Source organism: Theobroma cacao, chromosome 1 (genome assembly GCF_053813885.1).
Source record: "Theobroma cacao isolate CCN51 chromosome 1, ASM5381388v1, whole genome shotgun sequence".
NCBI lineage: Eukaryota > Viridiplantae > Streptophyta > Magnoliopsida > Malvales > Malvaceae > Theobroma > Theobroma cacao.
The window spans coordinates 37,533,297-37,672,979 of NC_142639.1; the positions used below are offsets into that span (position 1 = coordinate 37,533,297).

Genomic DNA, 139,683 nt, shown 5'->3' on the forward strand with positions numbered 1-139,683 from the left:
CTCACATTCTGCTTTCATCACTCTGTTAACGATTCCTTAGACAAGTAAAACTGTCCTAATTCCTAAGCATATTCTTCTTTAAGTAACGTATTCTCTTTATTCCCCGAACTTTTGCAATTCAATCTCGGTTCTTACGTTTCAGTAAGTAAAAAAAGTTAGGAACTTGTACTTCCCCGATTCCAATTAACCTTATCTTTTCAACTTTGAGAAAGAATTTCTTTGGCAAAGCTTTGATTCCCTTGCGTGATACTTGGGTCGGGGCTTTATTGCACGCATTGACCATGCAAAACTCCAATGACGCTCGCTCATATTATTTATGTTTAATTACCAAGGCAAGGATATAAACAGAAAACAAGAAATATAATTAATTAAAAATAAATTTGGTTTAAGGAATAAGCAAGAAAATTAATATCGACAAAAAAAGCTTCCAGTTTTATCCGCCAGCAATCTTCAGTGTTCGAGAGAAATCACTTGGCCACTACATCCACTTTTTCCTTACCTATATTAGCCCAGAGATGACACTGTTAATTTAACCCAAAAAAAAGAAATAATACTTTATAGTCATCAAATCAATTATTCAACGGGTTGCCCATGCCTTGGAAACTTTTTACTGCATTTTTTACTATGTTAACCGATAACTTACAACAGCTAATTAGCTTTAGCCAAGAATAAGGCTGGCTTGGAGCCTTGGACCCACAAAAAAAAATAAAAAAGGAAAATACCTCAGTGCTACAAATTCCCTCCAGAAAGTTCCTTGTCTACCTTCTCATGTCTGGCGCACCAAAGGCATAAACAAAATCAAATTCTTCAAGAAATTAAGGTGAATACTGAATAGCATTGCTATTTGGGATCCTTCTCTCGTGTCATCATTGCCCATGTCAATGGCATTATGGCCCATAAGGGCTCCAGGAAAAAATTTTTATTACTATTAAATTTTCTTGTTTGAAGCTGAATCACCTGATACAGCAAGTGTCTAGTTCCCACCAACCATTTCCATTTCTGCGTCTCAGGAAGAGGCAGCCCGGCCAAGTCAAGCGCTAATAGAAAGTGTCTAGTTCTCTTAGCTAGAGTCAATGTTAGCATACATACATCCATACATGGATCACCCTTCAAATTTTAACCCTTTTTGTTCTTTGAGACAAGGACTTCATTGTCGCTTTTCAGTTTCTATGCGTTTCTGGATGTAACTTTTAGTCATACCTTCCATTCATGGTACAGGGAAACAATTACTTGATTTGTTTTTCATGTACTAAATGATTTCACTGAAAGAAGAAAAGCAAAAATGCCAAGGTAACCAATTGGCGGAAACCAGAAACTAACCATCACCAAACCAACCGCCCAAACATTTTTTTTTTCTAGATAACTTGATTCTATTTTTTATTCAATTTCATTACGCACCCATTTCCTTTATTTCTCTATATATACGCGTGTGCATAGCTGAACAATCTCACCACCATTCTTCTGTGTGCAAGCAAGCATTTCTTCAAGCTCTCTTTAACAGTATTCTTTTGTTAGTTCATCAGCGTTATTGTTCTTCAACTACCATAACTCTTCTTCCTCGTAAATCTTTTCCTAAACCATCTATTTTTGTTAAGTGTATCAAAGATTGCTACTTTCAATTCCGCTGCGTTGATTTTCTTGTAAATCTCTCGTTTCCCTATTCGTTTAGTCTGTATCATAAAAGCAAATTAGCACTTTTTGCTTCTGGTGCTGAGTTAAAGAAGATATCATAGATAACAGATTTTTAGGCGTTGGAGTTTTAACTAAAATCTCTAGTGATTCAGATTCCAAAAAAGTGATCCTTGGTGCTCATAATAAACCCTGAAGGTTGCTCTCCATTTCCACATTGGGAACTGAAACTCAAGTTTCATCTAGCCTTTGAGAGTTTTACGTACTTTGTTCTTTCCTGTTTCTTGTTTTCGCTTTAGTTCTCCTTTTGACTTGGCCATGGCACCTCCAAACAATCCCGCTAATTCCACTTTCAGTCTTCTCCGCTCCAGGAGTTTGGAGAAGTACTTTGATTTGTCTAATGGCAAGTTCAGTGTCAAAGGCTTTCCTTTACTATATGATGTTCCTAGCAATGTCACTTTCACACCTTTTTCGTCTATCTGTGACTCCTCAAAGTCTGATGCTCCTCTTCCCCTGCTTCAGCGTGTCCAGGCTCTGTCTCACGAAGGCGGGTTCCTAGGATTCAGCAAGGATGAATCCTCCGATCGGATGATGAACTCTTTGGGTAGATTCAGTAATAGGAACTTTTTGAGTGTCTTTAGGTTTAAAACCTGGTGGTCTACACAATGGGTGGGAACTTCCGGATCTGATTTGCAAATGGAAACCCAATGGGTAGTCTTAGATGTCCCTGAAATAAGGTCCTATGTTATAATTATACCCATCATTGAAGGGGGTTTCAGGTCTGCTCTTTGTCCTGGCAATGATGGCCATGTCATGATCTTTGCTGAGAGTGGCTCAACTCAAGTCAAGGCATCTTCTTTCAATTCAATTGCCTATGTTCATGTGTCTAAAAACCCTTTCAACTTGATGAAAGAAGCATTTAGTGCTATTAGGGTTCATCTTAATACCTTTAAGCTCTTGGAAGAGAAAAATGTTCCTTCTATCATTGACAAATTTGGTTGGTGCACTTGGGATGCATTTTACTTAACCGTAGAACCAGCTGGTGTATGGCAGGGTGTGAAAGAATTTGCTGAGGGCGGTGTCTCACCAAGGTTTATCATTATCGATGATGGCTGGCAAAGTATCAATCATGATAGTGATAACCCCAACGAGGATGCGAAAAACCTTGTTCTGGGTGGGGAGCAGATGACTGCCAGGCTTCACAGATTTGTAGAGGGCGAGAAGTTCAGAAAATATAAGGGAGGGTCCTTCTTGGGTCCTAATGCTCCTTCATTCAATCCACAGAAGCCCAAGATGCTGATCACAAAGGCCATTGAAATCGAACACGCCACCAAGGCTCGTGACAAGGCCCTTCAGTCTGGTGCCACTGATGCTTCAGAGTTTGAATCCAAGATTAAGAAGCTGAAACAAGAATTGGATGATATGTTTGAAGGAGATGAGAGCAGCCTTTCAGGTGGGGGTTGTGGAAGCTGTGGCTGCAAGGCTGGTAACTACGGCATGAAGGCTTTTACAAGGGATTTGAGAACCAAGTTCAAAGGTTTGGATGACATTTGGGTGTGGCATGCTCTTTGTGGTGCCTGGGGTGGTGTTAGACCAGGAGTAGCTCACCTCAATTGCAAGGTGGCCCATTGCCATGTCTCTTCGGGACTCAAGGGGACGATGCCAGATTTGGCTGTTGACAAAATTGTTGAAGGTGGGATTGGACTTGTTCACCCAAGTCAAGCTGATGATTTCTACGACTCTATGCATTCTCACCTTGCGAAATCTGGTGTCACCGGAGTAAAAGTGGATGTCATTCATGTAAGTGATTTAAAATTTAAGTACAATATTTAATCTGTTTGTATATTTTATGTTTATCGAGCAACAGTAATAATTATATATGAATATTTTCAATCCAGACTCTTGAATATGTATCTGAAGAATTAGGAGGCAGGGTGGAACTTGCCAAGGCTTATTACGATGGGTTGTCAAAATCGTTGTCAAAGAACTTCAAAGGAACTGGAATTATCTCCAGCATGCAACAATGCAACGACTTTTTCTTCCTTGGGACAAAGCAGATAGCCATGGGTAGAGTTGGTAAGAAAGCTAAAACAGAAGGTCTTTTTCGTCCTAATCTACTTACGTAAGAGAACATCATTTAATTAACTAACGGAATTTAATTATTGTTTCAACAGGTGATGATTTCTGGTTCCAGGATCCAAATGGGGATCCTAACGGAGTTTTCTGGTTGCAAGGTGTTCACATGATCCACTGTGCTTATAACAGTTTGTGGATGGGTCAGATCATACAACCTGATTGGGATATGTTCCAATCTGACCACGTTTGCGCCAAATATCATGCTGGATCGAGGGCAATTTGCGGTGGACCAGTCTACCTCAGTGACTCCCTTGGTTCTCACGATTTTGATCTTATTAAGAAGCTTGTTTACCCTGATGGCACCATCCCCAAGTGCCTGCGCTTTGCCCTTCCAACCAGAGACTGCCTTTTCGTAAACCCTCTGTTTGACAACAAGTCCATTCTCAAGCTATGGAACTTCAACAAGGTACCTCCCGTTGTTATAAAATTTTTTCTTCGTACATGGACTTACTTGGATATCTTGACTAAATGTATTCTCTCTTTATGCAGTATGGGGGTGTTATTGGAGCTTTCAACTGCCAAGGAGCCGGCTGGGTTAGCAAGGAGCGGAGGATCAAGGGCTATCCACAGTGCTACAAGCCTGTCTCCGGTACTGTGCATGTCACTGATATTGAATGGGACCAATGTATGGAAGCTGCTGAAATTGGTGAGGCCGAAGAGTATGTGGTCTACCTTGACGAGGCCGAGAAACTGCTGTTTGTGTCACCAAAATCTGATCCGATTCAAGTCACTGTCCAACCATCTTCATTTGAGATTTTCAGCTTTGTGCCCATGAAAAAGCTAGGTTGCGTTGCCAAATTCGCCCCTATTGGTCTAACTAACATGTTTAATTCTGGAGGAACAATTCAAGAATTGGATTACAACGAGGTTGGAGCAGGCCCTGCTGCTAGGATCAAAGTTAAAGGTGGTGGGAATTTCCTAGCCTATTCCAACGTTCCTCCAAAGAGCTGTTATATGAATGGTGCTGCGGTGGCTTCTGAGTGGTCAGCCGACGGCAAACTGACGCTGAACCTTCCTTGGATTGAAGAGGCTGGTGGAATTTCTGACGTAGTTTTTGTCTTTTAATTTGCTGATCCTAACCCTTTTAAGGGCGTAGTAGCTTTGAACTCAGGAAGGACGTAGATTCATCCATTTAATAATTGGAAGTTATTTTGAATTTAATGTATTTTAATTGTCTGTCTCCACTATATATGCACTTTCCCAAGTTTTTTTAATTATTACTGAGAATATACATATCGGTAAGAATGAACAGAAAATATACATGAATCTTAAAGTGAAGGAGAGACACAATTATAGAGAAGAGATATTCTTGGATCGTTTTGTTTTAGACCATATTCTTTTAGCTATGGGCTAATAAAGTAATAAAGCTAAGGCTAAGGGCCAGGATAAAATCAGATCAGATACTGCTTTAGGAGGTATAGCAAGGAGATTGTATCCAAGCTTCTTTGAAATAATTATATATTCATGTACAGGGGACACGCTAGAATCTCCCACCAAGATGTTTCTAACAACGTTTTGATAGCAACTGCCACAAAAATCAGCTGTTACAGTTGCAAGCAGGCCTTTTGGTCACTTTTTGTTGGATCGTTTGAGGCAAACTTTTAATCCATTTAACCAATTTCGGTTACTCTTAAGCTCTACAGTTAAGTAGTACAACTTTACAGGAAATTAGGCTGACAGTTGGAAAATGTGACGCTGTTCATGTCTTGAAACATTGGCCACTAGCAGGGCCCTAACTGAAGCAAGTTGACGATGGATTGAAAATAAAGCTGGTTTTAGACATAAACAAAAAAGAGAACACCGATTGCTGACCTTGAAGCATCGTAACAAAAATTCGAAAGATAACTTGGAATCAGGAAAAAGACCAAAAATTGTCATGAACAAATGGTTGCTTCACTGCTTCATATTTGCAACACTAACAAAAGTAACTTTTAATAAATAAAAAAAGTAAAAGTTTAATCTAAATTAATAAATAGATAATAAATAATCTTTAAATTCTTCTTCGAAATTAAGTAGCAGACATTCTTTTTAATCAAGACCATTCACATTATGGACTCCGAATCTTTAACAATGTTGTGAGTGAATTAAGAGATATTTTAAAATAAAATTAATCTTCTTTAAGTTAGATTTAAATAAATGTAAAAGAGTAATATTTTTTATTTTTATTTATTTTTAATTTTTTGCAAAAGAATAGTATTGCTTATCCAATGAGAATAGTACCTTTATTAAGACTTCTCTCTTATATCTTATATGTAATTTTGAAAGTAAAATTTATGTCTTCCTCAATATACTTTTAATTTCCATCTCTAGTAAAATTTTAATAGGAAGCTACCTGAGAGTTATTTCAGCATAAAAAAAACCCTTCAAAGTTTGCCAAGCGTCAAACTTTCACTCCAACACGTGGCTCTAGACATCAGATAAAGACATGGTCTGAAAGGGCTAGAAGAAAAATTTAAGAACCATTCCAAATGCAAGAACCATGTGTCTCAGACAAAGATTTAATTACCCGTCATGTCAAAGGTATCATCACAACTGTGATTCAATGGTCGCCGTTAAAAGTGGTTTTCGGCAGGCAAACGACGTGAACTTTCATTTCATCAACACCTGTGCAGCACTGTGATCCAAGTACCCAGCCAAGCCACTGTACAAAATCCAAAACTTTGGATAATTTCAGTCAATATCTGTCGGCAACAAGGGATTTGACATTTATGTACATTATCTGGTATTCCTGATAAAAGGTTAAAAAGATCCGACCAAAACTCAAAAGGAAAAAACATTGAAGTCATGCAAGAGCACGAGTCAGTTGCTTGTGAAGACGCGTTTAGGCAAATTTCAGTAGGATTATCCACTTCTTTTTGGTCGGTCCAATGTTAACAAAGTTCAGTCCCAACCATACCGATTAAGAAAAGAGTATCCAATGATTCTTGAAAAGCGAAAGCCGTAATGGATCACCAACTGTGATTTAACTAACAATAACTAACCGTTATTCAAAGCTTTGAGGCAAAGAGTTTTCTTTTTTTTTTTTCTTCCAACTATGTGACTGTTTACGATTCTATCCTCAATGGGTTATTTTATTATGCCATCATGTTATGCTTTCGGTGCATGCATGGGTCATGGATGCACATTGTAAGTATTGGTCAACCGTCATGTACCATATTTTTGGGAGTTCGATTTTGAAGGGGATAGAATTTAACAAAGCCCAAACCCCGTCCACAAACAGCCCAAAGAGCAAGAGAAAAATGAAAACCCTTTAGTAATGGGCTCTATGCAAGACAAAAACAGTAATTGGGCCTAGGTATTCAACCCATTGGACTCCCTTGAGTTTTCTGAACTTAATTCAAGTTTGAACATTCTTGCAGAAAAAAGTCTGAACAAGTTTTTCACCAAACGGTCGATTCATCTATTGGAGTTGTACCTTTTTGTGGCAGCCTGGTCGGGAAGTTCAATGTTTTCAACGAGTTCGCTTTTTTTTTTTTGGACAGAAAATACATTTCATTAATTCCACAATTGCATATACACTGAGATAATCAATATTAGACAAAAACAAACATCCCACCCCTTTTGTTTCTCATCCCATGGATTTGAGCCTTGTTAAAAATCTTATCATAGTATATTCGGTGAGACAAACTTATGATAAGGAAAAAATAGTACTTATCTACCATGGAATATTACAATCTCTTATACAAATTCAAATTACCCCTTATGTCTTAGGAACATATTCTTATCATTATCAACAACTTTTTAGATTAACACTGGTAATTCTGATAAATCTTTCCATTCTATCACCTCATCCACCATTTTTTTAGCAATTTGGGCAATCGAATATGCTGTTCAATTGGTCTCTCTTGGGCAGAAATCAATGGCTTGACAGTTTATCCTCTCCATAAAAAATGCACAATCTTCAATTAAGTGACCCAAAGCTCCAGTAATTTGCTATTTATTTATCCATCCTGTAATTACTTGGTTGTCCAAATAAATATCAATAAGCATAATATGTTCTTTATCACAGATAAAAGAGTTCGCTTTTACTGATGGTTAGAATTCTTTATGTTTATGATGGCTATGTGAGACAGATTTTTAGAGATATATTTTCTCATGTGATATCGAATATAATTTAAGAAAAATATATTATTTTTTTTTATTTTTTGTTATAATTACACACAGATCTATTATTTTTAAAACTAATATTTTGTCTCAAACATGTAAACGGTATTAATTGTTTAAATATAAAATGTTTAAAATATTTTTTTCTTTTTTTTCACTTTTTTTTTTCTCTCAAGTCAATTAATAGCGTTCCTTTACACTTGTTGGCCACCCTTAACCAGATTTAGTGTTCCATGATCAGATCTAGCCAAATCTTCTTGAGCTCCCTTAGGAAGCATTGTGTGCTCCCCTGGAGAGCCCTAGATTGAGCTCTTTAATGGAACACCAAATCTGTGCTCCTTCAAAGTGTTGTCGATCGTTAGTGGCGGGTGGAAAGAAATTTTTCTTTATAAAAAAAGAAAAATAATAATTTATATAGTAATAATTTTTAAAATTAATGAAAAGTAAAATTGTTCTAAAAATATTGCTACATTATCAAACTAACAAAAATTTTAACGATTAACTAACAACAAGATTTATGTATTCAATGAAAATATTTTTTTTAAAACAGAGAGTTAATTGTGAAAATTAATAAACTCACATATAATTATGATCAAAAGTTGAAAAGATTAATGTATTTTATCTTATAATTTATCTAGGGGCTAGACTACCTAACTTTCAGCCTTCCTTAATTATGTATCTATACATACTGGTATTTGAATAAAAGTTAAGCCTTGATAAGCATGCTGATCCTCTATACACAAAACTCTGTTTCAAGATTGAGTTCCCGATGACAGATTTCAAACTCAAAGAATCTGTTGCAACCTCTAACCCAATATTTTTTCACCTTCTAATTTTATCTGTAGTAAATTTAGACACCAAGAGGGGGAATATCCACTTTAACCCTTTGATTAATTATTATCATACCAAGCCTGTTTGAAATTAAAATTAAAAAGAGTAATACGCAAAATTGTCAATATTTCAATCTATCCTAAAACTTTTAGCATTTTTCTCTTTTCCAACTTACTTTATAATAATAATTTTGAAGGGTGAAAGAGAACAAAGACGGTAAGCTAAGGTCATTTCTCACGATAGCTTTTACATTAAATAAAAGGTTTTAATATATACCAAATTTAATATAAGTTTCAAAAGATATATAAAATAAAATAATAATTCCAACATAAATAATTTTACTTTTTAAACTCAACATAGAAATTAAATGGAGTGCAAAAAGAGATTTCCACAGGATTTTAGCATAAATGTATTTTTTTAAAAACCTTTGTATTTTAACATTTGATTTAATAATTAGTACATAATTTCTTATTTAGAGAGTAGAGTTTAATTCATCCATTTCCAAATTAAAAAGTAAAAACCAAAAATTCTAGAAAAATAGAATTGGAATTGTTGGACCAAGTGGTCTATGAGCCACTATTTCTTATGTTTGGTGCAATCAGCTCAAAAATAAATGGGGGCTTTCGAATGGAGAATGCAACGAGTTTGGACACACCCAAGGCTCGAATTAGACAGACCTCAACTGCTGAGCCCTCAGCGCAATATTTTTTTTGATGAAAAAAATAAATTTATTACTTGAAATTATTTCTATGTCGCCTACATTGTTTCTATTAAAAATTATTCAATACAATTAGAAATTTTTATTTACGAATTAAATAAATTTTATCAATATTTATAATAAACATTTATACTAAAAATTTTAAAAACATAATCAATGAACACATTTCAAAAATATCTCATTCAATACAATTAGAACTCTTATTTGTCAGCAACTTAGAACTCCTTAATTTGGACTTCAATCATTGCCTCTTGATGCTACTATGTACAATTATAAATACAATTCATATAATCGCTAAATATTATTTTAAATGATAAATAAAGATTTAAATATATAATAACTAAAAATATTTATTTTTCCAAATTAATTTTTTAGTATTCATAATTTCATAAATATTATAAATTATAAAATTATAGATATAAATTAAAAATATAGATAACAGATAGGATTTTCTCAATTAATTAAATTAATTTTATTTTGAATGTATGAATGATAATTTTTGCTTTTTTTAAAAAAATATTAATATTAATTTTTTTTTATAATTGAAATAAAAATTTAAATCTTACTTTTTGAGTAAAAAGAACATACAATAATTAATAAATTAAATACTCAAATATTTAATATTAATACTTTAATATGATAATATTATATTTTTCTATTGGTATGTAGTAAAAAGCATTCAATTCATACCCGGCACACCATTTTTAGCTGCGGACGGTGCACGACAGTAAAAAATAAAAATAAAATAATAGTCTATTTTAAATACTAATATAAAATATTAGTATTGTGCATTACTTTAATAATTTTTTCTAGTTTTTACAGTTGGTTACTGTCTAGTGCCTAGTGCCTTACCCTACGGCCTTACCGCCTTACTGCCCGACGCCTGGCACAGCTGGCTGCAATAAAGTCAAAACTTTTGCAGCTCATGCAACCTTTCAACCGCTTTTATAACCTTAACGGATCAGGATTCGAACGGAGTATCCGTCATTCGTCACATCTTAGCCGCTTAAATTAGGGTTCACCCACCTTTCACAGCTCTAAAACCCTTCGCATAACAATTCTGAACAGTCCCTTATTCTCCATTTAGGAGACCAAGGGAAATTTGAGGAAAGAAAATAAAAAGGAGGAGGCAGATTTCAGGTTTGTGCGTGAATTTAATAAAACCGTAAGCCACAAAAATCTGGAAGGTGGATTTAGTTTCATGTTAGATTCACGCACAAACTCGTAATCTGTCTTTTCATTCTTTCCTTATCGTTTCTACAGGTCGCTCTCTGTCCAAAATTTTCTCCTTTCCCCTAAACGAAATTGCCATTTTTAATCTCTAAGTTTGGAGAACGAAAGGAAAAATTTAGCTGCTCTTGCCAAGCCTACCTGCTGATATAAAGAAGGAAGCAGCAACTCTCTAAAAGTTCAAGGTAATGATGTCGTATTTTAGATTAAATATTTGTAATTTTATTTAATCAAATAGTGTGTTTGTTTGTTTCGAGGAATTGTTTCAGCATTTTGATTTGCTCTGTTAGTTAGGAAAAACTTGAATCAAACTATTATTAAAAGCAAAAGGTGAAAACATTACTGAAGAAAAGGAAAAAAAGAGGCAATTAAAAAAGGGATTAGACTTTCCTAGTAGTAGTATCTTGCAGAAAGCCATACCCCCATACACAGCAGATTAGGTACATGAACTTGTTGGAAAACTTTGATATTTTATTTTCATTTCTTCAAATATTGCTTCATCAATTAGATCTCCGCACTGAATTCCCTTTTCTTCGAAAGCTACGATAAGTCGGAGGAACAGTTGCTTCATATAATTGCCTTCGTTCATCTTAGCTTTATAATTCCTCAGAATCTTGTTGGTCTGCATATGGAAATACTCTGCCACAAAATCTTCAAAATTTTCAGGTGGCCTCTTTGGTATCCAAATCATGGTCGAGTGGTTTGTATGAAAATTTGTTGGTTGTACCTTTAAAATTGTGATTGTGGGAAAATATAGTAATGGAGCAAACCGCCTTCATTGAAGAAGGTTTGGGCATTTAAAACTAGACCTTGAATGGAAACTAATACTTGCAGTATGTTTGGTCGGTTTGGATCCCACCTCTCTTCTGCCTCTCCTTTTCAAGTGTTTAAGATGCTGAGGCAAATCTTTCCGCTTCTGTAAATGTTCAGGTTCATGAGGTAGTTGTTTTGGAGATAATAAATAACTCTAGGAGGAATATCTGATTAAACGCTTGGAATGTGTATATCGAAGAAGAAGAGGCCATACTGATAAAGGGAGTCGTCAGGGCCTATTATTACTATTCTCATGATCTCAATTTTTGTATTGAAATAGAATCTGGCAGACTTGTATCCAGTGTTGTCCTTTCTTTGTTTATCCTTTTCGCCTGATGGCTACTAATTGCAACGTGCTGTGAATTGATGAAGTAGTGATCCTACGGTGTATTTGGTAATATTGAAGTTGTTGTTCTCTTTCAAGTCCTTCATCTTGTTCCTCTTCAACTTTGTTAGCCCTATGTTAGACACCATTTATCTGCATTCACACAAAAAGTTTTTATTTTGAGTTGATAATCCTGATTTTTGAATAGAATTTAATACCAATAAATAACTGAAATTTAATGTAATTAGAATGTAGAACTCGACCTGAATTGGTCACTTTACCCTTTTTTCCTTGGCTTGAAGAGTCCTTTTGCCCAACGAATATCTTTGAAAGAACTGATGGCTATCCTAACATTGTAAAGGGAAAGGCTTAATTTATTGTTCTTATATTTGTAATTTTTTCTCCTAAAAAGTAATAAATAATATATACTAATAACTCTCTGTTTTCTATTTTGGGTAATTGTCACCGTTTTATGATATAGTAGTGTTTTCTTTTTAATATTATACATGATGTTGCACCTGTGGTTAGCCTTAGCATCAAAGGCAAAAGTTAGTGCAAGATCTGGCAATGTTTCATTAATTATACATTTTTGTCCAGGCTTAGCGCAATTAGGATGTGCTAGTAACTAAAAGCAAGAAATCGATAGTGTTGCAAACAGCATTAAGAAATTTTCTTCTCATGTTATTAATAGACTTGGTATAAATAGCTTAAATATGAACTTTTAGATAGACTTCTATAAAAATAACTGATGCTTTGACTATTATTTGATCTGCTATTCGGTTTCTGCAGTTTGCTTGATGTAGGATTTGCTACAGGCCATAATTTGATGAAGAAAGCAGAAGGTTAAATGTATCCTCTTGTGGAGGATTTATTGCTACTCTTGAAAACCACATGATTCTCTATTGCTGATAACTTAACTTGGCATATGAAACAGGGGAATTATACATGTTGCATGGCTGTTATGAATCAGTGATCACAGCACAAACGGCTTCCATAATCAAGGGTGTGAGGTGTTTCGAGACATCATGAGCTCATGGCCTCAGCCACCCAGGTTATCTCTTCTCCTTATGCATAAAGTTTGTTTCATTTATTGGTAACCCTTAATTAATATTGGTGTCATTCTGAAAATTGACCCTGTCTGTTTGGAAGCAATGCAAATTGAAATATATATTTTACCTGATTGGGAGGATTGTCAACAAAATGGCTGATGGTTTATGCTAAATTTTGAAGTTTTTACTTTTGTCAAAATTAATGAAGTTGGTATAACCTTGTGAGAGAAAAACGCTTGGTTTAGAACATGCCAATTACATCATACCAGCAAAACTTCAATGTGTGCATTCATTATGAACCTTTGACTGATATCTTGACTATTGGAGGGGATTCACTTTTCAAATTTTTTTCTCTAATGAATCGACAGCCACACAGACTAGGCTAGGTACCCTTTTACCATCCCAAAAGGGCTTTTCAATGCAATGCAGAAACATTGATGGAACTATGGAATAACAGTGTGCAATCTAGCTGTATGATCTTAGTTCAGAAGTACCCAAAAAAAATGAAAATCTATTTCAGCCCCATTATGTAGTGCCCATTTCCAGATCTGTTAAAATGTCCACCCGATTCTGAAGTTGGCCAACTGTTCTCTCTTTAAACCAAGGTACGCACCCAGGGTAGGATGTGAGAAGGGCCAGAAGGGGTTAAGTGGGCCAAGCCTATCTAATCCCAACAACCGGTTATCTATTTACACGTAAGCATGAGGCAAGTTAGACTTGTCTCTCGGGAGTTGAGACATCGAATTTCGATTAGGTTTTTGTTTATTATAAGCACTCAACCAATGCTAGTTCCTTGGGTTCCGTTCTAACTTTATCAAAAGCAAGTTCATATTCTCATATGCACTACTTAAGTTTCACTGTTACCTGATGTATGAGTGGAAGTACTGAAAGCAAATTCAAAATAAAAAACCTACTAAATCACAAAGAGAAAGTGGGTCAGGGAGACCGACTGGCGCCCTAGAAAAGATATCGTGGCGGGGCAAGAGTGAATCATAGTGATAAAGGCATGGACAGGATCGTTCCCTCGTGATATCACTGATATCAGCATTGTTTCAAGATTTGAAACATTTCCAATGCCATAACAACGCATCTAAGTGGGGCATCGCATTAATATGAGCTTTGATAGGCAATATCAAGCAAACTAATTTTTAAATGTTAGCTTTTGCCTTTTAAAAATCGTATGTGATAATTTGGACAACAGTCTCTCAAAGCTGTGAATATGGTTTCTTAAGTGAAAGACCTTGAAAGAACTAAGATAATGAAACCAAAAAATTAAAACTTATCATAAAACAAGAGTTGATAATGACTGCTAGAATAGTTGGTAAACTCCATGATGATGACGATGATGATGAAGAAGTTGAACACGTTTTGATTCGGAAGCAAAATTGAATGTGGAAAGACTCAATTCAGACCGACATTCGGGTTTGGACTCTGACCCAAGATTTTCCAATTTGAGATGCAATGGTGCTAAATGTGTCGGCAACAACAAAGTAGAAAGAAGGTAATTACCTGCAATCGGTATAGAATGGTGTGCTTCAGCAGCACGTGGACTATGGACCAGTGTCCTTTGACCATGGTTGTGTAATTTTCAGATTTTGTACACATCAATCGTACATTTGGAAATGCCTAAAACGGGTTTGGGACTCGATCCTAAAATATCCTGAGATTCATTTCTTTCAAAAAGAAAAAGTAATAGAACATACGACGCCGATGTTTACTGTCGGCAAATTTGTTTTTATTTTCCTTGTCAAAAAAGTAATTAATATGTTGCAGTCCATTCTCTGGTGGTGATAGATCTTACTATAAAACGTTGGTGCTTGGCTGCAGGCTGTGTCACACTTCAAGCGTATTATTACCTGTAGAATCCAAAATTTTCCTACATTGCTGGATTCAATGTTTCTTATCTATTGCGCGCATGTTTTGTCACAAATTGATGCATCCTCCTAGCAGTCCTATATATCTTTCATTTAGACACACATGCAGCAGACAGTAAAGGAGACAGGAGAAGAAGATCAGGTTAATGATATTCTCCATAGGATTCCAATACCATCAACAAGATTTCAGCACTAACATTAAATTTTGGAGATTTTGTCTCTTTCTCTCTGACTCCCTCTCCCTAGAGAGTCTCTCAATACAATTTTATATCATAGTAATATTAAAAAAAAGAGAAGGAAATAAAAAATAATCATGTTGAATATGCCAAAACCCTAATGTTTTCACTTTGACTTGCCCATGGCACGCATGTGCAGCTCTCATATCTCTACTTTTGATTTGAATAATACATATCCCTCTAATGGGGTCAAGATTGATGATTCACAAAAAGATGAAACTAAAAGTTAACTCTCATTCACGAGTCAGATATATCAGTGGAAAGAGCTCCCACAGTTTCGACTGCCTCAATTATGTCAATCTTCTAGAAAGTCTACTCTGAGGTGTGAAGGAAAAGAGAGGGAATTATTCTTACGGCTTGATTGTTGATTTATTAAATCTAAATCTGATCATGGAAAAGGATAATGAGTTCACGGCTTCGCTTCAAGTTGGTGGCTTTTTTAATTAAAAGCAACTGTTAGGTGGGTTAATTAGATATCTGTTAAATCTATAAAATATTAATCATGAACAAACATCTATAGGAATTTGTAGCTTATGACCCGCCAATAATGGAGGGTAACGAGCAACTTATTTAATATTATCTGAATATAAATCCGGTACAAGTTGCCTACCTTCTTAATTAAAAAGATTGTCAGAATATTTATCTGAAAAGGATGGTTAACTATTAGTACTTGATTATTCATTATTTCGGACTCAAGATGAAAGAATGAAATTTATGAGATGGAACTCATGATCATGGATTCGTTACAAACAAGAATAAAAATACAACAATTTTACTATTTTTTGTTCTCTCTCCTTAGCAGATTATTTAATATATATATATATATATAGACATAAATAACTTAACCAAGTAAGTTACTAGAAGATTATTTAATATATATATATATATATATTTATGAACCTTGCATTGCATGCAAACTGCCGTTGATGAATCACAAAATCTGTACCATCGGTTGACTCTTCTCATCGTGTCGCACTCCTTACATGCAGGGAAGATGATATACAGATAACATTACAGAACAACTTCTACCTCAGCAATGTCACTAAAAACCAAAACGAAAAGAGAGGTAATATTCAAAGATTTGACCAAGATGCAAAAAAAATAAAAAACAAATGTCGATATGGGATAAGTCTGAATACGTAGCGGAGACTCGTGACCGTTGTCAAATTTGGGCTCCGAGTCCAAAAACTGGGCTGGTGATGGAAGATGGCGACTTGGCAGAACAAAACAAAACAACTTTATTTAAAAAAGAAATGTAAGAATAGTGTATACATTTTGTCTCTTTTTTGAGCTCCCAAACGTATCCAAGAAGTAAACACTATTCAAACAGTTTCAAAATAATATTCTAATTGAATAATTTAAGAATGGTAGAGAATAGCCAAAATATTAATCAAAAGAGTGAAACAGCTTTCTTTCCACTAACATGCATAAATATAGATATTACCCATAGAATAAAGAACACGAAATCTTCAGAGCGTGTATCGAAAGCGAACCACCCTCCCAAGAATATTCCAAAGCCGCGTACAAACTTGGCCCCGCCTCCTTCCATTCTATATAGACTCTAGTCTCTACTTATGTTTCCAAAACAGTTATCTTTTAAAAGAAAAAAAAAATAAAGAAAGAAAGGGCTAATCACTAATGTCACAAACCCTTTTCATGTGTTTTCATAAAGTTAAAGCTGCGTGCATGTATCATATACTTCAACAAAATTGTTTTAAATTTATTTTTAAAATAAAAAAGAGAGAAATTTGGCATAGTAAAATGTTAACATATAACCTTAGAGTATTAATACATAGATTATATTATTATCCAGAAAATTGCAAAAGGGATAAAAAGAAAGAAAAAGCAGAGGGGAGATTTGCCAAAACAAGAGGCTTACGGTCCAATGAAAATGATCCCAAATCTCGCAACTTGAAAACGTGATTGGAGAAGGTATGAAAACATAACAATTTTTGGCCCAAAAAGCCAAACTCGCGGCACAATCAGGGGCACGTGCTTCCTGATGTCATCATCTCCACGCAAATCTAACCCGTCGGATCGACCACGTGGGTGTTGGCGGTGCCCCCTCCCAAAAAAGGGCGGGTCCCAGAAAAGCAAAACCCGTAGCAGAACAACACGTGTGCGCATGAGAAAGGTGGCGAAAGGCTCCAATGGTCTCGCGCCATCGGTGTGCGCGCCCAATGGGGACAAGCGGACCGTGTATCGTGGGCTGCTTTGGTTTAATCTCGCTGAATAAAAAGAAACAGAGTTAGATAAAGTGAACAAACTCAACATCGATTTTCGGCTAATGATCTTTGGTTTGGATTTTACTTGACAAATCTTGTTTCTACCCTAATTTGTTGTCTCTTCTGTTTATGAAAAAAACAAAACAAAAAAGCAAAGAAAAGAAGATTAGTCTGGCTAGAATAAATTAAGTACCTGGTTAATTATGTGGGTATTTGTTTCTCTTGCTGGATTGTGAGAATGGGTTGTTTTTATTATTATTATTATTTTAAACTTCAAAATTAAGTTGATTATTATAATATGGTGTTGGATTGGATGACAATTAGTGCCGTATCTCTACTGAAAGCTACTGTGGATAAGAGTGTTGATTGGGGCATTAGAGGGATAATTTCCATGCAATAATAGGCTAATTTTATATTTATGTGCTTATTGTTTTTGTATGTATCTCAGTGACCTCGCTAGTCATCTCATACCTTTCACGAGATAGTAGGTGGGAGTAGGTGACAGGGAATCAAGTGAATAACAAAGAAAAATGATTCATTTTTTTGGGCTTTCTCTTACGTCAAAGAACAGTTCATTTCATTTGCAAGTTTCCTTTTTCTCTTTAATCAGCCAAAAAAGGACCTATCCATGTAACATATGGTCGTAATTAATTTTATGAAAATTTCACATGTTTGGTGAAATATCCAATTAAGGCTATTGATATATAAGTTCATATCTCATTAAAAATCAATTATTTGACTGATTGATAAACACATCATTTTTGTTTAAAAAATTATTTAATTTTTAATAAAAATAAAGGGGGCATCTATATTTACCCTAGAAGAAAGAAAAAAGAAGAGGAAAAATGGGTCTCGTCTTTATCCGTCCAACAAGGATGGCATTGATGTTCCAGCGGAAAACATGGTGAGGAAAAGAAAATCTATTGATGGTGTTTGTAAGGTTTGTAAGAGTAAGGGAGATCAGTACTTTATATAGTTATCCGTATTTGCTCAAAAAAATGATGTGTGAAAAGAACAATCTTAATTAATCTTTACCCAAAAAAGTTAGGAACCGAATTATTGAAGCATGCAAAGGTAAGTCGAGCTTACACGCAAATTATGTCAGCGTGCGAACCCCTTTGTGTCCCCACGGCACACCGCACGTGCATCATCTTGTGTTTTTTCTCTCAAAAATTTCTTCCCACCCCAAAGCCTAAAGCCTAAAGCTTAAAGATAATGTAAGGAAAAAAAAAAAAAAAGGAAAAGGGGAGGAGAATTCTGATCTTCTTCTTTCTTTTGTTCCCCTTTTTCATGGGGATTTCCGCTGGCTTCGAAAGAAAAGGCAGCCATGATCACCGACTGAATAAGTGAATATCGAGCATATATGCAAAAATATTTATGCCCTCATTTCACACCTTTCATGTTGAATCATTCCTGGTTCAGGTTCTTTGTAAGCGGACAAAACCACTATATATTTCCAGCCGGTTAGCTCCTAATTCTTATTAAGTTCTAAAGAAAGAATTTGTTTCGGCTGCCGGAATTCAATGAGAGAATAATTTCGAATTTTGAAAAAAAGTTGAATCCTCGTGTGACATAGGGAAAATGTACAAACCATGGATATTTCTGATGATAGAGTCATGGTCCAAATCATTCAAACAGTAGAATAACCTTACATTAACAATGAAATTAAGATTATTATAATGTTAGTTATTTTAAATCATAGGACGTAGTCCCTACATTATCTTTTTGCTTATAGGACGAAAGTCCCCCTCACTTTATTAAGCGAAACATTACATTAATACGTTATCTTATCCTCTTTAACAAAATTCACCACCATACACGTTGCCTTTTAATAAGACAATAGAAGCCTAAAAGATTACAACCTCCACATCATTTTATTCAAAAGACCAAAATAAAAAATAAAAAAAAATCACCACCATCTTATTAAAACAAAAAGAAAGAGAATATCTTATACAAATTTACTTTAGAATCGTGTGAAATGATTCAAAATTTAAAAAATAAAAATAATGATATTGTGTGTAAATAATATAAATTTTAAATATTGAAATTAAAAAAGCACAATTTTGAGTTGTTCAAATCGATAATCTTTTGAAAATTTTAATTTCAGAATATTCTTTAAAATTAGTTAAAATACTATTTATAGAAATGTTTTAATATTAAATATAGTAATTAACTATTAATGGGATGATTTTTAATGTATTAAAAAAGATATTATTGTCTTTTTTTTTCATTTTATCTATTTTTATTTAATTTACAGGTAGACGCAGGGGCGCAAGAATACACAGAGGACAAACAACAGGGCTGAGTTTTCCAAAGCCAAAAGGGCTTTACGCCGTTCACACTGCGTGAACCAGTTAACCGGTCAAAATCTACGTATGAAAGCGTCGACCATACTGTCGGACCAACGATGAGCTTATGCGTTGAATGGCTACCGGCACTGTTGAATGTCCGTACCAAAATTTGACCTACAATTGCCAGTAAATTCTTTGGTTGCCATTTTGCCAACCCATCATTATAGCTCTCTCTCCCTTTCTCTCCATTTCCCTATAGCGAAAAATCTCACTTTCTTCTAAACCTAAAACTCTCTCTCTCTTTCACCTACCTTATAAATCAGATCAACCCTACTCCACTCTTTCCTTCTCTTTCACTAAACAAAGCTTCACTCCCTCTCTTTCTATTCTTTTCTCTTGTGAGTGCAAGTCTTTTGATGAACAGAAAATTGGAGTTTTGATTGATCCATGGAGAGCAAAGAGGGTGTAAAGATGGAAGATGTTATGGGAAACTCATCACCGTTTTCTGATTATATAGCGAATAGTTTCCCATTACAAAGTATATTTGATTTGAGTGAAGGAGAGAAGATGCCATTAGGGTTTATGGAGTTACTGGGTGTTCAAGACATGAGTATTACTCCTTTATTCGATATGGCACAGCAGGTACCATCTCTTGCAACCCAACCTCCAAATCCAACTTCGACGAAGATCGACTCTCCTCCTGAGGTTTTTAATCAGCCTGCTACTCCAAACTCTTCGTCGATATCATCAGCATCGAGTGAGGCTGTCAATGATGATCCTGTTAAAGCAGAAGACCAAGAAGAAGACCAGCAAGAAACCAGAAAACAGTGAGTTTCTTTTCTTTTCTTTTTTAAAAAATTTTGTTCTCTTTTTATTTCTTTTCTTTTTAAAAAAAAAAATAAAATAAGGAGAGAGAGGAGAAATCCGTGGAAGAAACGACCAAGACATGGATGGGCCTTTAATGTCTATGTTTGAGTTTGTGTTTTGGTTTACTGCATAACAGAAACCCCATTTGGAAACTAATTTGGAAAAGAAATGAGGTTTTTTGTTTTCCATCAAAGTGATTTGAAGCTGATGAAGAATTGTTGGATTTTTTTGGCTTTTGGCGTTTGTGATGGTGGGTCTAGGTTGAAACCCAAGAAGACAAATCAGAAGAGACAGAGAGAACCGAGATTCGCGTTCATGACAAAGAGCGAGGTTGATCATTTGGAAGATGGGTACAGATGGAGAAAGTACGGCCAAAAAGCTGTAAAAAACAGCCCCTTTCCTAGGTACTAACTTCAATGTTTAACCCATTTTAGTCCCCTCATTCCGTATGCTCTTCCTTTACCACTTTACATAAAATTTCAGACAACAATTTTTAATGGGTTCATTTGCACTGTTTCTAATTTTCCAAGGAGTTATTATCGTTGCACCACCACCTCATGTAATGTGAAGAAAAGAGTCGAGAGATCTTTCAGTGATCCAAGCATTGTGGTAACCACTTACGAAGGTCAACACACTCATCCCAGCCCAGTCATTCCTCGTCCCGGTCTCGGTGGCTCTCATCTGACTTCAGGCATCTCCGCCGGGGCAGCAGCAGCTTTTGGCATGCCAATGCAAAGGACTCCATCTCACTATCAGCAGCCATTTGGCAATGGCTTGTCTCCTTTGAGCGTTGGCCATATTGGTTCCAATATTAACGCCAGTTTTCTTCATGAGAGGCGTTTTTGCACTCCAGGGCCGTCTTTGCTTAAAGACCATGGCCTTCTTCAGGACATCATACCATCCCACATGCTGAAAGAAGAGTAGATTAGAACAATCCATTACCGCTATGTAATTCTCTCTCTGACTTGGGTGAAAGGAGGTGTAGATGGAAATCAGTTCACTGGTATGTAATTTTCTTGCTGACAGGTGGCGATTTTTCTTGTAGAAGGAACCCGCTAGCCCTTTATACAAACCTTGATGAATATTATTACTGTAACTTGGTTCTACTTTTTGATCCAATGCAAGAATTACTTTCTTATTTGGGGTTGGTTTTTTTCTTTCTTTTTTTTTTTTTTCATTTTTGCCTCATATGGTGGTTCTGGATATGTAGAGATTATACACCACGGAAATTTGGTTCTTTCTTCTTTAATTCATCTGACTCCTCGTTTGTCCTATATCTTTGTTTTTGTTGTAGAAGGAATGTGCATTGATTCCCCCATTGAAAGTACTGCAGTCGAGATTTTGAGGGCTAGGGTTGTCTTCAGAGAGCAATTAATGTGGAAGCTGGAAAGCTTTCTATTTGTCTGGGAATCAACGAAATCCAATTTTTTTTCGTGGCACCGAGGCCTGCAAATTGTAAGGATTTGGTGAGAAAGAAAATTAAATGTGCTGTATCTAAATATGCCCGAGGCAGATGGAACAATAAACTCGACTAGACGTCCTTTTAGCCTAAGCTACATAAATAACTCTACTCTTCTTGCGTCCGTGCTATGCAACCCATTGCTCATAGATTTGGTTCAATGAAATTGTGGGGGTTTGGGTGGGTAGAGGGGCGAAGAAATCCATTTACATAGACATGCACTATGGAAGCTTGATTCTTTTATTCTTAATCATGGGGCTGGATTTCACATCGCTATCCACTGTTTCTTTGTGGTTGTACGTCTGCTGGCCATGTGAATTTGTCACTGTTAAGAATATTGTTGCCAGGTTGATCATTGGGAAAAACATGGTGATGGCAAAAGGGTAAATTGGCTGCCTTTCATTTAGCTAAAACAATATCCTCGTGCCTGTTAGTCAGATGGTCCATTACGTGATTCCTAGGGCCTACCACCGCCACCGCCAGCGCCAGCACAAGACTGTTACTTTTTTATTACACCGTAATAATGTAATAATGACCATTTTTATCCTAGCTAAGAAAATTTGTCGCAGCCACAAAAGCAACATAGAACGATATATCAAGTTCTGAAAGCTACATTCTTGAATGCCCCAAGCATGGTTACCCTAGGCCTTTTGGCTAGCCATGACAAAAGAATAGTTAACCTTAGTCTGCAATTAATTCATAGGTTACCAAAGGGTGAAAGCGTGACGCGGGGCCTAATGTTCGGCCTCCTAATAACCCCTTAGGAAATTCCTATGCAATAAGGACCTAAGGAATCTTAGCCTGACAGCAGTTCCATTTCCACATGCTTCCCAGAAGATGGTCACCGCAATGGGTTTAACAACATTTAGAAACTTCCTTCCATAGCTGTAAATTTCCATATTTTCATTCTGTACAATGAACATTAAAAACAGCAACAAAACAACATACATATAGCAATGGATATAATATTTAAAGCAACACATCTAACATTCAATCTCTAAGTGAAAATCTCGTGTACATAAGTTAACGAACACAAATAAAAATCTGTATTTCATTAACAGGGTTGTAACTACATCAGCAGTCTTCAAGTTAACCTACCAACATTTAACCACTGTTAGCCAGGAAAGAAGAGACACGAGGAAGGCGATGAAAAATAAATTAATTATTATGAATAAAAATCAAAACCTATGTAGCCTAATAACAACTAGATGATGTCCCGGAAAGAATCACTCAGAAAGCAATGTCAGCAACCTCCCTCCACCCGAGTCTAATATACATGCCTTACAAAGCTGCTTCTACTATTTCTAAATTAAATTATCCCGCTTCGTGTGCTTGTTTTTGAGAATAAAAACTGCAAATAAAGGAAAAACAATGAAAAATGCAGACATACATAATCTTTGAAGATTCACTTCGTGGTTCTAAAAAGTTCTCTGCACAGCCAAAATCATCAGATTTCATTTATCAGAATGGAGCCTAAGTTATAGCTACTGTAATTACAATTAAGAGAGAGAGAGAGAGAGAGAGAGAAGATGGTGTGGTTGAGGAGAGGGATTTTTCTAAAGCATTGCATTTGTGCCTAATCTCCATTTGTGTTTCATACTATCATCACAAATAGCAACTTGTTTATAGAATGGAAATAGCATGAGAGGCTTAGAGAAAATGGACAACCAATGAACTACAGTTCAATCAGATTAAGTGATTAAGAGGCTTGCACCTGATACAATTTAAACACAAGTTGGATCAACAATTGGACTTGTTTCTGACTTGATTTGCAGATGGTCCACTCCCTGAAAAATCAGAACATACTGAATTTCAGTAAATATACCTTCATTTAGAAAATGCCATAATAAGAGAACAGAGTATGACATAAAGCTTCCACAGATGCAAAACACATCAACAAAAGTTGAGTTTTGCAGAAAATTAAAACATCCATATAGATACTCATCAGTTACATTTACCTCCATGTCTCTGGGTTGAAGACATGGTGCAATGGGAATAATTAAGATATATGTTAGAAGAAAAAAGGAACAAATCCTAACCAATGTAGACAAAGGTTGTTAGACCTTAAATTTCTGATGCATGAGACAGGTGTGAAGCTGCACCTCTTGATTTTGAATAACTTGTTCTGTAGAAGGAATGGTTGAGTGAGAATGAAGCTGTTGGCCAGGACTTTGCAGCTTTTGCTGCTTCTGCAACAGTTTCTCAAATAACATGAATTCCTCAGGCTTCTTCCACTGCAACATGAATTTTACATAGATTGCTCAAATTGAAAGAAACTCTAAAACTGCAAAATGCAACAAAGAAATATAAGGCATGAAACTTACTCTGCTTTCACAAGTGACACAATTATAGTAATACTTGTATCCATCTGGGCAGGTGTGTTCGCTCCAGTCGCACTCTAGTGGAGCCACTGTCTCAAGACTTTGGGTTGTAGGTGCAACTGACGTGGCAGCATTTGTCTGGCTACTTCCAACCTGTGGAGACTGGAGAAATATGTTACATTGGAGTAAAATATTCAGTTAACAGCACACCATCATATGCGGGGAAAATAAACAGAGTAGGAATCTTTTTTTTTTTTTTGGGGATAAAACAGAGAAGGAAATCAAAAGATAATACTATCAACATTTTGAAGTGAATCCTTTTGACAGGCATCTGCATGGGCATTACCTGTCAGGTATCACAATTCAATAAATCATTATCCAAATAACCAATAATAAGCATGCAAGTGACCTGAGAACTACATCTATTTTCTATTAAATTCAAGAGTTCTTTCTACTGATGCAGCTTGTTAAGGCTCTGAAAATTTGGAAAACTCCTTTTCTTTTATTAGGAAATACAGAAACATCCAGAACAATCTCAGACCTCATGGATTTTTTAATTGTTGTTAATTATATTGCAGCAGTGTATCTATTAGGCTAGCGACTAGCATGGAGCAGTTTATCTTTTAGACAAGTATGATCCAGGAAATGCATATCCATCAAAGAAGGCATGGATTCATAACAAGCATGCAGTATCTTTAACTCATAACACCATCTATAATGCCTCAGTCAAGCCTAATCTTAGGAGCATTGATGGACAAAAGCTCCAATATTAGATTAACCTTTCAAGCGACCTCTACTCAGTACTCCAGAATGAACAGTTTATTGATATGAACTTTTTTTTTTTTTGAATTTGTAAATTTCTTGAGATCCATAAATGTATAAAGTGATCAACGTGAGTTATAACACATGGGTCTAAATGTACGCAAACCAAGACTTGAAAATTTTTCTAGTAACAAGAAAATAAAATCACAAATACTCCATCATCGAATTACCTCTAGCTTGGGTACATATGAATTCTGCTGGCCTACATTTTGTGATGATGGTGGCATCAGAGGTAATAGTTTCTGCTCAGAGACAGATTGGTGAGATGACTGAGAACTTTCCTGAGGAGTTTGTATTTGCTGTAATGGCAAGGAAGTCGCCTGTGATTGTGCTTGCTGTCCTGGAGGATAAGATTGATGAGTAAAATGAGATGCTGCAACTTCAGGGTTTGCCCAATGAGAAACACTCCGTGGTTGTGAATTTGTCAAAATGTGTTGCACAGGGTATGATGCATTAGGTGGTATACGTCCTGCCATTGGGTCACCAAGATTTGGGCCATTTGGCACAGGTCTGGAGCAAGTAAACAACAAAATGGAAGCTCCATCAAATCTATTGAACAAGAAAATATTAAAAGATAATGGCGAAATAGGGGAAAAGGTTACCCCATAGTCAACTCTTGAGGATAGGAGCCAACATTTATGGTGTTAAACGTATAATTTACCCTGGAAAGAAAGCGAGTGCAACAACATGTTAACATAGTTTAACTATAAATTCATTTAGTTGTACCAACTTAAACATATCATTAGAGCATGCAGTTGTAAGCCAAATGAGACAATAAATCATGTTTCCGTCAACAAAACTCAATGTCTGCCTTTGGTTCCAGTTGATTTATAAGTACAAATCAATGACTTCAATTCTAATATCCTTCTGGGCTTCAAGTACAAGAACCCCAAATTAGAAAGTTATTGCCAAAAATATTTCTGATGTATGCATTACAGTTGAAGATAGTAGAACCAAAACTACCAAATTGGCTTTGCTTCATAGCAGGCTGATGCAATCTCCAACTAGGAAGCCTGATATGAATATTCATAAACAGATCTTAAAGTATGTACATTAGACATCCAATCAAATGGCAATCAGTTAAGTCTCTGGCATGACCATAAATGTAATTCATTCATAATCTGATCGTAACACACAAAGCATAAATTAACAATTCTCACAATTCTGAAACAAAATAACGTATCAAGGAGCAAACCTTGGTTCTCCATTCCTGGGTCTCTTAGGATTTGCAAATCGAACAATCAATGGCTGGTCACAACCCTAAAAGAGGTAAGGGGATGAAAACAGGCAACTGAATCAGTAATCTTCATTGGCATAAGTAAAGTAGGTATACATAACAAAATGATAATCAACATGCATTACTTTCATTGTGAAAATTCCATTTAATCCTTTGATTGCTGCCAGGGCCATTTCTCTACGAGAAAATTGAATAAATCCGCATCCTTCAGAAAAGCATAAACATCTATATCAGAAGCAGACTTATTGAAAGCTTGATAATAGTCACTAACAAATTGCCATGATTCAAAAAGGAGAAAAGGAATTGAAACATGCATAGCTAAAGAAATCAAGACAAGATGGTCTAGCAATGGGCTTGATGAGTCTTTAATCTTTGAACATATTTAACTTTTGATTAAGAGTGTTTTAGGTCTACAGAAGAAGCATATCACAAGAAATCACTGGAAAATTATAATGATGCCTATATTTCTTGACAAAATCATAATTCCATACACTCTTTTAGATTAATCAAAGTGGAAAAGAGTTTTTCTTTTATTAAAAAAAATGGCAATGATTATATAGGGGTGAAATTTTTTGTGTCCTAAGTGTAAGAAAACCAAATTATTCAAAAGACCTACAAATCCAAACTAAAAGATCAGACAACTAGATATAACATTCAAATTTCAATTTTAAGCCTGGAGTTAATTCATGGAAACTACATTGGCATATAAAGTAAATACGTTTTCCAGTATGTCCATTCTCAGCAAGCAGTTTGGAAATTGACTGTGGAGAAAGAGATATAATAGGGATAAGAACAAACCACGATTTTCCCTGTGCTCATCACGCACGATGTAGATGTCTTGAACATTACCATAAGGAGAAAATATCTGACACAAGAAATATTCAAAAGATACCTCACAAAAGTCAATTAAGAAAGTACAATATCACAAAAGAGGTTCATGTTATTTTTTCAGTGAATTATTGACATGTGAATGAAAAAAACCAACAAAGAGATAACAGCATTTTGGGAGACAGGTTTATGATCAAATGCAAAATCCTACATAATCTGAGTCAGGCTGGTAAAGTATTGACATGCATGCATACACACCCATGCATCCATATAACCTAAGCAGAATAAAGTTAGTCCGTTACCTAATACGAATTAAGCAAATAGAACCTATCATGCATGTATTCACACGCATGCAAGCAAGTGCAATTGTAGAATATTCTTGCCCATGGGCTGCTTCATCACATTGCCAGTGCTATGGAATGAAATGCACAGCACATACATATGGCAATGGCTAAATCCCTGGGCAGAATGTCCAGCCACACCCCCCTCCCCCCCCCCCCTCCATCTTACACCTCTGTTATTGATTAACCTCACACATCATATTAGACTTAAGAAATCGTATCAAACAGGAGAAATAAAATTATCTTGTAGAGGTGCAACCAACTGAGCATGAACTCTCAATGAATTCGGAACATACTTCTTCAATATCCCTTTTTGAAGCTTGTTTGTTTAAGCAACCGACATATAATTTGTCTGGAAGTAGCCCTACTAAGAAACAAATAAAGCACTCAGGATAAATAAAGACAGAGAAGGAACGCAAAACATTATCACAATCTTGAAATTATATACTTAGCAAAATATTGAAAAAAGTTACAAAAGCAATATATATGACTAAGTGAAGACCTAGCAACATGTGCTCATGAAGGTTTCTTTTGCCTTTTTTCTTCTTTTGAAGGAGGAGTGATCCATGAAAACTGTTTTCTCACAGCAAGATACCTTATGATCAATAAAATCTAAAACTATATTACAATAATTTTATTTGTTCAATCTAAAGAAGCAAAAAGAGTAAAGAGGACTTTTCTCACAAAGGATATAACCTACTCAATCTGTAGAGATAAAGAATGAGTAACAAACTAACATTCTGAAACCCCTCATTTTGGTGACACCAAATTCACCATAGCACTTTAATTCCTTCCTCCTGGATACCATGGAGAGAATCATTACCCCCCAATCAAACAATAGGATACTTGTAATCATTAAAAAGGGAGTGCATCTAAGCTAAACAAAAATTTCATACCCTCCACAGACAAAAAGAATAAGATTTTCCACAAAACAAGCACAATTGATGCTTAACATGTTCCATAACCATACTTCTACAAATCAAGATGTATTTTGCAGGCAATCCTTTCCAACTAGAGCCAGCAGGATACTATTTCAAGCAACTTAAAGTACATAATCCAAGTAGTTTCGAGATACAAGCAGAAAAACCTTTTATGTTCATTCAGCGATTCTCATTTGCATAATAGGCTCCTCTGCGAACATAATCATATTGTCTATAGCAGAATAAACAGTTAAACATGTAAAAGGATGGCAGGATTTTCATAGTGTGAATGAAATAGTAGACATATAGAGTATATGAACAAGAAAAATGGTTCCAAAAGCAATACATGTAAGTTCTAAATAGTAAACACTTACCAAGGCGATCTCGTTCAGCATCAGCATATCTGACTTTAACGGTAGTCAGTTCCTGGAAAAAGCATTTACTAAAAAGTGAACCACTACCCATAGAAATTAAAACAGTAACCAACAGCCTTGGAAGACTACTTTATTAGATTGCGACAAAAGAACTTACCCCAGGAAAAGTATACTGATTGTGCAAAGCTGTAATAGCTCTGTCAGCTTCCTCAAATGTTGCATATTTTACAAAACAATACCCTGAAACAGCACAATTTACACTCACGTCAATAGAATTACAGAAAAGACTATTGTCTGGTGCCACTTTAGTCTAGGAAAAACAACCGTCTGGATGCAATTTGTGCACTTTGTATAGAATAAACATCACCAGGTATGCATAAAATTAATCACAATAAATTCTAGAATAATAAAATTTGTATACCATGTCGTTCACCAGTTTTCTTATCCTTTGGTTGAATAACCTGAACAACATTTCCATGTTCTTGAAACAAGGAGCGAATCTAACAAAAACAAGAAAATATCCAATAGTTACCCATGTCACATACTCAAAGAACTCTTATAGGAAAGTTATACCATTAGGAACTAATACTTATAAGAAGCATAATCCACTTCACACATCACATTTTAGTTATGGATTCAAGGAAGCGGGTGTCGGACATATAGCGAATAAAAAATTGTGAAAAAAAATGATAATGGCTTACAGTTTCTTCAGTTGCTATTCTTGGAACCGTTGCAACATAGAGTTTTGCAAGACTGCCTACTTCAGAATGCTCTGATTTAAAAAAAAAAATTAAAAACAAATGTTCTTTAGTTACCTCCTCCAATGGATAAAAATGAAAATATAATTGAAAAAGGGGCAATTGGACACAACCGAAGTGAGCATTAATTCTTAGAGTTGAATAAAAGGGAAAAAAATAAAGATAAAGAGTAACGTAACGGTACCTGGAGAAGCTCCTCGACCGGAATAATGAAACCCTCTCTTTCGACTGGAATTGGGACCGTTGCCACCGTTGGACCAGAACGCTTCGTTTTGTTCACTGCCAGGTTGATGGTGGTCGGGGAATTGTTCAAAGTGGTGGTGTTGGTTAGGCTGTTGGTGTTCGAATTGCTGGTGGTTATGGTGGTGGTTGTAATGGTGATTGTGGTGGTTGTGGTGGTGGTGGTGGTGGTGGTGGTAGTGGTCGGAGGAGAAATTAGGTCTGTGGTCATCAGAAAACCAAGGAGTTGGATTTAACGGTTGGTGATCGTTTAACCGTTCTCCGCGGTCTCTGTGCCTCTCCATCTATGCTGACGATTGGTTCGAAACCCTAGAAAAATTGGAGGAGTAAATACGAGGAAAAACCAAGTGCAGAAATTCGGAGCCTGAGACTACCGCCAGAAAAAAAAAAAAAATTTATTGAAGGAAAAAGGTTGAAAACTTGGAATAGCAACAGTTCCTTGGTTAGTGGACAAGAAGATGGGGGGAATATGGTGAATGAATTGAAATGGACCATCACTTTCCTTTAGATGGGCTGGGTCCAGATGTAAGCAGACATTAGTCCATAGGCTTTTTTTTTCCCGGATTGTCCATGGACCTTATATTTCTGGTACAGAGGAAAAATACATCTTGTTCATGTATTAGTATTTGTGTGAACAATTTTTATTTTAAAAATGGTATAAAATGTAAATATTTTGAATAATAAAATTTGAAGTATAAATAAATCAAATTTTTTAATATTAATTTATAAAGAATTCAGTATTATCAAATTTAAGAAAAATGTTTTTACTATAAAGTAATTCAATAAAATTATAATTACTATATATAAATTGAATAGATATTATTAATTTTTAATATAAAAAATATTTAAAATGACCATGTAGAAATAAGATCAGACTTTATCCCAATTAGTAAGTGTATTTACTTCTTAATTTGGATTGTAATCCTATTTGATACTACTATGCACAATTGTAAATATTTAAACAAAAAATGATAATTTAGACATATAATGAGTAAAAATATCTTTTAAGATAGAAAATTAGAAATTAAATTAGGGTTAGTAGTTACTTTTAAGTTTGAATTTCAATCATTGTCTCCTACTATTATGTATAATTGTAATATTATTTATATAATAATTAAATATTATTTAAAATGACAAATCGCAATTTAAAAATATAATTAGTAAAAATATTGTTTATGTCTTTGATTTTGATTATTGTCTAACACTATTACATATAATCATCAAATATTATTTATATAATAACTTAAAATTTATTAAAAATGGTAAATGAAAATTTAGAAATATAATGAGTATAAAGATCTATTTTCGTCAATAAAAAACTTTCAGCATCCAAAACTTCAATATAACTAGTTATTAACCAGCGTTACGTTGCGATATTTACTGTTTGACGTATAATTTACAAATTATTTTAAATACTTAAATAATTTGATAATATATTTCATTTATAAATTGAGTAATAAAATAATTGTTAACAACAATGCATAGATAAATGTTGTTAGTAATATTAACAATAATTTATGAGAAAAAATAGTAACTATGAATAATATCGAAAATTTTTCTAGTATTCATAGGTTTTTAATAGTAGTTTAAGTGAATTGATCAAAATAGAAAAATAGTTAAAGTGAAGAAAATGAAAAGAACCAAGTTATGTAAGAATATGAGGGTAATATGTTATGCAAGACCTTACTGCAAACTTCTATCAGTGCACATTATCCTACTAGTTAATATCTTATGCATGTACAAAGATAATTCATCACAAAATATACAAAAAGTCATTTTATATTTAGCAATGAAGAGCTAACACTATGTTGTCCAAAAAACAGGATAAAGTTCGATTTGTACAAGCCATTTCAAAGTATGCAATGTCAATTTTTTGGACAACATCGTAGAAACAGGATGGCATTTATCAAACAACAAAAGTGATCTCACGACAGTGATTTTAGATTTTCAACGACATTTGTCTCCTTCAAATATAGCACTGAAACAAATATTAAATAATTGTCATAAGAGTATGCAAAAAAATATTCTATAATTAAGTGAGAAGATTGTAAAAATTGGGTAATTGCTAGAAAAAGAAGATATACCTTTTAGGGTACTTTCCAAATGCCCCCTCATTTCGGTAACGAGAATGGAGCAAACTAAATTGTAAATCGCTCTTTCTATGTGGGTAACTCTTAAAAAATACAATGATAGAAGAACAACTCAGATTCCGGTCTCACATTAAAAACAAAAAAAAAAAAAAAGACCTCAGCATCTGCTCATCGATTTCATCGAACTCGGAATTTATTTTGTTGCCCTAAGTCTTTCCCTTCATCTCTATGATCAATCGCACTCGAAATGTCGCCCGCCTAAAAGCCTTTCATAGATTTCATTGGAATCGGGTCTAAACCCCCTTCCTTGACCCAAATCCTATCGTCACTTCGTCAATCCTTTGCTGCCCACAAACACGTCGCAGGAATCGCAGATCCATGCTAAGCTTGGAAAGGACAATGACCTTGCCAATGAACTTAGTGGCAATGTCTTCGGTGAGGGCAAACTTGGGGCAATGATGATGATGGAAAGGCAACCAGGTTTCGTAGAAGGAAATTAACAAAAAAGAGAAAAATAGAAATGAAAAGTCCAAAACGCTCTCAAAATATGATAAAATATTATGAACAGGTGTTGAATGCAAAATGTTCTGTACGTAGGAATCAGTATACGTAAGATAATTGAAATTTATTTAAAATGACAAATGAAAATTTAAAAATATAATAAGCAAAAAGTCCTTTTTCATCAATAAATTTTTTTTATAATAACTTTACATTGTATATATATTTTTATAAATTATAAATACATCAATTAAGTAAAAATCTTAAACTCAAATTTTTTTTGCTTTGTTGAAACTTGGTATAGCAATCACTTGAATTTGTACAAAATATTTAAAAAATTGTTTCATGATTTTGTTGAATTATTAGATTAAAATATTGTCTTATGAGATATAAGTAAACTTTCAAAATTGTTTGAAGAAAAATAGTGAGACAAAAAATCTAAAAGCAACAAGTTAGTATAAGTAAAATATACTAATATGTAACAACACACTTCTTGATATGATCAAAGTATCAATATCGTACCATATGTATCATACGATACGAAACGATATTAGTAAAAAATGATACATATTTATAACTGTATCATATTTGATCAAGTATCGAAAACGTATCGTTTGATATACAATATGAAAACGTATTGTATGATACAGTTGATACATATTTTATAAGTTTAATTATAATTAATTATTAAAAAAATTATTTTTTATTATTTTTGGAATTAAAACATTAAAAACTATTTTTTATGAGTTTCAATTTTTAGATTTTAAACAAAAAACTAAAAAAATCGAATTCCTTTTTTATTTCAATATGATAAGTGTTTTGCATTTTTAATTAATAAATTAATATAAAAATATATATTTTGTTTAAAAATATATATGATTAAGGAATACGTTGAGAGTTTATATTAAAAAAATAACTATCTTTTAAATCTATACTCTATAATATTCAATTTTGTTAAAAAATAATATTTTTAAAATTTGTTTTTTTATTTTACATGTATAAATATTATTTATAATTAATTTTAAATTTTTCTATCATATCTTATTATACAATACTCGAAACTCAATATTAAAAAATAAAATTTCGATACACAATACATGTTTCCATTTAACAATTATTTATATGAATAAAATGTATGACCACATTGTTTTTTTTTTTTTAAAAAAAAAACAAGTTTTTAGGATAAGAGATTTGATTTTAGTTAGTATTTGAATTAGAGATGCATGCTTTTTTATTCTTGAATTGTGAGGACAATGCAAAGCAATATGCCACTTTGTTATCTAAAGTCCTTGGAGCTAGAAAACAACCTATGCATGATGTATTAGTAAAAGATATTTCTGCATTAATTTCCAACATTCCATCCTCCCTCACTCATTCCAATCTGCCTCGTACATTTGTTTTTCATCTTTTCTATGACCCATGGCCCTTTTCTCACTCTAGAGTTTTGTTTCTCTTAGATGCAAATTTAACTCTCCTCCTTGATACTGACCTTTTTCATGCATATGATCTCACCCTGAACACCACCATACACAACCAAAGTCTCATCTCACCTTGAAAATAGTGTAACAAATAAAGTGAGATGTATTAGAAGCTATGGAGAAAAAGATTGGAGTAATTCTTGAAATGTTAAATGTTTCGTGGTAAGAGGTAAGTAATATAAATTAGGGAATTTGTAGAGAAAGTGCAGTGGCAAAGCATGATGGGGAACATGATGGAAAGAATTGAGTAGAGAAAGTATTTGAGAAGAGTTTTTAGGGATGAATATGGTGAATTTCTAATCTCCCTTATGAATATATATGCTTTATTAGAACAATTAGTAAAAAATGCTTATTGGATAAATGGAATAACACGTTCTATATGAAAAAACATATTCATAATGAGAAGAAAAATGGTTTATTGAACGTCTTGAGAAGGGCACGTTATCTCACTTCGTATATAAGGTAGTGTGCATATGTTTTAAATAAAAAAATTCGATAGCACTCAACAATGTATTACGTGTTCTTTTAAAAAATAAAAAAATGATATAGTACATGTATTTTAAAAAAGGATTAAAAATAATTTTATTATTTATTTTAAATTACTTTCATTATTTTTCATGTGATATAATTGTTCTATAGTCGTGTCAAACTATACTTAAAAGAAATAATAATACTTTAGCCAAAATTAGACATGTATAAAGATAAAAAAGGTCGCCATATAGCCAAAAGAGAAATCCTAGGACAGAGGAAAACGAAAAAAGGGGGAATGGGGAACCCGTATTTCAAATAAGCGGGGGTTAAAATGAAAATTCTACAAAAAAAGAGAGTTAGAAATGAAATATTTATAAAAGAAGCAAACCTATTTCCACATACGGAAGGAAAAGTCCCAGCCCTAGCAGCTTTCTATTCATCGTCGCGGCAGTGTTCTCCGCGCAAAACCTTCGTTTTTCCGGTATGAATTCCCTTTTCTCTTTTGTTTTCTGCCTTTTCCTTTCCTTAAACTGATTCCAGTTACATGATATTACGATGTCACAGTTATCGTGCCTTTGCTAATTGTTTTTTCTTTTCTTTTTGCTACTTTGAATTAATTTTCTATATCTGTAGTGTTGCGTTTTTATAAATAGATTGTAAGATGGCTATTCAAAAGCTGAAAACAGTTGTTAGAATTGCAAATGTTCCCTATATATTGTGTTCTCCTTAAATGGTTACTTCCAGATAGTGGGTATTGATGGAGAGAATTTGTTACGCAGGAAATTATATACGGTTAGTTTTTTTTAATATCAATGGCAAACAGAGCAGACCCGGATATCGACGATGATTTCAGTGAAATTTACAAGGAATACACTGGGCCCCCGGGGTCTACAGTTTCCAAGGCACAAGACAAGGTGAAAGAGAATAAACGTTCTCATGCTGGTTCCGATGAGGAAGAGGAACAGCGTGACCCCAATGCTGTGCCCACTGATTTCACCAGCCGGGAAGCTAAGGTTTGGGAGGCTAAGTCTAAGGCTACTGAGAGGAATTGGAAGAAGAGGAAAGAAGAAGAAATGATTTGCAAAATATGTGGAGAATCGGGCCACTTTACTCAGGTATCAACTATCAAGTTATGCTTATTTCTATACAAATGTATCATTAGTTGTTTCATTAATGGATGTCATGAATCATCTGTATGTAATGTGTAAGCGTATTTCCTGCACACATATATGTAAATCCCCCCCAACCAGAAATTTTTGCTCTGTGCCATTGCAGCAGATTTAATTGATGGGTAGCTGTGATTTTCTTTTCTGGTCAGAGGAGCAGGACAGCATAGTTTTGTTCATATTATATTGTCAAATAGTGGCACCTTTTAATCTTCCTTTATAGCTACCGAGTGGCATTGAGGTCCTTCTAAGCCTTTTACATGCCAACTTTTACCTGACTTGAGTGAAATCCACTTTGATGCATGTTTTGAGAGTATTAATTAAATTCTTTAGCCATCTGTCTTGATCCCTAACTCACACTTATTGAAGTAATGGCAGACATCCCTGTTTAAAGGAGGTAGAATATCATTTTTATGATTGTTTAATTTTGCTGAACTTACTTTGCTGTGCTGTTTGACACATTTATAGGGTTGTCCATCCACTCTTGGAGCAAATCGCAAGTCTCAAGATTTCTTTGAAAGGGTACCTGCTAGAGAACCACATGTAAGAGCACTTTTCACGGAGAAAGTTATACAGAGGATTGAAAAGGATATTGGTTGCAAAATCAAAATGGATGAGAAATTTATAATCGTTAGTGGCAAGGATAGGTTAATATTGAAAAAGGGTGTGGATGCTGTACACAAAGTAAAGGATGAAGGTGATCAAAGGGGTTCTTCTAGTTCTCACAGGAGCAGATCAAGGTCACCTGAGCGAAGTCCTGTTGGTGCACGGTTGCGACGCCCTGAATCGCAGAGGGCTCATTCAGGGCCACATAATTCATCACACTTTCAACAAAGATTGGGCAGGCAAGATAAGACTGTGGAAGATCGTGTCCGTGAGGATCTGCGGAAATTTTCTAGAGGTTCTCCACAAGGTAGGGACAGCATACGATATGTTTACGGCATCCATAGAAAGCTGGTAATCCCATGCTCGTGGTGTGTTGTAGCATAAATATTTCCTGATTGTGAAGCTTAATAATGCTGCTTGTTGCTTATTATTTGTTTGCAGCAAGAGGTAAGTTCTTATGTTCAAGCATTTTGTGTGCGATTCTGAAGTAAATGTCAAGAGTTGGTCCGAATTGAATGGATTGTCTCCAAAACAAACTTATTTACTGAAAGCATTACTGGATTGCAACGGATGGGTTCACTTTGTGAATATAAGATAGTATGCCTAGTTAAAAGCTCATCTATGTTAGCATTCGAATCAAGTGCTTACCATACTCTTCATTTCATGAAGCTTATGGTAATGATGGAGCTAGGAGTCGCTCGAGCCATTCTAAATCTCCAGGCTGTTTACCTTATGCTGGCAACTCATATAATTCCTATGAGGGTCATAATCAAAACATGGGGGCTTATAGAACTGATGCATGGGATACTGAGAGACGGGGATCTGATTTGCAATCTGGCAATCAGTTTGAATACCCTGCCTTCCCTCAAACGTTAGATGAGTTGGAGTTGGAATATAAGAGAGAGGCAATGGAACTTGGGAGAATTCGTGATAAGGAAGAAGACGAAGAGAATTATAAGCACCGGGAGGTAAGATATTTATCTTGTTTGACTGTGGTGTGTGCTTTTGGTGCTAACTGGCTTATTTGGCAATCCTAGATCTTTCTGGGATTTGCTAAATATTTTGGACTTTCGAGGATCTAAGTTGATTGTAATTTTCTGAACCATTAATTAACCGCAATGAACACCATGAAGTTCGAAATTGTAAAAGCCAAAAAAGAAAAGGATTTTGTTCTTTCTTGTTTAGTAGTAGGACATTTCTCTGGGGTACAGTATGGATTTCTTCCTCAGTTCTCTTAGGTCTATCCCCTTCCTATGCATCCTTCTAGGGCTAATCTGTATGCCTTTTAGATTATTTATGTTCATGGAATGCTGTACACCATTTAGATTGTATATGGGCTTTTATGGTGTGGGTTGAATGTTTGAGATGGCAATATGAGGTATCTATCAGTGTCCGGGCGCTGTCACATTGAATTATCTAACCTCTTTACAAAGTTAAGTTTATACTTCTTAACGAACTGCTGTTACTCTGGGGAACGAGAAGAAAGAACTGCTATTGTGTGGCCTTCATCATTAAATCATCTAGGGAGAGCTGTTCTGCTGTTTGCTGTGTCAGTATGGAAATTCTGATTTTATTACTTCTGGTTTTACAAATTTTAGACTATCAAGGAGATGAGAGATAACTACATCAAGAAACTGGCTATGTTAAGGGGCACGCAAAATAAGCAGTGGGAGGAATTTCTTCAATTGGATGCCCAAAGGCGTCAGCAGCAGGCCCGGCAACAAATGACTGCTTCAGGCTTTGGTGCTTATAAACAGCAGGCTTATTCTGAATATGATGGCTCAACAGTCAATGCTCCTTATGCTGGAGCTAATTTATCTATTGATTCAAGGGGCAGGTACCCAAATCCTATGGATAATTATCTCCCTAGGCCTCATGACTCGTATGGTGAGTTTCAACGTCAGAGGCGTGAAGATTTTGGGAAAGCTTACAATCGATACTAAATCAGTATACTGGGCTTGTTTTGGTGAGTTATCTCACTCTTTAGGTAATAAAGGGAAAAGATCATTGATTCTGTTCATTAATTTCTTGTTCAAATCCTTTGTTGTTCTTGATCTTGTCCAAATATATGGCAAGTTTCTTGCTGCATGAGATGTCACTCTTGGGATGTGGATGAGAAAATCCAATTGTTTTAGTTCTCTTGTGGTACTTGTTTGAAAGATTATTAGAGGGTTAGGTTGTTAATTTAGAGTTTTACTTTGTTAGGATGACAGTTAGTGGAGTTGTTTTTGTGGGTGTTGTTGATTTTCTTTCCTCTTTTGAATTAGTTTAAAGCTTTTCTCCAAAAATTTTCAGGGTCCACCAAATCTTGGTCGGGTAGGGAGTAATACGATGGTGAGCTCAAATCTAGGTAAGTATGATGGTTCTGTATCAGAGTTAAGAAGGGAACACTGCTACTCCTTTGATGTTTTATTGTAGTTCCAATTTCAATTTGAGAATTTGGCTCTGCCCAGGGCTTCTTTATTTAAGGAAGTCAGATGCAGTTTTGGGATTTTAGTTAGAGTAGTAATATTTGGAAACAAACCTTGAATGATTGTTGATTTGCATTAAGTAATGGACTCTTCATTTTAGATGGCAGTACTAACACTTCTTCCATTTTGTTTTGTATTATTTGTTTTTGTGTGCTTCTGCTGTGATTGTACCAATATTGGGTAATAATGTTTCCATACTGTTTTAGGGTGAAAAGAAAAAATCCCTTGACATCCTACGTGTTATTTGTGGACCATCGGGGTGTCAATTCTCCAGGTAGTTGCCAGGTTTTCATTTCTCTTCAAGTAATTTGGGTGTTATCACAATTGTTTTGGTTTGAAGAGGTCAGAGAACCTGGACATGTAACATGGAGCTCTTATTAGTTCTCAAGCAATTGGGCGTTTCTGATATTTGGGTTGGTTGAAGTCGAGTATTTGCCTGAATTGGTTCACTGCTACTGGAAATTGGAAACTTCTTTTGGTTTTGGTGATTAAGGATTTAAGGTTTGTTTACAAGGCACAACTTTTTAAGTTTTATCAGTGCATGCCTGCATATTATTATCAGAAATTTGTGGTTACCTAGGTTTTTCCATTCAATTTTAAAGATATGCAGCTATCAGTTCAAGATTTTCCAAATGCAGTGCAGAGCTCCTAATATCTCCATCCTTTTTTGATCATTATTGATTTTTTTTCTCTTTAAAAGGAAGAAATGTAATTATATGTAAGAATTTGAATAAAAAGAATATTTGTTGACGTTTAATAAACTACTTGTACAATCCTTTTGCCGGCGTTGGAATAATTATAGCTTTTACTCTAGTATCGGCAAAGTTGTAGTTAGAGGAAAAAACAAATGCCCGAACTTGTAGATAAGTGCTCGGCCAAGTCTTCCTATGGGGGAAAACGACAATGTACTCAATGAGGGTAAAGCCTTCTTCAAGTCTATGAGGATATCATTTCATTAACCTTGTCTGTTGGGTTTTGGATGCTTTAAAGGTTCACGGATCTTAAGTTCCAAAATTTTAAATGTGGGCGGGTTTTTTAAAATTTCAAACGGATTAAGGTTACGATCACCTGCCCGTATTCTAAGACTGGGATGATCATGACCCTTGAGTTCATCAACGGCGTAACGAATGGGATTGATGTCTATTTACAAAAATTGGAGGAAAAACTTTCAAAATTCCCAATTCCAGATGAATGCCTGTGAGCGTATTAATTCATCTCTATGTAGTGATTATATTTATGTATACTGTGAAGTACCAAATTCGGACTAATCCGTTAGTTCTTGTTCCTTCTCGAAGATGTCAACTCAAATGTCTGTTTGGCGGGGTGACACTACAATTCAAAGTATTGTCACGAGAAGGGTTGCCACATAAGGAACTTCTTGTCCAATAGGGATAATGTGAGGAAAGTGTGATTGGCCTAGATATTGAACGGACCATGATTGAAGATTCAGAAGAAACTGAAGATTACCACGTAGGCAGTCATAGAGGAAGGAAGAGTGAAAGAAGAGTCACTGACCTAGACGCTAAACGTACCGTGAAAGAAGTTTCAGACATGAAAAGCCGAGTGGCAATTTTGCAACTTTGTGGTGGTGTTACATGTCTTGTAATTCAGCTTCCTTCTCTTGATTCAATGCCCATATCTCTCAATTTTCTTCAACTACCAGATCTTGCATTTGTGGGCATTGGAATCAAAGAAACTCTTGCCAAGTTAGAGAAAGAGTACGGGCTAGGATGCAATAATGCCGTGGAATTGGGTCCATTGGCCGCCGGCGTTATGCAAATGCCTTACTTAGCTGCTTGTGGGGTGGACTTTCTGGGTCATATGGTCGATTCACTGAAGCTTACCGGCGTAGTTTTTAGTGACTGGGGTAAAATGCGTCTTAACAAGAAGCCGATTAAATATGCTGCAGCAAATCCTTTGGCCTACTTCAAGATAGGGAGCAAGTTATTATCTGGATAGCGCTCGGTCTCACTCCTGCGCAAGCTCTATGTGGGAGCGGTGGGGAAACTCTCTTTTGTTTTGTAGTTTCTGCAATGAGTGTGTGAACTGTCTAGAAGCAGCTCGAAATTTACTTTTAAAATAGAAGAATACATAGCTTTTTATGAATTAATGATACAGTGAAATGAACTTTGATCACAAAGTAATTTTATTCACTTTCATATATTTGTTTATGAAATAAATATTATATAATGCTTTAGAAAAGACTCTGCTATCTGACTAAAACAAACGGGACACGCTAAAACCTTAGATTTAAAGCAAACAGAACATATATTTAACATACACATAATTATGAAAACAAGCCGTCATATCCAGATGAAAATGTTACATGCATGCACCAGCATGATCAGTGAATATCAGTTCAAATTCCCTTCAGTTTTCCTTTGTCTATTTTAGCAACCTTATAGCCTTCCTTCCCTGCGCTTAAGCGGCTTTAAGTTAGATGCTGGAAACCGAGTAAACACAGTGGTTGAGAGATGGGCTACCACACACACTTGGTGCCCTTCTGTGGCAAAATTATTGGAACAACAGTCACTGACAAGGCTCCTATAGCAGAAAATTGGGTGCTCAACATTCGATCCAAGTTCAATGGGCAAAAAATTATTGCACGATTGAACTGTAAATGGAAGCCTCATCCAATAAGATCAATGAGCAGCAAAATTGCTACCTTACAACTATGTATCGACACCAAGTGCCTTGCAATCCAACTCCTTGACTTAAACTACATGCCAAAGTCCATCAAGAGCTTTCTAAGTGACTCTACTGTAATTTTTGTGGGAATTGAGATTGAGGAGACTATGCTTAAACTCCAGAATGAGTACGGACTGAGTTGTTCAAAGAAAATTGATGTTCGTTCCTTGGCCAGGGTACATTTCCCACTGAGCTTCTACGGGGAAACCTGGTTTAAAAGCTCTTGCAAACGGATTGGTGGGGCTGCATGAATGGAGACCATGTGATGATGAGTGCCTAAATAACATGGATTCTAGGTTTCTTGATGTGGAGCAGGTTAAGTTTGCATGTATTGATGCATACAGAATTGGTCACAAGCTTCTCAGAGAGATGTGAAGGATTTCTTGCTGCGTCTCTACATTTTGTTTGCCTTGACAGAACCTCATGAATAATGTGTTGTAATAGAGGGAATTGACATGTTCCTGCTAGTTTCCGATGAATCGTTTGGAGCGTATATTTATATCTTCAAATCGTGTCATAAACTGTACTAAGATCTTAAGTTAGCTATTTACGGGTTCTGCATGGAGCTACTTCCTCTCAAATTCTATACCTTTCTGGCCAGTATCATTTATCTGCTTAATTAAATCTTACACAGTAAATTAATGATTGGCACTTTTGCAGTAGTGTATACGTACATTTACTTGTTGAATCAACAGAGCAAGTAAATTTGGTAGGTGGAAGTATCGGAGTTTCCCTTTCATTTTAATCGAAACTTAGAAGTCAAATTATAGCTGCAGATAAGATCAATTCTAACAGGACTTGGTTTTCCAATTATCAGTGCCATCCTGCATCCAACTCTGTATGATTCTCAGTTTCCAGGGAGTCTTTTCCATTGCCCAATGCAGGCAGCTGTGACATTAATTTTGTAGTGAGTCAAGATTCAAAGCTTCTATTAGCAACTTATTCCGTCTTCCAAAGAAATTATTCACGAAAAGGTCGAAACCCAGTTCATGTCTATCAAGTACCTATTCGCCGTTTCCAAAGAGTATAGGTGCAGCAATTGTTGCAATTTATTGTTTTCCCTATCAAATCTTTTTCTTGGATTATCGAGCAGATGTATGAACCTACGTTGAGAGATATCTGTGAAACTTTTGGTCTTCCCATCAAAGTACACCCAACCTCTTCCGCTTCCTGGCTCTATATAAAGGACTCCAAGGAAGAGAGAAACAGAAGAAACTTGGCACAGGATAAGAATGGCAAACACATTGGCATTGAACCCAAACACTTACCTTGTTTCCCTTTCAGGCAACTTGATTGAGACAACAGTCACAGATAAGGCTTGTGTAGCTGATGCATGGGTATGCAACATCCGTTCCATGTACAATGGACAGCAGATAATCGTGGGATTGGATTCTGAGTGGAGGCCTAATACTACATCGACATTGATCAACAGAACAGCTGTTTTGCAGCTATGCATTGAAACCAAGTGCCTCATACGCCAGCTGTTCTATTTGGATTACATTCCCCAATCTCTCAAGAGCTTCCTTCAAGATCCTAATGTTACTTTTGTTGGAGTGGAGGTTGAAAGAGATGCAGCAAAGCTGAGGGATGAGTATGGGCTTCAATGTGCCCGTATTGCTGATGTTCGCGAGTTGACAATGAACCGCTGGCCATTGTTGTTCCACAGGAAACCAGGCTTAAAAGATATTGCTTATCAAGTGTTGGGGCTTTCAATGCCAAAACCAATGCATGTAAGCCGTAGTGATTGGCAATCAAGTGTTCTTGACTGTTCACAGATAGAATATGCATGTATCGATGCTTATGCTTCTTACAAAATTGGGCACAGCCTACTGAAATAGATCAGACTGTTTTATTTTTAAGGTTGGTGTTGTCAGTTACTATGGAGTATGTTAAGTCGTATGACGCGCATCTTTATGTTTAGCATTGCAGTGATTTCTATTGAACTGGTTTTGCAGGGACCAAATTGCCCTTTGCACCTTTACCAGGCCTGTTTCCTGTAGTCTTTACGCTAAACCTTGCCCATCTAAAGGTCTAATGTGGTCCTATATTCCAAGTCATTTTCATGCGCATTTAATTATTGTCTCATTCATATACTGGACCCTTTCGCTAAAAATCTAAAGGTAGCAATTTTGCTTATGCTTGAACCCCACAATACGATTCTTCTCTTTCACGTTCTTCACGTTGACCCTTGGGCTAGAATCAAGATCAAGATTTATGATCCTTCTTCCTTTCTTGGTAGCCAACAGATGACCACCAAGCCCACCTAAACCTTTAAATATTATTTTCTTTGCAGATGCCCTGAATCTTCCTTCGTTCCTCTCTACCAAGGGTCCACTCTTTACTCTCCTTTTTCTCTTTCTCTTTGGAACATTAGAACTAAGGGATAGCGCAACATTTCGGTTTTAAACTAAGAAATTGTCGGGATGAAATTGACGGAGATTCCATAAGAACGTGATTGCACATCAAGTTTGGATTGGATAGTATAAAACAAAAAAAAAAAGTGTCCCTTCCATGCGTAACTTGTTCTGAGGAATTATCTCTTTCCTTGTTGCATTGAGGATAAGCTTAAGGATCAAAGGCATTATAAACGTTACGAACTAATGCATTAATTGATTTCATGTGTGTTTAAAATTTTAACAAATTGACATTTATGTTGATAAATGGTTGTTAAGAGTAACTCTAAATAATTAATTGATGATTTTCCTCTATTTAAATAAAAATAATTTAAAAATATATAAGACCATTTAAACAAAACAATTTGACGGAATCCGGAAATCTTTTTCCTTTTAGTCGAACCAAAACATAGGATACTCAATTATTAAGCCAAAGTTTATCTACTCTTTAAGTCCTCCAAAGCCCTTTTATCTATTCCAAGTCCTTTTGGGGCCAATATTTATGATCTAATCTAATCACCGAAACAGAACAATTCTTTTGTTTCAAAATATTTGAATATTCGCCGAGAGTGAGCTGTACACGTCACTGTTATCGACCGGCACCTGCCCGTAACCATCCCCGTAGAAGCTGACACGTTCAACGTCGACTTCTACCCCATCGGCAAACAAAACCAATACAAAAGAAACCTAACCTTTGCTTTCTTTGTTTTTAGTTTGAGTGCTTTGCCATATTTATATATAAAAAAAAACCCTTTGTTTTTATAGCTATAAAGGCAACTATAAAAGGAATTAATTAATTAATTAATCTGCGTGTGTTGAGATGGTCCAGCTTCGGATTGGAGATAAAAGTTAGACGAAATCAACGATGGGTTCTCAGGTTATGGTCCTTGTAGACATCGATTCAAGCTCATTTTCGTTTCACTTGAGGTGCATTCCAATTTTTCCTCTGATTTTCTATACTTATATCGCTGCGTTTTTGTTGCAATGGTTTTTTTTTTTTTGTAGGCGTTGTATTTTTCCCCTGTTTTCTGGGTTTTCATCTTAAAAGCTCTTTCTGCTTAGTTTTTTTTTAATAAATATAAATAATAATTTCCTGGTTTTATTCCTGTTTTTTTGTCTGCCTCTTGTACTTTTTCTTTTGTTTTTATCCATATCTGGAGCTGCATTATAACGTAGATGCTGGGAACTGATTGTTATCCCATCTTTGGTTTCCGAGAAAAAGAAAAAAGAAGTTCAAATTTCAAGCTTTATTGGCTTTCTAGGGAGTTAATGGATAATTACTTACTATTTAAGTCCTTTTCTCTTTTGGTTTGTTCCATTGGGTCTCGGATGGTGAAAATTTCGCCATTCAACTCTTAAATTTGCCTTCTCTTTGTCATCCAAATTCTCCTTTGCATGTGGCTGCTGAAAATTTCAATAGACCTTTTGTTTTTCCTTTATTTTCAACTACTAATATGTGATTTTTCATTTACAATTGCAGGATCGATTGATTGCTCAAAGTTTAGGGGCTGTGCTTTTGATAACAAAGAAAGTTTTAAACTTTTCTTGGACTGTGGGGCGAAGAGTTTTGTTTTTATTTTGGTGAGGCCTACCCTGGATGAGATTTATTTGAAAGGAGTTTTTCATGTGCACAAGGACTGAACTTTAGTTTAGCAGTAGAGGAAAATAGGGTTCTTAAGGTTAGGGTGGAATTAGAGGCTTTCTTTGAATGGATCACTTGTTTTCAAGAGAAAGAGATGTTGAAGTGGATCTTGAAAGTGGTGGGACTACCAGTGAAGATGAAAGAATCCAAGATCACGTTTCATCAAATAGCCAGGCAAAGAGAACTTTCAGTAGAGTTTGGAGTGATGTTTTGAGTTTTGATAGAATTGGCAAGGGTGAATGCAGCATAAACTCGTGCAGTAGTTCCTCAAGTTTTGGTGGGGTTGAGGGTGAGAATATGGAGTTCTTGGTAGACAAGAATTCAGAGGGAGAAGAGAGTCCTGATCTCGTGGCACTTGCAGAGAAGAACTTTGCAGAAGAGAAGTGTAAGAAGACAAACTCCAGGAAGCCTCCCAAGCCACCAAGGCCTCCAAAAGGTCCATTGTTGGATGCTGCAGACCAGAAGTTGGTGAGGGAGATTGCTGAACTTGCTATGAGAAAACGTGCCAGGATGAAACGAATTAAAGCAATGAAGAAGATGAACGCAGCAAAGGTATCATCATCAAGCAGTAGCCTATCTGCTCTTGTCATCACAGTTCTCTTTTGCCTTGTCATACTCTTTCAAGGTATTTGACATCTTTTAAGTTCCAAGGAACTACCCCTAAATAAAAACTATTCTCTTCCTAACTTAAAAAAATCTTTGGCCTATATCTTAATTACATGGGTTAAAATATGTTGTCTACTATAAACTTTCATGGACTGCCAGGTATGGTGGAAGTCTGTGTCTGAGGGGTGAAGCATGTTAATTTGGCAAATAGCAACCTTAGTTTATTGTGTTTCATTTGAATAACGTATCATTTCATTTAAATCTTTCGTCCATCAGCTAAAGATTTAGCTTGCTGAATAAACTTATTTTGTATAATTAAATATTTTTTCATTCTTAAACTTTGTTGATAAGCTTTGTCTGTTTCAACCATGTCAAGTTTAATGACAATATGACTCTTGGTTGTTGTGGTTATAATTGTGCCTTGACATGTTATTATGGATAAGATGGGACAATTTCAACTCCTCCAAGATTTCCAAAGTATTTGAAAATCATCTGTAAAATAAGGCAATTTCACTTATATGCAATTTTGCACATTTCAAATTCTAAATTTTTACAAGGGATAAGCCTTCTCTTAGAAAAGGAAAAGCAAAATGGACAAGAACTATGTCAACTCTCTACTCTCTATTAATTTGTTTGTCTGGAGTGTAATATGTTAAATTGTTCAGAACATGTCGTAAAGGATTATTTGGGGTGCTATAGGAGATTGTTTGCTGTTAGAAGTATGAGATTTTCTTTTTATATTTAGAGAATCTTGAGCAGTGAAATGGAGTTTTAATATTTTCCAAATTAGATTGAGAAGCAAGAATGCGTCAGTAAGTTGACATCGTCCAAGGTTGTCTTCACTTAGTTAGAGAGATCTTTATCAGCTTAATAAATTATCATAATTGGCTTTTCATATTGGGAATTGTTTTGGTCCTTGCTGTATCTATTTTGGTCAACTGGATGTCACCAATTCTTTTAAGCCATTGTTATCAAGCTTGAAAATGTTGATTCATAGACAAGGTATAGTTTCAAAATAACTCTTTTCCAGTTCTGGTCATAAATGTTTCATGATGGCTGTGCTACATTGGCTTGAAAGTTTTGGTTGGCATATTGTCATAGAAAGAGAGCATACTTTAACTCAAATTGTTGTCCCGAAGCATGTTTGCTTCTTGCTCCTGTTCTTCTGTGTCTTCATATGTATTGTCATAAGCATTTTATGTAGGTTAGCAGTGCTTTAGCTATCCATTTATGTACCAGGCAACTGCTACCAAAGTTGTCTTCCCCTTCTTTGTGTGGAAAATTTGAGGTTCACAATCCAAAGTTTTCCTTATGTCAAGGAATTTCTGACCTCTCTGTCAAACATTGCGTGCAGGTATATGTTCCAGACGTGGTGCAAGTGTACTGTTAGAGGGGTCTCCTGCGCCAGCAGTTGGCTCGAGTGAAGGCTTGATATCTGTTCAATTTTACAAAAGCTTTCCTACAACTGAAAAAGATGACCATGATCCCCCTAGGTATGTATTTTTCTCTCATTGTCACTCTTCATTCCCAATATCTCCATGTTTCGTGCATGGTGATCATAAAATGCAAGGAATGGAATTTCTGAATGTTATGCATTGGTGCAGCTTGGTAGAACAGCAGGTTCCGGTTCAGTTCTTAGAGAAGAAACTAGGAAAGCTGCCAGATGATGTGGAGAAATAGCTGAAGTTGCCAATGTGGTATCCTTGAATCTTGATCTTATGTAAACAAATTTTGATGCAATACCTGGCTTTGCTGATTTCTGTACATATATGAATTGTGGATGCCAATCTCCAGTTGTTGTATAGTTTAGTATGTAAAGCCATTTATTGGAACTGAAGTTTATTACTTAATTCTTCCAAAATTGGGCTACTCATGCAGAAAGAGACCTGATATAAAAACCTAATCCAGAATGATGAATCTACAAGCCAATGTGGTTTAGCCTGCCACCGGTAGAACGTGTTGATTGTTTTTCCCCCTATCAGATAGTTCATGTAATGAAAACGAAGTAATCTGGTCACGGAGATGCTCTAGCATTTTCTGACAAGTTGCCGGACGGTGTCTTGAGGAGTCAAGTTTAGTGGAAAAGAGAGCAAAAAAATTACTCCCCACTCTCATTCATGGAATTTCGGTTTTGTTTGCCCTTCATTATAATCGGTTTTCATTAAATTCGAAATCAGTTATGGCAGAATTTGAAGATTTCTTTCCATCCCCCTTTTGATGGTTCAATTCTCTTCAGCTCTTGCAGCATTAGCTAGGGTCTTATAGTTAACACTCCTAATTGAGCAATCCTCTATAACTAGGCATCATTGGTCCAATGCTTTTCAATTTGTGGTGTATTTTAAAGAAACGTTGATGGCGTCTTTGAAAGTTGCAGATCTTGTCCTGCTCATAGTCTTGTTATTGTTTTTGATGTCGGTGAGAGCAGATATGATAGATGACACCTGCAACAGAACCAGCGACACCGAGCTCTGCTTGTCTACTCTAAGATCAGACCCACGAAGCTCTACCGCAGACGCCAAAGGCCTTGCTCATATCGTCCTTGATATCACGCTGAAAAAGGCCAAGGACAATGTAGCTCAAATAGATCAATTGCTCCGTCGAACAACAGATCCAGCTCTCAAGGACGTTCTCACTATCTGCTCTCAAGAGTATGGGAATGCTACAGTTGTTATACTTCCACGAGCCATCCAAAAATTGGAATCAAAGTTTGATGCAGAGGCGACAGGGAACGTAGAGGATTCGGCTGGATGTGCAAAGACTTGTGAAGAGTCCTTCTCTGATGGACCAAGACCAGAACAAAACCGACCATCTCCTTTTACTGATCAAAATAATGCTGTGTTGCATCTTGCTCGTCTCGCTGAAGATATCATTGTTTCATTTGCTCCAGACGGTTTTTTTTCCAAAGGATGCCTGGAGGCCGTCATACGCAGCCGCCATGACCCCTCCAAAGTTCTTGCCATCTTTTTTATTTTACATGGTTATATTTGTAAATTGCAATGCCTCTTAGTTTAATTATATGATCATAAGGAATTTAAGATCACACTTACAACCAGAACAGCAAATTTCCTACATGATTTTTTCTTTTAATGATGTATTACTACTAACATTATTAGTGCAACATAAAATAGCATATTTTTCTAGCCATAGACCTCCAAACCCACTTAACATACAACACAAAACAGATTATGCCCTCCTAGACGAACCAGAGCGGGAAAGGGTTCTTCTGAGTAAGAAAGGAAGAATCGATTTTAACAGACATAATATATAAGTTGCTGTATAATGTTCTACATCCTGAATATAACAACAATGCTTGATTGATTCTAAATTGGTAGTGTTGCCAGAATGCGTAAAACGAGTGCAAAAACCTTACACTTTGAGAATCTCCGCCTGAGAGAACCAGACCAGTCGATGAAATCAGGAGTATACGGTACTCCTGTTGCTGGAATCCACATGTCACCATCGATAAATTCCCTGACCGTAAATTGATAAGCTTCTGCGGAGTTGATGACCCTGAATCCTTTCCACTTCGCTTTGTCATATGTTGCTGAACCTGGACCACTGTTACCGTATTCTGTATAGTACAACTCCAGGTACGAGCTTCTGCTGTCAAATTCCAGCCAACCTTGAGGATCAATGTTGTTGTCCAGGTAACTTTGCATAACAACAGTTCTAGCAAAGTCTCTCCAAGGCCTGCCCAAGTAGGTTCTTGCGGTATACTCAGATGCAATCAATTCTGAAGTTGCACTTATTATGCAGTTGTGGATCACAAAGCCTCCTTTTCCTGCGGAAACGTCTCGTCCTTGGGCTGTCACGGTGTTTGATTGCCCAGCTAGTGGCTTCCGAGCGGATATGTAGCAACTCCGGAACACGGCTGTTGCATCACCAAAAATAAAATCCACGGTCCCGGAGATCTCACACTCTCTGAAAAGCTGGTATCTTCTTTTGGCATAAAGCGTATCCTGGAACCCAATTATTCTACACTTGTAAAAGGCCAAGAAGCTGGCTTTAGTTAGCAACGCCAGTGCTTGCTGTTTCTCTGACCCAGCAGTATTCTGGAAAGTTATACCCGAAGCAACGAAGCCATCACCATATCTCTAATAAATTGATATGTACATGTTAGCTGTATCTTACATGGTTTGATTTGTCCTTGCATTCATTAGCATGATATTTGATCTCGTTCATATGCTCATGGTTCATGAAAGATGTTTTGAGAAAAAAGAAGTCAAAACATTTTAATACTGTTGTCTTTTGCTTCTCAAGTCTATAACTACGAAACTTTACTTACCCACTTGTCATAATTTTTTTTTATTACGTGAATTTTATTTTTAATGATTTTAATCTTTAAATATTAAAAAAATATTATATAATTCTCAAATATCAATTATAACATTATATTATTGATTATTACTTAAAATTTTACCAATTTATCATTTTCTTATTAATCCTAATTATATTAGAAAAAATTATCTTAAATATATCTTTTTATTGTGGTTTTTACCTTTTATATTTAATTTAAAAAAATTATCTTGAGTATTTAATCTTTAAACAATCCTGATTATTTAAGAGAAAATTATTAATTATGTATATTGTATTTAATTATTTATATTTTATGCATTATAATTTAATATTTAATATTTTAAATTTAAATATAATAAAATAAAAATGTTAACTTTTGATTACATTAATTTTTTAATCGTTTATATTGAGAAAGATAAGATTTCGGAACAAAATGAATGATAAATTTTTTAAATTGTTTATATTGAGAAAAACATTACCATCTAACAAAACTTTTTTAAAGAACTATTATTAGTCTTTTTTTTTGTTTCTTTTGATTTATGTATTATACAAAATTATTATTTATTATCATTTTTTTAATTGTTAATGATTAAGTTTAATATATTAATTTTAAAAATTATTAATTTTTATTTTTCTTTATCCTTTAACCCTCAATAAAAGTTAGCAGTTAACTAGCTCCCTCCACTACCACTATTAATACTGCACGAACTGAATTGGATAATCCGTCATCTGCTTTGGGGTTCAAATTGAATATAGCATGTTTGCTAATATCCTGTTCTTTCTGCTCAACGTAGACTGAAAAGTGGGCACAGGGCTTACTAGATTGAAGTATTTTGCTGAAATAAAGTAGGCTTTCTTTCCTCTCGTTGTGGACTAATGTTCCTCGTCGATATAATCGGGGTTGGATCTTTAATTACTTGGGCTTGAACAGCCTTTAAAGAGGTTACCTTAGACTAAACGTTACTGTTTATTTTGATAGTAAGGAGTGTTTTGTAAGATAATTAAAAACAATAATTTAAGTAGTAACACTTGTTTTCAAAAATATTGCCTTATTGAACTACTTGTTTAATTGTTCATGAACAGTTGACTATACGATTGGTTTCCTTTTTAAATTAATTTATATGCAATATTTATGAAAGGTTTAATAGTAAATTTTTTAGTCAATTTAGGTTGGATCATGAAAATCTGTTTTTTTTTTTTTCAAAAGGAAAAAGAAAAACATAGATGGGAGATTCTGAGATTCATCGTATTTATGTTATGATACCTTATAAAATAGGAAAAGACCAAAAAAAAATTTCCTTTTTAATTTCACTTCAAAAAATGGTTTCCAGAAACTAAGAGAATCACATAACTAGCATTTCACACTATTGTTGGTATGAATTTTTTGGTACTCTTCACCCTCTTTTTATTTTCACAACATGAGTTTGGAAAGAAAAAGAGAAAAGAAAAACAATTTGACATCTATTCAAAAGCATAGTTAATTGATAGGTTGGCCTAAAGAATTTACTAGCAAATGGTCATGAAGGAATATCTATGTAACCTATTATAGGTACTTAATATTTTGATAGTCCATTTATTTAGTACATACGGAGATCATAGAATCTTAATTTGAGTAATTCAACTAAAGTTAATACTCTTTCAATCTTAAATATATATCTTTTTAAGACAGAGGGAGTGCTCCAATGGAAAGCTTGGGGAGGCAAAGTGATGACAAGACCTATGGCTACAGATGTTTTTGCTGTTTGTTTGGTTCTTTGGACTCGGCATCTATATTCTGATCAGGATGTGCACAATGGTGATGGTAATGGTTCGGTTTTTTTGGCTTCTGCCTCACTTCAGAGATGGGGTGCTGACTGCTGGTTGTCTATGTTTCGGTCAAAGTCTTTTGGCCTCTTAAGTCGACTTCGAGGTGTTGTTGGATGCTGTTAATGCTTGTGATGACTTAGGAAAGGCAAAGAGGTTGAAAATTGATATGGTCAACTCTTTTGGCTGTGCGTGCTCCTCTGGTATGTTACTGCTGGGTGATAAGGAAGAGAATGATGTGAACAGTTTTCTAAATGGGCCGACGAGGTGCAATCAGTGTTTCAAGGAAGTTGGAATGGTAAACAATTAGAGGAGGCAATATTTTTATGTTTAGCTGTAATGTAAAAGTGGAATCGGGTTGCAGTGGGATGATGCTAAAAAGCCCCTGAGGATTTTTTTGCTCTTCTCAGGAATAAGTAGGTAGATCCCCAATGCAACCTGATAAGTTTTCTTTTTTCGATTTCTTTTTCTCACGCAGAACATGCCATGACAGGGAGCTCTATTCCCTGGCATGTGCCGCCTGCTCTACTACCACAAAGGGGTAGTTTTTGTACACATTTACGAGCAATGAAATCATTAATTGTCTTTCAAAAAAAAATCTATTTAAAACAGAACCTATTCCAAAAAAAAAAGAGAAAAAAAAAACGAATTGATATCTATTCTAAAGCATAGTTAATTGATAATTTGGCCTAAAAATTTACTATCAAGTGGTCATGAAGGGATAACTATGTAACCTATTATAGGTAGTTTTTTTTCTTTTTTAAAAGGCAGTAATTAATATTTTTAAATCGTTTTATTTAGTACATATGGAGATTATGTGTAATAAACAAGACTGAGGAATAAGTCTAGATAGAATCAAGCTTGAAGAAACAAAAAGCTTGAATGAAGAACAGCAGAGAAGAGTTCGTACGGATGCACGCGTGGTTGGTTACACTCGGTTTTGCTCCAGCTTTTAGTTCGTGGTAAGTACTAACAGGAAAAAAATATCCACAAATTCTTTCTTAACTAAAAATAATAATAAAAAATATCATAAAAAATTAAAATTATAAAAAAAGTACAGCTGGAGTTTATTATTTTATTCATCCTGCCTCTTCTTGGTGTGTCATGCTTCCTTTCACAGGGATCGTTTCAGCTGTGTTTTCCCATGAAGGTCTGCTCCCTTGCCTTTTTAGGACTGAGGATGCTGGTCTTGTGGTCCTCATGTCGGCTTTCAAAGGACACCACAGTTGCGCCTGTTTTCCATTGATGTCAAGACCTTCTGGGGGATCGATTTCTTGGACATAATAGGAAGGCTTGGTTCATGTTGTTAGGACAAGTTTTTCTGTTTAGTTTTTGCTTCCCTGTCGTCGTGTTTGACAGGCTCCTTTCTATTTTGTTTCTTACTTTCACGGACAACTGCGTAAGCTTCCCGAGCAGTTGATTATATTTTGTATTTTCTTTTGTCAAGCCGTTTTCCATGCCAATGAGAGTCCGAGGTAACAAGTTCAGACTAACATTGTCATATCAGCTGTGTGACTGGTCTAATCCATCTTTAAAATTAAAATAATAACTATCTAAATATAAAAAATCAACAACAAAAAGTGAACAAACATTGACTAAAAGCTGTTCGTATTTATTAATGTTAATGAGATATGACTTGAAAGTTAAAGACCTTGAGATAGGGGGAAAAGAAAATTTTAGAAGAAAATTAGTGTTTTTATTCTATTTAACTAATATGTTATCCATAGCTTTTGATGGCCTTCCAATGTTTCTCTACCTTTTTTTTATTGGGATGAATTGGAAAACCCGTAGATTAATTAATAGGCCACGTTTCAGCTTGCAATCAATTGAATTTGTAAGCAACATCCTTTTCCTCCTTTGCATATTGATTCTTGTACACATAACTTTTAGTAATTTTTTTTTAAAAGCATATATATGTTATAGGAATGAAGTGTCTTTGCAATACATAATTTTTTTGGAAAAGATCTTTGCAATACATAATAATGAAACAAAACTATTTAACTTTATATTATACATAATTTTCAAAAAAAACTTTATATTAAACATAAGGCATCTTCAAACGACATTCATCAATGATATTCATATACTTTTTAAGAAAAAAAAAAGTTGATCTGGTCAAACAAAGTCATTAATTACTGTAGACACATAAATCATAAAATAAAAATAAAAATAAATAAAATAAAATACAAAAAACCAAAAAAAATCAAAAAATCAAAAAAATCGGGATGACTGGGCGTACGCCCAGCCATCCCGTCGCCGTCCCATCCCCCACCCACTACGCGGGATGGGGGGTTCTAGCCACCAACCCCAGGGGTGCCAGAACCCCCCCCCCCTCACCGGGTTGTCCAAAAATTTGGACAACCCGGCTCTTTAAAACCCTGCAAAAAGCAAAAAACAGGGTTAGCGACAACACAAAAAAAACAAAAAAATCATCAAGAGAATTAGCCACAAAAAGAGGAGAGAAAGAACAAAAAGAAAAACAAGGAGAAAAGGGTGAGATCCGGGAGAAAAGGGGGAGGCCGACGGAAGGGGAGATCCGAGAGAAGAGAGAGAGAGATCGACGGAAGGTTCAGATCTGAGCGAAGAAAGAGAGAGATCTGCCGGCAAGTAGGGAGAAGAGAGAGGGAGGTCGGCGAGAAGACGAGAAGACACCGGCGCCGGCGGAGAGAGGAAGAGTTTTAGAGAGAAGGCAGAGGGAGAGTTTGGCTAGAGAGAGAAAAAAAGTGAGAAAATGAATAAAAAAAGCCGAAAAGGGATTTTATACCCAGAGTAAGTACGCCTAAACGGCGCCATTTCAGTGAAGTGAAGGATTCCAAGGGTCGGCGCCTAAACGACGTCGTTTGAGGGAGTCTCCTGAGCCCAAAACGGTGCGTTTAAGAGAAGCCCAAGCGGACCAAGGAAGCGGGCCAGGCAGACTTCCGCGCAGCCCAGACCACTTGGGCCATCCGTCCAGCCCAACAAGGTATGACCCATTTTCCTTTTTTTTTGTTTTGTTTTGTTTTGTTGGGCTTCATGGTGTTGGGTCTAGCCCATTTTAATAAAAATATATTTTTTTTAGGAAAGAAATATTTATACTTAATATTAAAAATCAAAGAATTAAAAATAAAAAAATTCATAAAATTAAAAATTAAAATATATATGTAAATAATAACAATGATAAATAATAAAAATGTTAATATTATAAATATATTTGGAGGCTAAAAATAATAATAATAAAATAATAATAATAATAATTAATGATGCGAATATATATATTTATATATTATATTATATTTTTTTAAATAAAAAAATATAAAAATATAAAAATATAAAAAATAATAATAAAAAATAATAATGATAATAATAAAATGAAAAATAAATAAATAAATATAATAAATAATATAATTGAAATAAATATTTGAGTATTACCATCAAAAAGGGGCAAAGAGTTGCCTCTTTCCGATGGATATTTTCGGGTACAAAGTCAGAGACGGATTTTCACCGAAGCGTCGGGATAAATCCGAACTCTAAACTCCAAAACCCATTAAGCCTAATAATCATTGTTAGAAAAATATATATATATATGAAAAATTTTGTTAATTTAAATAAATATTACTAAACAGTCCAATCGTTTAAAAGTTAATTAATTAATTATTTAGATAAGCTTTGTAAACAAGTAAAAAAATTGATCAACAACAAACATGGATTTAAATAACCAAAAAATAAAGTATATATTTAAAAAATAATAATAATAATAATAAATAACAAATAATCAAAATTTTTAAATAATCAATAAACGCGTGCATGTAGATACCATCATTTTATACTGTCATTGCATGCCACTCTTATTTTGCAAATGGCGCGGGAATCCCGATGATGGGATTTCCCCGAGGAGCTCGTAGAGACGAGTTCTTCCGGGATATCTCTAGGTGAGGAGAATTTCGAGACTTCACCAAAGCGTTGGGATAGTCTTCGAATAATTTTCCAATAAAAGATTACCGACTCCATCATTTAAAATAAACAAGTCACGACATCATTCTACGCTTGCATCATATGCATACGTAAGACCAAGTGAAAGACTCAGTCTGACAATTCAATAAAAATTTAATTGATAAAATAGGGATTAAACTAAGAAAAGGCTATATTAAGATAACTTAAGATTAAATGGTACCGTTTGTAGAACGGGCGTCACGGAGGTGCTAACCCTTCTCCGTGCGTAACCGCACTCCCGAACCCATCTTTAAAAAACGTGGACCAGTTCTTGTTCTTTCGACGGACCTAAAATTAATTTAGGACTTCGTCGATTAAGAACCGGGTTAATAGGTGACCAATCACACCTAGATAAAAAAAGATTGGTGGCGACTCCCACACCTTGAGATTTTTAATTTTTTGCCCGCGTCTGGCGGACGGGTTCTCGGACCCGCACGTTACGACAGATGGCGACTCCACTGGGGACTTCGAGAGTCAAGCCATTAATTAATCATAAGTTATCTTAAGCCTTAAATAATTTGTTGTTTTCCCTAGCATTAATTTTGCATATTTTTGTTTAGTGCATTTATTTATTTGTTTGTTATTATTACTTCACTATTTTAATAATTGCGGGAAATTTAGGATAAGGGGAATGTGAAATTATTGATCCAAGGTCGGTATATTCCTTCTCACACATCGACACATCTTGCATTCATGCATAAGCCTTCCACCCGGGCTTTATCCTTAATTAGGAGGGAGTTAAGTAGCTACGCTCTCGTGAGGTGATAACCTCCGCATGGGCTAGTGAAGACTCCCACTCAAATCGAACCTAGTCCGTTTGAAGCCTGTAATGGGTGAGGACCGGGGTGCCTTACTAGTCCGTGTGGACGACAGTGAGGAGCGATTTGGGAACCTTTAGCTCCATTTTCAACCCAAACTCAGCATGTAGAATACCGAGAGTCGCCTTTGCTTAGGTAGAGCTTCACCCGTGAGAATATACCTTTTGACTAGGTACACATGAAGGAATTTTCATAATCCCCTTGTTCTAAATTCTTCTCCGCGAATAATAAAGGTATCAGGTTACTAATTACTTTCATTCATCTTTTAAAATTTTTGTTTATAGTGCTAACTTGATTTTCTTTGTCATATGCATATTTGCATCATAATAGGAAAAGTATTTGTCACCTGACAACCATTAACAGAGTAGATCCAATTGCATACATGGAGTCGTCATGGCCATCCTCCAGTTACGATGGAATTTATCAAGTGACTCAGCATATGGCGAGTACCCAACAAAGTGAAGGAGATTGCTTGTCAAAGGATCACTTCTCATCACTACCTGATAGGGTCCACCTTGATCTCAAACAGAACGACTTCACCGATTTGCTCAACATATGGGATAAGTGGGGGGCTACCACTCGGGCAAATTTCGATAGAAAATATGGTCACATTGCTCGACTCCTTAAGGTCCAGGTAGATGAACAGTTGTTGAAAGCCATTGTGCAATTTTGGGATCCGTCGTATAGATGCTTCGTGTTCAATAAGGTGGATATGGTCCCCACGATCGAAGAATACTCGGCTCTCCTGCAAATCGATCTCGATAATCCAGACAAGATATATTGGAGAGGACAGAAGACCGGACACAGGCGAAAGTTAGCCAAGATGATGGGTATTACTTCGGCAGAAATTGATCAGAACCTAAGGAAAAAAGGGGACAATGAGTGTATCCCGTGGAGTTTTCTACGTGGTTATATCATGAAGCAACGGGACACCGAGCAAGGACAGCTTGTGATGGCCTTGGCAATTTATGGGCTAGTGATCTTCCCCAAAGTTTTGGGACATATAGAAGTCGGAATTATAGACTTCTTCGAGCAAGTCATCAACAAGACCAATCTTTCACCTTCTATTCTAGCGGAAACTCTCAGATCACTGAATTACTGTCGAAGAAAAGGTGAGGGACGATTTGTGGGATGCGCACAGCTTCTTTCCATCTGGATAGTGAGTCACTTCGAATGCAAGGTCGATAAGTTCAGAAAGCCATTTCATCCGCAAACCGCCCCTATCAGAGAATTTTGTGAGAGTGAATGGCCAGAAAATAGGACTAAGGAGCAATGGATCTCTAGATTTCGGGAACTCATGAGTGTGGAAGTGACATGGAGAGCTCCGTGGATGCCGCATCACCCGGTCTTGTACAAATGTGGAAACGAACCTTGGGTACCGTTAATGGGGCCATGGGGAGTCATCAGTTACGCCCCAATTATGGTGAGAAGACAATTTGGGTCAGAACAGTTTGTACCGATGACACACCGACTTAATACTTTAGAGTTTGCTTATGGAGAGCCGGGTTTTCTGAAAAGGATTGAGGAAATTGCACAAGCTTGGAAGAAAACTAGCCGAGTTGATCAAGGGAGGTACACCGATGAAGTGACTACCGGATATCAGATATGGCATGACCAACGAGTTAAGGACGTGGTATATCCGAAAAAAGATGCACTACGTGGCCCAGTTGATCCAGAACCACGAGACGCTTTGCTCGAAAGTGAGTTGGCTCGAAAGAAGTCCGAAGCTGAAAATGCCAGTTGGAAGCAACGGTATGAAGACCTCCAAAAAGAGTGTGAGAAAATGAAAAGAGAAATAAGTGAGCAAAGAAAGAAAGTCCGGAAAATGGAAGGGAAGTATGAAGGCCTGAATGATAAGTTTTCTGCCACAACCAGCGAACTTCAAAGGGAAATACAGGTAAGAGAAAATCGAGGCAATGAACTTCAAACGCACAATGATGGGTTAAGAAGACAAGTGCGATTCCAACAAGAGTCCATCCAATTACTAAGACAGGAGTATGAAGAGCTCGAAGGGGTCATGACGACTTATCAACAGGAATATGAGCGCCTCAAGCAACAGAGCACCAGAATCCAAGAATGGGGTGAATCGTACAGACAAGCTTATACAGAGAAGTACAACCAGATGGATTACTTGGTTTGGCAAATGAGGGAGGTGGCTTACAAGGCGAGAAGCATGGCTTGGAAGACGGACATATTAAGAAGCCAGATCTTTCCAGTTGGAAAACAAGAGCAACAGTTGATCAAGTATTTAGATGAGGTGTATAGCCATTATAATAAGATTGGCGAATATTTCTAGATGGCCTTTGAGTTGTAATCTAAGACAAATATCTTATGCAATGGATGACTTTTGTTGTTGGGTGTCATGTGATGAATACTTTTAGTACATAATCATTCATACATGCATAAATCATCATTTCATGGCAATAAGTATTTCCATTTAAAAATAAAGATAATGGGTTCACTCATGCATCAAATACGCATCTAATTCATGTTTATGATCAATAATAAGGTTCCAAAATAGCTCGACCACCTAAGCCAAGTGATCAACGTGTTCATAATACGCGTCAACGAGCAAGGATCATGGAAGAAGAACAAAGAGAGCGAATGGACAGAATGGAAAGAGCTCAGGAAGAAATGAGAGAACAGTTAGCAAAGATGATGGAATTGATGATGAGTCTCAGTAAAGGAAAAAGAGCGATCGAAGAGCCAGCTCCGTTAGAAAACCCACCAGCACAAGACAGTGAAAACCAAAGGGATGATCCATCCTATCCCCCAGGGTTCACTCCACCACATGCCCAAACCTCTCAAAGGGTCCACCCTCAAGTGATGCCATCCATCTATTACAATGCACCACCCCCGCTAGGCCATCAACCGACTCAGGGGCAATTTGGGCCATATTCTGGGATAAATCCTGCTGAACCAATAAATGTCCCAGATTTAGACGATCCGAAGGAGCAAGAAAAACTAAGAAAGGACTCGTCACAAACAGGGGAAAATGAAAAAGACCAGAAAAAGTATGATCTGTTGGAAGAACGTCTTCGTGCTATCGAGGGAGTTGATAGGTTTGGTACCATGGACGCAACCGAGCTATGCTTAGTGCCTGATGTATTGATCCCTGCCAAGTTCAAGGTTCCGGAATTTGAGAAATACGACGGAACAAAATGTCCTATGGCACATATTACTATGTATTGTCGGAAGATGGCGGCACAGTCTCACGATGATAAATTACTGATCCATTTTTTCCAAGACAGCTTGACTGGGTCAGCTGCTCGGTGGTACGTACAGCTAGATCGAAACCGTATTAAGACTTGGAAAGACTTAGCAAGAGCCTTCATAGCCCAATACAAGCATGTGGCTGAATTAGCCCCCGATCGTTTGTCATTACAAACTATGGAGAAGAAGCAAAGCGAGAACTTCAAGGAATATGCCCAAAGGTGGAGAGATACAGCAGCGCAAGTTCAGCCACCTCTCACTGATAAGGAGATGACTGTTTTGTTCATAAATACCCTCCGAGCTCCGTTCTATGAACGCTTGATCGGCAATGCCACGAAAAACTTTGCAGATCTGGTCTTATCGGGAGAAATAATAGAAGGAGCTATCAAAAGCGGAAAAATTGAAGGGCATGAAGTTGCCAGCTCAAAGAAAGGGAGTACGCCCAAGAAGAAAGAAGGGGATGTGCAAGCAGTTGCTCACGACAGCCAACAAGCCCACAACTTTAACCCATATTACCCGTACCCTCCATACCAACCCTTCTATCCGCACATAGGCAACGTCACACAAAACCCATATGTGTACCAACCCGTCCCGCAACCAACATTTCAAACCAATGTTCTTCCACAAACTCCACCACCAAGACCGGTAGCTTCAACCAATAATCCTGGCAATGGTCAAAGAGGACCTAGAACTACCCTAGAAAAACCAAAGTTTGATCCTATTCCAGTCCCTTACACTACATTGTTGCCACAACTCATAGAAAATCGACTCCTTGCTCGAACCCCTTTAGAACCACTCCGACCACCTTTCCCGAAATGGTATGACCCGAATGCACATTGTGATTACCATTTTGGAATTCAAGGGCACTCCACCGAGAATTGCACTGCTTTAAAACACAAGGTCCAAGCGCTCATTAAGGCAGGGCTTTTAAATTTTGCCAAAAAAGACAGCTCGAGTGTTGATGGGAACCCGTTACCTAATCATGGAAGACCGACTGTGAATGCCATACATGAAGGGATGATTCGAAGGGTGAAAAAGGGTATTGATGAGATTCAAACGCCGATGGATAAAGTGTTTGAGGCGTTGTCCAAAATAAATGCCATCACTCCAGAACCCATCGACACAAAGGAATTGGGGCATGATCTCGCTTATTCTTGCAAATTTCATATGGGGGCAATTGGGCATTCCATTCAAAATTGTGATGGCTTTCGCCGTAAGTTGCAAGAATTGATGGACTCATCGGTAATTGAGTTTTATGAAGGAGCTGAAGAGAATTTGGTCGGAACCATAAACGGAGACACCCCAGCTGAAGTGGCATCAAGTTCATTCGGGGCAAACAAACCTAAACCTCTCACCATCTTCTATGAAGAAAACAGAAGCCCGATGAATGATACGTCCCCAACTATGATCCGAAATGGTATCACCATCGAAGTCCCCAGCCCATTCCCTTACAAGAGCGATAAGGCTGTCCCATGGAATTATGAGTGCAATATTTTGGGCACAGCTTCATCCGCCCCCCAAGCATCTTTTGAAGACCTAACTGGTGTGGGGGGTATAACGCGAAGCGGGCGATGTTATTCCCCTGAGGTAGCAGAAAGAGTTGGAAAAGGGAAACCATCACAGGGAGAGGGAGGCCTAAAGAAAGCAGATACCGTTGCCAAGGACCAAGTTGACGAATCCGTAGTTGCCCCGAACAGTGAGGTCAAAAATCCTGTCACCGAGAAAGAAGCGGGTGAATTTCTCAAGTTTATCAAACACAGTGAATACAGTGTGGTAGAACAATTAACCAAGATGCCCGCTCGCATCTCGTTGTTGTCTTTACTGTTGAATTCGGAAGCACACAGGAACGCACTGCTCAAAGTCTTGAACCAAGCTTATGTGGCACAAGATATATCAGTGGAAAAGTTAGACCACATCGTGGGGAACATTACAGTGGGAAACTTCATTGCCTTTAATGATGAAGAAATACCATCGGGTGGTCGAGGAGGTAACAAAGCGCTGCACATCACCATCAAATGCAAGGACCATGCCGTACCTAGGGTCTTGGTCGATAATGGTTCAGCTTTAAATGTCATGCCTCGCTCTACTTTAACCAAGTTGCCAGTAGATGTGTCGTATATGAGAACCAGCCGCATGGTTGTGAGGGCTTTCGACGGGACCACAAGGGAGGTGGTAGGAGACATTGAACTACCGATAAAAATCGGCCCTTGCATTTTTGAGGTCCAATTTCAAGTCATGGACATTGCCCCGTCCTACAATTGCTTGTTAGGGCGTCCATGGATTCATATGGCTGGAGCCATACCATCTTCCCTTCACCAAAAGGTTAAGTTCATAGCTGAAGGCCAACTGATAAGTGTATGTGCGGAAGAAGACATACTGGCTATTCAACCATCATCTGCTCCCTATGTAGAGGCAACAGAAGAAGTCCCAGAATGCTCTTTCAGATCTTTTGAATTTGTTAATGCTACTTATGTGGGGGAAAGGAAAGTGATACCAACCCCTCGTTTGTCAGTAGCCACTAAAATGGGAGTTAAGCAGACTGTGGGTAAAGGATGCCGTGCTGGTTTGGGGTTAGGCAAGAATTTACAAGGAATTAACCGTCCTCTGACTCCAATGAAGAACGAAGAAAGCTTTGGTTTGGGGTATAAGCCTACCAAAGAAGAGAGAAGGAAGCTGACAGCTCAAAAGAAGATTAAAAGGATGGCTCAACTGGAGGGAAAGGAAGAAGAATTCGGGGAACGGACAATCCCACACCTATACGAGACTTTTCGCTCTGCGGGTTTCATCCATCCCGAAGCGCCATCAATGGTCAATCAGGTTCCACGGATGTTTGGTGAGCTATCAATTCATATGATCAGAGATGAAGAACCTGATGGGAAGATCCCTATGGTGTATCCAGTACTGCCAGGAGAGGAGCTAAGCAATTGGACAGCCACGGAACTGCCCATCATCTTTAAGTCTTCCAAAATGTAATGAACAATTTATCTAAATGCCTATGCCCAATGGTGTTAAGATTAATTTCCTGTTTAAGTAGGGCTTTCTGTTACCTTCATCATTTGAATAAATGACAATGCATAATGTGTTTCATAATTCATCAATCTTTTTGCGTATTTCCTTTCATCTATTCTTTTAGCCAATAAATACTTGCCCATACACTCGTCCAACTTTACCTGTTTGCAGGTCTTTAAATAATGAACACGAAGACAATCTAGACAACGATTTGAATATCGATTTTGAGATAATTCCGAACATTGATGAATTGAAAAATGAAGAGGAGGTGGATGACTACAGCTTACCCCCTGATTTGTCGAGAATGTTGGAACAGGAAGAAAAGGAGATTTTACCTCATCAGGAACTCACAGAAATGATTAACCTCGGAAATGGGGAAGAGAAGAAAGAGGTTAAGATTGGCACCTCGCTGTCATCCGATGAACGGCAGAAGCTGGAAGAATTGCTCCGTGAATATGCAGACGTGTTTGCTTGGTCATATCAGGACATGCCAGGTCTTAATACTGACATGGTTGTTCACAAGTTACCTTTGGAACCAGATTGCAAGCCTATTAAGCAGAAGTTGAGAAGGATGAAGCCAGAGATGTTGCTGAAGATTAAAGAGGAAGTAAAAAGGCAATTCGATGCTGGATTTTTGGAGGTGGCTAAGTACCCTGAATGGGTGGCTAATATAGTTCCAGTTCCTAAGAAGGATGGAAAAGTTCGAATGTGCGTCGATTATAGGGATTTGAACAGAGCGAGCCCGAAGGATAGCTTCCCTTTGCCACATATTGATACTCTTGTGGACAACACTGCAAAACATGCTTTGTTCTCATTCATGGATGGCTTTTCTGGTTACAATCAGATTAAGATGGCACCCGAAGATATGGAAAAAACAACGTTCGTGACCATGTGGGGAACGTTTTGTTACAAAGTAATGCCATTTGGATTGAAGAATGCAGGCGCCACTTACCAAAGAGCAATGGTAGCTTTGTTCCACGATATGATGCATAAAGAGATAGAGGTATACATGGATGACATGATTGCAAAACCTCATACAGAAAGGGATCATACTGTCAATCTCAAGAAACTGTTCGAGAGATTGCGGAAGTTCCAGCTCAAGTTGAATCCTGCGAAATGCACTTTCGGTGTAACCTCTGGGAAATTGTTGGGGTTCATAGTCAGTGAAAAAGGAATTGAAGTAGACCCGGATAAAATACGAGCTATTCAAGAGCTACCACCTCCCAAAACGCAAAAAGAAGTGAGAGGATTTTTAGGGAGGCTGAATTACATTGCTCGATTTATATCCCAGCTCACCTGCAAATGTGATCCAATCTTCAAGCTGCTTCGGAAACGAGACCCAGGAGAATGGAATGAAGAATGTCAAATAGCCTTTGATAAAATCAAAGAATATCTCACAAATCCACCGGTGTTGATGCCACCGACGGTCGGAAAACCTCTCATTCTGTATTTGACTGTGAACAGGAATTCTATGGGATGTGTATTGGGACAACATGATGAAACTGGGAAGAAAGAACAAGCCGTATATTACTTGAGCAAGAAATTCATGGAGTATGAGTCCAAATATTCTGCGCTCGAAAAGATGTGTTGTGCACTAGCATGGACCGCTCAGAGGCTCCGGCAGTATATGTTGTATCACACAACATGGTTGGTGGCGAAATTAGATCCCATCAAGTACATTTTTGAAAAACCCTGCCTGTCCGGAAGAATAGCTCGATGGCAAGTGCTATTGTCTGAGTATGACATTATGTATGTGTCCCAAAAATCAATCAAAGGAAGCGCCATCGCCGATTTCCTTGCAGATCGAGCTAATGAGGATTATGAATCTGTAAGTTTCGATTTTCCAGATGAAGATTTGATGGCCGTCTTGCATATAGAAGAGGTTGGTCCCAATGAACTTAATCCATGGAAGGTGTATTTTGATGGGGCATCCAATGCTTTAGGGCACGGAATTGGGGCAGTGTTGATTTCTCCAAATGGGAAGTACTATCCAGCCACGGCGAGATTGAATTTCAATTGTACTAACAATATGGCGGAGTATGAGGCGTTGGTACTGGGATTACAAGCAGCAATTGATATGAAGGCTGATGCGATAGATGTTTACGGAGATTCGGCTTTAGTGATATGTCAAATGAAAGGTGAATGGGAAACTAGAGATCCTAAACTAGTTCCATATAAAAAGCTGGTTACAGAATTAAGCAAACAGTTCAAAGAAATCAGCTTCAACCATTTGCCTCGAGAAGAGAATCAGATTGCTGATGCTTTAGCCACCCTCGCAGCGATGTTCAAAATAAAAGAGGCGGCCGATGTACGCCCTTTTGATTTAGAAGTCCGTGAAGTCTCCGCACACTGCTTGAATGTTGAAGAAGAGGTTGATGGTAAGCCGTGGTATCATGATATCATGCAATACATCAAGCACCAGACATACCCTAAGAATGTCACGGATAATGACAAGCGAACTCTTAGAAGGTTAGCAATGGGTTTCTTCCTTAGCGGAGAAGTGCTCTACAAAAGGAGTCGAGACCAAGTACTCTTGAGATGTGTGGATGTTGCGGAAGCCAACAAAATAATAAAAGAAGTCCATGAAGGAACTTGTGGAGCTCATGCTAATGGACATATGTTGGCTAGACAAATTATGAGAGCTGGTTATTATTGGTTGACATTGGAATCTGACTGCATAAACTTTGCTCGAAAATGCCACAAGTGTCAAGTATACGCCGATAGAATCCATGCTCCACCAGCCCCATTGCACGTTTTCACGGCACCTTGGCCATTTTCAATGTGGGGAATGGACGTGATTGGACTTATTACGCCAAAAGCCTCTAATGGACATCGATTCATATTAGTGGCCATTGATTATTTCACGAAATGGGTAGAAGCAGCTTCTTATGCCAATGTGACACAAAAGGTGGTGTGCAAGTTCATCCAAAAGGAGATCATATGTCGGTATGGGCTTCCAGAAAGGATCATTACGGATAATGCAAGCAATTTGAATGGTGCGATGGTGAAGGATGTTTGCGCTAAATTCAAGATCAAGCATCATAACTCGACAACTTACCGTCCGAAGATGAACGGAGCGGTAGAGGCAGCCAACAAAAACATCAAGAAGATTGTCGAAAAGATGACTGAAGTTTATAAAGACTGGCATGAGAAACTTCCGTTTGCCCTACATGCATATCGAACTTCTGTGCGTACCTCCACCGGGGCAACTCCGTACTCATTAGTATACGGTGCAGAAGCAGTCCTACCTGTTGAAGTAGAAATCCCATCATTGAGGGTGTTGATGGAAACAAAATTGGAAGATGCTGAGTGGGTCCGCTCCCGCTACGAACAGTTGAATCTGATTGAGGAGAAAAGGCTGGCGGCTCTTTGTCATGGTCAGATGTACCAACGAAGGATGATACGAGCATACGAGAAAAAAGTTCATCCCAGGCAGTTCCGAGAAGGAGAGTTGGTTCTCAAGAGAATACTCCCTAATCAAACTGATTTTCGGGGAAAATGGATGCCGAATTGGGAAGGGCCATACGTGGTAAAGAAAGCTTTTTCAGGAGGAGCTTTGATTTTGGCTGACATGGATGGGGGAGATCTGCCTAATCCAATAAATGCGGATGCGGTGAAGAAGTACTATGCCTAAAAAAAAAAAAAAAAAAAAAAAAAAAAACGGAAGGGGTTCGTGCTGAAAACCCGAAAAGGGCGGCTCGTACCTAAAGGAGGGGGTTCGTGCTGAAAAACCGAAAAGGGCAGCTCGTACCTAAGGGAGGAGGCTCATGTCGAAAACCCGAAAAAGGGCGGCTTGAGGCCGAAAAACAGGAAGATAGAAGGGAATTTGGGGATGTCGGCCTAAATACACCATGGATGGAGCTCCGCAATTTCACAAAGAAGGGGAAGCTAAGGAATCTGCAACCTACAGATTTGATCAAAGCATCAATCAAGGACAATTCTTGAAATCGAATATCAGATTGTTTTCTCTTAGTGGTCTGGGTGTTCATTATTTAAAAGATCTAATGTCTGCCTTGTAAATTCTGTTTACCTTGAACTATTTGATTCCTCATATATGAAGTTGTTCTTCACCTCTTTATTTCAACTCTTTCGTTATTTACCATTCCATGATTTACATAATGATTGTCATGGAAATGAATGATGATTGGTAAAAGAAATAAACTAATTAAGCAAGAAATTACACTCACTGTTCAGCAAAAGACTTAAGGATGAAAAAGGAACGGCAGAGCCCTGAACCTAAGGCAAAGTCAAATGTCAAAGGAGAGGGTACTTAAGGGAAAATTTGGAGTTACCTGAATTCTACAGGAGGAAAGAAAACAGGCAAAGAAGATCGAAAGCTGCAATGAAAATCGGATGAAGCAAGAGGAAGGTTTTGGAACCTTAATGAATCGTAAACATGAAAAGCATTCAATCATGTCAATCATGCATACATGCCTAGCCATGCACTCGACAAGAATCAAAATTAATTCATGTCCCGAGCGTCGAAGGTAGAAAGTCACTCGACCTAGGTTTGAGATTGTAAAACTTCAATGGAAGGATTTGAGTCTTTTCACTTCATGTTATTCCAATTAAGTTAGCATTAAAGGAATTTCAATTTTTAAATCGAACCTGTTGTGAGATAGGTCGAGCCTAGATTAAGTCTAGGAATTTTAATTTTCTTTAAATCGAACCTGTTGAGAGATAGGTCGAGCCTAGATTAAGTCTAGGAATTTTAATTTTTAGATTGAACTTGTTGTGAGATAGTTCGAGCCTAGATTAAGTCTAGGAATTTTAATTTTGTTTAAATCGAACCTGTTGTGAGATAGGTCGAGCCTAGATTAAGTCTAGGAATTTCAAATCGAACCTATTGTGAGATAGGTCGAGCCTAGATTAAGGCTAGGAATTTCAATTTTTAAATCGAACCTGTTGTGAGATAGGTCAAGCCTAGATTAAGTCTAGGAATTTTAATTTTCTTTAAATCGAACCTGTTGTGAGATAGGTCGAGCCTAGATCGAGTCCAGGAACTTCAATTGTTTAAATCAAACCTGTTGTGAGATAGGACAAGCCTAGATTAAGTCTAGGAATTTTAATTTTGTTCAAATCGAACCTGTTGTGAGATAGGTCGAGCCAAGATTAAGTCTAAGAATTTTAATTGAATTTGTCCTAACATGGGTCAAGCCCAGATCAAGTCTAGAAATTTCGTTTTTGTTCAAAATCGAACTTATTTTGAGATAAGTCGATTCTGGATCGATTTGATTAAACCAACTGGCTTCGAGATAAGCCAAATGTGGTGTCTACGTCTTTGCACTATCCTTGATTCTCAAGAATGTGCAAAGAGGGGCAACTGTAGACACATAAATCATAAAATAAAAATAAATATAAATAAAATAAAATACAAAAAACCAAAAAAAATCAAAAAATCAAAAAAATCGGGATGGCTGGGCGTACGCCCAGCCATCCCGTCGCCGTCCCATCCCCCACCCACTACGCGGGATGGGGGGTTCTAGCCACCAACCCCAGGGGTGCCAGAACCCCCCCCCCTCACCGGGTTGTCCAAAAATTTGGACAACCCGGCTCTTTAAAACCCTGCAAAAAGCAAAAAACAGGGTTAGCGACAACACAAAAAAAACAAAAAAATCATCAAGAGAATTAGCCACAAAAAGAGGAGAGAAAGAACAAAAAGAAAAACAAGGAGAAAAGGGTGAGATCCGGGAGAAAAGGGGGAGGCCGACGGAAGGGGAGATCTGAGAGAAGAGAGAGAGAGATCGACGGAAGGTTCAGATCTGAGCGAAGAAAGAGAGAGATCTGCCGGCAAGTAGGGAGAAGAGAGAGGGAGGTCGGCGAGAAGACGGGAAGACACCGGCGCCGGCGGAGAGAGGAAGAGTTTTAGAGAGAAGGCAGAGGGAGAGTTTGGCTAGAGAGAGAAAAAAAGTGAGAAAATGAATAAAAAAAGCCGAAAAGGGATTTTATACCCAGAGTAAGTACGCCTAAACGGCGCCGTTTCAGTGAAGTGAAGGATTCCAAGGGTCGGCGCCTAAACGACGTCGTTTGAGGGAGTCTCCTGAGCCCAAAACGGTGCGTTTAAGAGAAGCCCAAGCGGACCAAGGAAGCGGGCCAGGCAGACTTCCGCGCAGCCCAGACCACTTGGGCCATCCGTCCAGCCCAACAAGGTATGACCCATTTTCCTTTTTTTTTGTTTTGTTTTGTTTTGTTGGGCTTCATGGTGTTGGGTCTAGCCCATTTTAATAAAAATATATTTTTTTTAGGAAAGAAATATTTATACTTAATATTAAAAATCAAAGAATTAAAAATAAAAAAATTCATAAAATTAAAAATTAAAATATATATGTAAATAATAACAATGATAAATAATAAAAATGTTAATATTATAAATATATTTGGAGGCTAAAAATAATAATAATAAAATAATAATAATAATAATTAATGATGCGAATATATATATTTATATATTATATTATATTTTTTTAAATAAAAAAATATAAAAATATAAAAATATAAAAAATAATAATAAAAAATAATAATGATAATAATAAAATGAAAAATAAATAAATAAATATAATAAATAATATAATTGAAATAAATATTTGAGTATTACCATCAAAAAGGGGCAAAGAGTTGCCTCTTTCCGATGGATATTTTCGGGTACAAAGTCAGAGACGGATTTTCACCGAAGCGTCGGGATAAATCCGAACTCTAAACTCCAAAACCCATTAAGCCTAATAATCATTGTTAGAAAAATATATATATATATGAAAAATTTTGTTAATTTAAATAAATATTACTAAACAGTCCAATCGTTTAAAAGTTAATTAATTAATTATTTAGATAAGCTTTGTAAACAAGTAAAAAAATTGATCAACAACAAACATGGATTTAAATAACCAAAAAATAAAGTATATATTTAAAAAATAATAATAATAATAATAAATAACAAATAATCAAAATTTTTAAATAATCAATAAACGCGTGCATGTAGATACCATCATTTTATACTGTCATTGCATGCCACTCTTATTTTGCAAATGGCGCGGGAATCCCGATGATGGGATTTCCCCGAGGAGCTCGTAGAGACGAGTTCTTCCGGGATATCTCTAGGTGAGGAGAATTTCGAGACTTCACCAAAGCGTTGGGATAGTCTTCGAATAATTTTCCAATAAAAGATTACCGACTCCATCATTTAAAATAAACAAGTCACGACATCATTCTACGCTTGCATCATATGCATACGTAAGACCAAGTGAAAGACTCAGTCTGACAATTCAATAAAAATTTAATTGATAAAATAGGGATTAAACTAAGAAAAGGCTATATTAAGATAACTTAAGATTAAATGGTACCGTTTGTAGAACGGGCGTCACGGAGGTGCTAACCCTTCTCCGTGCGTAACCGCACTCCCGAACCCATCTTTAAAAAACGTGGACCAGTTCTTGTTCTTTCGACGGACCTAAAATTAATTTAGGACTTCGTCGATTAAGAACCGGGTTAATAGGTGACCAATCACACCTAGATAAAAAAAGATTGGTGGCGACTCCCACACCTTGAGATTTTTAATTTTTTGCCCGCGTCTGGCGGACGGGTTCTCGGACCCGCACGTTACGACAATTACTCGAATTTTGCTTCTGATACTTTCAATAGTAGAATATTTATATATGGAAAGAGTTCAAATTTCCATAGATTTTCTTTATCTTTCAGAGTTTTGTGATCTAGAGAGTTAATTCAGTTTTGAGACCCAACTGAAGACCTAGATCTCTTGCAAAATATCGTGAACTACTGGTATATATGACTATATACTCTATTAAGGATTCTAAGTCTAAATTGAGATTGGTTGCTCATCTGCCTCGCGTAGCTCTTAACATTTTCCTTTTTCAGCTTTAGTGAGGAAAGTCTAATCATGTGGTGCATATCAAACGGATAGCTATAGAAATCAGCTTCTCTAATCCTGACAAGGACAATAATCTATATCATCTGATGCATAATGATTGTTACAGACAGGTATTATTTGAGACTTTCAGTCTCAGAAGCTTAGCGATGGTAAATTGCCACGACATCAGTACTTTCATTTCAATAATCCGTTTGTAGGAGCTTCATCCTTATTAGATAAAGCTAAGAAAGAAACAGGTAAACCACTTATTAAGTCATCATGTCAACATCTAATGACAATTTTTAATAGTTAACAACTAAAATTTATATAGTTATATCATTATATGTATATAAAATTTAATATAAATTAGTAATATATATATACTTTGATACATAATTAACAGAAAGTAAATACAAATTTTTATCATAATATAGATTCTGTATTGAGGAAAAAATTCAAATAAAATTGAACAAAAAGTCTTCATTTATATAAACTTTAGTCGGTGGTGAACTTTATACAGGAAATGTTCATATTTAGAATAAATGATTGGTATCGTATTATTGGTTGTCATTAACTCAAAAATTAATGAAGAAAGACATATGAAAATTGTTAGTTTCTTTGTCTATAATAAATGCAAAATTTTATTTATAATTCAATAACAACAATTGTCATCTAATATAAAAGTCAAGAATGTGTCACAAGAAAATTATAAATCAAAATACACCTATCTCAAAAGTAGTTCAAGTATCTCAATTCCAAAAGGGATTAAATTTTAAATCAAGATTTTTAAATTAAGATTCGGATACCTTAAAAGTGATTCAAGTGTCTCGCCTTCAACAGGATTCACGTTTTCTTTCTTTTTTAAGGTTATTTTGTTTTTCTAGAAAATTGTTACTAATTATTTTTTTATGGCCAACTACGTAGTAGTCATTGCTTTTATAAATATACTAATGGACTTAGATCCATTAGACCTAATCATAGTCCAACAAGACATATATATTAAACTCAAAAGAATAATATGCATAGGTTCCTTACAAATCTCTCTCTATAGCTATGAGCTTAAGTTCATGTCATCTCATGACTCATATTTTACTTAGAATTTCATTTAATCTAATATTATCATTTAGTTTCCTAAATTAATTAGCATACCTTATTTACTCATTAATTGTAATAATGTCTATCAACACATTGCAACTGACCTCTGCAGAAAAAAAAAATATCAATGAGGTTCTTTTCATTACAATTTTTTCTAATTAGTCATTTTACCATACTATATTTCTCATGAGTTTTATGGATAAATAATTTCTACTATCGCATCCAACTCATTTAATATTAATTTATAATTTACATTCTTATTGGACTTTGAAATTTTTTTTTTAAAACACTAATATATAATATTAATATAAATAATATAATTCTAAAACACCTTTTACAGAACACATTGGCTGGATTTCTTGAGTTCAACAAATTTATGAAAATCGCTTGAATATCTTTCTCAATAGAGAATATTGTATCTTTTATTGAGCATCCAATATAATTTATGTAGTATGTATATAACCCAAAATACTAGGGTATAGCCTTTAAATTCAAAATCACCTATTAGTAACATTAAAGTCATATATATACTAAATAAATTATATTGATTTCTCAAGTCTAAAGACAATTAATAAATTGTAATAAAGCTTTTTAATCAGATCCTGTTCAACTTATGTATCTCATACACTACATCCACTTGTTTGCTTTAAGGTAACTACCCAATGGTAGAGTTAAAACATTGTATCCTATGTATAACAAGTATAGACTTTAAACAATTTGTCACATTTAACCTAGAATAATTTTGGCAAATAAGGAATTGAAAAACTATAACTCCCCGCTTAATAGTTCATCAACTATTAATATAGTTTTTCTACAATGCTATTAAATAATTTATGATCATATTATATATGTCACAAATAAATAAAATATCCACTAATATAATATATATATATATAATTAATAATTGATGTAACAATTTATTTATTTAATAAATAAATAATAAAATTGGTCTTTAAAACATATGTCTAATAAAAACTTGATTGACTACCATGATCTCAACAAATTGTTCAAGTTGCTCAAAAATTAAAGAACTCAAACATTTTTCCTAATGTTAATGTTGTTGACTTGCTCGGTTGGTCATCATTTACTTCTCGTACTATTATTAGTGCTGGTACTAAGAAAAAGAGAGAAGGTATTCACTAGCTTACCCTCTCGACGCTGTTGATCCTTTTTTTCAATATTTGCAACTCGGACTTTCTATCAATAACCGTGTTTTTTAGCATTAGCTGTGGGCCAAAATTAGAAACCGTATTGAACTAGCGGCAAATCATCTTTGAAAGTTCAGAGCTGGCCCTGAGCAGACAAAACTTTTACACGCTTAATTTGTGTAATTAGGGGCAACTTTGAGGGCTTTGTCGTACCCCCAAATATATAAAAGCAGCTCTCGGTTCTTGCTTCAAACTATGCACAGCTTAATTTCACTCTACTGATACTTTTTTTGAAACTGAAGTATGGCTAAACTTTCTATGGAGTTTTCCTTTTTCCAAACCCTTTTCTTCTTATTCTGTCGAGTTGTCTTTAGACAGTCTAAGAATCACAAATCTCTCCACAGAAATGTCAGCAATATCCATGCAAACGAGGGTAAATATCATAAGTATCCTTCTTTTGTTCATAGATCAAACCTGTCAAACCAAACTCTGGTCTTCAGTGTAGAAGAGGCTTTGTTGAAATCCTCATCATTGTTTCCTTACTTCATGCTTGTAGCCTTTGAAGCTGGAGGGCTCTTGAGGGCTTTTATTCTTTTTGTTTTATACCCAATTCTATGCTTAGTTAGCGAAGAGATGGGGTTGAAGATAATGGTCCTGGTTTGCTTCTTTGGGATTAAGAAAAAGAGCGTCAGAGTTGGAAGTGCTGTTCTGCCGAAGTTCTTCTTGGAGGATGTTGGCTTGGAACCATTTGAGATGTTGAAGAAAGGCGGGAAAAAGGTGGCTGTCAGTAAAATTCCTCAAGTGATGATCGAGAGTTTCTTGAAGGATTACCTGGAAATTGATTTTGTAGTTGGAAGAGAGCTGAAGGAGTTCTGTGGGTACTTTTTGGGAGTCATGGAAGAGAAGAAGAGAAGTAAGGCTGCTTTGGACGAGATAATTGGAAGCGAAAGTATGGGCTTTGATGTTATTGGCATCAGTGGCCTCAAGAAATCTCTTGACTATCATTTTTTTTCTCATTGCAAGGTAAGTTGCCAACTTCTTCATTTCCTTGGAAAATCGCTTTGGATAGCTTTAAAAATTAAAACGAACATACCAATCTTTTAGGTGGGTGAAAACCCAAAAAAAGATGTGCAACACATTACTTATTTAGACTAGTTTCGATATGTGTGCCCACAACACTAGGAAGATTCAGGTTTAATTTTTAACGTCTCAAATATGACTCGCAAATAATTTGAAGAGTATACAAATTAGTTAAAAATATGCATGTTCGCCAATCATGAAGAAACCTTTGTTCGGATCTCTCTCAATTTCTGACTGTTACCGTTTGCCGGTTGCTAATTTATTTCACTTTGTTGCAACAGGAAATATACCAGGTGAGAAAAGCAGACAAAAGAAACTGGCGACACGTCCCAAGACAGGAGTATTCCAAACCACTCATTTTCCATGACGGGAGACTAGCTCTCAGGCCAACTCTGGTGGCCTCCCTGACCATGTTCGTGTGGTTCCCCTTCGGCTTGGCTCTTTCCATACTCAGAGCTGTTGTCGGCTTAATGCTTCCGTACAAGATTTCCATCCCCCTATTAGCCTACAGCGGGTTGCACCTGTTTCTTTCAACCCCGGAAAGCTCCCTGCATCCTCTTTCACTTCCGAACTCGAAGAAACAAAACCCAAAAGGCCGCCTTTATGTTTGCAATCATAGAACACTGCTGGATCCCGTCTACCTTTCTTTTGCATTACAGAAAGACCTCACTGCTGTTACTTACAGCTTAAGCAGGATATCAGAGCTGTTAGCTCCAATCAAAACCGTTCGATTAGCAAGGGATCGTGATCAAGATGGTAAAATGATGGAAAAGATGCTAAATTTAGGGGACCTAGTCGTATGCCCGGAAGGGACTACGTGTAGGGAGCCCTATCTCTTAAGGTTCAGCCCTTTATTTTCAGAGATGAGCGACGATATAGTCCCTGTTGCGATGGACAGCAATGTGAGTTTGTTCTATGGGACAACAGCCAGTGGCCTGAAATGTCTGGACCCACTTTTCTTTCTCATGAACCCACGACCAATCTACACTGTCCAGATACTTGATGGTGTATCTGGCTTGTACACTTGTCATGATCGTCAAAGATCAAGGTTTAAAGTGGCTAATCAGGTTCAGAATGAGATTGGTAAGGCTCTGGGTTTTGAGTGCACCAAGCTTACGAGAAGAGACAAGTACCTAATCATGGCTGGCAACGAAGGAATAATTAGCCAAACCTAATTAATTGACTTGCCTTTGAGTTGAAATTAATTAAGTTGTAAGTTGTAACATATGGTATACTTGATTAGTACAATTTAATTACTCAATTCTTCTTCGTTCGTATCTTGCAGTGGAGATCAATGTATATACATATAAGCATTTATGCATGCCTCTCAAAAGACCCCTAGTAAGAAAAATGAGTAAATACTCGTCTCTTTTGTGTGGGAACACACACGAAATGAATGATAGTTATTTATTTATTTTTTTTTACTTTTCTCTTTTATAAATGTAGTTTGCCCACACTTTATGTATTCATAATCATATTATTATTATTTTGAAAATAATCGGAGATTAAGCTTTGGGAAATTTGAATAATTTGGACATATGAAATAATTTTGGGGTCAAGACAGGAAATAGGGCATGCTGCATGCACCAGACTGAGGTAGGAGATTTGCATTCTCTTTCCTATCTCTCCCTTCACCTGCTGCTTTCTTTCTCTCTCAAGTCTCAAACATATCTATTTTTCTTTCATCTCTCCTCCTCATCTGTGGGGTGAAAAAATGCAAAACAAAAGGAAGCTACGGTGTGAGAATACAGCTAGACCCCTTCGGCTCCGCTAGTGATTGGCAAGCGTACGTGACAGGCCAAAAGGCCCCAATCTTGTCATTGAAGACCAACTAAATTTGAACGACAGACGTACAAATTGAATCACACGTTTTTCGATATTATTGCACAGCAATCAAGCGTTTCAACTACCCATGGCCACGGTCTTGAAAACTTGGTCATAGGCGTAACGTTTATGTCGTTACAAAAATCAAGACCAAAAGCAGATTTTTCAGAAACATTGAAAATATTATTGGACTGACATCGCTCACTGTTGCGCAGGACGATTGCTCGATAATAGCTATCGCTGAGTAGCTCTACAAGCTTTCGTTTTGGGATAGGGCATAGTCCTAGAAGTTTTGAAAGGTTCATACTAAATAAACTAGTGTATATTTTTTCTTTTGTGCATTGAATTGAATCACTTAATTAGTTACCGATTTTTTTTTTTAAGAAAATGAGATTATATTTGCACTTTCACATAACAATCTGCAAATAATATCTAATACAACAAATCAGTGAACAAAATAAATTAATTAATTATATAATTAAAAAATTGATGTAAAATATATTAGATCAAACTCATGCATGTCTTTATTTACAATGTGAAATAATCTTATTACTATCTATAATAAAAATATTTTTAATCTTAGTCATTGGATGCAATTAGCATTTTTCATTTATAAATCAGATTATCATTATTATTAATATTTATAATAAAAAATAAAACTCACACATGCACCTACGTGCATGTTGAGTGCTAGGCAGTGTGTTTTCAGATTTTGTTTTGTCTTAGCTGCCTTTTTAGACGATTCAGCTTTGACAAATTCATCCTAATTCGTTAATTTCCACAATACTATTATTGCTAGCAATAACTGGTTATTGTACGACCCCATCAAGAGGTAGGGACTACGATTGTTAAGTGTGAACTGGACCCTTTCAATAACTGCTACGTACTCATTTCTAAATATCCTACCATTAAGTTAATTATGCTTAGTTGCCCAATCAGAGCTGATTCAAAACTTCTGTTGTTTCATGGATGATAAAACAAGTGTTTAATGGCTGGATATCAGCAAACGCTGATGAGGAATATAAACAGGATAAAGGTTGGTCAAATACGACGGGGATTATTGTCATGCTTGCACACGACGTGTGCATTAAAAACAGGGACACTGCTCTGATTGAAGAGGAGGGGGAAGGGACGGGTCTTTGTGTTTCAGGGCTCAGTGGCTTTTTAATAGAATTGAAGATTATAAGACGTAAATTAAAAAGATAATTATTTTTTAATTTAAAATTTTAACATGTTTTTTAATAATATAGACTTTGAAATAAAATATATATTTTATATTAATATTAATTAAAAATTAAAAAAATTTATCATGTTAAAATTACAAGAGAATTCGATTTTTTAGTATTTTTTTTGTTTAAAATCTAAAGATTGAAACTTATAAAACATAATTTTTCATGTTTCAACTCAAAAAATTAATAAAAAATAAAATTTGTAATAATTAATTAAAATTAATTTTATAATAATTGTATTGACTATACTGATATACCTTTGTATCGTAAGATATATTTCATGTATCGTACGATACGTTTTCGATATTTAATCAAATACGATTAATCTACAAATATACATCCTTTTCTATTAATATTGTATTATATTGTATGCGGGCGGATGATATCTTATTGAAGTATAAATATATTTCATGTTCCAAATTAAATGCAGCCGTCATTTTTGATTTTGGTATAAGCTTTTAAGAATTCCTATTTTCATAATTCCTCTTCATTTAAATTTTTGAAAATTTTAATTTGTTGTGAATTTTTTTTGAAAGATTCCATTTTGAACAAAAGGGAATGCAAATAGTTTCAAATTTAAGGTATCTCATTTAGACTTTTTGTTTTTCTCATTTTGATTTTTGAGTTTACATATTTATGTCTATGTTTTGTCGCCGAAATGTATTGTGCTATTGCTATCCAATGAATAAAATCATTTTCATTTGAAAATGAAACTCATTCTAGGAACATAAGAAAGAACAATTACGTTTTTTTTTTTTTGAAAAAACAATTACATTTAAAATCATTAGTTTTAAGATACCAAGCAAATGCAGCGGCCAAGCCAGGAATTAATTTGTTTCAATTTTGTGTCATTAGGTCAATAAAAATATATAATATATTATCTTTTACAACTTCTCGTGCAATTCATATTTTGACAAGCTTTTCGTTAAATTTAACAACCTACTCATACTTGTAATATACTTAAAGTTTAATATAAATCTAGTATTCTTATTATATCAGTGGAAAATATTATTTTTAAAAATATAAATTCAATATAAAAAAGTACAGCTTTTGCTAGTGTATGTAATTTCTATAGTTACATTTTATTAATAATGTATCTAAAAATTTATTTAGTGAAAATAGATTTTCAAAAATATTTTAAAAAGCATAAACAAAGTATTATTAAAAATATTTTTAATAGCATATTTTAAAAATGTTCTGTCTTAGATAAATTTGTTGTATTGTTTCAATATATATTTGAAGATGGAAATTTTATTGTATTAAACAAATAGTTAGATATTTTTAATTAATTTGAAATTTATTATGCATAATATATGTGAATAGAGCATGAAATCCACCAGATGGATTAACCACGTGGAAAAATGTATGAAAGGCTGTAAAATTAAATTACTTTTATATCGATGTAAGCATATCATTTCTCATATTTTTCTGCTAATATAACATTGAAAAAATTTAAATGTAAAGGAAAATACACTAAAATATAATATAACTTTCAAATAATTAAATATTTTTTTACAATTCATCCATAATGCAAAACTTATTCTTAATCGCTTCATTAGCAATATTACCTCATTTTTCTCTTATATCAATCAAAATTTTAGAAAAATGATATAAATAACTATTCAAATAGATAGATTATATAATAATTTGTTTTTCTTTTTGTTGATATTACAGTTTGCTATCAAATTAATAACTAAGTTATGAGAAAATTATTTCATCTAGTGCAACAAACAACCAATTATGTCATTGAGATACTTTTAATATAAAAGTAGATCAAACTCACACATAGTGTATATCATAGAAATAATAATAAATAAATAAATTATAGCTTGTAAGTGTGATGACAACAAAGTGAAAAGAGAGTAGAATTTCAGCAATTAACAAATCACATTTCTTTAATTTTGATAAGTTATAAATGTGATTAATAAAATATTATTACAAATAAATTCCAAAAATTTCTTTAAGCTCACAAGTTAATCTTATACTCTTAGTAAAAGAAATTATTAAAATTGTAAGTTAAAAATGTAAAGGTGAAGATGAGAGTAATAGTGGGCAAAAGCCTTCACTGAGATGCTGAATGGACAATCAACCATTACATAATGAACCCAAAAAGGAAAAATGGACCCGAAGAAGGTAAAAGATGTCAGAGACGATTGGGTGCTTGTTCTTGGGCTAACCCAAATCTTAGAAGGCTCAAGTAGGGAGACTCTGGCTGAACACTTGGGCAAATGTATTTGAGAGTCCATTTCTTTATGATCCAAGTAAATGGGCCTAGAGCAGCTTTGCAGCCGCCTCGGCCTGAGGGTCCTCGCCTTAAAAGGAGTGTTAAAACAATAAAATAAAAATTAAACATGATTAAATATGGACCGCTAAAACTTTTGAGGTCGTCGGTTTATTAAGCAAGGTCCCCAAGTAAATAAATCCAATAGTAGGGACCGATCAGTAAATCTGGAAAGTTCTTCCCCCTCCCCCTTTTCAACTAGTGCCATACTATTATAACTGAAATGATAAATAACCCAACCCATATTACCCTAGCCTCCCTCTCTTTTCCCCAACCCTGAGTTCAACTTCTAGGGTTTTCATTTTTTTTTAAAATTGGAATTTTTCTCAACCGACCCAATCAAATTTCCTTTTCTAAAAGGTTTAGGGTTTTGGATGGGTACGGAGAGGAAGAGAAAGGTGAGCTTGTTCGATGTGGTGGATGAGACATCGGCTAAGATATCGAAATCGAACGGCGGAGGGTTAGCGGCGATGAACGTCAACAGCTCGATCAACAAGTGGAATGGAAGGCCTTATTCGCAAAGGTATTACGAGATTTTGGAGAAGAGGAAAACGCTCCCTGTTTGGCAACAGAAAGAGGAGTTTTTGCAAGTGTTGAAAGCCAATCAAACGCTTATCTTAGTCGGTGAAACCGGTAGCGGTAAAACCACTCAGGTCAGCGAAACCAAAAATTTAAATCCCAACTTTTTCAGCCGTAAATTTCTACAATTCATTCTGATTTACTACGAACAATTATTACGGATTTCTATTTGAGGAAAGAATTAGGGAGTTACATTTCTAGGGTTTTTTTGTTGTACAGATACCTCAGTTTGTATTGGACGCTGTGGATATAGAAACTCCGGATAAGCGGAGGAAAATGATGATTGCGTGTACACAGCCACGAAGAGTGGCTGCTATGTCTGTTTCGCGGCGTGTTGCTGAAGAAATGGATGTAACTATTGGAGAGGAGGTTGGTTATAGTATTCGTTTTGAAGATTGCAGTAGTGCAAGAACTGTTTTAAAGTAAGCTTATCTTTCTTGTTGTCATATTGGGTATTGTCTGGTGTCTACATGGATATGAATTAGCGATGTTAAGGTTCTTTTTTTCTTTTTGCTTGGCAGGTATCTAACAGATGGTATGCTTTTAAGGGAAGCGATGACTGATCCTCTTTTAGAAAGATATAAAGTTATTATTCTTGATGAAGCCCATGAAAGAACTTTGGCGACAGATGTGCTATTTGGGCTTCTGAAAGAAGTGTTGAAGAATCGACCTGATCTTAAGCTAGTTGTTATGAGTGCAACACTTGAGGCAGAAAAGTTTCAGGGTTATTTTAATGTTGCACCACTTATGAAGGTTCCTGGTAGGCTTCACCCTGTGGAGATATTCTACACTCAGGAACCTGAAAGGGATTACTTGGAGGCTGCTATTCGGACTGTTGTGCAGATACACATGTGTGAACCTGCTGGTGACATCCTTGTTTTCCTGACTGGAGAGGAGGAGATAGAAGATGCATGTCGCAAAATAACTAAAGAAGCTGGAAACATGGGGGATCAAGTGGGACCTGTTAAAGTAGTGCCTTTATATTCAACTCTTCCACCAGCAATGCAACAGAAGATTTTTGAACCTGCTCCACCTCCTGTGAAGGAGGATGGTCCTCCTGGAAGGAAGATTGTGGTGTCAACAAACATTGCTGAAACTTCCTTGACTATAGATGGGATTGTTTATGTTATTGACCCAGGGTTTGCTAAACAAAAGGTTTATAACCCACGAGTGCGCGTTGAGTCCTTGTTGGTATCTCCAATATCGAAGGCAAGTGCACACCAAAGATCTGGTCGTGCTGGAAGAACTCAACCTGGAAAATGTTTCAGGCTATACACTGAGAAGAGTTTCAATAATGATCTGCAGCCACAGACCTATCCTGAAATATTAAGATCAAACCTTGCAAATTCAGTTCTCACTTTGAAGAAACTGGGAATTGATGATCTGGTGCATTTTGATTTTATGGACCCACCTGCGCCAGAGACATTGATGCGGGCATTGGAAGTGTTGAATTACTTGGGAGCATTGGATGATGATGGGAACTTAACAAAGTTGGGAGAGATCATGAGTGAATTCCCCTTGGATCCTCAAATGTCAAAGATGCTCGTAGTTAGTTCCGAATTCAACTGTTCAAATGAGATTCTTTCAGTTGCTGCCATGCTTTCAGGTATTTTTTTTTTCTTTCTAGCATGCTTTTCTGTGTTTGTGTTGAGTCAGGTCTTAGGAAGTAGTTGTCATGGGGCTCTTATCATTCTTGATATTGTCCCTACTTGAATAGTTTGCACACAGGCTTGTGCACAACACTGAATGTTAACTGTTTACATGCATACACTTGTATGCATTGATACAGTTAAAGTTGTAATGTGTCTTAGGTTGTCATCAGCAACTGTCTTGTCTGGGTTCCATGCCCCCCGTTGGCATGCACCATAGGATTTCTAAGTAAGTGCTGATGCAGATAGTTGCAGTTTCTCAGTATTCTCTCATGAAGCAAATGGTGTCGTCTCGCCTGTATGCCTCTGCTGACCTACCGTGGGCCTCTTCTGTGATAACTAAATTCTTTCTTTAGTACCCAATTGCTTTGTCCGGCCTAGGGAGGCACAAAAAGCTGCAGATGAAGCAAAAGCTAGGTTTGGGCACATTGATGGGGATCATCTTACGCTTTTGAATGTGTACCATGCTTACAAACAAAACAGTAAGTACTTAGATCCTTTTCCCTAAAGATGACCGGAATTTATTTACTAGCAGCAATTGATCAAAGAGTCTTACAATCTGTGAAAAAACTGCAGACGAGGATTCATCTTGGTGCTATGAGAATTTTGTCAACCATAGAGCACTGAAGGCTGCTGATAATGTTAGACAACAGCTGGTGCGCATAATGGCCAGGTTTAACCTCAAGCTCTGCAGCACCGATTTCAACAGCCGTGACTACTACATCAACATTAGAAAGGCTATGCTTGCTGGGTATTTTATGCAGGTAGCTCATCTGGAGCGCACTGGGCACTACTTGACAGTTAAAGACAACCAAGTCAGTATGATGTTATCTTTTCAGTTTTCTTAACATGCTTTCTTTCTTGGCAAAGTTTTTCCCCATTTTGGAGATGCACGGGAGGGGTGTAACGAGGCTTGTTGCACTATTTATTTTGCAGGTGGTGCACTTGCACCCATCAAATTGCCTGGATCACAAGCCAGAGTGGGTCATCTACAATGAGTATGTCCTGACAAGCCGGAATTTTATTCGTACTGTGACAGACATTCGTGGTGAATGGTTAGTCTCTCCATCCCTATAGTTGTCACTTGTGGTTGTGTGATTGTTTCTTCCTGGTAGCTCATGATCCAAGGAGAAACAGCTATGACTTAAGGGAATTTAGAAACCCTGAAATAGGTCTAAAAAAATTTTCTTTGATTAATCGTTAGTTGATAAATATACATGCTTCTGTGATGAATACAGGTTAGTTGATATAGCACCGCATTATTATGATCTTGAAAACTTCCCACAGTGTGAGGCCAAGCGTGTTCTTGAAAAGCTTTACAAGAAAAAGGAGAAGGATAGAGAGGAGAGTAGGAACAGAAGATGAAGCTTACATCCATACGAGTTGTTTTGACTGCAATTTTTCTATGGTGCTATTGCGTTATTACATATGTTGGTTGACAAATTGGAAGATAGCAAAATTTCTTGTATCATTATAAGCGTAGGACGTTCGTCCCTATCTTTAGTATTGTACTATCAATCCAAATTTGTTTAGTTGCGATTTTTATCATTTAGTTGTTGAACAATTGAAATGATCCAAATTGAAAAAAGAGAACGATTTTGGACCTAGTAAATCTCGGTTAACCAGTGCTTGGTCTCATTCCCTATAATAAATTGAACTCTCCTGCTTTTATCTCTGGGACTTAATCTTCGCTGAATGATTCTGGATCTATCTCCAGTTTTTTAATCCGATTCATTCTTCGGTCTTCTGTTTGATGCATTGCTTCTTTAACCTTGCAAGATTAGGAAGAACATTATCTTTAGGGTGTGAAACTTTTGATTGTCTCTACATTTTCTAATAGGCTGGGCTCGACTTGGTTTCGACTGCCTAAAGCCCGAAACCAATTGGGGCTGGGGTTCGGTCTTAGGATACACAATGGGCCAATTAATGGAAATTTAAAAGAAAAATGTTTTTTGGCAGGAGAAAGGTGAGGAAACTTGCATCATGCGCGACTCTTTTCGTTCGCCTCCTGTTCTATTTTACTTTCACCAAGTCCCAAGTTTTTCCAAGCAACCTTTAATCTTTACATCCTCTCTTATCGGAAAATGGAGGATTCGGCCATTGATTTTGAGGGAGATGCTTGTATCAACCAGCAACCAGATTCAAAATGGTAAACAATAGTCTCTCCGGCAAATCCCTAAAGGCTTGTGGTCTATGAATGAAGCACCTGTCATAAAGGAATTAAGAGTGATCTTTATGGAATTTTGTTTGTTAATGAGAAGGTAATGACGAGGGCCCTCGAGGAATGCCCTTGTCTCTATTGGTTTTTTCCCTTATTTCTGAAAAATGGCGACTTGATAAAGAACTCAACGAGATTGATTCATTTAGAATCCCGTTTTGGGTCCAGGTTCATAACATTCCTTTAAAATTGCTTACTGAACAGAATGCTGAGAAGATTGGTAGAGAGATAGGAGATTTGTTACAAGCTAAAGATCCTCTTTGTTAAGACGGAATTGTTAGGAGAGGTTTTTTGAGGGTAAGAGTTTCAGTTGATGCTCTGAATCCGTTAACTACTGGGTGCCCGCGATTGGATGAGGAGAGAGTGTGGGCAGAGTTGAAGCATGAAAAGCTGTGGGATTCTTGTTTTGGTTGTGAAAAGTTTGGTCACTTGACGAGTAGCTGTGAAGATGTTAAAATGGCAAGTTCTGATTCGAAGGGTGCCTAGATATGGGCGCCTCATCTGCAAGCAATGCCAGCAAGAGCTGTTTCTGATGAAGATTTTTGCCTCGAAGGGCAGTTTTTAAAGTCTCTGCTGGTTGGAGAAGGGATCGATGGCAGTGTCAAGTGTACAACGGAGTCGAAGCCACTCTGAATGGAGACTATGTGATCAATAAGTGGAATGGCAGGCCTTACTCGCAGAGGTATTACACGATATTTGAGAATAGGAAGACTCTGCCTGTTTGGCAGCAGAAGCTTGAATTTTTGCAAGCTTTGAAATCTAATCAGACACTAATTTTGGTCGATGAGCTGGTGCTGGTAAAACCACTCAGGGTTGTTTAAGGGGAGCAAAAATTCACTCTCTTTTTTTTACTATGAACATGAGTTGTTTTGTGTCCATTTCTTAGCTTGGATTATAGGTTCCTCATTGAACATGGCAAAAGGGTTTCAATTTGTGGGAAAACCTCCGCATTTAACAATTAAGCAGTTGAAAAGGTCAATCTTTCTCATTCGGTTCCCATTCATGATGAAAAAAACTACTCACTTGTTTTTGGTGATGCTAGAGGATGTATGGTTAACTTTGTGGAATTGACCAAGGATATTTCTGTTTCACAAATTCCTCAATTTATCTCGGAAGCTGTTGTTCTAGAAACTCCAGATAAATGCTGAAAGATGATAATTGCTTGCACTCAGCCTGGAAGAGTGGCTGCAATGTCTGTTTCGTGTTGAGCTGCAAGAGATAGATGTAACTATTGGACAGAAGGTTTGTTATAGCATATTTTTGAAGACTGCAGTACTATAATTACTGTTTTAAAGTATGCTTTCTATTGGTAGCATCATGCTTCTCTTGTTTAGTGTCATTGCTGGCATTATCACTCGCTCAATTGCTTCTACATGAGTGGGAAAGTTATTTTTTTTGTTTTTTTTGGGTTGTTTTGGCAGGTATCTAACGAATGGTATGCTTGTAACTTGTAAGGGAAGGAATGAGTGATCCACTTTTAGAAAGATATAAAATGATTATTTTTGACGAGGCCCATGAACGGACTTTGGCTACAGATGTGCTGTCTGTGCTTCTGAAAGAAGTGTTGAAGTATCGACCTGACCTTAAGCTAGCTGTTACGAGTGCAGCACTTGAGGCGGAAAAGTCTCAGGTTTATTTTAATGGAGCACTGCTTATGAAGGTTCCTTGATTATAATGAGCTGATATCAAAACATGCTTGATGCTTTGATATAAAAACCACCTAAGAATTCACCTCGAATCTTCAACCGTACATGATGAGCCAATGTCAAAACATTCTTAATGTTTCATATCTGTCAGGGGTCTTTGCTAAAATTAGAGAACAAAAAATCAAAAACTATTGTTCTATTTTATTTTTCTCACTTGTCGCCCAAAAAGAAACCTAGATCCATTTGATCGTGGTAATCACAATCTGGATACCAATTTCTCACAAATCAAAACATCATCTATACAAATCCCGATGTCGAGTCCAAAAGAATATACTAGTCAGGCACTCAGGCGAAGGGTTTGCATCTAAGAAGCCTATTGTACTAAGTGGTGTACAGCCATATTGGTTCATTTCACTTCCACAGGGATTCAACCCGACTATGAGCCATCTGTTTTGAAGTATTTCCCTTTTTCTTTCATCTGCTTCAAGGGCCTCAATTCAGTTAAGACTACTCCACGTCCGTGTTTCAGTATGGGTCTTATTACTGCTGAAAAAGCTGCCGGATAATTCATTTTCAATTTTGAAATACCTTCTGTGGCAAATTCACAAAGTTCCAAACCTGAGTGCAAACAAAAGGCTCTACTAAATGCCTCCCAAACAATTACATCAGGCCCAAATGGCATACCCTTTATCAATTTCTCTGCTTTATCCAGCTGACCTGCTTTCCCATAGATCTCCACTATACAAGCATAATGCTCCAACCCTGCTAGTATTTTATATTTCTGGTCCATGGAGTTGAAGTGCCTTTCACCTTCTTCAACCAATCCACTATCGCTACATACATATAAAATGTTAACAAATGTAACCTGATTAGGCCTGAAACCACTGTTCATCATTCTGTCAAATTCCTCCAATGCTCTTCTTCCGAGCCCTTGTCTTACATAACCTCCTATCAAAGAATTCCATGAAATTGAATTCTTCTTCCACATTCCCACCTGAAGGACAAAATTGCTGAGAAGGTGCAATTATATGTTGGTAATAGAACATATGATGTGTTTTTTGTTCATGAAATATTTCCTGAAGTTTCGATTGAATTCCCCTCGGCTTCTAGTTCACTGGAATGGGAAAACAAGTCAAATGGAAGTAACGAGTCCATTGCAAAGGGAGGTGGGATTGTATTGATCACTGTGGTGAACGGTAAAGAGTTACAGGAGCTCATCGACGTAGAAGATGACCAGGCTAAGACCAGGAAGGAAGGAGAAACAGGTGCTGCTGGGTTGGGGTAAGAAGTCAGTGGACTGGGCCTGCCTTAGGAGGATCTCGGGATTGAGCTGTTGATACAGACCAAAGTGTTATGTTAATAGGAGCCCAAGAAGCCTAACAGGCTCAGGGGCCCATTCCAATTTAAATAGGTTTGAAGGGGAAGTGAAAGGGTCCTGATAATGGTGGGCCTCATTGTGAAAAGAGCGCAAAAATAATGGGAAGCCCGTTCTGTCATGGGCACCCAAGTAATGGAAAGGCCACTTGACGCTTTACCGTCCCAAGTTAAGAAAGGGATGATTGTAGTTTGTGGTGCTATGGTGGCGGAAGTGTCGGATTCAAAAGGTGAAGAAGGCAGAATATCATTGAAGAGTGACAAGGTGTTGAGTGTGGTGGATTTATTTGAGCCCACCATCAAATTTAAATCCAAAAAATTAGTGAAAAAGGTGGTAATGGATTTTGTTCTATGATGGTTTGGAAACAGGTTGATGGTTACTGTCAGGTGAAAATTGGGGTTAAGAGTTATGTTGTTTTTGGTGTTTAATGCCCTTTGTTCCATGGTGGTTTCTGTTGAGTGAAATTTGAGGTTGACTTCTATGTTGTTTCTAGTGTTATGCATGGTGGTAATTGTTTGATGGCTCCTGTTCTATGGTGGTTTTGTGGCCGATTGATGATGTCTTCTAGATGAAATCCGGTGATGGTTTCTATGTTGTTTCTAATGCCGTTGTGTATTGGATGGGGTTGTTTGCTTTCTATTGGTTTTAGGATGGTCTCATGGAGTTCGGTGAAGATGAGTAAGTAATGGCAAGAAGGTTGCAATTGGCAAAGGAGAGCATAAAGGCCCCGGGTGGATTTTGTTCACAATGTAGATGAAATTTGGTGTTTCAGGTGCTTGAAGGGAATTGGGATTTCGGTGTTGAGGTGTTACAACTTTTCTTTCTTGCGTAATGTCTGTGTTAGTGAGGACTCTTCGGGTTTTTGGTGCTGGTAGGCGGTACAGCTCTTGTTTAAGGAGTGTTTTGTTTCAATGTCCACACCTGTTCTTATGGTAGCGGATCAAGTGTTTGCTGGATAAGTTTTGGTTTGTTTGAAGAGGATTCTTCGTTATGTGGTGGTGAGGCTGCTGTCAAAAAAGATTCTGTGCAGAGAAGGGCTGGATTATGTGCGGCGCTGTCTGTTTTAAAAAGTAGATGCGGATTTTAGAATTTTGGCTCTGTGCAGATCGTTCTATATGCATCGTAGGCCATGTTTGCTGTTGATTTGTTTTGGGATGTTATTATTTCCAAGGAAATAAAATATGAATCTTATTCTTTTTAGGTCATTAGAGAGGGATTTGGATTTGGTGACCTAACTGTATATAGATACATCAAATATTAATCATTTATTTTCATGTGGTTGTACGTAGATGACAATTTTTTTTAATTTGTTGCATGGTGCTCTAGTCATGTCTGCACTATGTCATGAACATTCTTGGTTTCCAGTGTTCAAGTGCTCTTACGAACCTCTATGATCATATATATAATAAATAAATTCATTGACAGAGAATAAAAGCAAAGTACGGGCATTCATCAACACAAGCTTGTAAAACCATTTTTTTGTCCCAACTATTTCTACACTTTGATTTGCAAAAGTTACATCTATTTTGCAGTAACGATGATGGTGGGGGGTTATTCCCATAGCATAGACACATAAACTTCAGCTTCAGCTTCACTTCTTTGCAGTCAACTTTTGATAGAGTGCATCAATTTCAGCCTGTTCAATATAATGTAAAATAACTTTTTAGTCTCTCGTACCTTTCCTAGAAAGAAGCATATGAAAAAAATGTCAAAGTTATGCAAATTACCTGATAATATTTAAGCAGATTGTTTCTTTTTTTCTTCAATGTTGCAGTCACTAGATCTCTTTCCATGTCAAATGGGTAGGGTTCCAAAATGACTCCTTTGATAAATTCAAAACCTCTCATCTGGTTTTCAGAACATACAGAAGTGAATAAACGAAAAATTAAATGAATAAGAGGAAGAAAGGGGCAGCTTGGTCTTGGTGTAACAGTGATTATTAAGGATGTTAAGAGGGGCTTAACAATCATGAAATAAAATACAAAAACTGATGAGGTTTACCTTGCATATGCTGAAAGCATAAATAGCACTTCATAAAGTGGTTAAGAATAAAAGAAAGTTCTATTCAAGTAACAGTTGTGCACAAGAACAATGAACCCCAATTTTCATAATGTGGGTAGTTATAAGCTGTTGTCCTGAATGCATTCTTATGTGAAAGTTTTGCTTTCTCTACATACATACATGCATGTGTTTTGGCATGCAAGAATTTGGAGGAAAACATACTTGGATATCTTATAATAACAACTATTGCAGCAGCAGACCGGTAGATTATTTCTAAGTTTTGCATAAGGCCACTGATCTATGCCTTTCAGTTAAGACCCCAATATTTCAATTTCAATAGAACACACAAGTTAAAGGAAAAAGAAATAGCAAAACGTACCCAAAAATTTCAATTCTTCAGTAATGAGTTGGCTTGAATTTAAGATATTACCTTGTTTTTCTCAGCTATGGATTTTAGCTCCGAGAGGATATAACTCTGTAGCTGATTGACAGAACAGAGCTCAGAGAGTGAACCTGTGTGACCATTTAAGTTTGCCCACTTCTTAGCATTATCCTCATGTAGCACAACTACAGCAACTAGCATTGACTTGAAGCTATTTCCATAGACCCATACCTAAAGAAACAGTACCAAACATAATTTCAATCACATTATTGTTTCGTACAATAAATTAAGAAACTAATCAGAAGAGATTCTCACGTCATCAACAATTGGAGTGGTTCCATAAACATTTTCCAAATACTCTAGAGCCACGTACTCTCCCTGGGAGAGCTTAATAAGATTTTTCTTCCTATCAATAATCTTAACAACTCCATTAGGAAGCACTTGCCCTATGTCTCCTGAGAATATCAAAGAACGATGAAATTAGAATGCAAGATTAGTTACTAACAGTCAGTTTGTTAGTTTGACAGGAAACTGAACCACCAACCTGTATGAAACCATCCATCCTTTATAGATTCTCTTGTCAGTTCAGGATTTTTATAATATTCAGAAAAAATAGTCTTCCCTCTCACACATATCTCGCCACAAGGAGGATTTCCTAGTGGATTGTAGCCCATCTCTGAAACCTCCTCCAGGCGCAACTCAGTGTACACAGCTGGGGACCCAACAGTACCAACCATGCACATCTCATCCGGATAGCCAACAGCGCAAGCTCCACAAGTTTCTGTCAATCCTAAATGAACCACAATGCAATTTGTTCAATGGAAATTTTAAAATTTGATCAGCTTTCTGCCTAGAGAAACCATCAAAACACCCAAGGCAACATATACACCAAACTTTAACATGCGATGCCTGTAGGAATAGGGAACTTTAAATATAAATAAATAAGAGAAAAATGAAAATATCCATGATGTTTTAGCATGAAAGTATAATAGGATATAGCTAAATTGTCGTTTTGAAGGTGAATTAAGAGATAGACTCAATATAATAATTTATTTTCTTCCCAAAGTGCTACGAAGTGCAGCAGAAGTTTACACTTTCTAACAATCAAGACAGACCCCTTTCTTTCCTCTTTCTTTCACTGTCTTAACAGAACCTAGATGGCATGTACCAAATTTTATATGCTGCTATAGACAGGAATTTACCATAGCCTTGGACAACAAATGCACAACAAGTGACCCGCAGGAATTCCTCTACTTCAGAGCTCAATGGTGCACCTCCAGATATTAACAATCGAAGCCGACCACCTAACTTAGCTTTCACCTAGAAAAATGGAGAAAAAGATGATAACACATTAGGTAGTTGAGTGATTATTTTCTCTGAAGCTTTAAAAACACACTTTTCAAGGGAATGGCAAAGTCGGTGCATCAGGGAGAATTGGTCTTGTTTTAAATTAGTGTCCAGAATTATAAAGCCAAAGACAAGGTAGCACTGAAATTTTACAGCCATTATCAACAATGCAAAACAGACGAACGTGCATTGGTGTAATTTAGACCCATCAATCAAGGTTCCACAATGTTGAACATAGAAGCATGGCAATCATCAAGCTTCCAAATATGGCCAAAATTTCATATAAAAGAGTAAGCTTTTAAAGCAGATCAGACACTACCTTCCTGAAGGCCAGTAAATCTGCTAAAGGTGATGCCTGTTTATGCTTATATCCACGATTCATCCAAGAAAGTTTGCTGTAACCAAAACAAGAATGCATCAGCATCATGGTCATTTTATATGCACTTTTACTACAAGAGTAGAAGGGACTAAGTTACTCTTTGCAGGGAAGACTGCCTTACTATTTGTAGAGAAAGTCAAAAATTCGCCTCCGCAATGGACTCAATTCTTCTAGTGCCTTTTTAATACCTAAAAACAGATAAGCTTTGATGGGTGAATCATTGCCACTTCAAATCAATCAGCATATAAAAGTTTTCCAATGGCTTGCCTTCATGAATCATATCAAAAACTCGGGGTACACCAGCTAAAAATGTTGGTTTCAACTCCATTATATCATCCCGCAGTTCCTTCAAGTTCTACAAGAACAAACTTATTTATGTTATGACCAATTTTTAATTGCACTGATTTTACAAAAGTATGAGTATTTATGACTAATGAAGCACATATAATTTGGTCAGGAAAATCATATGTAAGCATTTGGTTTGTGGACAGAGAGAATCACAATATCCATTTTCTTTTTCCTCCTTTCTATGGTCCTATGCTTCTCTCTCCATAATTCCACCATCACCATACCTCTGGCATAGTAAGCACCATTCAAGCTGTTAACATCCTGCTGTGACTGTTACTTCACTAATGCTTATTGATTACAAGTTCATAATGTCCTTAACAAACCCAGACTCTCTCCCCTCGGGGTGCCCCCCCTCCACCCCTCTCTTGTTTTAAATTTCCTCAACCAAAAATGAGAATACTAAGTTTTTCATTGTCAATGATAACTTCAAATGATTTTCTCCTCCCTTGTCTATTCTTCACATGTAAGTACAGACCCAAAGAGTTGCTGATATGTTTAAGAAATAGAGTTCCAGCAGCAGACCCCATGATAGTAGCCGACAGATGCTCCTCTATGGAAAAAGTATTCCTCAATCACGCGGTCAAGGATATGAGCAAGGGGCAGGAAGGACAAATATACATCATTCACTGTCATCTGCTTAAGAAAAGGATATATCAGGGAGGTGAACCAACATTATTCTTATACAAAAGGCACATGTAAGATCACCATGCAGTTTTAACACGAAGTTAACATTAGTGAGAAAGAATACCCTTATACTACTTGAACAACAGAAGAAAATTATATCTTCTAGAGATAGTCTATATGAAGTTCAAGCATGAAGTATACCTTGTCTTCAAATTGATCCAGGAAAAGATCAACCCCATATACAAATGTTGCAATTGTTTCATGTGTTAACACAACACCTTTAGGATCTCCACTGGTGCCACTTGTATACATAATTGTGCAAATGTTAAATGGTTGAGGTGGCGAAGTCTCCTGCGGATTTTCCTTTCCCTGATGAAAGGATAGGCCCCAAAATAAAATATAGAAAAGAATAGAAAACCTAATTGCGCCAAAAAGTCTCTCTCAACATCTAAAAAGGTGAAAATGAATATCAACAGATTTTAGTATGGTAGATTTTGATGCAAAATCAATAAGTCAAATAGATGATTAGTTGGTAAAAGTTCTGCTGGAATTCACATTTAAAAAGACTAAAATGATCAGAAAACATGGTACCTCTAAATAGATTTTTCGATAATGCAATCTAAATTTTTAGCATATCTTGTTATACTAGCACAAGAAAGTTTTAGGATGGAATAAACAGTTGCAAAAACATTGCCACCGCAAAAATGAAAAAGAAAATGAATATTTTAGTCCATTGGAAGTTGAGTTAATCTCTCTCTGTCTCAGAATATTGAAATTAAGACTGAAACCTAACCATGCAGAGAAACTCGATCCATGAGAACGTCTTAATCCCCAATTGAGATGCCTTAGCATTGTCTTCCTCGGTCAATGAGGTAAAGGAAACGATTGCTGCCACCAGAATAAAACTCAGAACAGAGCCTTAGCAGTTTCAGCAAACTAAAGTTTATTTAGTCATTTTTCACCTTTCAGCCGTTGAGCAGATTTACAATTCGGATCCAAAAGCTGCAAAGGCATGGGTAAAATCAGAATGTTGATTTTGAAATTGGACGGTAATATGGAAAAGGACATTAGTTAAATCAAATAAAAGTCGCTTTGTTTATCTTACTTCTTTTACTTTTATGTCTTGTACAAATACAAAATCAACCTCTGCATGATCTATAATAAAATTTACAGCTCTGGGCCCTGCACACAAGTTACAAGAAAAGGAAGCTTATGAATACACTATGGTTGCTGACCAATTCAAGATCTGAATTATGTATGACTGATATCAGAAAAACATCTGGCAACATGCACAGAAATACACTAATTGATGCACTCAGCCAATTTGAAGATTGTCACCTAGTGTCCTTCAAGCATAATGCTAATTAGTTCAATTGTATCATCTAGACTAGAATGCAAAAGGAGTTGAATATTCTATACTATTCAAATGAACAGTAAGACCAACAAATAGCAGTGAAAGGTGGCATTCATCCTAACGGTCCAAAACATATGTACATCATCATGTATGGTGGAAACACCTTCTACAAAGATCAACTAAAAATCTCCTAGGTTAACTAATTTATTAACCAGAAAAGATCTCACTATAATGGGGTTTAGGAAGGGTGATTGAACAATAAGTTGAAACTGCTTTTGTGCTTGTTAGCCCCAAAGTTTCATTATTGCATTTGCAATAGACAATGGGGGCATTAAGAATCTCAAATGTTAAACAATCAAATTAAAAAAAGAAAAAAAAAGTTGCTTGAGCAGAGGGAGATCATAAAATTTACAGTGAAAGAAGGAAGTTTCTCAAGAGGCATTTACCCAGAGTATCATAGAGAGGCACACAAACCACACTGTGGGCACCACAAGCCTACAAACATGGGAAATAGGATAAAAGTTACAGGGCCTTTCTGATGAGTGCCCAAAGGGCACTTGCAAGCTCACTATTTTAAATAGATTTTATATTTGATACAATAGTTACACTGAATTCAGAAAGATTTTTGCATTTGATGCAAGAACATAAAAATAGTGAACTTAACAATAGCTGTCAGGACATGCCCATGAGAGGACTGAAAAAAAAAAGTTATTACTTAAAACTTCAGGTAAACACTTCATATAGAAAGTCTGAAAGCACACCTCCATTGCTAGAATCCACTGTGGGCAGTTTGCTCCATAAATCCCAACCCGACAGCCCTGCCACAAGAATGAGAGGAAGACAGTGGAAAGAAAAGATCAGAGAAAAAACTAATGTTGCTTTGCTCCCAAATTTTCATTGAAAGATCATGCAAATTACAAGGCCTCAAAATAAGGGCATATTTATCCTTACAGGTTCAGCACCAGATGCTCGCAATGCAGAACCAATGTGCAGAACTTCATCATAAACTTCCCCGTATGTCTTCCAGATATAAGCACCTGCCTAAAAACTAAACAAAGTTAAAAAGCAGCTTGTACAAATCTCATCCAAATACTGAAAACTGCTTTTAAACATAAATTCTACCTTTCCATCAACCATTTTTCGCCATCCAAGCATCCTGTTCCCACGGTGCTTCTGAACAGATGAACTGCACAGGAAGATCCTTATTGTTGTCAAAAAGGCAAAAAACAAACACTAAAAAAGAAACTACTAGTATGCTACGATATTTAGTTTGTGCAAGGATAATTTAGGCCAAAGTTACCACACAGTGAACTTGCAACTTTATTAGTCTAATTCACATACTAGATAAGGCCTTCCTTTAGGCTTTTTCCCCCTGTTTGTTCTTCTTTAATTTTATTTTTAACATCATCCAGTATTATTTGATTGCCCCGAGATGTTAATATAAGATCAACATAGCTTTCACTTCAAACCCTAAGATCTACCATACGGCAAACTTAGTGGAAAACAAAAGCTTATTCCCGTTTTCCAATTGTATGCCAAAGAACAAGCAGCTGATATCCATATGAAAGAGGTTGTGAAAAGTAATAACTACAAATGAATGCCCAACGTACACAATTACCTGAAAAGACTCCAAGTAGTAGACATATCGGGATCAGGTGGAGGATACCCATTCTTGGCAAGTAAGTTACGATATATGGGACCAACTGATGGCTTCCCATCTTGTCCCTCTCTTCCATCCGCCACCTTAGCTGAAAAAACCTTCATTTCTTCCATCAACAGAATTTGTGCAGGGAAAACTCGTCGCACATAAGAGACTTCCACAAGTCTAAACAAAACCAAGTGTAATTCAACATACGGCAAAAACTATCTAGCAACTAACAGGTCAGTGAAAAGGAAAACAAGGAATCAAGTCTTCCATCCCAATTAAGTCATTAAATAGCATTAACTGAAACAGTGAGGTCGATGGCAATGTATAGAAGAAAAAATTAAGAGTCATGAATGGTGCTAACTAATACATATGGACAAAAAGGCAATAAAAATCAAACAAGCATGATTTTCAAAGTTCACTTCTAATCAAATCAAACACTAAAAAGAAGTAGAAACGAAACAAGTTCAACTTCTGATAACTTTCACCTGCTGACAGAAATCTAAGCATGAAATCTTTTATGTCCAAAGCAAGTGAACACTTAAGGACATATATATGAATGTTAAAATAAAACAAATACCAACAGCCCACCAAATATACATGACCCGAAAGTAAAACAACCATTAGAAAACCGTTGGCGCAACTTACCAAAAAAGGGAAAAGAAAAAAAAAGAAACCCAGAAACTGATGCTTACAAGAAAGCAAAGAAACCCCAGAGTTTTCAAGAAAGCCAAGCAGGAAAGGGTGCTCCTTTCAAAGTATAGTCATGAAACCCCTCGAGAAATCACGTGAATATAAGGGAGGACTGGAAAGAGGGAAGCCGAGTCTCAGGTCCGTTGTCAACGAGTTTGTTGCAACGGGTGGACAGTGTGTTAGCACTCCCATTTATTGCAAACATTTATTGCACCATTTGCTTCAATTTTCTAATTCTTTCACGGAATTTCAATTTTTTTTTTTGGTTATTTTTCCTCTCCCAGAACTGGAATAGGTTGTGTAGTTTAAAATTAGTATTGCGTAGCAATTTCAGTAAGATAGGCTACGCTGTGCAAGGAAACGGAGGGGAAAGTGCTAAACTTCGGAATTTGTAACTTCCACAATGATGGATGGGTTCTCCTGCATTTTGGATTTTCCCAGAGCTTTTATATTTATACAAATATCTTTATTTTTCTTAGCAAAATATAAATAAATATAGAAATATCGTTCCAATATGTATTTATAAGCTTTTTTTATTTATAGTAATATCTTACTTAAAAAAACGTTAAAGCTTATTACTATATAAACTCCTTCTTATCAATATACTAGTTGTAGGTAATAAATGAAAGGTGGTTAAATTGTCTCACAAACAATTACAAGTAGTATTGCTTTTAAAGAAACAAATGATCACAGTTGGGTGTTAGTAGTTTTACGATAATAAGTGACTACTTTTTTTTTTTTTTGAAAACCAGTAACCATGCCATTACCAGGAGGGAAAGTGATTCCCCTTGTATCTTACATCAGAAAATCATCGGGCAGGGGTCAAAAGGATATTGGTTCATATGCTCCCATTGTGAGTATATTTGCCCAATATCTTTAGACATACCATAAAGCCTTCAAAATCAGGCCAAGATCCTGACCACATGAACAAAAATCTAACCATACAAAGAAGAAAGCAAAAAACAAAGAGGAAACTATGAAAAATAGTCTTTTTTGATAAAGATATTTTAAAAATAACCATAAAAAAAATTTAATTATTTTTATCCATGATTTGATAAAAATATCCTTGAATTATTTCAAATAAATTAAACCATTCATCACAATTTCTCTCCATTTGTGTTTCTTATTTCTCTCTCTCACCATCCCAATCTCTCAAATTTTATCGATTTCTCTCTTCAGCATTTGTTTGCTATGCTTTCGATTTCTCTCTCCTGCATTTTCAAAATTTTCTTTCTTACGCTTTCAAGACACCAAGCAATGGTTTTGATGTGTTTTGGCGGGTGGTTATTTGGAAAATTTGATTTTTAGGTATTTTGCGTAAAACAAAAACGGTAGAAATGATCACAGATGTTTGAAATAGCTTTTAATTGAATCAATTCGGGACCTAGGTACCGATAAACTCAAAAAATTAAAATTTATAAACCTAGGTTTTCAAAGAAATTTTTTTAAAAAATTTTAGTTGAAATAGGTGTTTTAGATAAGAAAATTTATGTTTTGATTTAAGAAAATACATTAGAAACACTTTAATCGGTGCCAAATTGTCAAAAAAAAAAAAATGAAGAGAGTTGAGAGGATTTAAAGTTTTGGTTCATAAGTAACAATAACATTTTAAATATTAAAGTGTAATAACATGTTTTTGAATATGACATGTAATAATAATATTTTTTCAACATGACATGTAACAACAATATTTTTTTTTCAACATGACGTGTAACAACCTTTTTTTAACGATGGCGTGTAATATGTTTTTGTACATGGCGTGTAACAACCTAACTATGACGTGTCACATATTTTTGTTTATGACGTGTCACATGTTTCTGTAAATGGTGTGTAACAACATAACCATGGTGTGTCACATGTTTTTATACATGGTGTATAACAACCTAATCATGGCGTGTAACAACCTAATCATGACGTGTAAAATATTTTTATACATGGCGTGTAACATCATAACGTGTAATTTCATTAAGGGTAATTTTGTCCAACTTGGTTAAAAATAGTTAAAATTATAAAGATGGTTATTTTTAAAAATATCTTATCTTTAAAAGTTATTTTTAAAAATGCCCCAAAAACAAATCCCTATACCAACATAAACCAATACAGGTCCTACATTTAATGGGTGCCTATTAAAAATCCTTTTTCCCGTTGCCCCTCTTTTTAGTTCGTACTTTCTTATTTGGGGAAGAGTTATCACATTCATAAGAAAACAAAGGAATTGTGTATGCACTTTCTTTGGATCAAAACTTCTTGGTGCAATTAGAGATCACTTGTGATATTTTAGGCTCACAACTGAGCTTTCCTTTTTCTCTTTTGTTTTTGTTTCTTTTTCTTAATGGACAAGGACAATTCATTGTGTGAGCAGATGAGGTCTTATGGATAAATTTGGTGCCCTTATAGTTGTAATAATAATTAAATAGGCTGGCAGATCAAACGTGCATGGAGTCACCATTGGGCAGTTGAATATGCATTCATGGTGTTTCAAGCCACTCCACCTAACTGTTAGGTTGCGTTTGGTATAAAGGATGTAAAGGCACATTTTCTATAATGTACCCAATTAAATTACATTACAGTATTTGTTTTGTAATAGACCACTGCAATGTAAGATTGCAATGTAATCACATTGCAGTCAATGGATGTAATGTGATTGCAGTCCAAAATCAATGCAATTACATTTCATTGCACTTTGCAATGTTTTTAAGGACATTTTTACCCATCATTTTTTAAAAAAATTACTCAAAAACCTGAAGCAAAATCGTCGTTTTTGGGGTTTCTGCTACTTTTTCTCCATTTTGCTAAAGTCGCCCATCCTTCTTCTAGCTCTGTTTCTTCATCATCTAAAATAGTGGGTTAAAATCTCCCATTCTTCTTTTTCTTTCTCCTTTTTTTTTATCTTCTTCTTGTATTCTTTAATTTGACCTTTTTGTATTAATTTGGGTTTTCTTCTTATTTGTATTTTAGGGTTTATCGCTGAAATAATTTGACCCTTGATCAGCAAGAGAGGTTGGATTTCTGGGCTAATTTTCAACAAAAGGCACAGGTAATTGTGATGAAATAAAATGATGCGTGTTTGGTTCCAATTTTTGGTGTTGCAATTTTTGGTTTTTATTCCCTCAACAAAATATGGGTAATCAAATAGTTTTCAAGTTCTATCCAATTAGAACTTCTATTCAATTAGAAATGCTGAAAGCAGCAGAACTCGTACGTAACATTGCCAAATCCATGGATCCTGACTTTGAGCAAAACTTGTACCTAGCATTAACGTGTAACAAAATGTTTTTGAATATATTGTGTAACAACAATTTTTTTTTTCAACATGACGTGTAACAACCTTTTTTAAGTATGACGTATAACATGTTTTTATATATGGCGTGTAACAACGATATTTTTTTTCAACATGACATGTAACAACGAAATTTTTTTTCAATATGGAGTGTAACAACCTAACTATAACTTGTTACATGTTTTTGTACATGGCGTGTCACATGTTTCTTTACATGGTGTGTCACATGTTCCTTTACATGGCGTGTCACATGTTTATGTATATGGCGTGTCACATGTTTCTGTACATGGCGTGTCATATGTTCCTTTACATAGCGTGTCACATATTTTTGTACATGATGTGTCACATATTTCTGTACATGGTGTGTCACATGTTTCTGTACATAGTGAAAACATCTTATCTTTAAAAATGCCATGTTGGTTTATATAGGAATCTCTTCCTTTACTCAACTTCAAAAGGTTGTAACTTTGTGCTCGATTGTCCGATAGGGTGATTTTCTTTTGAATCTATGTAACTTTTAGAGATCTACGAGTTGACAAACAGTCGAAGGCAGTTTGCTGCCGTTTTGACCCCAAAAAACCTCATTTTAACCCTGAATTTGAATTTTTACTCTTTTTTTACCTATTTTTTAAGATTTGACCTCTTATTTTTTTTATTTTGTTTAAGGTAAAATTGGTCTTGACAGTAGAAAACCATTGCAATTTTTTTTAGATTTTAGGGTGCAAGAAAATAGTGCAAAAAGTTAACTTAAAAATAATGAAAATGTATTTATATAATGTTTTATATAAATTGAATAAATTGAATATTTGTAAGGTGAACATGAAAAGTTAACTTTGCACTTACTATATGCTGTTTTTATATAATGTTTATATTTCATTATTTTAATTATTTTTTTATATTGTTAGTTCACACAATGGAAGGGTTTTCTCAAGAGCAAACTGCAACGATCGTGTCAGCTATTTGTATTAGCCATTGAGCTGTTCAACATGATACTTTTAGCTAATACTTTGGTTCAAGGATGTTATCATATTTTAATGTATACTAGAAAACGTAAAAGATCCAAAACTAATACTTATAGGAGACATATTATTAGGCAATTGAATTTTAGGAGAATGGTATTTGATTCTGATTTAACATGCACTGAAAATATTAGAATGGATAGAGCTGCATTTTATAAATTATGTAATATGCTTCAATGCATTGGTAGGCTTACACCAACAAAAAACATGAATGTTGAGGAAATGGTGGCTATCTTTTTGTACATCATTTCTCATAATGCAAAGAATAGGATCATAAAAAAAGAATTTGTTAGAAGTGGTGAGACAGTGAGTAGGCATTTTGGTTTAGTTTTGAATTCTGTTTTAAGATTGCAATCAATACTGCTAAAAAAGCCAGAGCCTGTATCCGAGAATTCAACTGACTTCATATGGAAATGGTTTAAAGTAAACTAAAATTTCTTAAACATTTATAGCTTGAGTATAAGAATCTATTAAAAATACAACTAAAGGATAATTTTTGTCATTATTCTATTGGAAACAATAGAATTGTTTAGGTGCTTTAGATGGAACTTACATTAAAGTCAATGCTCTGTAAATTGATAAGCTTAGATACAGAACAAAGAAGAATGAAATTGCTACAAATGTGTTAGGGGTATGTTCACAGGATATGCAATTCATATATATCTTACCTGGATGGGAGGGTTCTGCTTCAGACTCTAGGGTTCTTCGAGATGCAATATCTAGAAGAAATGGATTGAAAGTCCCAAAAGGTATGAGGAAAATATACATTCAATTGTTAAATATTTTAGAGTGATGGGCTAAAAATAATTTTTTTATCATAGGTTTTTTCTACTTATGTGATGCTGGGTATACAAATGGAGAGGAGTTTTTAACTCTATATAGAGGTCAGCATTATCATTTGAATGAATGGAGACAAAATCGCACTCCTCGTTCAAAAGAAAAACTGTTTAATTACAAACACTCTGGTGCTAGGAATGTTATTGAGAGATGTTTTGGATTCCTTAAGATGAGATGAGCAATACTTAGAGAGAAGTCTTGGTACCCAGTGAAAACAAAATGTAGAATTATCTCTACTTGTGCATTGTTACACAATCACATTAGGAGAGAAATGACACATGATCCACTTGAGGATGAAATGGATGAAGAGTATGTGGAATCAAAAGCGATGGAAAATGCAGATACGATCCAATACATTGAGACATCAAATGCATGGACTACTTGGAGAAATAACTTGGCACAAGAAATGTGGAATGATTAGATAACTTCTAGAAATGAAATTTAATTTTTTATTTGGTTCAACAAATGTTGTATGCTTTATTTTTAATAACTCAAATTTGTGTTGATTGAGACATATTTGTATTTGTTCTTAATTAGATAAGTTATGTTTCTTCTTTAATTTTTAATTAACTATTATATACTATATATTTGTTATTATGCTGTTTCTATATTATGTTTTATACTTGTAGATGGAAGTTGCATCATCTCAATGATTAGGGAAGACAAGCAAAAGATCCACCCATCAGTGGATACCTACTGAAAATGGAGTCTTAATTGACTGCTGCATTGATGTTGTGAATGAAGGAAGTTGGGGTAGAGATAATGGAACATTCAAGCCCAGTTACTTGTAACAACTTAAGCAATGGATGAAAGAAAGGATCCCAATTTGCAACATAAGGGCTATCCCCTATATTACTCTAGAATGAGGTTGTTGAAGACATAATATAGGGAAATTGCTGAGATGATATCGCATTCCGCTTCTGGATTCGGTTGGGATGATGTTAAGAAATGTGTTACTTGTGATGATGATGTTTGGATTGGTTGGGTTAAGGTAATGATTTTAATTTATTTTACAACATTGTTATATTCTAAAGTTAGGCATATATTTGGTTTTGCATAGTTTTTTGATGCCTTGTATTTGGTTATATATATAGAGTCACCCAGTTGCTGCAAGACTTAGAAACAAGCCTTTCCCTCACTTTGATCAATTAGCCTTTATATTTGGGAAGGATAGAGCAACTGGGGAAGGAGCAGAGTCACCAGCTGATGTAGTGGAGAACATAGAAACTGAGGAAGTTGCATTTGCAGCAACAAGGGTAGCTTTAAAAGCTTTCAGTGCATTGAATGTTGATGAAGATGACAATGGTGATGATGATGTTTCTCCTGCTCAAGCTACCAATAGTGAGGGATCCACTGCTATTAGAAGGACTATAAAGTAAGGTGACAGAGAGGTGAGTCGCAAAAAAACTAAGACAAAAAGTAACGATGACAACATTGTTCATGCATTCAAATCTAGTGTGGATAAAATTGGAGAAATCTGTCAAGGTGCAAGGGAAGGAATTGATAAATTAACAAGTTGTTTTCAATTCATGGTTGAAGATGCGAGGTTGAAAAAGAGTGTAGCTGAGATAGTTCAGGGAGTTGAAGGTTTGACTCCCGAAGAAATTGTTAAGGTTAGACATATCATCTCTAGTGATATGTGGAAGATAAATTATCTATTTTCATTATCAGAAGAGTTGCAGAAAATTTATGTGAAGGCTTTGCTTAGTGGCTCTATCTAAATGATGGGTATTGTTATTGCAAAGAACTAGTTATCAATTTAGGGTGAACTTTAACAGTGTTATTAACTTTGAACTCTTTTGTATTTTAACAATGATGTGTCTATCCTTTAGGTGACTTCAACTTTGGTTTGTTAGAACTTTGTGACTTTTGGTTTAGAGCATCAATCAAGGAACTTCATTTATGATTTTCAATTATATGGTTTTGGTGATGTAATGCTTGATATTTTGTTTTAGCTTGATAGCAAGTTATTTTGAATTTATGATATTTTCAAAAGAAATTAATTGGAGATTGAGAATTATGGGTATTTTATTACCAATTTGCTATTGGTTACAAGAGAGGAAGCTATCACATTAATATATACATATAAAACGTATTAAGAAGTAAAAATAAAATATTATCTTCTAAAGAAAAAAATTAAAATAAAATATGCAATATAAGAAATTATATTAAAAATAAAAATAAAATATATACTTGTAATAAGAAATGAAAAAAAAATATTTAATTAAAAATATATTTAAAAATGACATTATATAAAAATTAACAATAAAAAAATACATGTTAAACTTGTATTTTAATATATAAGGGTAGTTTTGAAAATTAACATTACATACATTGTAAAGTACTTGTTAAACAAACACTGCAATGTTATCTTATCTATATTTTAATCATTACATTACTTATATACCAAACACTGCAATATTATCTTCTCTACAATCACATTGCTTGCAATCACATTACTTGCAATCACATTACTTGTAATCACATTACATTGTAAAGTACCAAACGCTACTTTAAGAGCAGCAATTTGTCATCTCAGTTGAGTTGATATTATAGGTATGGACACTGCCTTTTTCTTCCTTTTTTGTTTTTTGGGTTAAACATATTGACCTTTTAAATCATGACCATGAGTTCTTCGTTCATGATGTATATAACATTCTGCATTAGATGTATGGATAAGAAGGATTATGGGTGAAAGGAATTTGACTAAATTGAGTTTTAAGGTAAGCAATCTACTTTAATGATAAAAAATTAGTTTAATCAATTTGTTACAAATTATAGTATTCAGCAATAATTTTTAAAAGTTTCCTTAATACCTTTAAAATTTAAATTCAAATTTCAATTCAACTCGATCTGTCTATATAAATTATATTTATTATTAAAATATTTAAACATAATTTATATTAATATTTTAATAGTTTAAAATATATTTAAAGTTAAAATTTAATAAAAAATAATTATTTATTAATTTAACCGTATATTTGGATTGGACCTAAAATCATACTAAAATCTAGTTTGAAACCTTAAGTAGGTAGCTCGGCTTGTAGATAGCTATCAATTTCACAAATTTAATTTGTCACCCAATGCATTAATACACATTAGTTAGTTTTTTAAAATTATTACATAAAATAATATCATTATTCAATATATTTGAAATCATCATATCACTGTTAATTGTTTTATTTAATTCATAAAATATAATTATAAATTACACCTCTATCTTAAGGCATTCATTAACGAAAACTTAAATTTCATATAGTAAGTACTAGAAAGAAACATAACAAACTGGGTTCAACAACTTCACCTAAAATTTACTATTATTAATGTATTATTTTATTGCAAAGAGAACATGAATTTTGTTAGAAGTTATTCCATCAGGTATGGAATAACAAATACCATGAGAGATTGGATTTAGTTAAACTTTATTTTTCAGTGATTTTGGAGAATATCTATTGTAAAAAAAAATTATTCCTTAAATCATTTACTAATCAAATAATACATGAAAATAGAAGAAAAATAACTATTCCTCGTTCTAAACATGCAGTTAGAGGCTTAGATCGGTTTTGCTCCACCCCTTCTAATCTTTCCTATAAAAGAAAGACTTGTAACCACCACCTACACTGACTATAAAAGCCATAAATAAGTGGGGATACAAGATTGAGGTTGGAATGGTTTAAGCCATTAACAACTATATATAATACCTCGAAACCAATTTTAATGACGATTTAAGTTTATGACCATCCATGTGGTTGTGCGTTGAAGATACCGGTAGAGGGCCCAATTGCGGATCAACAACTATTATTGATGAACCTAGCTTGCTATTATCCTTTATTGAAACTTTTTTCCCTTAACAGGGGAAACATGCATAAAAGTTTTACCAGCTCCCAGAAGTAAATGCCGCTCTAAGTGAAGAAAAATGCAACTGTACTTGAGAGACGGTGGCCCCACGATATTCAATAGGCGGTGCAGCAGCCAAGCATTGTGACTGCATATTTTTCTACTGTTACCTGACTTACTACTTTGTTTCTTGTTGATCGAAACTCAAATGAAGAAGAAAAAGGAAAAAGAAAGCTTTTGGAAATGAAATTAATAAAAGATTAATCTTCATAGATAATAAATGAGACAATTTCTTTATGTGCAACTGCTATGTTTTAATTAATGTTATAATGTAGCTGGTAATTTCAGAATGAGATTACTTTTGCTAATTGTTCTTGTTTTATTGTACTATATATACGAAAACCAGGGCAACCCAATAACAGCTCAACTTTTTTGAGTTTTTTTTCTAAATGTGATTTATTTAATTTGCCTCTAACTCAACATGCCATCCAACATGTCACAGATAGTTTTTAGCTATTTAACTTAAAAGACTCCCTATGGCATCAAAGTTCAGCTCAAGTAAACCTGTACAATTGCCGGCTTTCAGCCACACAAAAATATATTCGTGGCTTATACTGGAGTGTGGCTTATGCTTGAGTGCAGTCTATACAACAAAAGCTCATCAAAATACCCTACATCAAAAACAAGGTATAAACCAGCAAGACTTGTCGATCCACAAAAACCAAAACCCTGCCATGCATAACAAAGCTAAGCGAACAGATAAACAACCCAACCTAGACAAAATATTTCAACACAGATCACATAACAGGAACTTCTTGCAAGCCAGCAAGCTATAAAAAACTGCCTAACTTTTCTGAGTTGGCCTTCTTATATTAGCATAGTTCGTTGTTTTACAAATCCACAAGCTGAAACTAGGCCAATCCTACCTGATCTAACCATTTGAATTGTTTTCTGCCTAACTTTTCTGAGTTGGCCTTCTTATATTAGCATAGTTCGTTGTTTTACAAATCCACAAGCTGAAACTAGGCTAATCCTACCTGATCTAACCATTTGAATTGTTTTCCCATCCTTTCCGTATAGATCTATGGGCATTGATTAGTCAAGAACTATGGGATGCAAAATTTTAACAATGAAGCCCTGTAATTTGATTAATAAAAATTAATATGATAAACTTTTTTTTCAAAATAAATTACAAAACACTCTTAAGTTTTAATCATATATAATTCTACACGGGTCTATTAATTTTTAAATGAACACTCCGTCTCAAACATGTAAATAATGTTAATACCTAAACGTGAAATGTCTAAAATACATTTATTCTTTTTTCACTTTTTTCTTTTCTCTTTGATCTACCAACAACGTTCTCTTACACCAATTTTGTAATTTGATTGACAAGAATTAATATGATAAATAAATTACATAACACTCTTAAGTTTTAATCATAATTTCACATAGGTTTATTAATTTTTAAAATGAACATTCTGTATCAAATGTGTAAATGACGTTAATGCCTAAACGTGAAATGTCAAAAATATATTTATTCTTTTTTCACTTTTTTCTTTTCTCTTTGATCTACTGATAACATTCTCTTACACCAATTCTATAATTTGATTGACAAGAATTAATATGATAAACCTGTATCCAAACATTTAACTCATTAGTTGGTATATGATTTCTCTGCTTAAAGAATAGAATTCGAATCTCTTTCTCTTAATTATAAAAATAAAAAAATTAATATGATAAACTTTTTTTAGGTAAATTACATAACACTTTTAAGTTTTAATAATAATTTTACACAAGCCCATTAATTTTTAAAATAAAAACTCTATTTTTAATATGTAAAGGACGTTAAAGTCTAAACGTAAAATATTTAAAATATCTAAAATATCTTTCTTCTTTTTTCACTTTTTTCTTTTCTCTTTGATCTACCGACAACTTTGCCTTACACTAGTCGATCACTTCACGGTCGGATCTAGCCATAGAATGCCAGATCCGACTAGATCTCCCCATGGGTGTCCCAAATCATGCCCCCCAGCACCGATTCGGTGCTCCCCAAATTGGGGGAGCACAAGATTGTGCTCCTCAGAGGAGCATTGAGATGCACGCCCCCTGGCAGAATTTGGGGCTCCTTGATCAGATTTGACCGTGAGGTGGTTGGTCGGCGAGATATAGTATAATTTTTTTTTGAAAAAGTATAGTTTGGTAATTTTAGAAATTAATTAAAAGTAAAATTGTACTTTTAATATTGCTATATCATCAAACATATTAGAATATTAGCATTTGATTAACAATTAAATTTATGTTTTCAGTGAAAGATACTTTTTTAGAAGGAAGTGTTGATTTTGAAAATTAATAGTCTCATTTGAAATGATGATTAAACTTAAAAGTGTAAGTGTATATTATTTTTTTTCAATGAATTCTCAATATTATATTCATAAGAACCTCTCCGTTTCCGTAATAGATTTTGACACCAAACGAACATTCTTGGCTTTTTCATGACTACTCAGTTTAATTATCAATATTGGGCTTGGCCTCCTTAACTAGGCCTGCACAAGCTGAACAACTTGGATAGGCTTAAGATCTACTATTTCCTTGGCCGAGCAAAGTTTCTATTACTCATACCATAGAAAAAGATAGAAACGAAAAGAAAAAGAAGAAAGCAGTCATTTCGTGCAAGTTAGTTTGCCCATATGTTACGAAAATCAGGGGGCTTGTTCTCCTTGACAAGATTATTCAGATAAAGAGTCAGATTGATAAGAGAAGCCTTTAATTAATTTCTTGTAAAGATTACTCACCCAACTAGCTATACAACGCAGTCGTGCACCCATTAAAATGTAAAACGCCTTGTGTCCACCTCGTTGCTTGCTGGTATGCTTAATTAGGTGGTTAAGTGTAACCATCAAAGAACAACAGATAAATTGCTGCTTCGTTTGTATAGCTCTCCACCGGCCTCTAGGCGCAAGATTTTCTTTGGTGCCCTCTACGCTTTCAATGCTAGCTGCCAGGCAAGTGACTCTTCTGCCAAGGCATTGGTTTTGCCTGTCTACCTACTCCACTATATATGGTAACAAGTTGCAGCTGTCATAGGACCATTACCCCGCGAGTGACTCCTAAAAAGGTATTGGTTTTACCTGCCTAGCTACTTCTGGTAACAAGGTGCAGCTGTCGCGGGACTATTTCTCTTTTCCCAAAAGATTAGCTTGATGAATGTATAGCATGTCGCTGGTTATAAGCCACTCAAGAACATCCTTACTTACCCGAGGTGAGAATTTTTGGAAGCACCTTGCCTATTTGCTCTTTGAAGCACTTGACATGACATCCTCACCCATTCAATCCGACGACGATCGACCACCTTACCTACCTCTCCTAGAGTTGCTTAGTGTGGAATTGGATCAAGGTTAAGTATGCTTTGATATCACTTTACCATGGGACCATTGTGTCACAAGCCATCTTGGGGGTCATGCCTGACATAAGGATGGCAATGAGTACCTTGTTAAAATGTACTTGTGGGTATTCAACTTGGTTATATAAGATTAGGATATTTTATAATCTGGTTCGGGTAAGGTTCGGATAATAATTTCACTACCTGTATAGGGTTTGAGTAAGATTCAGGTACCACCCCTTGGGTACCTTAATATCCAAAACCTAATTATGTTTTTTCTTTTAATTTTATGTAATTAAAGACAAACCTATATTGTTAATTAAATTAATTCATGAAATTATGATTATTAATTAACTTATAATATTTTTAATACATATACTCTATATATTGTGTTAATTTATAAAAAAATATATTATTATTATATGTATACTTTTAGTATATATACTTTAAATATAAATATATTTATTTTCTATTTTGTATTAATGTTACAAAAATTATAACTTATAAAATTATTATTTATAATATATATATATATATATCTTTGTTTATATATGCCCAAAGCTCTTTTATTTTTTACAAATTTGCAATGATATATCGATAAATTTAGGAATCTATTGATATGTTTGTGCAAATTTTCCTCAAATCTATTGATACATTTGCCAATATATTAATAGAAATTTAACAAAATACTCCCTACCTCAATTGTATCGAGAGATTGGAGAAATCTATTGATACATTTTTCACAAAATGTACCTTATCTTAAATCTATCAATACATTCTTGTAATGTATCAACTGTTTTCATACAGAATGTCTCCTGACTCAAATCTATTGATAAATTCTTAAATGAATCGATAGAAATCTTATAGAATACTTCCCCAAGGCAATATGCCAAGAATGCATCAATAGATTAGCAAATCTATCAATCCAATTTCTCCAAAATGCAAATTTTCAACACTTCTAGCCCTAACTCCAAATTTAGACTTTCAAAACCATTTCCTATCTCAACATTCATCTTAATGCAGCTAGTACGTACCACATTAACCAATATCCAAGCCAAAAATATCAACACATAGCTCAAGGCCTTAATCTCATCAAAAACATAACATTTCATCATTCATCAAGTCCTCAACACATGGTCATTTGTCCACATATTATGTACAATCAAGGTCGAAGGGTGTTACACATTACTTTTTCTCCAAAAGGCTAACGTGATGAAGAGTGCAGTGCCACCGCTTATAAGCCACTCAAGAACTCTGCTACCTGCCCAATGTGAGATTTTTTGGTGGTTCCCTGCCTTTTTCCTTTATAAGTGCTTGGTGTGACACTACTCCCTTGATTACTTTTTGTTTTAACTAATGCTAATTACTATAAAAAAGTATAATTTAATATTGTTGGTTAAAAGAGTAACGAGAAGAAATTCAACCTATTTCACGTTTTCAATTTTTTATGTAGAAATGGTTTGTCGGTACTAGTTGTTCGTTCTTTACAATTTTATATTTCCTTCATGTAGTAATTTATTTCCTTTTTATTGATTCCATAGTTGTTTTATGTAATAATTACTAATTATACATCAATCCATCAAAAGGAATATAGGAACTTAGTATCAATATCAGGCATAAAAAATATGTTAAATCATTAGTGATTTTTCTGCAAGAATCATCACTAATGGAATGTCTTCATATGAGCTTGAATATATTTGATCCAAGGTAGTAAACTCCAATCTTGACAAGGTTTTCTTGATTTTAGGCATTCATACAAGATTGTTGAATTTGTCTCCAAAATATATTTTTTAAACTTTTGCCTCCCTAACTAACTTGATTCTTTCTCTCATAACCGTTGCTTTAGCTTTTAAGGCAGAATTTGAAATCACTATCTTTCCTTCACTAGCTAGTAATCTTCCTTAACCATCCTTTACAACTATCCTAATTGCAACTTTCTATTGCATATCATCATAAGCACCATCGTTATTTACCTTAACTCGCCCTATTGGGTGAGGGCTGATCATGCATCATGCAAATAAAATGTAAAGAAAACACAATTAACAAATTGAACTACACCTCACCTTTCTAGGATCTCTTCCGTGTCAAATTGAGTGCAAAATTAAATTAACAAATAACATATATGATCATATCTCTTTACCTAAATAACAAAATTTGATTAATCCTTTGTTAAACCACAAAAACAGCCTTCAAAAACTCAGCCACCTCAGCCCGGTTGTTGCAAACCAAAACTGTCTAAGAAATCCTTATGCAGCCTTTAATGGTAATCCACATCAATGAATTAGAAAATCTTTCTTTAAGGATTGAGAGTGCTATGCCTTGACAATATGCTAGCAAAGATGAATTTCTTAAACTTAAAATTTTAGGGCTAAACACACAAAAGAAATTAAATGAATGAAAAATTATTTTTTCTTCACATAAAGGGTGGCAAGGCAAAAGGAATTTCAAGTGTGTCGTTCTTTTAATTTTTTAGCCACTCACTTAATTTTTTGTTTGGAGGCTATAGCAAGGTATTTATACCTTGAATTAATTTTAAACCCTAATTACAAAGCTATTATATAATTATCAATTAATCCAATAATTTAATTAAATAATTTAATTAAGTCCTTAAGAAGCCAAGTTAACTTAATTGTTTACTTTAATAAATTAAGTCAAATAACTTAATTAAACAATTTTAATCAATTAGGCTCAATGATTTAATTAAACAATTTAATTAATTAAGCCCAACAACTTAATTAAACAATTTTAATCAAGTACTTGAGAAGCTCATAACTTCTAATTTGATTAAGTCTGTCACGACCCCGAACTCCCTTCGAGCCCGTGACAACCGCCGCAGTGCCCCGATGGGCACTCATCTCTCGAAATGCTAACCGAAACTCCGTAAGACTTAATATCAGTTTCTCGTTTCCCCCAATGAGTAACCGTTGCTAAATATTATGTTCTAAATGATTTTGAGCTATTTTCAACTTATAACAGATAAAATAAAAATTTTTGTTTCACAAGGGCATTTTGGTCATTTTTCACTGAAAAATTTTGAAACCAGTTAAAACTTTAGTAAGCAAGTACTAATCGCATAATTCACAGTAAAAAAATAAGTTTAAGCATCTAAAACTTTTATTTAAAATGAAATTATAATTATTTGAATATAATAAGAAGATAAAACAAAATATTCAATAAAAAAATTTATTTTCTTATAAACAGTAATTTTAGAGTTATACGTAAATACTTTTTGTAACGTAAAAGCAAAATAACTTCATTCATACTGTGACACAGTAAACCAATGCATTTAAATTAAATTAATTTAATTTACAATATCAAGCGGGCCCACGAATGACTAGAAGTGAGGAAAACGGTGAACCTACTGTCGTGACGTGCGGGTCCGGGAACCCGTCTGCCAGACGCGGGGGAAAATTAAAATCGCAAAGTGTGGGAGTCGCCACCAATCTTTTTTATCTAGGTGTGATTGGTCACCTATTAACCCGATTCTTAATCGACGAAGTCCTAAATTAATTTTAGGTCCGTCGAAAGAACGAGAACTGGTCCACGTTTTTTAGAGATGGGTTTGGGAGTGCGATTACGCACGGAGAAGGGTTAGCACCTCCGTGACGCCCGTTCTACGAACGGTACCATTTAATCTTAAGTTATCTTAATATAGCATTTTCTTAGTTTAATCCCTATTTTATTAATTAAATTTTTATTGAATTGCCAGACTGAGTTTTTCACTTGATTTTACGTATGCATATGATGCAAGCGTAGAATGATGTCGTGACTTTTTTATTTTAAATGATGGAGTCGGTAATCTTTTATTGAAAAATTATTCGAAGACTATCCCAACGCTTTGGTGAAGTCTCGAAATCCTCCTCACCTAGAGATATCCCCGGAAGAACTCATCTCTACAAGCTCCTCGGGGAAATCCCATCATCAGAATTCCCGCGCCATTTGCAAAATAAGAGTGGCATGCAATGACAGTATAAAGTGATGGTATCTACATGCGCGCGTTTATTGATTGTTTTAAAAAAAATTTGATTATTTGTTATTTATTATTTTTTTATTTATATATATACTTTATTTTTTGGTTATTTAAATCCATGTTTGTTGTTGATCAAAGCTTATCTAAATAATTAGTTAATTAACTTTTAAACGATTAATTTAACTTTGTTTAGTAATATTTATTTGAATTAACAAAATCTTTCTACATATATTATTTTCTAATAATGACTTATTGACTTAATGGGTTTTGAAATTTAGAGTTTAGATTTATCCCGACGCTTCGGTGAAAATCCGTCTCGAACTTCGCACCCGAAAAACATCAGCCCGAAAGAGGCAACTCTTTGCCCATTTTTGGCGGTAATACTCAAATATTTTCTTCCAATTATATTATTATTATTATTATTTATTCATTTTTCATTTTATTATTATCATATATATTTTATTATATTATATTTTTTAGATAAAAAATAAAAAAATAAAAAAATATATATGATAATAATAAAATGAAAAATGAATAAATAATAATAATAATAATATAATTGGAAGAAAATATTTGAGTATTACCGCCAAAAAGGGGCAAAGAGTTGCCTCTTTCGGGCTGATGTTTTCCGGGTGCGAAGTTCGAGACGGATTTTCACCGAAGCGTCGGGATAAATCTGAACTCTAAATTTCAAAACCCATTAAGTCAATAAGTCATTATTAGAAAATAATATATGTAGAAAGATTTTGTTAATTCAAATAAATATTACTAAACAAAGTTAAATTAATCGTTTAAAAGTTAATTAACTAATTATTTAGATAAGCTTTGATCAACAACAAACATGGATTTAAATAACCAAAAAATAAAGTATATATATAAATAAAAAAATAATAAATAACAAATAATCAAATTTTTTTTAAAACAATCAATAAACGCGCGCATGTAGATACCATCACTTTATACTGTCATTGCATGCCACTCTTATTTTGCAAATGGCGCGGGAATTCCGATGATGGGATTTCCTCGAGGAGCTTGTAGAGATGAGTTCTTCCGGGGATATCTCTAGGTGAGGAGGATTTCGAGACTTCACCAAAGCGTTGGGATAGTCTTCGAATAATTTTCCAATAAAAGATTACCGACTCCATCATTTAAAATAAAAAAGTCACGACATCATTCTACGCTTGCATCATATGCATACGTAAAATCAAGTGAAAAACTCAGTCTGGCAATTCAATAAAAATTTAATTAATAAAATAGGGATTAAACTAAGAAAAGGCTATATTAAGATAACTTAAGATTAAATGGTACCGTTCGTAGAACGGGCGTCACGGAGGTGCTAACCCTTCTCCGTGCGTAATCGCACTCCCGAACCCATCTCTAAAAAACGTGGACCAGTTCTCGTTCTTTCGACGGACCTAAAATTAATTTAGGACTTCGTCGATTAAGAATCGGGTTAATAGGTGACCAATCACACCTAGATAAAAAAGATTGGTGGCGACTCCCACACTTTGCGATTTTAATTTTCGCCCGCGTCTGGCGGACGGGTTCCCGAACCCGCACGTCACGACACCTACAGTTCGGAGGACGCAAGTCCAATGGAAGCCCTCGATGAAATCAGCTATCTACAATCTACTCTGAGCCTGAAATGGGTGAAAAAGAGGGTGGTGAGATTATAAAATTTCAGTGAGTAAACAAACATCATTTAAATAAGTTAAAGTCGAATAAAAGGAGACAATTAAAATATCTCATCATTTTAAGTACTTCACAATTTGAAAATTTATCCCAACCCATGCAAACGATTGTATTTCATTTAATTTCTCATTAAGGCTTATGGCTTTCATAAACATTTGGCTCATGCCATCAAATAGTACTCGATGACACCTTGATTAGAGGCATACACTCGAGCCCGCCAAGGTTGTTAAAATTTCATATACACATAAAATATATTTTTAGTTTGAGAAAAACACAACCGTTCCTTGGCGTTAGCAGAGTTCATCATCATGAGGTGGTTTGGTGTGACGTGAACTCTATCCATACCTCGGGAGATACCCTACGCACCTCTCCGACCGAAGTACATATATATATCCAGATTCTGTGCCCCTCTAATAGGCTGGTCCACAGAATTCGCACACTGCAGCAAGCTAAACCTACCATACAATAAAATTCAATAACATGATATGACAATTATTGTAATTCACAGCCCTTCAAGGCTAAATACATATTTCATACATTTCAACACTAATATCAATTTAGCCATTCATGCAAATATTGTCATAAACCATTTGATTTCAAATCATAAATTTACAATATAACAAGTGGTCTCCAATTACTCTATTTTTCAAAACCAGTATTCAATTTTAAGACAATTTATAAAATCCTTTCATGTAAATACATTTTGCTTGTAAAACACAAAGATTTACCATTTAAACTTCTTTTCATAAAATTTCACCAAAACCGAATAAAAACATACTTTAGATAATAAAAATGATGGTAAGGTTACTCACCTCACGATAGCGGGATTTTTACATCGCTATTGATTCGTATACGCGTATAATTATACCTAATTGCCCGTCACCTACTTCGTTCAACACGTTTTCCTAGCAACCATTTAAATTCAATACATTTAATGCATCAATTCTATTTTTCTCTCTCTCATTCTATTATAAATCCACTCACCTAATTCATATCTTAATATATTTTTACTATAATTAATTGCATCCTTTACTCACGTAATTCTTTAGGTTATTAACACCGGTAACTTACTTACGGTATTAAGTGTCTATTTCAACCTTCTAAGCAACTTAAATTTATTTCATATCACCAACTAATCAATGCATAATTAAATAAAATAAGCTAGCCTTCATATAGTCCAATTTCAAAATAAATCATGGTGAAAAGTAAAGAAATTTTACCCAATTAAGCTAGGATGACCCAAATCTCCACTTTCCTTTTCTTTTGGATTTTTCTTCTTTTGTTGTTTTTAGACTCTTATTCATGGACTTCTCCCATTTCTTTTTTTAATTGGGTCATGTCCATTCTTCCTTTATTGGGCCATGTCCAATTTTTTATTTTGTTATTTTCTTTTTTTTTCTTTCTTTCTTTCTTTCCCACCATCCAACAACCCTTGTTGTCTTCCTTTTTCTTCTCTTCACATGCACAAACCGTCCCACTCTCTTCCTCTCTCTCCCTCTCACCACCAGTCACTCTTTTTTGCCTTTCAACTTTTAATTTTTTTCAGCAACTAAGGCTGCTTATTTTTTTGCTTTAAAATCAGCAGCTATGCTGCTTTGTTTTTTCTTAAAATTTCAGTAGCTAAGCTGCACCTTTCCCTCAAAAATTTTGCAGCCAAAACAACCACAATTAACCATCAAAACAGCACCTCAAAACGTTCAATTTTTTGCTACAAAATTTTACACTTTTTAGCCTCCAAACCAGCAAAAAAATGGCACTTTTCAGCCTCCAAAACCAGCCCTTAAATGGCTATCTTTTCCTTCTTAAATGGTAGCAAAAATAGCCCCTCAACTCAGCTCTCTTTTCCTTTTGTTTTTCTTTCTCTCTAGGCTTTCTCTTTGTTCTTTCTCTCATTTGCTCTTTTGTTCTTTGGTTTCTCTTTTACACTCCTTCAACCGACCTCTCTCTTCTTCTTGATCTTCTTCACTTAGTTTGGTCAATTATATATATATATATTATTTCTTCATGAATGTTCCGTAGTGTTCCACATTGTTCCAATCGGCTACATCACAATTTTTTTTTCTTCCTACACTTTTTGTTTAACATGGCCGCCCCCCCCCCCCCCCTCCAATTCACCAAGTAAAGAGTCTTTAACTCTTTTATTGACCACATGGGCGGCCGCCCATATTGGTCCTCTAATATGTATATTTTTTTTATACTATTATTACTTTACTATATGTTCATTTTATTTCTCTCATTAATTCCACTACATATCTTTTAACTTTTATATGTTAAATTCAATCCTTTTAATACGTCTAAAAATTTCAATTTTTCATCTAGCTTCCTTTCTTGGTGCGTGTACCATCGAAATATAAAAATTACACCTCAACGCGGTATTACCATAATATTTAAATATTTACTTATCGCGTTGGTTTGACTTAACAAAACACGTGTATTTCACTTTTGTCGCTCATTTCTCCAAAAATTCACTTGTATTTCTTCTCCCCCACTTGGATCAACCATATGAACCTTCTTCATGACTGATTTCAACATCTGGTTAACTATTAATATTTTAATATTATTTAATTAATAAAATATTATTTTATTCTAAAAATTTTATCTTGTCTCCTTGGTACCCAAAATACCTTATTATGCCTCACCCGCCTTTTATCTCACAAATTCTCTTTCGATAAAATTATTATTATTTTCTTATTATTTTCTCGCGTGCGAATCATTTTATCCGAAACTACTCCTTTCATCTTCCATCAAGTTTAAACATTATAATTGGCCTCAATTAGCATCCGATACGCTTTATTTATCACCATATCAAAGTATGGGGTATTTCAAAGTCCAACTTAGTCACCTCTCCTATTTTATTTTCAACATTCATTTTAGATGTGTGACTTATTAGGCTTCTAACATATTGGCAATGAACTTAATATATAATTCTTAAGTTAAACTTGGAATTAGATAAATTTAAACTACTTTAAATTTATCATTAATCAATTCAACTACCTAGAGTTCATAGACCAGGATTGGGATCTAACAATCCATCATGGCCACCCAAGTGTTAGAAAAGTCAAGATGGTTTGACTAAACCTTTCGGTGATCAACCTTTTAGTGTAATTCATTCCCTGAGTATATACACCGGAGATGATAAGAGCATAGTGCAGTGTCTACTCTTGTTGATCTCTATATTCATTCTTGAAGTTTGATCATCAACTTTATAGAGGCTTGTGAAACTCCTTTCATAATTTCTAAGTTGTCTTGGCTAAGGACTTCAATAAACTAATATCAACTAAGTACTGTTAGGATATATTTCCTAAATAACTTAGGGTGATGATTCCTATCTTGACCACTCATTTACCTTTACATGCTTTGTGCTATATCTAAAAGCATCCCATTTTGGCATCCTTGGTTAGACACCCATAGGGATGAAATTAAAACGTAGCAATTTACACATAAAACAACTTAGTATCTCAAGTCTATAGAGTATTTACATAACTGACACATGAGAAGTATTAAATAGACACTTAAGTGAAATACCAAATGCACTTCTCATGGCGGATCATATTTAGTGAACTTGCTTTCCTAGACAAGCACCTACATTTTAGTTACAAGTATCTCTATACTTCAACCTATAAGATTGATTACTTACTTCCTAAGTAAGGAACATAAAATGTACCAGTCTCTTAGTATTTTCGATTTTCAAACCTCTGTTTCAATGGCTCGACTCTTCTCACCACTAGACACTTCCCATCCATCCACTGATGCCCTCCTCATTTTAATGCCCTATCAAGTTTATACGTTTCCCTATACTTGATGAAGGCAAAGTTTACTATCCTCTTTGCATCTTGTTGAACTTTCCTTGAAATGAAGACATCAACCACATTCCTATATTCCTCAAAAGCTCTTTAATAGCTAACTAAGTTAGTCTCTTACTCAGATTATCCACAAACCAAGGTTGAAGATTATCCAACCATCTTTATTAGATATCTTCTCGTCTCTCATCCCTTATGTTATATGCTCTTTTTTGCTTCTATCACAGAAATTGTCCATGATCCCATATACACTTCATGTCAAATTTGTTTTCAACTACTAGATCATATCTTGGTCCTTGCTCACAGTTTCATATATCCATTAACTTTGTGATTTTAGTTTCAAGGAAGAGGTTCAAGGTGAGGTTTAATAAATTCAAATTAGAAAAGAACATAAAGGACGATGTATAAACAGTTTTGTTGCTTTGTTTGATGGTAGCTTTTTACCATGTTATCTTGTAAGGCAACCCTTCTCAACATATTGGAATATTCCAAATTGCTTTGCTTATTTCCTCAATCAACTCACTTTGAATATCATTACGTTTCCAACATATTTCCTTTCTATCCATGATTACAATTTGAGGCAAATAACAGCTCATTCCACTTCCATCTTGTATAATTAGGCTACACTTTGGTATCCACCTATTTATCCATATGTTAATATGATTCTTACCCATTATTTTCCAAATTAGAAGTTCTTATATGAAAACTTTTCTTTCAATAATGCTAGTCCACTACCATGATGCTTTTTCTTTTTTAGAAAATTAAGAATTCATTACTTTAAAAGTGTAAATCCCCAAGAATACAGGTTCAAGTAGGAGACTCCAAACCAAAGAGAAATCAACTTGTACTCCTAGCACCAAAATTGGTTGACAAAAATAATGTTTGCACCTGAACCCAGTAAGAAGGCTGCAGTTTCTTTTTATTGCTTAGCCTTGCACACATTCTACAAATTATTGTTGAAAATTGAGGTCAAGCTTGAAGAGTTGCTGACAGTTAATTTGCTGTGTTTTGTAGCCATGTTGGCCACTACTCTTAAGTAGGTTCCTTATTCATGTATGTGAAGTTCATGAACAATTGGTTATTTTTAGTTTGTGAAATTGTACCATGAACTAACAATTGAGTGTAACATGGTCATGTAGGCCATTACTTTCAAGTTTTTTTTCCTTTTCTTAATGTATTATTAGGTAGTTTTCTTTTTCTTGTATTGAAGGTCGATAGGCACCATTAATGGATTTGTGTGAGCTTTCTCTAAATTTTCTAACAATTACCTAAGACATAGTGACCACATTCAAAATATATGGTTCTTTATCCTGTAGCTCGCCTCTCAACTGTATCATACAGACACCGCCATGATGCTTTAGAACCTTTATTTCCATTTAGGATAGACCCATTGGGAAAATATACCCTTTTCATGCATGATTCTAATCCAGAATGCATTTGGGTTATTTGTCATCTTCAAACATTTGCTTAGCCAGTAATGCCTTAATCATCAGATTCAAGTCCTTAAACCTTGTGCCCCTTTTCTCCTTCATGCTTGTAAGCTTTTCCCAACCAAGCTAATGAATTTTCCTCTCTTCATCTTATTTCTCCTGCCAAAACCCTGCCATTTCAAAATTCACTTGATCATAAATCTTCTTCGATATCTTGCAACAATTCATGACATGAACATGTATAACACTTGCAACAGCCTTTATTAAGACCTCCTTTGTTTGAAAGGTAGATTTCATTATATACGAGAGTAGCTTTCCCTACATAAACATAAGTTTAGTCTACGAAATAGATTTGGGGTTCGGAAGATATTAACACCCCCACAACGCCCATTTAATTGGTATGCTATCAATTATGTGTTCCTTAAGTCATATTAAATGAAATCTAGTTCAATATTTAATTCTATTTACCTTTTCTATTTTTATTTTGTTAGTTTTTCAAAATAAATAAATAAAAATTCTTAATACTAAAAATTTTTCAAAACTTGGCATAATTTTAGAAAATTTTCTCACTTAAATATTCTCAAGAAACCACTTTTGGCATTCTTGAGATTTCATCATCGAACAACTTATTTATTTAATTTTATAATTTTTATCTTTTTTATTTTATTTTATTTAAATATTTATGTAAATCCTTTGGTATTGAAAATTTTCCAAAATCTCCAAATACTCATGACATAATTTTGAAAAATTTTCTCATCTAGAAATTCCCAAGAAGCCATTTTTGACATTCTTGAGATTTCATCATTAAAGAACTACATTAGTTATGTGAACTCCTAATTTTTAAATGTCCCAAAAAATAAAATTCAAAATCATCAAAAATAAAAAATAAAAAGAAACTCATCTAATTTGGCTAACAAATCCAAAGAAAAAACCAAACTATTGGGTCAATGTTACCCAAATGAATTCACATGAACCAAAATACCAAGCATGCAATGTCATGAATAAGGAGCTCTCTCTAAACCCTATTAAAAAAACTAAGACACTCTTTTGCTTCTCTTTTCCTTCTCCTAATTCAAGAAACTAAGATACTGTTTTTTTTTCTCTTTCTTTAATCAATATAGTTTCTTTAATTGAAATCCAAGAATCCAAAAACTTAAAAAATATATATATATTTTCTCTCCTCTACCAATTTTTTTTCCCAATCTTTTTTTTTTATTTCTCCATTTGGCACTAATACTTGGATATATTTATAGCTAACATGTCCTATTTCTTCTTAAATTTCTTTTCTGGAGTTTTGATTCATTCTCACTTAATCTCTCTTCAAATTAATTTTCAATTTAATCGAGGATTAGAATTGGTGTAAACATATTCTTATCTTTTTTCATATCTATTTTCCTTTTTTTTGTTATTTTTCTAATTTTCTAATTTTTATTTTTTTTATAGTTTCAAAAGCCTTTATGCTTCTGTATGCAGAGCATATCAACTTAAAACCCTCGTCTCAGCATGTGCACCGAAGTAACACAGCACTAACCCTGACCCAATCAAACAAAACTCTAGGCTCAAAAGTCAAAAAGGATTATAGTTTAGACCGTTACCACACCTATACGCGCTTATAATCCAAACACAACCACAAGCTTGGCCTGTATGCGACCAGCCACCTTGGCATACCATACAATCAAGACACCACCACAGAATCGGCATGAAACACACAATACAGTTAAACACGTTAACAGACCCAAGTAGCTTTGTAACACTCAGTAGATGACAAACAAAGGACTGGCTTCACGATAGTAACCTGGCCATAGTCGATGCATACAACTTCCACTAGACAACTTCAAACAGTTCACAAACAAAGCCCTCCTTGCCCCCTTGTGATGGCAATTTTTGCTTCCAAACTTGTAACTTACCAATAATTCTATCCCCTATATATCCTATTGCCTCATATTTAGTCATCCGCCAAAAGGAAGGTGTACCCAAGTAAGGTCCAGGGTTTCTGGCTTTTGGAATATGCACATGACTGACTAATTCCAGTTTGACATGTTGTGGTACATTGGAACTTAAAATAACACTAGACTTTTGCAAATTAAGTATCTGTCTAGCTAGAAGCATTGCAATAGTCCTGCAATATGCTAAACATCTTCTGACAGTTATTAGGGTTAGTTGAAATTAAAAACAAGGAATCATCTGCAAGAAAAACAGATGGGATAGCACAAGACAGTTTCTGCCATATTTGATGTGAGTAAGTGACCCAGACTCAATGGCAGCCTTAATCATTCTAGACAAAACATGAAGGAATAACCCTCCCAGTAGGCTTACCATTAATTAAAGTCCATATGTAAGAGTAGAGATGCATTATATTACGCATCCTATCCACTTGCCATCAAACTCTAGTTTAATTAAGATAGCTACAAGGAAATCCCATTCTGCCCTATCATATGCTTTATTCATATCAATTTTTAGTCTTTTTTCATACCTTCTTCCCTTCTCTATTTTCAAATTATGAAAAGTCTCACCTGCAACCAGAATGTTATCTTGTATTTGTCTACCTTCAATAAAAGCCCCCTGATTTTCGGTATCTAAGCCACTCATTAACGATTTTAATCTATTAACCATCACCTTGGAAATTATCTTAAGCAAATTGCACAAGCATATAGGCCTAAATGAACTACTTTGGCAGGATTTCATATCTTTGGAATCATTATAATATTTATCCTATTCATTTCTCTCAGCATATGTCCATGTTGGAAAAAGCTTTGTGTTGCTTGAAAAACAATATCTTTATTACTTCCCCAATATTGTTGAAAACAAAAATATACCATTCCATCCATCTGGCCCAGGGGCCTTTAAAGACCCAAGCTAGAAGGCAGCCCGCAAAACCTCTTCCTCAGAAATATTCTCTTTTAGCACCCTATTCATTAATTTTTTTTTTGAAAGATGTAATATGATATCATTAATAATCAGGGTGACAAATTGTCACACCTTCACATTTAAAAAATGCATAATTTTTAGGATTGTGCACATAGACAGGAATCGCATACTCACCAAATTATACTGCACTACCATGCTGAACACAAAATTACAGCACCTCCCCTGTAGTTAAACCACCTCACAGACCTATCTCAGCACAAAACCACTCCCAGACATCCTATTCATGTCTTCAGTAATTAATTTAGGTATGTAGTCTAGTACATTGCCCCACTCTCAATTCCTGTTAGATGAAAAAGGATCAGTATAAAAAGTTTTAAATTATGCTAAAATGGCACTTTCTTTCCTTTATCCAGTTGCCATCGATTCTTTTAACCTCAAAATTTTATACCTTTGTCTTCTTTATAATGTAACCTGGTGGAGAAACTTAATATTCTGATCTCCAAACTTCAGCCATTTGGTGTATGTTATTCTTGAGCTTTGACGCCAATATTTCTCTTCCCTTGCCCAAATTTTCTGTATATTTTTAAATAAGCCCATGTACATCAAGGCAACTCAGTTCTATTGCCATTTTTCCTTGAATTTCAGCTATTTGCCGTAATTAGCATAGAATCTATAAGCTTCCCATTGTTTGGAAATGCATTTTTACTCGATTCAATTAGAATCTGTCAACACCTCTTCAATTTTTGCACCAATTTAAATGCATTTGACCCCTGAAATTGAGTATCCTATTCTTGCCGTATTACCTTGTCATATTCTATGTTTTCTACCCACATGTTCTCAAACCAAAACATTTCTAGGGCTGTCGTATCACATGTGCATGCATTAATAACTATTGGGTAATGGTTTGACCCTATAACAGGAAAATTTAGGACTAGAGATCTAGGAAAGCTCTTCATCAATTCGATATTCACTAAAATCCTATCCAATCTTTCCTTAATCAATCCCTCTTCATTGCCGTGTAAACTACAGCCTTTTATAACTAATATCAATGAGTCCACAGTCACTGACCATTTGTCTGTAACCTTTTTATATTTTTCAGTTCCTTATGTTTCCTTCCTTCCTGTTCATGTAGATACAAATATGTCATTGAAATCACCTGCATCCATTAGAAGTAAAAAACTTGTAAAATAAAATTTCAAATTTTAATTGAAATACTTTAATTTATGGGTTATTATTTTTATTCGAGTAGACAATGCACCAGGAATATTGAAATATTTGACTCTGTTTTTTCTAGAAATTATAAGTAGGGAATAGAACTGAGAATGATAATCAACTTGGACCAATCAGTTAAAGATTTGTAATTGAGATAATTACATATCTCTATTTACTTTTGTGATTAAAAGTAATTTATATTTTATTTAACATTATATTTATAACTAAATTTATCGAGGGACTTCTATTTCCATAATCCAAATCATCAATAATGTAGTTGGGTCAATCAATGATGGACCTTGGACATCACTATAATTGTACAATCGCATACAAAATCCCTTTCGTTCTCAATATTTGTCGTTCAAGGACAAAGCAAAGAAGGGAAAAAAGAAAAATAAGAAAGACTGCCGCATAATTTTATTTACTTATTTCTGAAAGACTAAACTGGATTGGAATCCAGCGTCTTAAAGAGTACATTTATTTAAGCAGGATTAATTCCTGCCCCATCATCTAAACTCTTATTAATTAAGAAGAGTACACTAAGCCATTCCCCTTGGTAGAAGATATGATAGAAGCACCATACCCATTTAGCAAATCATAATATCGACTCCAAAGCATTACGCCTCCATACTTTGCTGAGTTTTCTATCACCGGCAGGACCTGAGAATTTAGAATGTCCGCTGGAATATACCCTCCAGAATAAGCCGCAATCGGAGACGCCGGTAACCCCAAAAATAGATGCGTCGCGTTTATCGAGGTAGTCCAATAATACCATGAGTTTATAAGGTTGGCGATGTCACCGTCACTGTATTGGCATGGAGGATTATTATAAAATTGAACCCAAACGGAGTCGAAAAGGCCGGTAGCAATGGCACTCGCCAAATAATAATCAGGGTATGGACATTGAGGAGCTGCAGATAAGTAGACGCTGTCGTCTTTCTGTTTAAGGAAGCGGGCAAGATCATCGTAGTACAAATTCGATCCCCCTTCTATATCAAAATCAATACCATCCAACGTGGCATCACCTAGTGGACCAGCAGATGTTCTTCCTCCCAAAAATGTGTTCCATAAATAATCTGCTACACTTTGGGCATCATCTGTAGAAGTTAGATAGTAATTACCCCATGCACCACCAAGTGAGAGCAATACCTTGATTCCTAGGTCCTGGCAATAGCTTATTTGATCTCCGAATATGACGCATGTGCCGCTGGATGGGTCACAGTGACCGGCAAGGTTCATAGACGGGGTTTGGCCGCCACCAAAAGTGTTGAGGAAAGCTATCATTATGATCTTATATGTTCCGGTGTCACATGCTTCCTTCAGGGTTCCCTCAAAACCATTTTGACCCCAGTAGGTGGAAATGACAGTGGCATAAGAGGTTTTGCTTAGTGCTACAGCTATGAGGCAGATGAGCAAAGCTATGGTTTGTGATTTCCTAGCCATTTTTGCAAACATAGGAAGGGAGGGTCTGAAATTTCAGGTAGTGGTGTGATCTGGCCATGCTAACTCTTGCTACATTTTATAGGCAATCCGGAGGCTGATGACGACAAATGAAAATTATTTGATTCAAGCTATGAATTTTCTTTTCTTTAATTTTTTTTTAAAGATGATATCGTAGGCACGTGTCTAATTCATGAACTCTTAATAATTAATATATGTGGCCATTTGTCCTTGCCTAGAAAGTTGTGTTGAAATTTCAGTGTCTCCGTGAAAGAGAGAGCTATAATTTGCACATCGCAGTGTAGGTAGGAAGCAGCGGTATCTTTCTTACGTTAATTCAGCAATAAAGTTAAACGGAAAGGTTTAACGGACGTTTGAAGAGAGGGCCCAAGGAATATTAATTACCTAGAAAACAAGAACCATCATGCAAATGCCGCTGACTCCGTTCACTCATGCATTTAGCGCTTCAATATCTTCATTATTGAAAAGATAAATTAAAGCAAAATTTTCACTTATTAATCAGGACCCTTTTTAATTAATTAATTGTAAAGATGTCGATTAAGCTACCTGTTAATTTAAAGGCATCGTAACCTGTTTATTATAAAATACTTGAATTTTGTAGTTATTCGATTAAAGTTATGAATTGTTATTAGAATTTGTATTTAAAAATTTTAGATATTTTTCGTTAAAAACCTATTAAAATAAATTTAAAATTAACTTTTATGCATATGATTAATGAAAATTAAGTGAATAAATTAAAATTAATTTATAAAAAATAAATAAAATTTAAAATATATTTAAAATAATTAATAAATTTTGATAAATATTACATTAATTATGAGAAATTTATAAACAAAAAAATATATAATTAAAAATTATTATTTAATTTGATTTAAGTAGTAAGTATCTTAATATCACTACTCGAACTAATGATGAATAATAGTTTTATTATTTAAATTTTACTCGAACTTGATTATAAAATATTTTAATTTTATTTAATTGGATCGAATATCTATTTACAAGGTATCCATTGACATATTTAATTAATTTTCATTTAACTTATTGACAGAAACAGCAACATATTATCTACCAAATCTAGTTTTTTTTTTTGTTTTCTAAATGAAAATCATTAAAATAAAAATATTAATTGAATGTACTTAAATTGTTCCTTTATTTTTGGGCTGAAGTCCTTAAATTAAATAGTTTAAAATGGCTGCAAATTTACAAAATGTAATACAACATTACTAACAAAAATATTGCTAGCTAGTAGCTAGGTTCTACTATAATAATTGATATCGTTTTTCATTTTCCTCCAAAGCTATTATAGATATATATAGATATATACACACACATTTACATTGCATAACATAAAAAAAAAACAAATGAAGTTCAATATAAATAGATTCCAATAGCTAAAAGGGTGCCACCAAATTACAAAATCTTATATGAGTTTGAAAAATATCAAATTAATATATTGTAAATAAAAAATTAATAATCATTGGTATCCATGCCCTTCTTTGTTAGATTCGAATTCAAATGGATACCGTATGAATTACAAATTTTTTATTACATATCTTACAATTATCGGATCACAATTATAAATAGAATAACATCACTCTACAAGTAACGTCCAGTTCTAACCCATTCAATCAAATGAGTATGTTAACGCTATGGCTTATACTTGCTTCTTTAATTTGTTGCCAGTTCCCACCTGCTGCAGCAGGAAATGAGAACGTTAACGCTATCGATTATGCTCGCTTCTTTAATTTGTTGCCAGTTCCCACAGGCTGCAGCAGGAAATGAGTATGTCAACGCTATCGCTTACGCTCGCTTCTTTAATTTGTTGCCAGTTCCCACATGCTGCAGCAGGAGATGTTTTGGTTCTCACATTCTCAGTGCTGGCAAAGTGACACGTTTTTTGTTCTTTTTATCTGACAAGTGACTCTTCCTTGAAAGACCCCACCACTGATCCTGCTCCTATAGATGCATTACTTTCTTTAATGGGTAATTCAGTTTTTAGAAATGGACATTCAACTAAAACTCTTAACGCTGTTAACAAATTAAAAAAAAAATGCCCATCAAATAAAAACACTAAAACTTGACTTAATAAGCCAGAAACCTGATTTTTGGTTTTGGTTTCCTTCTTCTTCTTTAATGATTCAGCTGCTCGATACGAAAACTTTTTGGTGTGTGATTATGGGTAGACCCACATTGAAAGGAGTGGTGTCACATGATAGCACTCACTTTTTAAGATATTTTAGTTTTTATATTATTTATTTGAGATTTAGAGTAATTAACATATTAATGATTTTTTTTACAATTTTATAAAGAGTAGAGTCAAAAATTTCAAATCAAAGTAATTTATTAAAAAATAATTTATATATTAATATTTAAATATTATAAGAAAAGATAAAAATATTTTTATAATTTAAAATTTAATTAAAAAAATCAAAACCTAAACTACTTTCTCTATTTAAAAATTCAAGTCCTTCCCTTTTTTGGTCTTTGATTATGCTTTTCATTTTTTCAAAACAACTCATTTAGGTTTCAATTATAAGTAATTTTCGATCCAAATACTTCATTTTTAAATATTTTTTTGATTAGTTTGATAATTTAGTTTATAATTATAATCTAACTAAGAGAAAATAGTATCGCATGTCAAGTAATATATTGAAATTGTGAGTTTTTTTATTTTATAGATATATTATTTGATTATTTGATTTTTATATTTAACTTTATGTGGTTTGTACATACTTATATTTAATTTTGATCAATGAATAGAAAATTATTATATTATTAATTATTGAACTTGATAATTTACTATGTAAAATTATATTTTATTTAATTTTAATATTTTAATTTATACTAATGAATAATAATTTTTAACCAATTTATAATTTTAAATAAATAAGTTATGAAAAGATATTTTAAAAGAAAAGAAATTATATCATAAGACTCAAATCTCGGATAATAACAATAAAATTCTACTAATGATGATACTGAATAATGTTTTTGTAAACAAAATCGTATTAAATTTGACCTAAATACTCTCTAAACAGATCCTAGATCGAGAAAATTTTTTTCTAAATATCATGACACCATCCAAAATTATTTCTGGATTCACATTTGAGTGATTGGAGTGATATCTTGGAAATGATTTTTTGTAGAGTTGATATCAGCCAAATGTTTGCTATTGACTGATGGTTTAATTTGTACAGTAGTGTTAGTGGCTAGTTTGTGATCGTCTTGTTTTGTACAGCCTTGTCCAATTCTGGTTGGCTTTGGGGCTAGTTTTTGTTAATTATGAACCCATATAAAAGGGTTATGTTTTGCTGTAGTATGGCTTTCATCATATGATCGGAACAAAGCCTACAACAGCACTCCGTAATTCGGTTTGATGAAAGAATTTATTCTAGGCAAATGTTTCCTAGTACGGCTTCCAAGTGTCAAACAAATGTGGTTTTTTTTTCTCAATTAAATCTAGTCATTTTATTCAATAGTAGAAATTGATACACAACTTCTTGGATAAAACCAAGAAGGAAACAAAGCCGACCAGCTAGACAAAACAGCAACCCAGCCAGCGACATGAATAGACCAGAACACACGGCCGAACTTGCTTGTCAGCAACATAACCAAACTTCGACTCAGGCTTACAAACGGAATACAAAAACAGATTTAATCCACACCAGAAAAGAGACCTCCTTCCTGTTATACACAAGAACCAACGCTGAAAAAGCAGCAGACTATAGAACATAACACCCAACAGATCGCAATAGCATATGGGGTTATTTAAATAGAATAAATATTGAGCCTGAGTCTGAAGAATCAAGAAGCAGGAGGCAGACTGACAAAATAGTCGAGCTGGGAAGACAGCTACAGGCAGAAGACCCCAACGCACCGTTTCAATAATGTTGGGGAAGAAGAAAATAGAGGGGCCTAGATGCACCGTTTCAATAAAGGAGAACGGCATCAAACAAATTGGCCAAAGTGCACCGTTTTGCTTTAAAATCTTAAAAGTTAATTAAAGTGTCTAATCATTAGTTAGTTAATTGTAAATAGTTTTTCCTTTTCTTGGATTAAGCATTGAACCTATGTTTTTATACTCTGTAAATATTCCCTACTATTGCAATGAGAATATTTTCTATTCTCCCAATTCCTATGCATCACCTTTTCTGACAATAAATGTTGTAGCGAGATCTACTAAGAAAATTGTTCAATGTAGTGTTTAATCGTAACTATTTTTAATTAATTAATTGTAGATGTCCATGAATAAGATACTTGTTAATTTCGAAGTACTCTAACTTGATTTATATTATTTGATAGAATACATGAATTTTGTAAGTATCTAGTTAAATTTATGATTTGTTATTAGAATTTGTATTTGAATATCTTTTAAATATCTATTAAAATAAATTTAAAATTAATTTTTAAATATATTATTAATAAAATTAAATGAATAAATTAAAATTAGTTCATAAGAAAATAAATTAAAATTTAAAATTATATTTAAAACAATTAATGAATTTTAGTAACTATTATATTAATTATAAAAAATTTATAAATAAAAAATAATATACAATTAAAATTAATATTTATAATCGAATTTATGTAGTAAGTATCCTAACATTGTTACCTGAATTCTACTTCAACTTGTGATAAATAATAGTTTTATTATCTAAATCTTATTTGAACTCGATTATAAAATATTTTAATTTTACTTAATCGGATCAAATACCCATTTATAAAGTGTCCATCAATATTGTTAATTAATTTTCATTTAACTTATTGACAAAAACATTGACATATTATCTGTCAAATCTAGATTTTTTTTTTACTCCTTGAATTACTACACACCGAATATGCTTTTTGACCAAAGATCAATGCATCTACACTTTTTTTGTACACTCCAACTTCTTAAATTTAAAATGATATACAAAAAATAATGAAGACATAATGCGCAAATAAGCCTTTAAACTATTTAAAAAATTTTACATAAATATTTATTGTGTTTAATCAAATCTTTAAATTTTTATTTTAGATCAAATAATTTTTTATAACTAATAATTGACTAATTATCATTAGTTAAAATATTACTTGTCATTTTATATCCACATAACATTATATTATATTAATATAGATGGTGAAAAATGTCACATGATCATGCTATTATGTCAAATTAACATGTTATATCGTCATTAATTATGATATATCTGCATGTTACATTATCATCAATTATGATATGTCAGCATCAATAATTAGTCACAAGTACTTATTTGATTAGAAATAAAAGTACAAAAATTTATTTGACTCTAAATAAAAGTACAAAAACTTTGATTAAATGCAATAAAAATACAAAAAAAATGTTTAATTTTTTTTAATAATTTAAGAACTTTTGTAAATATTATCTCAATTATAAATCTCCATTACAAGTTAAAAAAAACCAAAAAAAGTAATAATCATATATATGTAAATCTTAATGATGACATACAAAATGAGATAAGAACTTGTGTAAATCTTCATCTTATCAATAACAAATTTACCACACAAAGAAAAAGGAAGAAGAAAAAAAGTTTAATTGTACGTGAAAACTAGTAATGTACGAATACAAGTGTGTTCTTTGGAGTTTTTGCCCGTGACTGCCAATGGAAATGCCATTCTCCAACATTTTTTACTTTTTCACTTCCCTAGCACAATTCGACTCCCTTTATGGTTTTTGAAATACGAGAATGCACAAATTTTTCTAGAACATTTCAAAAAAAAGAAAAACTTTTCTTACAGAAAATCATGAAAATAAAAATATTAATTGAATGTACTTGTTATGAATAAATATGTAAATATCCATTATATTATGATTCAAGAAGTACAGATCAAATCAAACAGCCTAAAAGGCAAGATATAAGAAATGTAATATGATTTGAACTCTTAGATAGAATTAGATTAGAACTATGATTCAAGGGGTTGTTAGCCTATAAATAGACCCCTTCACTTTATTTGTAAATATATACTTCAATAGGATCTCTTTTCTCTCCCTAAACACTTTCTTTCTTCTCTTTAATTATTCTTTCAAATTATCTTTATTTGTTCTTTTAAGATTTATTTTATAATACGTTATCAGCATGATCCTCTCTGATCTCTCAAGTTCTGAAATTATTTTGTTATCATCTTCAAGCTTCAAATGGATTTCAATGATTCAGTTTTGATTTATAGTTTTAGCAAATCAGGTAAGTGTTGCTATTATTTTGTTTTCATCATCTCCAATCTTTGAAAGAATTTCAATGGTTGATCTTTAATTGTTTTGGTTATAATAAATCAAGTAAGTGACTTGATATCTCTTTAATATTTTCATTCTCTAAAAATCAACTTTAATATGAATTTAACTATTATATAGTATATATTATATTTTATCCTTTTATTGGATAGTGAATTTGCTATTATATAGCTATTAATGAAAAATTATAATGTTCATTCCCTGAAGTGAATGTGACAAACGAGCTACTAATAAAAAAAATTATAAAGTTGTCCATTCCCTGAAGTGAATGCGATATCATTTAATAATTATGGTCATGGTCATGAATCTATTTATTCCCCGAAGTGAATGCCACATCATTTAATAATTATGATCATGGACATAAAAGAAGTCATTATAATAATTTACACAATCATTATTTTAATTCTAATTATAATTTTACCACCAGAAGTGGATAATAATTTTACCATCAGAATCTAAGAATAATTTTACCACCAGAAGTGGATGGATAATTTTACTATTAAAATCTAAGGATAATTTTACCACTAGAAGTGGATGGATAATTTGCCACAAAAAGTGGATGAATGTTGTAACCTACTAAAAAATGGATAATCCACCAGAAGTGGATAATCCATCATATGTGGATCACTCACCAAAAGTGGATGTATACTTGTAACCTACTACAAGTAGGTGAATACTTTCAACGCACCAAAAGTAGATAGATACCTTAACCTACTAACCCACCAGAAGTGGATAACCTACCAGAAGTGGATAAATAATAAAAAGAATAAAAAGAATATTGAAAACGTATTGTTGTTGGTGTGGCATGAAAGATCATTGATCATGTACCTGTTATACGTTTTAAATTTTATCAAGCATCACTGAAAATTAAAACATCTTGTGATAATTTTAATCATGACCAAGTTAATATAGCACATCAAGATATTTGTCCATCCTGAAAAAGGAATTAATGATATGATTGGTAACAGAAATATCCATTGTTAATTTTCTTGTCCTAAAAAGGAATTGATTAGTCAATTGGTAATAAAAATATCCGAGAATGAACTTAATAGTAATTGTATATTTAGTATAACTATATTTTGAAGGTCCTTTAATATGTTTTTATTATATTTAAATGATATGTTCTTATTATATGTTTTAATTATACATTTAATGTTATTTCATATTAACTTGTAAATTTCTTATTGTATATATTTTATTTTATTGAAAAAAAAATATGGATATTCATATTGTTGGATCCAAGATCTATGATGTAAATATATGTGTAGCAGACATTGATATAACACACACTATATTTAAAGACAAGAAATATTTTTCCTACTTGACAAAATAAAAAATTAATGTCAATTCAATATCTGGTAGTACAAGATTAATTGAAGGCTCCAGAAGAGTTAATATTTTACTACCTTGAGGAATAAAGTAATAGAGGATATATTATATCTATTAAGTCTCAAAAAAGTTTATTAAGTTCTAAATATATTCGTCTAAATAGATATCATATTGAGACACTGAATGAAAGAGACACTTAATACCTCTATATTACATTTATTATCTCAAGTAAAAAGTGTGTGTTGAAAAAAATTACTCACTCTATTCTCAGAATTAAACTATACAAATATTAGAATAATTGAAACCCATAGTAAACCATAAGTTTAGTAATGATTTTAATGTTTGGCATGACCGGTTGGACCATCCCGGATCAATAATGATGCAAAAAATGATTGAAAATTTATCATTTATTGAAAAACCAGAAGATTTTTCAATCTAATGAATTTTATGTGCTGCTTGCTATGAAGACAAATAAATTATAAAGCTATAACCAACTAAAGTTGGGATTGAATTCTTTACGTTTTTGAATAATATTCAAGGTTATATGTGGATTATATATTCATCATATGAACCATTTAGATATTTTACAATTTTAATCAATGCATCGACTAGATAGTCACATGTGTGTTTATTATCAGCTTGCAATTTGGCCTTTGTAACCATTTGTTTGCAAGCACATTTTCCTAATTATATAATCAAGATTTTTTGTCTTGATAATGCTGGTAGATTTATATCTTAAACCTTTAATATTACATATTAGTTGGAATAACTATTGAACAGTTTGCTGCTTATGCTTATACACAAAATGGTCTAACAGAATTATTTATTAGACACTTTCAACTGATTGTAAGGCCATTAATTATGAATTCAAACTCCTAATGTCTGTTTGGGGGGCATGCCATTTTGGATGCAGCAGCATTTGTATGCATAAGGCTAAACGAGTTATTATAAATTCTCCCTATATAATTGGTTTATGGTCAGGAACCAAATATTTCTCATCTAAGAATTTTTGGATGTGCGATATATGTTTTAATTGCTCCACCATAATGCACAAAAATGGGTCCTCTAAGGAGATTAGGAATATATGTTGGATATGAATCTCCATTTGTAATTAAATATTTAGAATTATCAATAGGAGATTTATTCATGACAAAGTTTGTTAATTGTCATATTGATGAAACAATTTTTCCAACATTAGGGGGAGAATAATAAGTAGCTGCAAAAGAAAATTTTTTATAATAAATTATCATTATCTAGTTTTGATCATCGCACAAATCAATATGAACTTGAAGTTCAAAAAATAATTATTTTGCAAAATATAGTAAATTAGTTGCCAGATGTATTTACTGACCTAAAGGGAATAATTAAATCTCATATACCAGCTGCAAATGCTCCTATTAGCATTAATGTCCTTGTAGGACGAGGCACACCAGAAGCGTAAAAATCAATCGGTTTCAAAGATAAAATCGTCGAAAAAGAAAAAGAGCAAATATTTAAGATGGTTAAAAAGAGGAAGTAGAAACTTTAGAAGAGACCCCTGACATAATTGATAAACATTCTAAAAGAAATTCAGGTACCTAAAATCAGTGAAAATAAAGAAATCTCAATAAATTATGTCATGATGGGAAAAGGTGGAACTAGTAAATAAATGTCGACGATATTTTGTATATAATATAGAGCTCAATATTATTAAAGAAAAATCAGGATCTTGAACTTATATTTATTGAAAAATGTAGACATATAAATGATTGGCCAATGTGGAAAGACGCAATCAAAGTGGAATTGAATTCAATTGCAAAATGTGAAATTTTTGGACCTGTAGTCTATAAGCCAAATGGTGTAAAACCAGTGGAATATAAATGAGTGTTTGTGTAGAAACGAAATGAGAAAGATGTGATTATGAGATATAAAGCACAACTTGTCGCACAAGGTTTTCTCTAAAGATCTAGTATTGAAGATGAAGAGATATTTTCTATGGTGGATACAATTACAATTCTATATTAACTAGTCTGGTAATTTATGAGAAAATTAAAATGCGTATAATGAATGTAGCTACAGCCTATTTATGTGGCTTATTTGATATCGATATCTATATGAAAAGCCTTGAAAGATTGAAGTTGCCTGAAGCAAAAAATTCTCGAGAAATTTACTTGATTAAATTAAATAAATCTTTATATAGATTAAAATAATCCAAACACATGTGATATAATCCCCTTAGTGCAAATTTATTGAAAGAAAGCTATAGTAATTATCTTATATGCCCATGTATTTTATAAAAAGGGTTTAGATATGAATTTATTATAATTGCTATTGATGTTGATGACTTGAATATTATTAAAACTCTTGAAGAGTTATTAAAAGTCGTGGATTACTTAAAGAGAGAATTTGAGATGAAAGACCTTGAAAAAAATAAAGTTTTGTTTAAGTCTTTAGACTGAACACTTGACAAATGAAATTTTTGTCCATTAATCTAATTTTATAGCGAAAGTGCTAAAATGATTTTATATGGAGAGAGCATATCCATTGAGTTCACCAATAGTTGTAAGGTTATGAGATGTGAAAAAAAACTTTTTTCAATCTCGTGAGGTTAATGAAGAACTTCTTGGTCTTGAAGTACCGTGTCTTATTGCAATTGGAGTACTAATGTATCTTGCTAGCAATACATGACTTAATATCTCAATAGCTATAAATTTTTTAGCAAGATATAGTTCTTCTCTAACTCGAAGATATTAGAATTGAATTAAACGTATACTTCGATATCTCCGAGGAACAATGGATGTGGGCTTATATTATTCGAATGCATCAAAATAAAATTTAATTAGTTATGCAGATACAGGATATTTATCAGATCCACATAAAGTTTGATCCTAGATAGGTTACTTATTCACATATGGAGTTACGGCTATTTCATGGTGTTCTATAAAGCAAACTATAGTTGCTATTTCTTTTAACCATACAGAAATTTTAGCAACTCGTGAGCAAATAGTGAATGTGTTTGATTAAGATCTGTAACTCAACATATTCAAAAAACGTGTGGTTTGCCAACCAAGAAAAAAATTCTAACAACGTTATATGAGGATAATACTGCTTGCATAGCACAGTGAAAGAAAGGATACATTCAAGGCGATCGAACAAACATATTTCGCCAAAATTCTTCTTCATTCATGACCTTCAAGAAAATGATGAAATTAGTGTTCAACAAATTCAGTCAAGTGACAATCTAGCAGATTTATTCACCAAAGCCCTTCTTACTGTAACATTTGAAAAGTTGGAATGCATCATTTTAAAGATCTCTATAATGCAGTCATCAGGGGGAGTAAAATACGCATTGTACTCCTTTCCTTCATCAAGGTTTTTCCCACTGGATTTTTCTTGATAAGGTTTTTGATGAGGCAATATTTCAAAAGCGTATTCTTGACAGGAATTATGTATTCTTTTTCCTTCACTTGAATTTTTTATCCATGAGGTTTTTTTCCTAGTAAGGTTTTAACAAGGCATATTCTTAATACAATGGACATTCAAGGGGAAGTGTTATGAATAAATATGTAAATGTCCGTTATATTATGACTCAAGAAGTGTAGATCAAGTCAAATAACCTAAAAGGCAAAATACAAGAAATGTAATATGATTTGAACTCTTAGACAAAATTAGATTAGGACTATGATTCAAAGGGTTGTTAGCCTATAAATAGACCCCTTCACTTCATTTGTAAATATATACTTCAATAAGATCTCTTTTCTCTCCCTAAACACTTTCTTTCTTCTCTTTAATTATTCTTTCAAGTTATCTTTATTTATTCTTTTAAGATTTATTTCATAACAGTACTTAAATTGTTCTTTTTATTTTTTTTGGCCGAAGTCCTTAAATTAAAAAGTGACCCTTCCTTGAGAGGCCCCACCACTGGTCCTGCTCCTGTAGATGCGTTACTTTCTTCAATTTTTGGATAGCCATGCGTATCTATATTTAATTACATTTAGACAAAGCAATTAAAAACATTAGTCTATTGTCCATGCGATGCATTTGAGATGATAAATTTTTTTTCTCATTTGAGTTGAGAATATTTTATGAAATAGATATACAATAATAATTATATTATCATATTTAATAATGAATGTATATTGACATATATAAATATTAATTTACAAAATATATAACTGTTTTTATTGTATCCACTATTTTTTGTATTTTTATTCTTAATTTTTATATACTATCATCTCTTAAATAGGTTTTAAATGTCATATATTTTATTTTTATTTTTTATTATAATCTTATATATTTTATTTTTATTTCTTAATATAATTTTTTATATATTTTATTTTAATTTATTTTTCTTTTAAAAGATAATATAAATTTTATTGACATTCATCATAATTACTAAGAATAATAAAAAAATCATCAAAATCTATATAAAAAATAAATTATAACATTATAAAATGTTTTTAACAAAGTAACACAATTAAAAAGTAAAATTGTCTTTAACAACATTGTAGAGTGTAATGCAATTTGATTGCATTGGTTTTAAACTACAATCACATTACATCCATTGGCTCTAATGTGATGCATTACAATTTTACATTCCAATAGTTTGTTGCAAAACAAATATTGTAATATAATTTAATTAGGCACATTGTAAGAAATATGTTCCCACTTCCCTCACATCAAACACTACCTAAAAGTATACATATACCTTAGCAAGATTATGTATGAGTCCATTATTTCTTTCTTTTTCTTTTTCTCCATCTTGCCATGTTTGCAAATGGATACTAAAGTTATGTAAATCGATATATTTAAGTTCCCTTAGATTGTTATTTTATTAATTAGTATTTTTTATTTTAGAAAGTGAAAAATGGAGACTACATTTAAATATAAGAAAACTTAGTTTTTAAAATTTAAGATTTAGAAAAATTAAAATTGAACTTTTATGAATAACATCTGCATATTTTAATTCGATAAAGAAAATTATATTAAATAGTTTGATTCTGTAATTGACATGTATATATTTTTTCTTAAGTAAATAGTTGGATTCAAAATTTTTTAGCTTTTAATGTAAAGAAAAGATAATAACATTTCAATTGTTATTTTAATATTTATTAAATATGACTTGATATTTAATAATAACTATTGAAAAAAAAAAGTAATAACCATATGGAAGGAAGGAAGCGTTTTAGGGTTTTCCTTTTTCGGGCAATATTGCCAAGTGTTAAGTAAGGAAGCCCTTTGAGGTTTCCTATTGAAAACCAAAGAAAAAAAAAGTAATAATCATACAGAAGGAAGGAAGCCTTTTGGGACTTTCCTCCTTAAGAATATTAAGCAATATTGCCAAGTGTTAAGTCAAGAAGCCCTTTGAGGTTTCTTATTGAAAAATCAAAGAAAAAAAAAAGTAATAATCATATAGAAGGAAGGAAGCCTTTTGGGCTTTCCTCTTTAGGCAATATTGTCTAAGGTGGCATTTGATACTTTACCATGCAATGTGATTACAGGTAATGTGATTATAAGTAATGTGATTACAAGTAATGTGATTACAAACAATGTGATTGTAGGAAAAATAACATTACAGTGTTTGGTATATAAGCAAAATAATGATTAAAATGCAGGGAAAATAACATTGCAGCGTTTGGTTTATAAGTACTTTGCTTAGAATGTAATGTTAATTTTCAAAATTACCCCTATTTATTAAAATGCAAGTTTAATATACTTGTAATTTTTATTGTTAATTTTTATATAATATTTTCTCTTAAATATATTTTTAATGTCATATATTTTATTTTTATTTCTTATTATAATCTTATATATTTTATTTTTATTTCTTTAATATAATTTTTATATTATATATTATATTATATTTTAATATTTTTTATTTTAATTATTATTAATATAAGCCCTACAAGCCAATCTGTAATTGTATGGGAATTGCAATTTTGAGATATTCATGTATGACATTTTGTTATTCATAATAACATTAAAGTAGTTCTTTATCCATAAGTTTGTGATTTAATTACTTTTTGTACTTATATAGATAAAGCCCATGGAACTATATATGCCTTGCAAAGGAATTGTATTGGGATACAATTATGAGATCCTTATGCATTAAAGTATTGTTTCTAAAAGTTTCTGATCATTATATTATTGAGATAGGGCATCAATAATTCTCAAAGATTGACACATGTTATGTTTCTTACTTGTGAAGTAAGCAATCGTTTTCATAGGTTGAAGTATAGAGATACTTGGAACTAGCATGTGGGTGCTTGCCATGGGAGAGCGAGTTCACTGAACATGACCCGCCATGAGAAGTGCATTTGGTATTTCACTCAAGTGTCTATGCAATACTTCTCACGTGTCAGTTGTGTAAATACTCCCTAGACTTGAGACACCAGGTTGTCTTATGTGTGGAGTGCTATGCTTTGATTTCATCCCTATGGGTGCCTAACCAAGGATGCCAAAACAAGATGCTTTTGGGTATAACATAAAGCATGTGAAGGCAAATGAGTGGTCAAGACAAAAATCATCACCCCAAGTGATTCAAGGGGAAATATCTCATTAGTTCTTGGTTGATATTAGCTTAATCAAATCCTTGGCCAAGGTGATTAGGAGATTATGAAATGAGTTTCATAAGTCTCTATAAAGCTAATGATCTAACTGTAAGAACAAATATGGAGATCAATAAGAGTAGGCATTACACCAATCTCTTGCCATCTTCGGGATATATGATGAGAGAATGAATTATACTGAAAAACTGTACATTGAAAGGTTGTCAAAGAATCCTTTGACTTTCCTAACAATTGGGTGGCCATGATGCATTGCTAGATGTCAATCATGGTATATGGAATTGAATTAGTTAATTTAAAATTGAATATGATTCATTTAAATTAATTAATTAATAATATTATAATTCAATTACATTGTCAGCATGTTAGGAACCTAATGGGTCACACACAAAGGTTGCAATTTGGATTAAATTAAAAGTGTGATGATTTAAATTAGACTTAAATCAAATTCTAGGTTTTAACTACTAAGGACCTAATTAAAAGAGTTTAATTAGATATTGGTTAAATATTATAATTGTTCTAATATTGAGGACTTATTTTACAAATTTCAATAAGTTAAACCTAGATATAAATATCACATTATAGCCACTCTTTTTTTTAAGAAGAAGGAAACAAAGAAAAAAAAAAAGATTTTCTCTTGAGTGCTGCCACTCTTGAGAAGTTTATTTTCTTTTGAAAACTTCTCCTTTGATTCTTTGTTAGAAATCAAAGAAGAAAAGAGGACAAATCGTTGTCCACTTGCTAGCACAAGCTTGTGGCATAAAGCTCTCTCCTTGAGAAGGATCCGTTGCAATTGTGTGTGCATCATTGGAGGCCAAGCGATTGAGTGGTTGAGATTCTTTCACACAAAAGGTGTTCATGTTTTGTCACCAAAAGGAATCTATTTGATTACGATATCATTTGGAAAGGTAAAACTTTTTTTTTTATTGATTTTATGTGGTGCTTAACTTTGCATTAAACAATCAAAGTGATCCAAAGATAGGAGGCATGGGTTTTATTTTATTTCAACTTTTTTTCGCTGCGTTGTGTCGTGACGTGCGGGTCCGAGAACCCGTCCGCCTGACGCGGGCGAAAATTAAAAATCTCAAAGTGTGGGAGTCGCCACCAATCTTTTTTATCTAGGTGTGATTGGTCACCTATTAACCCGATTCTTAATCGACGAAGTCCTAAA

General features: G+C 34.5%; 12 protein-coding genes, 1 long non-coding RNA gene and 2 pseudogenes across 28 annotated transcripts; 11 read left to right on the forward strand and 4 right to left on the reverse strand.

Moving 5' to 3' along the window:
- The first annotated feature begins 1,560 nt into the window (after positions 1-1,560).
- On the forward strand, positions 1,561-4,954 carry STS (stachyose synthase). The gene is made up of 4 exons (XM_007051084.3): positions 1,561-3,429; positions 3,528-3,705; positions 3,804-4,171; positions 4,255-4,954. Exons 1-4 carry the CDS (start codon positions 1,948-1,950, stop codon positions 4,828-4,830), a joined length of 2,604 nt encoding a protein of 867 aa, XP_007051146.3. The 5' UTR covers positions 1,561-1,947; the 3' UTR covers positions 4,831-4,954.
- A 5,398-nt stretch (positions 4,955-10,352) lies between these two features.
- On the forward strand, positions 10,353-13,034 carry LOC18613722 (uncharacterized). Its single transcript, XR_001926183.2, has 3 exons — positions 10,353-10,833; positions 12,576-12,628; positions 12,721-13,034. It is a non-coding gene; the product is annotated as an uncharacterized LOC18613722 (long non-coding RNA).
- Positions 13,035-19,715: 6,681 nt separating this feature from the next.
- LOC18613724 (WRKY transcription factor 68) lies at positions 19,716-21,466 on the forward strand. The gene is made up of 3 exons (XM_018127572.2): positions 19,716-20,288; positions 20,589-20,732; positions 20,859-21,466. The coding sequence occupies exons 1-3, from the start codon at positions 19,909-19,911 to the stop codon at positions 21,250-21,252; spliced, it is 918 nt and encodes a 305-aa protein (XP_017983061.2). The 5' UTR covers positions 19,716-19,908; the 3' UTR covers positions 21,253-21,466.
- Positions 21,467-22,810: 1,344 nt separating this feature from the next.
- Positions 22,811-30,073, reverse strand: LOC18613727 (flowering time control protein-related / FCA gamma-like protein). Of its 13 annotated transcripts, none has more exons than XR_016024815.1 (16): positions 29,573-30,072; positions 29,332-29,402; positions 29,052-29,130; positions 28,788-28,870; positions 28,631-28,682; positions 27,633-27,703; positions 26,966-27,032; positions 26,293-26,372; positions 26,126-26,190; positions 25,533-25,592; positions 25,101-25,440; positions 24,112-24,270; positions 23,890-24,021; positions 23,502-23,574; positions 23,178-23,217; positions 22,811-22,881 (listed from the first exon to the last, which is right to left on the reverse strand). XR_016024815.1 is itself a non-coding variant. In XM_088804055.1 (15 exons), exons 1-14 carry the CDS (start codon positions 29,910-29,912, stop codon positions 23,512-23,514), a joined length of 1,692 nt encoding a protein of 563 aa, XP_088660181.1. In that variant the 5' UTR covers positions 29,913-30,073; the 3' UTR covers positions 22,811-23,217; positions 23,502-23,511. The 13 variants fall into 13 exon arrangements, 8 of the variants coding, with proteins under 8 accessions (XP_088660181.1, XP_017983045.2, XP_017983037.2 ...); XR_001929482.2 differs by having other exon boundaries at positions 23,851-24,021; XR_016024820.1 differs by lacking the exon at positions 23,178-23,217 and having other exon boundaries at positions 23,827-24,021.
- A 4,421-nt stretch (positions 30,074-34,494) lies between these two features.
- Positions 34,495-38,928, forward strand: LOC18613728 (Zinc knuckle (CCHC-type) family protein). 3 transcript variants are annotated; one of them, XR_016028545.1, is made up of 7 exons: positions 34,495-34,646; positions 34,945-35,280; positions 35,800-36,244; positions 36,607-36,905; positions 37,536-37,903; positions 38,233-38,287; positions 38,615-38,928. XR_016028545.1 is itself a non-coding variant. In XM_088810201.1 (6 exons), exons 2-5 carry the CDS (start codon positions 34,978-34,980, stop codon positions 37,878-37,880), a joined length of 1,392 nt encoding a protein of 463 aa, XP_088666327.1. In that variant the 5' UTR covers positions 34,495-34,646; positions 34,945-34,977; the 3' UTR covers positions 37,881-37,903; positions 38,615-38,928. The 3 variants fall into 3 exon arrangements, 2 of the variants coding, with proteins under 2 accessions (XP_088666327.1, XP_017969537.2); XM_088810201.1 differs by lacking the exon at positions 38,233-38,287; XM_018114048.2 differs by lacking the exon at positions 38,615-38,928 and having other exon boundaries at positions 38,233-38,514.
- A 914-nt stretch (positions 38,929-39,842) lies between these two features.
- Positions 39,843-40,367, forward strand: LOC18613729 (Polynucleotidyl transferase, ribonuclease H-like superfamily protein). Its single transcript, XM_007051105.3, has one exon. It carries the CDS (start codon positions 39,843-39,845, stop codon positions 40,365-40,367), a length of 525 nt encoding a protein of 174 aa, XP_007051167.3.
- A 515-nt stretch (positions 40,368-40,882) lies between these two features.
- LOC18613730 (3'-5' exonuclease-like) lies at positions 40,883-41,471 on the forward strand (annotated as a pseudogene).
- An 857-nt stretch (positions 41,472-42,328) lies between these two features.
- LOC18613731 (3'-5' exonuclease-like) lies at positions 42,329-42,934 on the forward strand. The gene has a single exon (XM_018118261.2). The coding sequence runs from the start codon at positions 42,329-42,331 to the stop codon at positions 42,932-42,934; it is 606 nt and encodes a 201-aa protein (XP_017973750.2).
- Positions 42,935-44,186: 1,252 nt separating this feature from the next.
- On the forward strand, positions 44,187-47,587 carry LOC18613732 (uncharacterized). The gene is given in 5 exon segments (XM_007051108.3): positions 44,187-44,416; positions 44,970-45,756; positions 47,092-47,230; positions 47,342-47,355; positions 47,358-47,587. Coding segments are annotated over 4 exon segments (759 nt in total). The 5' UTR covers positions 44,187-44,416; positions 44,970-45,197; the 3' UTR covers positions 47,405-47,587.
- Positions 47,588-48,089: 502 nt separating this feature from the next.
- On the forward strand, positions 48,090-48,749 carry LOC18613733 (pectinesterase inhibitor-like). Its single transcript, XM_088802842.1, has 2 exons — positions 48,090-48,627; positions 48,745-48,749. Exons 1-2 carry the CDS (start codon positions 48,090-48,092, stop codon positions 48,747-48,749), a joined length of 543 nt encoding a protein of 180 aa, XP_088658968.1.
- A 308-nt stretch (positions 48,750-49,057) lies between these two features.
- LOC18613734 (putative pectinesterase/pectinesterase inhibitor 41 pseudogene) lies at positions 49,058-49,827 on the reverse strand (annotated as a pseudogene).
- Positions 49,828-73,216: 23,389 nt separating this feature from the next.
- GPAT3 (glycerol-3-phosphate acyltransferase 3) lies at positions 73,217-75,290 on the forward strand. Its single transcript, XM_007051112.3, has 2 exons — positions 73,217-73,972; positions 74,311-75,290. Exons 1-2 carry the CDS (start codon positions 73,253-73,255, stop codon positions 75,202-75,204), a joined length of 1,614 nt encoding a protein of 537 aa, XP_007051174.3. The 5' UTR covers positions 73,217-73,252; the 3' UTR covers positions 75,205-75,290.
- Positions 75,291-79,586: 4,296 nt separating this feature from the next.
- LOC18613736 (putative pre-mRNA-splicing factor ATP-dependent RNA helicase DEAH2) lies at positions 79,587-83,203 on the forward strand. Its single transcript, XM_007051113.3, has 7 exons — positions 79,587-80,016; positions 80,162-80,364; positions 80,464-81,548; positions 81,948-82,073; positions 82,168-82,406; positions 82,528-82,646; positions 82,830-83,203. The coding sequence occupies exons 1-7, from the start codon at positions 79,738-79,740 to the stop codon at positions 82,954-82,956; spliced, it is 2,178 nt and encodes a 725-aa protein (XP_007051175.3). The 5' UTR covers positions 79,587-79,737; the 3' UTR covers positions 82,957-83,203.
- A 5,005-nt stretch (positions 83,204-88,208) lies between these two features.
- On the reverse strand, positions 88,209-96,023 carry LOC18613740 (long chain acyl-CoA synthetase 1). 2 transcript variants are annotated; one of them, XM_007051128.3, is made up of 20 exons: positions 95,606-96,023; positions 94,884-95,090; positions 94,388-94,451; positions 94,217-94,306; positions 94,027-94,083; positions 93,712-93,760; positions 93,017-93,093; positions 92,874-92,913; positions 92,705-92,799; positions 92,113-92,280; positions 91,810-91,920; positions 91,207-91,294; positions 91,061-91,127; positions 90,880-90,955; positions 90,416-90,533; positions 89,758-90,003; positions 89,529-89,668; positions 89,262-89,444; positions 88,558-88,677; positions 88,209-88,466 (listed from the first exon to the last, which is right to left on the reverse strand). In XM_007051128.3, exons 2-20 carry the CDS (start codon positions 95,036-95,038, stop codon positions 88,422-88,424), a joined length of 1,989 nt encoding a protein of 662 aa, XP_007051190.3. In that variant the 5' UTR covers positions 95,039-95,090; positions 95,606-96,023; the 3' UTR covers positions 88,209-88,421. The 2 variants fall into 2 exon arrangements, with proteins under 2 accessions (XP_007051190.3, XP_007051189.3); XM_007051127.3 differs by having other exon boundaries at positions 95,559-96,023.
- A 27,302-nt stretch (positions 96,024-123,325) lies between these two features.
- Positions 123,326-124,454, reverse strand: LOC18613743 (acidic endochitinase-like). Its single transcript, XM_007051131.3, has one exon. It carries the CDS (start codon positions 124,383-124,385, stop codon positions 123,456-123,458), a length of 930 nt encoding a protein of 309 aa, XP_007051193.3. The 5' UTR covers positions 124,386-124,454; the 3' UTR covers positions 123,326-123,455.
- Positions 124,455-139,683: the final 15,229 nt, after the last annotated feature.

Excerpts from the sequence above, each read along its gene's own strand:
- STS (XM_007051084.3), top strand. The coding sequence starts at position 1,948 with ATGGCACCTCCAAACAATCCCGCTAATTCCACTTTCAGTCTTCTCCGC. Across the intron at positions 3,430-3,527 it reads TAAAAGTGGATGTCATTCAT|ACTCTTGAATATGTATCTGA; the intron begins GTAAGTGATTTA and ends TTTTCAATCCAG. Across the intron at positions 3,706-3,803 it reads GATAGCCATGGGTAGAGTTG|GTGATGATTTCTGGTTCCAG; the intron begins GTAAGAAAGCTA and ends TTGTTTCAACAG.
- LOC18613724 (XM_018127572.2), top strand. The coding sequence starts at position 19,909 with ATGGAGAGCAAAGAGGGTGTAAAGATGGAAGATGTTATGGGAAACTCA. Across the intron at positions 20,289-20,588 it reads CAGCAAGAAACCAGAAAACA|GTTGAAACCCAAGAAGACAA; the intron begins GTGAGTTTCTTT and ends TGGTGGGTCTAG. Across the intron at positions 20,733-20,858 it reads AAAAACAGCCCCTTTCCTAG|GAGTTATTATCGTTGCACCA; the intron begins GTACTAACTTCA and ends TAATTTTCCAAG.
- LOC18613727 (XM_018127522.2), bottom strand. The coding sequence starts at position 29,912 with ATGGAGAGGCACAGAGACCGCGGAGAACGGTTAAACGATCACCAACCG. Across the intron at positions 27,704-28,630 it reads TGCTGAACGAGATCGCCTTG|TAGGGCTACTTCCAGACAAA; the intron begins GTAAGTGTTTAC and ends TTTGTTTCTTAG. Across the intron at positions 24,271-25,100 it reads CATATGTACCCAAGCTAGAG|TCTCCACAGGTTGGAAGTAG; the intron begins GTAATTCGATGA and ends ATATTTCTCCAG.
- LOC18613728 (XM_088810201.1), top strand. The coding sequence starts at position 34,978 with ATGGCAAACAGAGCAGACCCGGATATCGACGATGATTTCAGTGAAATT. Across the intron at positions 35,281-35,799 it reads AATCGGGCCACTTTACTCAG|GGTTGTCCATCCACTCTTGG; the intron begins GTATCAACTATC and ends ACACATTTATAG. Across the intron at positions 36,906-37,535 it reads AGAATTATAAGCACCGGGAG|ACTATCAAGGAGATGAGAGA; the intron begins GTAAGATATTTA and ends TACAAATTTTAG.
- LOC18613729 (XM_007051105.3), top strand. The coding sequence starts at position 39,843 with ATGATTGAAGATTCAGAAGAAACTGAAGATTACCACGTAGGCAGTCAT.
- LOC18613731 (XM_018118261.2), top strand. The coding sequence starts at position 42,329 with ATGGCAAACACATTGGCATTGAACCCAAACACTTACCTTGTTTCCCTT.
- LOC18613733 (XM_088802842.1), top strand. The coding sequence starts at position 48,090 with ATGGCGTCTTTGAAAGTTGCAGATCTTGTCCTGCTCATAGTCTTGTTA.
- GPAT3 (XM_007051112.3), top strand. The coding sequence starts at position 73,253 with ATGGCTAAACTTTCTATGGAGTTTTCCTTTTTCCAAACCCTTTTCTTC. Across the intron at positions 73,973-74,310 it reads ATTTTTTTTCTCATTGCAAG|GAAATATACCAGGTGAGAAA; the intron begins GTAAGTTGCCAA and ends TTGTTGCAACAG.
- LOC18613736 (XM_007051113.3), top strand. The coding sequence starts at position 79,738 with ATGGGTACGGAGAGGAAGAGAAAGGTGAGCTTGTTCGATGTGGTGGAT. Across the intron at positions 80,017-80,161 it reads GTAGCGGTAAAACCACTCAG|ATACCTCAGTTTGTATTGGA; the intron begins GTCAGCGAAACC and ends TTTGTTGTACAG. Across the intron at positions 81,549-81,947 it reads AGTTGCTGCCATGCTTTCAG|TACCCAATTGCTTTGTCCGG; the intron begins GTATTTTTTTTT and ends TTCTTTCTTTAG.
- LOC18613740 (XM_007051128.3), bottom strand. The coding sequence starts at position 95,038 with ATGGAAGAAATGAAGGTTTTTTCAGCTAAGGTGGCGGATGGAAGAGAG. Across the intron at positions 92,800-92,873 it reads ATCTGCTCAACGGCTGAAAG|CAATCGTTTCCTTTACCTCA; the intron begins GTGAAAAATGAC and ends TTCTGGTGGCAG. Across the intron at positions 90,956-91,060 it reads TTTGACTTTCTCTACAAATA|CAAACTTTCTTGGATGAATC; the intron begins GTAAGGCAGTCT and ends TTTTGGTTACAG.
- LOC18613743 (XM_007051131.3), bottom strand. The coding sequence starts at position 124,385 with ATGTTTGCAAAAATGGCTAGGAAATCACAAACCATAGCTTTGCTCATC.